General features: G+C 47.6%; 2 protein-coding genes across 2 annotated transcripts; one reads left to right on the top strand and one right to left on the bottom strand.

The window, feature by feature from the left end:
* The first annotated feature begins 541 nt into the window (after nucleotides 1-541).
* Nucleotides 542-1104, top strand: LOC127227713 (U1 small nuclear ribonucleoprotein C-like). Its single transcript, XM_051192063.1, has one exon. It carries the CDS (start codon nucleotides 588-590, stop codon nucleotides 1068-1070), a length of 483 nt encoding a protein of 160 aa, XP_051048020.1. The 5' UTR covers nucleotides 542-587; the 3' UTR covers nucleotides 1071-1104.
* Nucleotides 1105-15105: 14001 nt separating this feature from the next.
* On the bottom strand, nucleotides 15106-99266 carry Cfap46 (cilia and flagella associated protein 46). Its single transcript, XM_051193280.1, has 59 exons — nucleotides 99120-99266; nucleotides 98775-98899; nucleotides 98442-98573; nucleotides 97748-97812; nucleotides 95862-96026; nucleotides 94943-95066; nucleotides 94338-94432; nucleotides 93411-93521; nucleotides 89461-89560; nucleotides 84495-84593; nucleotides 83739-83929; nucleotides 80180-80408; nucleotides 79812-79932; nucleotides 78044-78167; nucleotides 77339-77469; nucleotides 76512-76636; nucleotides 75323-75456; nucleotides 74178-74390; nucleotides 73476-73641; nucleotides 73227-73376; nucleotides 72374-72481; nucleotides 71745-71911; nucleotides 65735-65866; nucleotides 65043-65205; nucleotides 63522-63609; nucleotides 61804-61942; nucleotides 61385-61568; nucleotides 57931-58102; nucleotides 57118-57323; nucleotides 56146-56610; nucleotides 55732-55881; nucleotides 54329-54477; nucleotides 53510-53608; nucleotides 51448-51580; nucleotides 49776-49922; nucleotides 45894-46094; nucleotides 45674-45780; nucleotides 44777-44953; nucleotides 43618-43753; nucleotides 37102-37290; nucleotides 36154-36346; nucleotides 33607-33743; nucleotides 33342-33521; nucleotides 32773-32943; nucleotides 29180-29277; nucleotides 28609-28685; nucleotides 28105-28199; nucleotides 27490-27611; nucleotides 26604-26683; nucleotides 25408-25560; nucleotides 21021-21091; nucleotides 20840-20900; nucleotides 20731-20766; nucleotides 20287-20389; nucleotides 19498-19610; nucleotides 17671-17752; nucleotides 17174-17310; nucleotides 16995-17072; nucleotides 15106-15420 (listed from the first exon to the last, which is right to left on the bottom strand). Exons 1-59 carry the CDS (start codon nucleotides 99166-99168, stop codon nucleotides 15299-15301), a joined length of 8070 nt encoding a protein of 2689 aa, XP_051049237.1. The 5' UTR covers nucleotides 99169-99266; the 3' UTR covers nucleotides 15106-15298.
* Nucleotides 99267-144179: the final 44913 nt, after the last annotated feature.

Below are 144179 nucleotides of genomic sequence, written 5' to 3' on the forward strand. Positions count from 1 at the left end.
GGCAGAATATTCTGTGTTCCCTGCGTCCCAGAAATTCACAGATTCGCAGAAAGACTCACAGATTCCTGCTTGCCCATGTATAGGGGTGACCTCCAAGAGAGACAACCGGTTGTGCCAGGGAGTTAGCTTTACCCTGCAAGGAATTGGATGGGCAAGAAACTGTAATGACTTCAGAACTACCTCATTAAGATGTTTAGGATGCTAGAGTGGTCCAGGCCATGGCCTGAACAATGACCAAAGGGGAAAGATAGTCACAGATAGTGGGAAGGTTCTCACAAGAATGTGTGGGACCCCTCTCTAGCAAACAGCCTCTGTGTGTCTACACACACCCAGGTACCATCCTAAAGCCAGGAAAGATCCTATCTGTTTGCAAAGAAGAGACTAGAACTCCTTAGTTTAGATGTCTTCTGTTGACACTGTCCTGGTCTGATTTGTGGTCAGGGAAGGTGTGAGGATACAGGTAGTTTCTTAGGAGTCTGAGCTCTGGCTGTCTGTCTTGGGTTTTTTTTATTGCTGTTAAGAGATACCATGACCGGCGTCATTTCCTGGCGGCATGGAACCAGTTAGCCAACGGCCTGCAGAGCAACATGCCCAAGTTTTATTGTGACTACTGTGATACATATCTTACCCATGATTCTCCATCTGTGAGGAAGACACACTGCAGTGGTCGGAAACACAAAGAGAATGTAAAAGACTACTATCAGAAATGGATGGAAGAGCAGGCTCAGAGCCTAATTGACAAAACGACAGCTGCATTTCAACAAGGGAAGATCCCTCCAGCTCCATTCTCTGCTCCTCCTGCTGCTGGGGCCATGATCCCACCTCCCCCTCCCAGTCTCCTGGGTCCTCCTCGCCCTGGTATGATGCCTGCACCCCACATGGGAGGCCCTCCCATGATGCTGATGATGGGCCCCCCTCCTCCTGGGATGATGCCTGTAGGACCTGCTCCTGGAATGAGGCCTCCCATGGGTGATCACATGCCCATGATGCCTGGGCCTCCAATGATGAGACCTCCTGCTCGCCCTATGATGGTGCCCACTCGGCCCGGCATGACTCGGCCAGACAGATAAGAGCAGAAAGGCTCTGTATCAGTTTTATATTTCTTGTTTTTATTTCACCAGATTATGGTGCTGAGCTTGAGTGTTTTCCAGCTACATGACAGGGAAGACTTCCCCCTTCCTAATGGAGAATAGTTTTGGAGGGGAGAAGTGGGATTTAAAAAAGTGCAGTTCTCACATTGTGAAAAATGAAAATAAAATTGTCAGCTCTTTTCATTAAAAAAAAAAAAAGAGAGAGAGAGAGATACCCTGACCATGGAAATTCTTATAAAGAAACATATTTAATTGGGGTGGCTTACAGTTTCAGAGGTTTAATTAGTCCATTATCATCATAGTAGGACATGGTGGTGTGCAGGCAGATAGGTTGCTGGAGAAGGAGATGAGAGTTCTACATCTTGATCTGTAGGCAGTAGAAAGAGTCTGTGTATACACTGGGGGGTAGTTTGAGCATAGGAGATCTCAAAGCCTGCCCCCATAGTGACATACTTCCTCTAACAATGCCACACCTCCTAATAGTGCCACTCCCCATGAGCTTATTGGGGGCCAAATACATTCAAACCACCACACTGGCACAGAAGAGTCTTAAGACCTCCTTCTGCTCAGCCTTAGCCATACTAAAAGACATTCATTTTTGCAGTTTTCAAGAATGATGCTGGATATACATCATCCTTACTGTGTGGCAGCACTGAGGACCCTAGTCCTCATGTCTCTGCGGCTGCTGTAAGGTGCCCAGACAAAGGCTTCACTCCTTATAGATGCTTTTCTCTGGGAGAATGAAATTCTTTGGTGCTGCCAACTCTCCTAGGCTGCTATGTTTGGGCTTTGGCCCCATCCAGTTGATTCTTCGATCCCAAACTAGCACTGACACCACCAGGCACCAAGCTTCCAGGAGCTTGGATGAACCAATGGCTGATGACCCTGACAAGGTAGCAGTTGGATGCTCATGGATGTGGTGTTTGTTGAGATATTCTGTTCCAAACAAATCTGAGCCCTGACCTCATCTCCTGGGCCAGCTCTCTTGCCTGTGGCTTTGGGTCTCCAGTCCCTTCTACTGCTATGATTTGTTGAAAAATACCTGGCTGTCTTTTGGAGACCAATATGCCTTCCTTCTCCACAGTTGTATCCAAGCAAGTCAGGCAGCAGGACTCCCTCACCGTCTCCTGTGTCCTGAAAACCTGAGTGGGAGGCAAGTTAGAGGCCAGGGAGCAGAACTGCCTAAGTCACAGGAGAGCCTGTCCTGGAAGTAAGCAGACTTGCTATGGGGCTATAGAGGCCAGCAGGTAGAGAGGGCTAAGGCTTTCTAGGAGACATTCACATGCCACCCAAGTTACACTTTTCTCTGGGGGTCCAAGAATCTTGTCTCCTTCAGGGAAGGACAAAGAGGAGAGGCTGTAAATCACAGTGCAGAGCTAATTCCCCAGGGCCTCTCAGGCACAGATGTGCAATCGCTTGTAATGAGCTCTCTCTTGGGGCCTCCAGGGGGTCTGACCACGTGCCACATGAGCTAATTGAGTGCTGAGCCTGGTAAAAGATTTGTGTTAAGGCTACTGCTATGATACAGGGATGGGACTGGACCACACTGGCTGGGGGAAATGGTAAATTTTGTGTGTGTGTGTGTGTGTGTGTGTGTGTGTGTGTGTGTGTGTTTCTGTCTCCAGAGGAGCTCTTGGCATGCTTCAGGCAGGAGCTCTGTCTTTCTGATGCTGAGAGATTCAGTTGGTGCCAAAGACAGGACCTTCTGAGACGAGCAACCTCTAAGTATTTCTTGGGAAAGCCTTTCCTGGGCAACCCTTCACAAAGCCCTGGCCCAGGGCTCCCTGCAGTCCCAGCTGTCCGTGTGTATGATGGGGAGGACCAGCAGTAATTGCCCCTGGGATATGCAATTTGAGTGTTCTAGCTTGTAGTCATTTTTTTCCACAGCCCTTAGGCTTTCGTGCACCTCCCTATCTGACGAGATGGGAACAGGGACCTTGCCGGGTATTTTCTTGCAATGGAAGATGAACACTAAGCAAGTCAGCAAGTTTCAGGCTGACTGCCATGTACCTTAGAATTGCACCACAAGGGATAATGTTCCGTTACTGAAGATGCTGATGGGGGAGGCTGTTTGTTCTGAAGAAGTGTGGCTCCATAACATTAAGGATAAAAAAATGACAAGAAAGCGTAGTAAACGCACAGAACCCCTGTGGTCATGAACTGCCACTGTCCTGCCTGCCCTCCCTCAAATGTCCCCATCAGTTATGGAGGAACTGATAAAGATGGTGGATTCTCTGTCCTAAGATAGTTACTAGAACAGACCCACTTTATCCTCAAGGAAGACACCCACACTTGTCAGTGACCACCATCACAGGAGAGGTCCTAGTGTGAACAGGAAGTGCCCACAAACATGCCAAGTGGGGTGTTTGTGGCAGAATTGCATGTCTGATGAGCCACTTCTAAAAATATGCTTAATGTTTCCTTAAATAGGTGTATGATGCTTCATTGTGAAATAAACAGCATTTACTGGTAAGGCCTGGATGCCCCTGAGGGCAGCACACACTCAGGCAGGTACCAGGCAGGACTGGTGGACAGACAGCCTGACACTTCCTTTGCTGCTCAGCACAGGGCTTTCTCCCTGCGAGCAGGTATCATGTCTATTAACAAAAATAGAACGGAGTCCAGGTCTTCAGAAATGAGTGCAAGACAAGTGGCTCACTTTCCATGACGGATCAGGCTCTGAGTGTTCCTGGAAGTGCCGCTTTTGTTTAAGCTCTAAGACAGATTTGAGTGAGGTTAAGTTCAGACAGACCCAATTGCTGTTGCCATAGATTTCTCTATGCGCTTGAGCGCACACAAGTGTGTGTGTGTATGTGTGTGTGTGTGTGTACAAGAAGGTAATACACACATGAAATGAGGAACACAAAGAATATTTTTGACCTGTGCATAAAAGCATAATCAGAAGGAAAAAGAACAAATTATGAAATCAGGTCCATACCCCCCCCCCGCGCTCCTGACCTGCAGGAGTGTCTTTGAGAGGGATAGGGGTGCAGTGGCCAGATCCAGGCCTAAGAAGCTGTGTGTAGAATGAAGTTAGCCTGGAGAACCTTTTACACCTCTAACCCTAGTCCATGACAGGTCAACCTTAAGGGGGCCCTGGCACATCCCCATACTCCTGATAATCCTGATGGGCCTGCAGAGCTGCAGCTTCTTCACCCTACCAAGTTAACTGTGCTCTTGGCACTGTTTTTGAGTGTCATTTTCTCAATTCACAGGTAAGGAGGTGAATAAAGCTATTCCCTGACATGTTTTTTTTTCCCCTAGTAGCTTTGGTCTTTAACAGAGGACTTCACCTGGATTGTTCCCTCATAGGAAAGTGTGGTGAGCATTCATGGTGCCTGGGTCTATTGTGAGTTGGGACTTTGGGTGTGACTGAGCTTCCTTGGGTAGTATTATACTCTTGAGCACTTACCTGAGGAGCACCATGGGACTTTCCCTTCCAATCCCATATTGGGTGTTCACCCTGGGAGTCCTGTAGTATGTTGCTCTGGAAGAGGCCTGAGGCCCTGTTATAAGGCCCCTAAGCTGCCAGCCAGAATTGTTTATGGCCATGGGGGATGATGTATTGGAAGAGGCTCCTCTGGGCAATGTCCTGTGAGTCTCAAATTGAGAAATCATATGTACATTTGACCACACAATAGCAGATATACAAAGCTCTCCTCTAGACTCCAGAGAAAAGGAGCTGCCAGGAGATGGGGAGGCATGGGAGATGGTGCTGAGATGAGCAGGAGGGCCAGAAAGGACCCATCAGGACCTCCCTTCATGCCCCTTAGAAGCCAAGTCCTGGGTTTCAGCAGCCCCCCCTCCACTTAAGCCCTATTGAAACTTCTAATTGCAAATCAAAGCCAGGTCTGGAGGCCACTAACCCTGTAGATTACTCTATAGCAATCACAACAGTAAGTGAGCAGAATCGGGAGGCTATGTGAAGGGGAATATTGGGATACCAGGTCCCTACTAGTAGCCACCCTATGGGAAGTTTGTCTGAGGCAGTTTACTGCTAACAATGCCCAGACCCAATGACCACAAGCTGGCAGCAGCAGTTGACTCTGTCTATACTTTACAGACATTACTGTCTGCATTGGCAACCACTGACCTTGGAGAAGGTGATAGATAGACAGGCACTGAGCAGAGCTCCTGGAAGCAGGCAGTCTGTATGATTTGGTGGCTGGTAGCACCTGTTGTCACTCTGCTGCTCTGGACAGACCTGTCCTCACTTAAATGCTTTGAGCTAATTATTAGCACTATCACTTGTTGAAGTCCAGGTTTCACATCACAGCTTCAGTATGGTCCAGCACAGTAATAAATCCAGAAGCCATTCCACATGTGGCCTGCAGGTGGCAGTGAAAAGCCAGCCTGACAAGGTGACCAACCCTTCCAGCTTCACGCCTGAGATACACAGAACAGAAAGAAACAGCATCCCAAACCCCACAGTCACCAGAACACATTGGCTCCTTAAATTAGGAAACTTTGGCTCTTTTTCAGGCAACCAGGCACCAGGGCAGCATTTTTTTCTCCCGTGTGCTGCCCTGAGTGCTGGAGTGCCCAGCTGCTGCTGACACTGGCTGGTCAGTTCAGTCCTGAAACTTCATGTATGAGACTGGTCAGCCTGTGGATAAGAGATTCCCTTCAGCATCAGCAGGAGAGGCAGAAGCCCCTGCCCTAGTACCATGCCTGACTTGGCTGCATTTGTGTTAGTGGGAGTTGAGTTACATCTGCCATGACATCCCCCTCCACAGTGACCTCAGGACGGCCTGTTACCACCCTAGTTCATCACATGGTTGAATAGCATGCTATAGACCCCCACAGCTCAGAGAGACAGACTCCTGTGTCAGAGTCCAGCCTTCTCTTTTACAGGTTGTGAAAACAGAAAAACAAAACAAACAGCAGCAATAATAACAATAACAAAAACATAGATATCAGCAAAGTTGTAGGCATACTTAGGGTAAACACACGAATGAGATCTGACTGGGAAATGGAGAGGAATGCTCCTGGTTTCTAAGAAACTAATGCTCAAATTTTACATAAGACTAGGAACTGTTTTTTTTTTTAAGCCAGAAATCAAATCTAGCAGAAGAAAAGGGCTAATTATAAACAAGAAATACAAATCTGGAGTCCAAATGGCCCATAAACACAGAAACACAGCTCACTCACAGGGCAAGTTCAATTTTAAGCAGTACAAAAATTTTCTAGAGTGGTCGGGGTCAGCAGTATGCAACACCCCGAGAAATGTATGCTGCTTCCCTTCCTGTGGCATGGCTGGATAAATGGTTTTTTTCTCTGCTTTGGTCTAGAGGGCCCTGGAAAGTGTTGCAACCTCTAAAGCTGCCTTGACAGCCTAGGGAGGGGCCACTGTGGGAGTATGCAACTGCCTTATATTTTATTTTCTTCTACTAGCAGATGTCCCTGGCACTCAAGGCTCCTCTAGGACCATAATATGTATGCTGACTCTGGGAACCCCTTTCTTCTGCTGCTGGCTTTAAAAAAAAAAAAAGTCACCATGAGATTTTCCTGAAGGCAAGTGCATTTTGTTAATTAATGATTGATATATTGTGGGGTAGTGGCATCCCTGTGCTGGTGATCCTGGATGCTATGAGAAAGCAGGCTGAGCAAATCAGTAAGCAGCATCCTTCCATGGCCTCAGCTTCTGTTCCTACATCCAGGATTCTGCCTTTAGTTCCTGCTGGACATCCCTAGGTTATGAACGGCAAGGTGTAAGGTGAAATAAATCCTTTCCTCTCCGAGCTCCTTTTGGCCACAGTATTTTGTCACAGCCCACTGTAAGATTTCAGTCTTACTTTATTTAACACTCACCTGCTCAGGAACATGTGAATTACTCCCATCCCTTTGCTAGTTAGAGGCAAAAATGATGTGGAAAGGGAAGGAGGAAGGAGAGGATATGAGAGGGACAGGAGGAGAAAATGTAGGGGAAGGAAGGAGAAGAAGGGAATCAGAAACCTGAGGCAGCTGTCTGGTGAGTCATCTCCACAGAATGAGCTGATGGGGAACAAGAGTATTATAAAGTCAGAAAACCAAATTGTAGGGTTGTTTGGTAATTATAAAACAGCACTAATGGGACCAACATCTCACAGCAGTCTAGTCAGTGCAACTCAGGAACACCAACATGGCTCAACAAAGAAATATTTCAGTGAATTTGACACATTAATGGACTTAAAGGAAGAAAAACCTACACAATCACTTAAAAATATTTCATGAAAGGCATTTGACAGTGGAGTAGTCTACTCATGACTTTTATGTTCTTTTTAGAAGTCGGAGCAGAAACAAACTTCCTTAAATTGATGGAGCATATTTTTAAGCCCCACCCCAAAGTAAGCCAAATATGGTGACACAAATATTCCCAGAACTCAGGAAGTAGAGGCAGGAGGATTGAGTTGAAAGTAACCTGGGCTACATCACAGGCCCTATCTAAACCCTCTCCACCTGCCCGCAATCTCTGGGGAGACCAGTCTTAATAAGGGAATTTTAGGGCTTGGGTTCAGACTTAGATGCCTGCTGATGCTCATGCTATCATTTAATGTGATCATGGGCATCTTGGTCATCCCAATAGGACAAGAAAAGAAAATAAGATTCATGGAACCAAAGGGAAGATATATATTGTTGTTACTTATCTGTGATGTTAGTTAGCTTTTAGTTGGAACTAATATGACATTCCATCAAGTTTCTGAGTAAATGGGTTGGAGAAAAAAAAATCAACATTTCTTTATAATGGCAATGCCACCAAGAGATGTAATAGAAATCATTACTTATAATACTTGCAAGAACCATTAAACTACTAGGAAATAGCAAAGAATGCCCCCAGGACCCACTCAGGCCTGTTCTGTTCTGTGTGTCCAGCGAATATGTCCTGTGTTTCTGGGAGGCACCTTGCTATCCACCCTCAGCCCTTCTTCTGGGTGATACAGACATGAGCCTGTGAAGGCAGGAGCTACTTGACTCATTCAGAAGTCAAGAACCAGGCTTGGGGGCAGAAAAGGGGGAGGAGTAGAGTTAACCCCTGGAAACAGACGGACTAGACTGGGAAGAGGGGGCTTCTCTGGGGTTTCTGATGGCTTGAGTCTGGGCTCCTCGGGACTTAAGGGCATTTCTTCCTGGCTGCTCAAGCACTCAGCATCTGTCCTGGTTTTCACTACGGGAAGCAGGGAGGCAGGGAGTTGAATAGCTGCTAAAGTAGACCACCAAAACAATGGAGCAGAGATCTGGCCTTCCCCTGATCTTGGGCCTTCTCCACAGCCCAACAAGCTCATATACACTATCCACCCATCTGTGCTCTCATCTGGGTAGAATCTTAGGCTGAAGCCAGATACATATCAGGTGACTTTGGATCTAGACAAACAGAAAGGAAAGCAAGGCACTATTCTTGGACATAGCCTTCAAGGTTCTAGTTAGTGATGCAATGAGGTAGATTACTGTCATTCTGTCATCCTTAGTAAGATGCTCAGGATGGACCAGTAATCCTAAGGGCCTTGAATACCCAGGTTCCTCTTTGTGACTATATCATCCTCATCATGTAAACTATGTTTCATTGCGTGAAGAAGCTGCCAAGAGCCAGCCATCAGGTTTCACTTCAGCCAATAGAAAGGGGTGTTCCTCTACAGGGAACTTGATAAAATGGCCACACTTGTCCACAGGTAGAAGTGTGGCTATGCCCTCTGTAAGAATGAAGGGCTCTGCTACTGAGCAATCTTCTAAGTCTCATTAGTTCCTACAATCTGCAAAGCCAGATTGCAGCCTAGGGACCCTATGTACCTCTGCTCTGTCCCTGCCACAGCAAACATAGTGAGTACCTGGCTTCCCTGAAACACTGGGTCTGGCAGAAGATGGGCATCCAGGTGCTAGGATTGAGCTGCCTGTCTGCATCCTGTCCATCATCAAGGTTTAGGGTCTGGGATCTCCAAGCTCACCAATGGGCAGAATATTAAGAGATTAGACTGCTCAGGAAAAGTCCTAAATTAACGTCATTGAAAATGCCTGCATGAGCCCACCTGCCTGTGCAATTTTCTGCTGGTTCTGACTTGCCAGCAGCCCCAGCAGGACTCAGGGCTCAGGCTGTAGAACTCAGGCAGGGACATCCCTGGTCTCTGCCTCGATGCTCAGGTCACCTGTCTTTCCACCCCCTCACCAGCCTGGTTCAAAGCAACGACAGTGGGGGTGGGACCACGACAGAGGGCGATTGCTTCCACCTTGTCATAGTGACACTCTCTCACTTCTTGTCACAAAGATTAAAATCTATAATAAGGGCATTTAAGAACTCCCTGTAATTTGGTCATGAGCTCTATCTCGGCCATTAGCTGATGGCACTGGGGTATTAATCTAGTCATTGCTTTAGCCTCTGTAAATTGTGATAAAAAACGTCTGATGATGAGACTACACTGGCCACAGGGCCACAGTGATTAAATGCTGACCATTCAAACCAGGCTCAGACCTTGGCAGGGATCTGAGAAGTGAGGGTGGTGTCCACCCCAGCGAGTGAATGGGTGGGGCTGTCCTTTGGAAGCTCACAGCCCTAGGTTCCCTCAGATCCCTATCTGGAGACTCCAGGACTGTGGGGTTATACAGGTGGGAGAGCCAGGAAACCTGACAATAACATGCAATGGAAAGGCTGCCGACTTTGACCACAGAGAAGGGTGGTCTCCAAGATCACAGAGGAGGGTAGCCTTGGTTCTGCTTTTCTTGGCCCCACTCTGTAGTTAAGCTTGCAGTAGCCACCTGGACACACCCACCTGCCCTGCTCTTCCCAGGGACCAGGCAGCTTCTTTCATAAGGGGTGAAGACATATTGAAATTGATTTCTCTGTTGGAAATGGGATAATTAAACTGGTTGTTTCTCTCTTCATCATCGTCATAATAAAACGAGAGGACAGTGGGGTTACATGTGGCATGAAGTAATATTGTGCTGGCTTAATGCGAGGGAGCATTAATTGAATACAAATGGCCTTTCTGGGAGTTGCTGAGTTATATTTCAGAGATATGGGATAATGATGCCATTTAATCATTTTTACAAGATATAAAATTACTGGCTGCTCTAGGAAGATCATTAAGGAAAACAATTGTTCACAGAAATTGAAAATAGGGTTTTAATTATTTAATATAGAAATTAAACTATTACAGACCAATGCTGGACCAGGCAACTTAATAGAAATTTATATACAAGCGTCTACGAACATTTTAGTTTTATTAACCTGCCTAATTCCTTAATCCAGACCAGCCAGAGGTACCTTAGCTGTGGCTGTAACTTCACTGCTTGGGTTGACTGGAGAGGAGGAAGCTGGGCAGGGCAGGGGAAGGGGCAGGCAGATTTCTGGGAAGTGGCTGGTGGATGGATGGGCAGTCTGGCCAGTGGGGAAGTAGGGGACTCTCACTATGGATGATCCAGGGACAATTCAGGGATCCCCAAAAGTTCTGACAGCAGCTCTGTGTGTTCCATGCAATGGCCCTGGGGGAGTCAGACCTGGGAAGAAGTTATGTTTTCCTGTGCAGCAAATGGCGGCCTAAGGCAGGAAACAAAAAAGGCAGCTGGGGCCACCATCTAAGTGCTACCCTAAGCAGGGTGACCCCCAAGAATGATGTCTTGGAGAGCTTCATGAGAAATGGATGGGAAGTGTTGGTGCAGTATGTGGACCCCCAACTTTGGTGATCCCCCTCCAGAAACCAGGGGTGGCTCCTGAGTGAATAGGAACAGAGAGGGTGTCTGATCTGGGTTAAAACTTCTAGAGAAAGGTTCCCAGCTCTGCCTTTCAAAATTCCTTGGGTGAAGGCAATAGACAAGCAGTGTGAGCAAGGGGCACCAGGCACAGGGGAGACTTAGTGTCAAGGATACAGGTTGTGTCTATATGCATTTCTGCCCATAGCTGCAGCCCACTTGACTGTAGTCTCCGCTGTCCCCCAAGTACCCTATCTCTATCTTATGTGGTCCACCAGTCAACAGCTGTGCGTACAGAGCCCTAGGTGCTGGGATCTAGTCTCTAGGAGATAAGGGCTACAGGATCAGCAGAGGGACTTTTTCAGGGATGGCTGGCCTATTCCCAGCTTTGGCTATCACAGATTGGAAGGAAAGGATATTTAAATGAGATTTTGATTAAACACTGTGAGATGTAATATACTTCATCTACTAAAGTGAAAACTCTGGGGGAAGTGAGACAATGCCAGGGAGAGGCACTGGCCAAGCCTTCATGCAGCTTTGATATGGACTACAAACAAGAAAGTTTTATCCCCACACGTACTTTTCCTATTTTCCAAAATTTCTTCTATAAACAGTTAGTGAAAGTCTTTATTTTAAAGAGAATAGAGGGACATTTAAGAGGGACATTAAGCTAATTGACCAGCTATAGTGGAGATTGCTAGCATGATGAAGGCACTTACACAACATCCATAATAGGTCATGGGCTGGAGGCTATGCAGACAACATCCTTTATGATTGTCAAAGGGCTGGATGGGGTCAGACCTTAGGTCCTCTACTCCTCCCAGCCCTACACAGGTAACTCCTGGTTCCTGTTTCCCCTGGGAATTTCCCAGAGGAGAAGGTGGGGCTAATGAGTTCCCTGCTTAAGATTGAGGTAAAGATGATCCAGCATGGTCCCTTTCTCGCTGTGCTAACTCAGAGGTGATAGCAACCTACAGATGCCCCACCACTACCACTTTTCCCACCTGCGCAGGGTCACCTGACATCAGGGAAATCCAGGCTGGATGTGGGGACAGTAGCCATCACCCTTGTGTTCGATGCCCCTGCCTACCCTCCTGTCTATTGCCTCTAGGAGAGGCATCTTAAGAGTCAGGGCTGGGTGCCTTTCTCAGAGGCCATCCACTGCTGGAATTACATCCTGTCTCCCATTATGACCAATAAATCCCAAGCAATCTTTTTTCTCCTCATAGTTTTTAGGGTTACATAAATTTCACCTATGCAATTTTTTTCATGCTTGAATATATTACAGAATGCCACTTCTGCCGCGGGAGCTAATTGATAATGTGATTTGTTATGTTGCTGGGGCATAATTCAGAAAGTTATTTTAACGCCTTTGATACATGGAATAGCACTCACTGTTTAATATTTCTCACATGAGCAGACACGCTGTGAGGTGAAGAATGTGATATTGCAGATGAAATATTTCCAGAAGCTTTTATTCTTGTTGTTTGGGTGAATGCCAACGTCTTTGTAGAAGAAAGCTCATATTTCCAGTACTGCTCAGATTTCAATTTATCCCCTGGTCGTTAGTTAGCTTTGTGTGTTTTTTCAATTCTGGAACAAGTATGCATATATGTTTTAAAAGGAAAAAATCAAACAAAATAGAGAATCACCTATAACTCTTCCAATGTCATCCAAGATGTTTGCTTGACATATTTGTGTGTCAGGTGAAGTGTAGATTCTCTGAAGTCAGAAAAGCTGTGCAGCCCTTACCCATGCCTGCACTGTTGGTGGTTTCAGGCACCTGACTTCAAGTAAGGTTGGAAAAAAAGAAAAAAGAAAAAAAAATCCACAATTCAATAGCTTGTAACAAGCTGCATACCATTCTGTGTAGCCCGTGAATGTGCTAACTGTCATGATGTGTGGTGTCACAGGGTCCCGCCAAGGTGAATGGTGCTACGTGCTACCTGACTGCTAGGCTTGGGCTACCATCTCAGGTGTCAAGAGTCCCTTGTCCTGTAATGTCAGGACTATGTCCACATGACCCTTGTTCTACCAGCTAATGGAACAAGGCACGGGAAAGTGACTCAGAAGAGGGGGCAGGACATAGAAGGGAATCCATCTCCTGCAGAGACTGATTTTGGTAATCTCTGGCAACACCTCTTGTGTTCCTCCCACATTCCCGGCTGGGGTTTGGTACCTTCTGGATAAAGGGCCTTCAGTCCCTTCCCCTTCTTCCCCAGTGGTGACATTTTGCATAACTGTCATGAATGGCAGAACAGAGACAGTGATATGAGTCCCAGGTGTTGGTGAGATCATCAATCTTCTGCCTATGTGTAGTAGCTCTGAAATACTATCTCTTGTACACGTGGGTATCACTGCCACAGTCAAAATGCGAAGACTCCCTGCTGCTGTTCCTTTATCTGTCCCCATGCTCTGGCAATACTGATTTGTCTCTATACTTTGCTATTTGATAATGTTATGTAATAAAATCTTTTAACGTTTACAGGGGCTTCTATTTCTCAGCAGGGACCCTTCAGGTCCATCTAGATGACTCTATCGATGGCTTATTCTTTGTTTTTGTTTTTTAATACAAGAATGAGTGCTATGGTTCACTCTGGAGTATTCTCTGAGGCCTATATATCAAAAGCTTGGTTGTCAGGGTGGTGCTGTGGGAGACTGTCCCCCATTATGGAATGGTCCTTTAGGTCTTTGGGTGTGGGACCTTGAAAAGGTTTGTGGGACTCCAGCCTCATTCCTATTTTGCCTTCTGGCTATAAAGTGCACACCTCTGCTTACCACTGCTTGCACTGCCTCTTCATAGGCTCAGAGCAAGACTGTGAGCTGGAAGCAGCCTACATTCTTTATCATGGTGAAGGGACACTGGTTCACACTGTAATGCAACATGGATGTTGTCTTCTGCTCACTGACAGATACTTATGCTATTTCTTGTATTTGCTCATCACGAGCAAGGCTGATCTAAATACTCAGGTATATGTATGGGGGTGAAGGATGAGACTCCACTTCTCTGGAATAAAGAAGTACCCAAGACTGCACTTAGGACTGAGGAGGGGTTTGCAGGTCTTCTTTTGTGTAGATCTCTTCTGGCATGGCAGCCGCTTTGTGTGACATTGACTGCATCGTCTTTCTTCAGTTGTTTTAGTAGACATTAATTTATGCTTTATTAAAAAAAAACAGTTTTTGACCACATGTGTCCTGATCTAGGAAGCCTTGGCATCATTCCCTGTGTCCACAGCCAGAGACAGGGAAAGATGACTACATAGGCAAGGTACAGGGAACTCTGAGCAGGTTTGGCACTCTGGAGATGCACTCAGCTGTCAAGAATGCTTCCTCTAGACCCTGTCCTTCCCTTAGATGACATTTCCCCCAGGGCTGCCCATCTGACACCAGGTCTGTGGGGGCAGCTCTGGGCCCCATAAGGCTGAGAACAGGGAAGAGCAGTCAGTGCTTCTGCATCCCTAGCTCTCACAGTTCTAGTTCAGAACAAAGACAGAGCCTCACTTCTAAGATGGTTTTAGTGCCCCCCTCCCAAGAGCTGGTATCCAGAAGTCAGTGCCTGTTGTGAGGTGTGAAAAAGTGGGTGTTTGGGCTCAGCCGGAAGTGACTGAGATTTATCAAAGTCATATGTAGACCCTATGACTGGATCCTAGTGGCATTACAAGAGGAAGGACAAATCAGGGGAGGCATACCCCCTGCCTCTCACTGTCAGATGTGTACAGCACCTTAGGACACAGAACTCTTACCAGCAAAAAGGCTGTTGCTGGGTACAATCCCCCGGGGTTCCAGGACCATGAAGCAAAATTACCTCCTGCTCTTCCTGTAGTGTTGTGCCATTTGCAGAGAAAACGGGAAGTGGTTCCACCCTGATCCCTTAGCAGAGGCAGCAGTCAGGGAAGCTAATGCAACACACTGGGACTTCAAGCTCCTGCCCTATGGACTGCTCGTCACTCTCCTCCTTTCCTGGGTGGAGAGCCAGATGAGCAAAGAGGAGCCACAGCTGGACTTTGTAGTTCATAGCTGAAAGGGCCCTCCAGGACCTCAGGGACTACTCTTTGACTGCCATATCAGGAAAAGCCTGTTTGGAATTGCAGGAGGATCGTACATACGATAGGTGTTTTCCCGAGAGCCCTGACACAGCAGCCAGGGGAGCAGGGGGCAGGAGGACCACACACATCTCCACAGCTGTGGGGAAGTATGGTGGGTCTCAGTTCACACAAGGAGAGCTTCCTCCTGTCACTTTGATGGTGCTGGAATGTGCTGGTGATCATAGCCAGATGCACCAACTCTGTCCTGGACCTCAAGAAACACACCGTGCACTTAGTTTTGTGTGTAAACTTTAGTTGTTTACTAAAACACTGAAACCAAAAAACAAACTTGCAGGATAGTAAGAATGAGCAGGGGCTTAGGTGCTAAACCCAGCAACAGCTGTCTTCTCAGGACTATGTGTTGTGGACAGAAAGACAGACATCAGGCTGTGTGTGTGTGTCAAGGCTGGGATGAGCCCCAGAAGGTGGAAAAAGGTAGTGGCCCAAAAGACTCCAGGGTTTAGCTCACACGATGGCTTGGTGAGGCAGCCCGTATAGAACCAAGCCGAGGGCAGTGGGATGTGACTCAACGTGCTGAGGCTGCAACTCAGAGAATATCTCTTCCTTGGAGACCCGGGAAACCACATCTGTGGAGCGTGAGACAAGAGCCGTGAAGCCCAGAGCCCTCTGGCAGCAGCTTGTGTCCTCCTAGGATGTCCAGCCTCACCAAGGGTGTGGTACCAGGGAGAGGGGAGCATCGGGGAGAAGGCCAGTGCTTCTGGCTACAGGGGACCACAAGTTCTCCCTGCCATCTCCTGTTGCTCCTTGATGCTGTCAAACTATGTGGTTGTCAATGACAGCATCAGAACGTTTTCAGGCCTGACCCCAAGCTCCCTGTCTACCTCCCCGGGACTCCCTGGAGCATCTTGAACCTGGAGATTGGCCCTATAGCTTCCTCTGTGATGCCTAGGAACTCTCCTATCCTGGGCAGGGCAACTCATGGGTGTGAGCATCATTTGGTCCCTTCCTTCAAAACACGTGCTACATGCTTCAGCGTGGGCCCCTCTGAGATGATAGGAACTAGAGGACCGATGCTGACAGCAGTGGTCACGAGGCCTGCACAGATTGCCCTTTCTGCATTTACGGCAAAGCAGCATGCTGACCACTCAGCAGAGCTGGAGGAGTAGGCAGTCATGTCCAGTCCTGTTTCTGGTTTGTTAGGAAGGGGTGCCAGACTTCACCACCTTTGTCCACCTCTCTGGTCCCTCTTCCTTTACTTGACTGCTCAGTCACTTGATCTCACTTACTCTCACAATTCTATTCACCCAGTCACTAACTCACAACTTCATTCATTCTTCACTTATTCACCCCTCAACCTACTAGTTTACTCACTAACACTCATGCATTCACTCATTCACTCCTCACTCATTTGTTCTTTCGCTCACTTGAACTCATTCACATATTTAACTCCCCTCTTTTTTTCCCTGGCAGCTACATCCCAGGCACTGGGGAGCACAAGATTTTTCAAAAGTTAATCTCCTACTGAGTTGTATTGAATGCATTTCAGATTTCTCAATTTTAAACCCTCCCAGGATAAATCTCTGTGAGTTATGGATCATTTTTACTTTAGTGTATTGCTAAATGCAATTAGCTAGAGTCTTATGTGATTTTTTTTTACACTAGTATCCACATGTGAAATTTATCGGCAAATCCTTTCACTGCAGCTGGCACATCTTGGCACAAGGCTTGTGTGAAGGATGGGTGGGTGGAGTTTGCCTCATCCAGAACCAGCAGCATCCTGCAGCTCTGCCTCAGGATGAGGCAAAGGATGTCACAAAGTTTACAGGGACAGGGGATGCAAGTAGGGTGACCCTCCTGGCACTAGCAGGACGCACCCTCTGTCTGGGAGTTCCTCCTCCTAGATGTTTTCTTGTCCTGGCTTAGGAATGATCAGGTGGCCTCATGGGGCCCATGGACTGGGTAGCATAGATGGTCACACCCACTCCCAGAGTCCTCTCTGGGCAGAGGGGAAGTGCAGGGACCAGGCAGACCTCCCCATCTCTTCATAGAGAGTAGAGTTCAGCCCTCCGCCTGCCCCTCCCTCTCTCTCGCCTTTTCTCTCTTGAAGTGGGGAATGCCCTGTCCCTGAGGGCAGTGGGGTGCAATGTAACCACTGGTGATTTATACAGACAAGCAGATGGGTGGGCAGTCTCTGCCTTACCTTGGTTAACTGTTTCATTGCCTATCTTCTGAATGAGACGAACTGTTTTCCCAAGTGGCTTGCCAACTGCTAACAGGTCTAGGGGGGGAAGAAGTTCCTTCAGGTGAGCTATGGACACCCTTGGCAGGCTGATAGCGAAAGCCCAAGAAGACTTTGGGATAGCCGGGGTGCCCACTCACTATCCCACAGGATGGCCGCCCTCAGCGCATTGTCCTGCAGAAGCGTGGGCCACTGGTTAGCCACGATGCTCTCAACCCCCACCAGGCTCAGAAGGATGGCAGTCTCGATAGGCTTCTCCAAGGACTGCTGTGATGCACTGTGGGGATACATAGATTGGCTCCAAGGGGCTGATGGCTTTCCATCCATCCTTCCCTGCACCAGCCACTAGAATGCATTTGTGGACCAAGGCTTTTATAGTTCTGAATCTCACCCACAAAAGTGAAATGTCATTTAACAGGAAATAGCATTTTCGAGTATTGTCAAATCCATCTGGTGGCAGCTTCCGGCCCTAGCATGGAACCCACCAGCAGTGTGAGTTGGTAGCATGAGGTGGGAAGTGCCAGCCAGCCAGCTCTGGTAGTCCACACATCCCTGGGGTGAGCTGGCTGTACCAGCTCTTGCTCTTAACACTTCCTTCCCATCCACAGGCTCTTAATGACACAAGGACACTAGGTACCTCTTGTTCTCTGAAGACTCTACCTTCCGCTTGAGGCTCTCGGAGGACCTTGCCAAGTCCAGCAGGACTATCATCTGGCATTCTGCAGAACACAATGAGGCTCCTCAGTGGTCACCCACACTATTACCAGATCCCCATGGAGCTGCACTCTAATCAGCCCGAGGCTTAGATTTTTGCAGGTTCTTTTCAAGTACCCAGTGAGCATACACTGGAGATGGGAAGCAAGCTACTCAGGGCCACCTCTAATTCTTCTTTGTATAGTTGGCTCTGTTCCCCCATCACTTATAGAAGCTTCTGGCATTTCATACTAATGCAAAGAGAGGAGAGAGAGAGAGAGAGAGAGAGAGAGAGAGAGAGAGAGAGAGAGAGAGAGAAAAGAGGGGCTGGCAAAAAGAGGGCTTTGGATGCTGACCAAGCGTACCACCTCTCAGTTTGCTATAGATATAAATGTTTTGGGGATATGAGATTGTCACGAGTACTTTGGTGTGAGTGGGCCACCTTTGACAGGCATGCTCATTGAGACAAGTGGAACAGTATAGTCCTAATGTGACTATCTATGGGACCAACATGGACACAGGGGTAAAGGCTCTTGTCCCTGAGCTCTGGAGATGGGCTTTGGCAACAGTTCCCACAGGGAAAATATCCCTCTGTGAAGAGATATGGTCTCTTAGGGATAGTGGACACCAGGAAAGACTGCCACTTTTGCCCATGCCTCATGTGTCTCCTAATTTATGTGATGCATTAGTGATAACTAGTCCTTCTAAGAGGGCTTTCTCCATTACTGGGATAAGAAATGTCTTCGGGATGTTTCTGATGATGGGGGTTCTGCTCACTCCACTGGTGTATGACCAGCACATGCCCAAGGCTACCAAGGGTTGGAGGTAGACCTGGTCAGCATGTGTTCCAGCCATGGTGGACACAGGTGCCTTGGTGTGGAAACAGCTTCCAGACAGTTGCTGTATAACCTTGCAAGGGGCCATATGCCTCATGAGGGAGGAAGGGGGCATCTCTGAGGGCTTGAAAAGGCTTGCCCATTGGCTATGCATGGTGGCTGGCCCCAAGAAGCCCAATAGAAGCAGCCTCTTATGAGTGGGGAAAAGACCTAGGGGCATCTAGGAGGAATATGGCTATGTTGCTGAGATGACTGTGGACCCCAAAGACCAGCACACTGCCGTACATTTTCCATATGTCTGAACATCGAGCACACTGCCATGCATTTTCCATATGTCTGAACATCGAGCCTGGTGTCTTGTAGTGCTGTGTGATGCCAGTGCCATGTTATATGGCCTTCCTGGCAAGGTGCCTGTAAGCACACTGTACTCAGCACACCACCTGGTACTGCATCCTCTACCTGGCCTCTAAACCCCTTCGGTCCCTGGGATGTCTGAGTACAGCACTTCTGGGCTCACTGGCCTCCTGGGTCTGTTGTTAGTAGACACACAGAGAGAACAGGGCTCCCAAAACCCCCATGTTCAGACTGGACAAGTTCTGTAGGGACCTATCAGCCTCAGCCATAGGTGACACTCCATACCTGACTCTCATCTGTTGTGGGTCTGGAGATCTCAACAGGGGCCCTTTGTATATAAGGAGAGCTGAGGGCAACCAGGAGGGCTAGTGGCCCTGTGGCTGCCATATCATTGTTGGAAGGAGGGCAGGGTCAGTTTTCAGATAGGTAGAAGACAGGTTAGGGTGGGATACTATGCCTTCCTGAAGAATCACAAGCCTTGGGATCCGGATCAGGAAGTAGCTGGCCTGCTATACTCCCTGTGGTCTCACTGGAGCCCACAGGCTCTGGCTGCGAGGCTGTCAATGGGGGAGGGGCCTCACCTTGCAGATCCATGGCTACCAGTCTTTCCACTACCAGGTGGGACAGGAAGCCCTCCATCCCGTAGAAGAAAAAGCCTCTGCAGCTGTCCAGTACCTGCTCCCAGTCAGTCTGGCTACATAGGGTGAAAACAGCAGTGGGTGTGATCACACATCTGGGCTAGGCGCATGCTTCTGCAGCTGCCTCCTGCAGATGTTTGCCAAGCAAGGAATGTCCCCTGCCACTCACACAAAAACTTTTATACTGCTGTGGGGCCCAAATGATTTCTGTTTTCCCAGTGTATAGCTGGCGTCAGATGGATTTTCTCTACCAAACATGTATCTCAAGCCAGTGGGGCTGGCTCTGGGAAATACTATAGTACCTCTAATATGGGAAAGAGGATCTAGGCAGGGTCTTTGTCACCCTCCATGTCCTACCTCCACCAGCTCTGCTCTCTGTGCTCCACCCCAGCCCTGCCTAGGCTTACTCCTGTACCTATATACCAACTGCCTTGGCTCCCCCCTGCCCTAGTCCCCATATACATTAAGGGGCAGGGATGACAATGCATGCCCACAGGGTTCAGTGACATGGAACTACCTGACCCTATGCTAGTAGTAAACCTTCTTTGGGTGATTTGGCCTGAAAGGGACCTGAGGTCACCTGGGATAGAATATGTGTGGGTGAGTGACCCTGAGGTTATAACAGCTTCCCTGGCCTAGTGCTATGCCTGAGGCTCTACAGGAAAGATCTATCCAGCAGGGAAGATGTCATACCAGCCTCTTTCGTCAGTTTTTGGAGACCCAAGTCCCAACCTTGTTACATGATAGCTTCCCAGATGTCCTGTCCAACGTGCAGTGTATGTGTCTCGGAACTTCTCCAAGATTTCCTGGGTTATGGAGACAGGATTCAGTACTTCTGCAGGAAGAATTGAGACAGACAGGCTGTGGCTTCCTCATCAGGGCATGATGGTGGGGCCCTGTGCCACTGGTATGGGACAGAGGAGTGACTGTTAAGCACAGATGGGAATGCTAATGCCTCTCCTTTCCTCTTCAGATGGAGGAATTGGTAGAGGAGGCTAATCCGTAGAAAGAAGAGAGGGGAGGAAGAAGAGGAGGAAGGAGGAGGCCCCAAAGCATTTAGAATGGCAAGGTGTGTTCAGACCCAAAGCTCCAAGACTACTTGAGGGAATGAGAGAAGCTGGCACAAGGCCTAGGTGGCCTCGGCCTATATGCCAAGGGCCCACGTGATGTGCTCACCTTTGCCCTCGGCCTCCTCATAAGGGTCCACAACAACTGCTCTGAGTTAAGGACAAACAAGAAACAAAAGCAGAGTCCTGGGGGGCCGTGAGCACTCATAAAAGGATACACTTGATAGTGTCGCAGTCGATTAGGATGCATTCGGGTGGGATGACCCGGATGGTGGCGCTCTGCAACACAGAGAGAGGCATCAACACCTGGGGCCACCAGCTGGGCCTTGGTGGATCTGGTGGGCCTTACCAAACTCAAGCTGAGAGGAGCAAGGCGCCTCTAGGCTCCCACCCACCTACCTTCCAGCCTTTCTTTCCTGGACTTTTCTTCTTGAATTCCTTGCTTTTGATCTCTTTCTTCACACTGCCTTCTGTGGAGGACAATGACAATTGTGATGTGTCAGCAGGTGCTACTTAGCTCAATTTTGAATGTCGTGAGTCTGAAGCGGTGAGAACAATTAGTTTTCATTTTTGTCATGTCAAAACACAAAGCTTCTTCGGTCCAAGAAACGCTCTTGAGGAACGATTAGCCCTCAAGGCTTCGAGGCACACATTTCTGACCACTGACCTTTCACATGAGGAACTCACCAGAATGCCTGTAGGATTTGGGCCCCTGATGGTCCCAGGGTCTCTGAATAGAGACTTTAAACCTGTGTCCTTTCTGTGCTGAGCTGTCCCCAGTGAGCAAGCAGGTCTTCATATGGATGGCTCCAAGCCCTACTGTGACCATCTTCTCCCTTCTCCACACTGGACCTTCTCCTTTCTCTGCCTTCCAGGGTGGTACTTCCACAGCGACAGGCATGGCTCTCTGCCATCCTCATTTTTCCAAGGACACTTCTCAGGAACACACTAAGAGGCTACTTGGTTCTAATGGGTCCTCTGTCAGAGCCAGACCTGGCCTTCACACAGGCCCTCAGATACATCACAGTCTTGCATTTCCTGAGGCCTTTGCCCTACCAAATAGCTACTTATTTGCTTTCTAAGTGGACACCAATTTGCGCTTTGCAGAATTTTCCAGAAATGAAGGTTATCTGCTGTGTGCCCTCTTTTTGAGTTTTTCCGTGGGCAAATCTCATTGATGATATAGTTCCATATGCCATCCATCCAAGAGGGTGCTCAAATGACCATCAAATGGCTGCTCAGTTGTAGGGAGTAGAGGAAGACCTTAATGAATGTGTGCTGTTGACATGGGCATGGCCATGTCAACCCCATATCCACCCCATGTCCCAAGGAAGGGCTCTGAAGGGAATGGCAAAGTCTTCCTCTAGTCCATATGTGGATGTTGGTAGTGTGTTAAGAAAATGTCCACTGTGGCTTTCTCCCTCCAGGAATTTACAGTCTGAGAACTGCTCCCCTACTACGGCTCCTACCGAGATTAGCTAATTTGTTTAGCTCTACATAATAATTTTTGCCTCCTTTTTATCTATCTGTAATAACCCACCTCCATGTCCAGCTGTGTGTGAAAACCCTACCTCTCTCTGTTTAACTGTATATAAAAACATGCTGAGCTTCCAATATGGTCCTGTGACTTCTCCATCAGGGAGTCCAGTCCACCTAATCTCAGCCTCTCTCTCCTCTCTCTCTCTCTCTCTCTCTCTTTCGCCTTTCTGTGTGTGTGTGTGTGTGTGTGTGTGTGTGTGGTCATATCTTTATTCCCTCACCAGTTCCAGTCAGATCAAGTCCACAAAACTGTGCAAGGACACGAACCTGAGTGTTTCAGTTCAGTGGCTTCCAGATTTGGGCTGTCACAGGGAGCTGTAAAGTCTAAGATTTTTATTATGTCTACACAGGCCTTCTTGTTACTTGTATAAACACTAAGGAGAGGATGCATGGGTCACCTGTGGCCCAGTGTGTTATGACCCTCCTGACCATGTCCCAAGGTAGGTCTCCTGCATGCCATCCCCATCAACAGTGGGCAAGCATGCATCTTCCCCATTACTTGTAACAGTAGACATTTAATTTAGTTATTTATTTAAATTTTGAATCATTCATCTTTTACTTGAATTAACAAACACAATTGACGCATGGTAGGCTACTCTGAAACACTGTGAGCTAGTGGAGCTGAGCCTGCCAAACAGTCACACCACACAGTCCCATTGCTGCTGCTTGGCAAAAATCACCTAAACCCTACTCTTAGCCACTTTCAAAAAAAATTTAAAAAGCAAAACAAAAAACATAGCATTGCATTGGCCACAATCACCATGTCACTCAACCAAGCTCACAAACTTTTTTTCTCCAACTAGGATTTTGTGCCCTGGGCTAGTAGCTCCCTGCTTCCAGCCCATGCCTACCCTTTTCTCTCTGCTGTGGAGTTGAACTTTATAAGACTCCCAGTGTGAGTGACATCATGTATGTTTGTTGTCTGTGCCTGGCACAGTGTCCTCCAGGCTCATCCATGTTGCCTTAAAGCAAGGCCTCCTTCTCTTCTATGGCTGAATAGTGCTCTATTTTGCAGTAAGGTCCATCTTCTGTAATGGTTCACCCAGTGATGGTCACTTAGGCTGCGGTGAATGGGAATGCCACAGACACGAGATAACATGTGTTCCTTTGCCCGGTTGATTCCCATGGTATATACCCATCATTCCAAAATCGTTCATCCTGTGATCATCCCTGGACACAGAGGCCTCCAGTCCTCACCCACAAACCTGTTCAGCTACGGCCATCCTAGTGGCTATAGATGTGTGTGGAGTTTCAGTAAGCTTCCCATGATCAGCTTCATCTCCCATCCCCACCAATGGCTTGGGTTGTTCTTAGTGATTGCTTGAGGGTTTAGTTTACATTTTATCACAGTCTCACTTTAAGTAGCACTACCCTGCAACAGTTATGGCACAGGACCCTTGCATAGCTTGCATCATCCCCCTGCCTCAGCTCTTGCCCTGGTCTTGTCACACATATTACAATATCCCACAAGTATTGCTATTATTTTTTTTTCACAAGGATTTGCTCAAAATATTTTAAATGGATTTTTTAAATGGAATAAAAACAGTTCTCACCCCCTTACACCATGGCTGCTTGTTTCTTTCTCTGACCTTTGGGTTTACCATTGCTGGCCTCATTTCTGCTGACCTCCATAGGGTACTCTGTAGGCTATTTTAGACAGGTGTCACTTCTCGATATGTTGTCCCCAAGTTTCTCAGCTTTCCCTCCAGGCCCAGCCCACAAGCTCCACCCTCCACCCCCGATATTCCTGCTGTTTGTGCCCATGTTTGAGCCACAAGACTCTAAGAAGCACCTGGGCCGTATGTGGTGGTTTGAAAGAAAATGGCCCCCAAAGGGAGTGGCACTCTTAGGAGGTGTGGCCTTGGGGAGTAGGTGTGGTCATGTTGTGGGGAAGTGTGTCATTGTGGAGGCAGGCTTTGAGGTCTCACACATGCTCAAGATAACACCCAGTGTCTCAGCCCACTTCCTATTGCCTATTAGTTAAGATGTAGGAATTAGCTTCTTCTACAGCACCATGTCTGCCTGCACACCACCATGTCCTACCATGAGGACAATGAACTAAACCTCTGAAAAATGTAAGCCACTCCCATTAAAAGTTTTCCCTGACAGGAGTTGCCTCGGTCATGGTGTCTCTTCATAGCGATAGAAACCCTGTCATGGTATTTTGTTTATGACCTAACAGATAAAGTTTTCCTGAAGAGCAGAGTGCAAATCTAGCCATACTAGTCAGCCATAGAGGCCAGGTGATCTGAGGAAGCAGTCTGAGGACAGGATGACCCCCCATGGTCTGAGCATTGGTAGAGATAAGACCTCTCTAGTGGTGACTGGCTGCTTCACTTCTCTGAACTTTCTGATTTCACCCCCTGATAGCTGGCTCTGAGTTATTATTAATATCAATTAGAATTTGTGCTACAAAACCCTAACTAAGACACCACGTATCTCCCCCTCTTGGGGGTGGGGGGTGTAGCCATACAGGGTTGGCTGGTTCCTTGCTTTTTCTTTTTCAGTTATTTGTCATCTTGGTTGGAAGAATGTGGCTGGCATTATTTTATCTGGAGTAGCAACAGATGTCTAATTGATTTTTAACTTAATTTGGTATATATTGATCAGTGCATGCTTTTCTGTTTTTGCAGTCCTGGGTTTATAACCAAGGGCCTTGTTCACCCTAGGTGAATGTTCCATCATTGAGCTATATTTTCAGCTCCAATTTGGTATTTATCGATGGACAACATGCATTCCAAAGTGGCAGTATGCCCCGGGAACAGTTCAGAGGACTTTCACAGACTGAAGTATCTTGCAGTCTCACAGGTGATGGTCCCCAAATTCTTGTTTTCTACCTTGCCCAGGCCTAACTTGGGGCCTGCCTTCCCTCACTGCCCTTCAACATCTAGCCAAGTGGTTCTGGGTATCAGACTTTTTGACCAGCAGGATTCTTCTTTGCTATGGTATCAGCACTCATGAAACATGGACTCAAGTGGGCTTCCATGCACAGTACCAAGTGTCTATTCTAGAAATGATTTTTGAATGAATGTGGGCCAAGGGAAATGTTAAAATACTTGGCAATTGTTTTCAGTGCTAGCTCTGGAACCCAGGGCCCTGCACATGCTAGTCAAGCACTCCACACTGGGCTGCACCCCAGTGCCTCACTCCCTACCTTTTGACAGGAGTCAACAATGATTTATCTGAAACGTAATTTGAAAATTCCCATTTTAAAACTAAGCATTACTGTGACTGAGGCACTACTCACCTAGTTCCTCCTTGTGGAGACGATTCCACAGCATATGGAGAGAAAATTCCCTTGACAGGGAGGTGACCTCATCGAGCATAGAGAACCCCTCAAGGGGCAACTCTAGTAGAAGCTTGTCTACAATCAGGATCATGTACTCAGGATCAGGCTGCCCTGTGGAATGGAAATGACAGCAGCTCAAACTCGGGGAGAGACCAGCTCTAGGGACCGGGAAGACCCTGGATCTTGAGCGTCATCTCTCCAAGCCCTGACTTTGTGGCTAGGGGACTGGCCTGGTGGCCGCTGTCCCTGGCATGGAAATATGAGGGAAAAGTGTGGCCCCAGTCCAGCTTACAGAGGCATAGCTACACTGATGGCAGCCACTGGTTTTGATGGTGACAACAAGCTCACAACGTGAACCTGGATAGAGCCCATACTTAGTGGCACACCTTATAGTCTCAAGACACATGATTCCCATGTTCAGGCTGATGAAAACTCCTCCCAGATGACTTTCCAAACAGTGAGTTCTTCAGAGGGTCCTGGAAGGAAGGCTCACTCTCATGACCCAACTGGTAACCTCTTTCTGTCTATACATGTGGGTCACTGACTGATGACATACTGCCGTTCTGCCTGCAGTTACGCTGGTACCCAAGAGTGGGGCCACAGGCACTTCAACTGGGTTTTCTTAATTTTCAAAACCAGAACAGGTTTGCTTGAAACCCAGCAGTGACTCTTCGTTCCTATTTTTAATCCTGGGAGTTTAATGCAAGGTGGAGACTCAGTCTCAGTGCCCAGGACTTTCTAGGGCTGTGATCCTCAACCTATGGGCCATGACCCCTTTGGGGACCAAATGAATCTTCATAGGGGTTGCCTGAGGCCATTGGAAAACACCAATATTTCCATTACAATCCATAACAGGAGAAAAATCACAGTTTTGAAGTAACAATGAAAATAATTTTGTGGTTGGGGGTCACCACAACATGAGGTCACCGTATTAGGAAGACTGAGAACCACTGACCTGTGGCCTTTCATCTAAACTGGGGTGATTGTGTACTGGGGACCTCAAAGGGCCCTGTGTAGCACTCGGCAGTGGGACTTGTTTGGATTTGGAACCTGTGACTCCTGACCCACTTAGGTTTTGCCTAATGGGAGGGCGAGTACCCACACAGGCTCCTGAGGTCCCAGTACTGGCCTGTGGGTCTGTCCTGGCTACTCACCTGAAGGGAGAGACAGCTTCCTTTCCTTCTCTTTGCCTTTGTGTTTCCCTCCATCAGCCATAGCCGCTAACATCTGTGCTCTGAAATTAGAGTGGGAAGATACTCAAAGGCTATGGGAAGCACCACTCAGCCTGTTTCTCAGCCAACAATTGCTGCGTTGTTTGGGTTTTTTAAGACATAGTCACTCTCTACAGCTCTCCCTGACTCACAAATCTCAATGTAAACCCAGCTGGCCTCAAACTCACAGAGATCCACCTGCCTCTGCCTCCTGAGTGCTGGGGTAGAAGACACATGCTCCCATACCCAGCAATCGTTGAGGGCCATCTCTACACCAGGGGAATTTCACAGAGTGTCAAAAAGAACAGGGACCACAAGATGGCCTCCTGTTGCTAGAGAAGAAGGCCACCTCTACCTTCTTCCCAAATGAATGCCAGAGGCTGAGTCCTGGGGACTTGCCAGTTCTCCCACACCACACTCAGACCAGGGTGTTAGTGGGGCAGGGGCAGCAGCTGCAGCTAGATGCCTATCTACAAAACACACAGAAGAGCTAAGCTCTCATGTCTGTCCTTAGTAGAGACAGGATGCTCAGAGACCAGCTTCCACATGGAGGGAGATTCCAGAAACCAGCTCTGGCTTTCTGCTCATCACAACTGGGGACTCAGCTCACATCAGTACTTTGGGGGTCCAGATCTGGGGTTAAAGCTGGCCTTCAGCTACACCCAGATTATCTTTCCTGTAGGCTCCAGATTCCGGTTACTGTGGGACTTGTAGGCCATGCACAACAGTCTCCAGCTCCTTCTGCTCCAGCTGGAGACAACTGCCTATCACCTGGCGTCAGGAAGCTGGCTGCCCCTGGGAACTTTCAGAGGAGATGACAAGCTGATACCTGGCATCTGGGAAGATGAACAGGGGGGCGATGGGCTTCAGATATTCCTCCATTTGCTCCAGGATGCTGTTGAGCCTCTGCATACACAGGTCTCGCTCCGAATCATGCAAGGTGTCCGTTTTCTGTTCCAACCCAAACCACACCCTATTGTCCAGGGGTGTTTAGACATGGCTTCCACCCAATCAGGAAGACCCCAGGGAAAGAACTGAGCTCCAACCCTGCCAGATAGAGTGCTGGCATGCTCTGGTCCTTCCCAGCCCAATGCTCCCAGTGGTTTTCCTGAGGCTATCCTGACATCTCAGCCCTGCCCCTGTCATCTGATGACACTATGGAGTATCCTGCTGGTAGGGATAGGCCCCGAACAGCTAACCCTATGCTCTGCAGAGAAGAAGTAACTAGACACCTTCACTGGGGCCAAACTAAACTCAAGGACTCAGAGAGCTCCCTACCTTTCCCAAGCCTTCACTTTCATCCTCTTGAGATCTGTACCCAGAATCCTGGTCCAACCCAACTTTAGAGCTCTGGCTTTCCCTGGGATGGACTTCAGTCTGCAATATGGCTTGGGAGCCTTAGGCCTCAAGTGCTTGGGTTCAAGGTCCTATCTTTGCTGTGTACCTGGGTCTGTGTCTGCTTCCGGAACCACTGGACCCTGGTCAACAAGTCTGAGAAGGCAGTTGGACTCATAGTCACCCTCATTACCTTGCAGTGACCTGTATGTAGAGACATACCCATGGCCTTTACAGGGCTCAGAGCCAGCTACTAGGGGTGTGTGAACAGGCAGAGCTTTAAGAGTCCTTGTGGACATGTTCAGAAGTGAGGTATATGATGGGAAGGTCTTCGCATAGAGTTCACCATTCCTCTCTGGGCAGCACAAGGGCTGGTACCCAGAACGTTCAGGCAGAGGTAAAACACAGTGGTGACTGACAAGGGAGCTCTTGGGAGGTATGGATCCTTTGGATCCCTGAAAAATGTGTGGTGATTCTGATTTCTATTATGGGCTTAGCCTCCCCTCACCCCTTCATCTGGAAGTGACAGGTCCTGCTGTGTGGTGGGGATTTCTCAACCCACTGCAATCCATCTGGAGTCAATGGGAGGAGCCCTGCTTTCACCCAAGCTTACCGCCCACTGGTATCATTTTCCCCTTGGGTGCAGGCATGGACTTTGGTCTCTCAAAGGCAGCGCCATACAGATAGGACCTGTAAGTAGAGTGAAGTCACAAGCCCATTCCCAGAGGAGGTAAACAGCAAGGCACACAGGACAGGTCTCAGGAGCACATCAAGATAATCTGCAGCTGGCACCCAACAGGTACCTTTCCTTGTTTACTTTGCCAGGCAGAGGACTTGAAATTACCAAAGACCCAGCAGCGTAGGCCTACACAGACCTAAGAGAAAGACCCTGTGTGGGCACAGATCACAGAGAGCCTCCATCCCAACACAGTCCCCACCATCATGGAAATCCATCCTGGCCTTTTCCAGAAGTCAGAAGAGGATTTGCCATGTTTCTAGATTGAACAAGTGAGTGCCCACGCCAGTCAACTGGGCTAGCTGCGTCTGTCCATCATGCTTTCTGGATGGCCCAGTCTGCCTCAGGGTAGGAGCTGAGGTGTGGTAAGCTTGCTGTGCCCATGCCTCCTTGCTTGGCTTCTCAACACAGCAGAGATTTACAGCGAAGGGAGGGGGGGAGACCTCACCTGTCTCGTGAGTGATGCAGAAAGAGGATCCGGAACATGGGTGGAATCTCATTCAGGAAGGTGAAATGCTGATCTGTGACACAGAGGCCCTGCCATGCCTGCGTGTGACAGGGGGGAAAAAATCACTCAGGACCCAGGACCATTGCTCTCCCCCAGGTGGTTTGGGCCGTGGCATGCATTACCACCACAAGAGGGCAGCAGAGGCATTAGAAGTTCACTGACTCCTCTTAAAAACAAAGGAAGGAAGGAAGGAAGGAAGGAAGGAAGGAAGGAAGGAAGGAAGGAAGGAAGGGAGGGAGGGGAGGAAGGAAGAAAGGCATCCTGCCTACTTGCTGCAGTGGTTTCCAGACACCTTAAATAGCTTCTCTTCAATAATGTCCTTACTGCTGGGTGGTGGTGGTGCACACCTTTAATCCCAGCACTGCAGATGCAGGAGGATCTTTTCGAGTTCAAGGCCAGCCTGGTTCCAGGACAGCCGGGGCTACACAAAGAAACCTTGTCTTGTCTCGAAAAACAAAACAAAAAGAAGGTCCTTACTGCTTCCTCCAGCCTATCTGAGAGCCTCCACTTAGTCCTGAGCTTGCTGTTGGTTTGCTTCAGACCCCAGTTCTACTTTCCTGTGAGGATTGTACAGGGAAAATCTGAGCAATCCTAGACACTACACACATAAGGGTCTCTACTGTCAGTGGCAGGCAGCCAGCATGAGCCCTGGGGAGCATCCTGGGATCTCCTGGGTGAGTTGCTAATGCTCATGGCTTTAAGACAAAGCTTTGAGTTGGAAAAACTACAATCATTTCTTAGAAAACTTTTATCAAAGAATAAGCAACAGGAAGCCATGGAAACTCTACATAAAGCACCTGGTGGAGTTTTCACAATGGCTGTACCCACTCGGCAGGTGAAAAGATAGCTCCTCCACATAGAGGCTGTGAACAGACTGCTAACGGAGGAGGTTTGTTTTTCTGCCTGGCTATTGCCATGCAGATTCATACGGTAGGTAGCAAGCTCTCCTTGCTGCAGGATGTTCTGTCGTGTGAGCATACCTCTTGTGGTGCTTTGGATGAGAATGGCCCCATAGGCCTATATATTTGAATGCTTGGTCCCAGTAGGCAGGATTAGGAGATGTGGTCTTTGTTGGAGGCGGTGTGTCACCAGGTGTGAGCTTTGAGGTTTCGAAAGCACACGGCATTCTCAGTGAGCTCCCGGCTTCTGTTCTTACATCATGTCTGCCTGCCACCATGCTCCTGCCATCATGGTCATGGACTCTAACCCTCTGGAACCATGGCCCTCAGACGAAATGCTTTCTTTTATAAGTTGTTTTGATCATGGTGCTTTTGTCATGGCAATAGAATAGTAACTAAGACAAGGCTGCTGTTGCCCTGGGTCTGGTAGGTTTTTGTTACATAGACACACTTGGGCAGGGTATGGGTGATGACACCCATGGAGTGGTATCTTTGGATGTCAGCTGGGACAGGGCCTCCAGGTTGTCTGCGTAGGGCTGGCTTGAGCCACAGTTGCGGTGTGGATGATGGAGAGAGTGCTTAATGTTCCCTGCAAGAATTACAGTTTGGCCTGCTGCTCTTTTTGTATCCGTTGAGGTTGTGTGTGTCACTGGGTGGACAGGACTTCTTGCTAAGTTGACCCCTGTGTCAGTATGAGGTCCTTCCATCTCTAGTAACACAGTGTACCGTGTCTGATCATCTGAGCTTTGAGTTTTAACCTTCCTGTCCCCATGTGTAAAATGCTTCTTCTAAGCAGTTGCATCAGGAGTCTGTGGTCTTTTTTTTTTTAAATCTAGTCTCTGACATAGAGTGTCACTCAACAAGTATTTATTGTCATTGCCAATACACTCAATAAGTACAGCTACTGCCGTACTGTTCTTTACGTACAGAACCACAGGTTTTTATAATCCACTTGCTTTCTTTTGAATTGATTTCCACTCTTTCTGTTATTTTGATACACATGGTTCTAATGGCTCTGCTTGGGGACTATGGCTGTCACTGTGAACTTGTGAATCACACCACTTCTCTGGTGGCCACAGGACCTTAGACTCTTAAATTCTCCTCCTTCCCCCTTCCCCTTGCACTCCTTTTAACGCATGATTTGCCTCGAGCCTAACAGGATGCTGTTAGGCTCTGGTCTCACCCACAGCACTTGTTTTGAGTGTTATGAACTCCTCTCTCAGGTCTCCAGACTATCCTGCTTGTTCATAGTTCTGTCTGGGACTGTTTCCCTTATGTCTCCGAGTTTCCCTTCTATTGCCTGGCATAAATTAGGTATATAAAATTGCCCCTGTTCTCTTTCATGCCCCTCTGAAGGCTACATGCCAATCTTTCTGACTGCTGGGGGGGATTTTCCACATAGAGTGCCACTAACCTGGCCCAGAGTTCTCACTACTCTGAGGTACTCAGAGGTGGTTTTTCCATGGGGTTTGAGATGGGGTAGGGTCGCCTGGATTTCTGAGTCTGTGGTTGTCACTAGTGTAGGGATACTCTCTATTTTCCCTCTATGCATAGCCCTAATCCTGGTAAGACTGGACACATATCAGCTCTTCCTCCAGACCCAGCATCCAAGCCAGTTACCTCCCTGCTCAGCACCTGGCCGTCCTTGAACCTTGCCCCTCTCTTCCCTTCTCTTTTCCAAGTCCCAAGGAGGCCAGATTTTCATCTCAGGGGATAGACCTGGGTCTCAGGGGTAACTTTACCCCTAATGGTGATCCCTGGAGATGTCTTGAGGGAGCACTGCTATGTGGTCTAGGAGTTGTCACAGAATGCTCCCAGGGTCCTTGTTGGTACAAGATGTACCTCTTACAACAGTGAGTCAGCCTGAAGTTGTAAAAAGCATCCCTGGGAAGGGAAAATATCTGGGCCACCCCCAAAGAGGACCAAGAGGCAGTTAGGAATGAGGAGGAGTAAAAGTGGCTCAGCCAGTACACTCTCATCATCTGATTTTGTCTGTGGTTGGTGAGATTTTACCACCGTTTTTCTTGACATACTTTGTCAGAGCACAGATGAAACTGGCTAGTCACTGGACTTTACCAAGGTCTAATGTTGTGGAATATTCCTTCACATTGTGTGAAGATATGTCACTGTGCTTGGTTTAATAAAAAGCTAAATAGCCAGCAGCCAGGCAGGATTTCCCGGGCAGAGAGAAAGCTGGGAAGAAGGGCGGAGTTAAGAGGAAGCATGACATGTAGGAGATGAGGTAACACGCCATGAGTCACCTGGCAACCCGCAGATGAATAGAAATGGGTTGATTTAAGTTATAAAGAGCCAGTTAGAGACAAGCCTAAGCTATTGGCCAACCTTTCATAATTAATAATAAGTCTCTGTCTCATTATTTTTGAGCTGGTGGTCCCAACGAAAAAGTCCGACTACACCTAGACTGCTCTGGGGCAAGTGAGGGGAATGAACTACAGTTCACTCAGCTTTCTTATCCTTGTACCCACAGCACATGAGGCTCGGAGGGGCTGAGTGGTCCTCTAGACCCACACAGCTAGAAGGTAAGGAATGCGTCACTGTCCTCTTAGCAGTCAGTGAGTGAGCACAGAGGCCTGCGGGCCACAGGAGCAAGTGTGGAGGCTCCTTTCCCCTTACCCTGGAAGTGGTTGCCAGCCTCTGCTCCACACTGGCAAACAGACTGGTGGAGGTCCTGTCCTGTTGCCTCAGCCGCTGGTGGAGCTGCAGCAGGGCTGCCAGCTGTGAGCTGCTGGTGTTGTCTGTGGCAGTGAGCAAAACATTCCGCATCATCTGTGAGGTCGAACAGCTCTGAAAAACAAAAACAAACCAAAAAGCAGAAAATGGCGCTATGTGCCATGTGAAAGGGCAGAAGGTGAGTGGGCATCTGGGAGTCTGTGTGAGTCACCCTCGGCTGGACCTCTGTCCACCATGTAGCTGGACTATGCCAGCTTGGAGGGCAGTACATCTCACTATGGAGGCTTGGGGTACAGGGTGAACACAGCATGTGTTCACTGAGCTACAAGAACAGGTACCTGACTGGCTTCTATTAATTGAGGACTAGAACACCCTAAGGCTCAGAGAACAGGGTAGGGTCTCTTCTTCTTGCAGCCACAGGGCCACCCTGGTTCTGCCTAATAGAGAGCAGCATGGCTGCCTAGTACTTACAGACAAAGGCCCTTCTGGAGATAGGCAAACGGGGACCGTACCTGAGACAGTGACAGGAACTGGCAGGAGGTTATGGGATCCAGGATGCCAATGCATTCCACCATCTCTAAGCTGGCCGTGGCTGCGATGTCCAGAAGGTTGATGCTCAGGGCAGCCTGCAAACACTGCAGCAGTACCTCTGACGTCTGAGCCAGGAACCTCTGGGCCAACACCATCTTCTTCTGTGGGCAGTGCAAAGCTCAAGGTAAGGAGCTCTGCTCTCTTCAGGCAGAGGCCACCAGGAGACAGGTAGGGAGCGCTGCATACCTTCAGACTCTCAGCCTTCCGGCTTTGCTCCCTGGAGGCTTCCTTCAAGGTGGTCGAGTCTCTGGAGGAGGTCTCTGCACTCTTGTCGTCTGTATCTGTCTCCAGCTCCATCGATCTCAGGCTGCTCTGTTTAGCACCTACCTACAGGGCACATGTGGTCAGAGGTGTTTGTGGATTCCTGCTTGGTTGGCAGGGAAAGCACATACCAGGGAAGGGGAAGGTGGTAGGGATCTGTAGGCCCTGGAAGTTGTACATGACTGGGAGCCATGGGTTTGTGGAGTCAAAGGTGTTACCAATTTGGTGGGCAGGGAGAGGCAATCTCTCAATGGCCCACATACAGAGTGCATGAAAAGCCAGACCCTGGCCCAGCTGGCATCTGGGGATGCCACCTTTAATACTTTGCCCAAGTGTGTCAGTGCTGTCAAAACCCACCAGACCCTGGCCACCAGCAGGTTTAACAGTTCCCCAAGGACGGTGAGATCAGGCTAACCATCAGGAACAGATGCCTGTGGCAGTACAGTAGCCTCAGAGTTAGACAAGCTACTTAGGAGCCATCAAGCTGACCAAGGAAGAAACCACAGTGGCATTTGGGAAACAAACTCAGAGGATGGAAGTTCTACACATTAAACTTAGAAGGTTTCATGGAAATGCGTTTAGAGGAAAGATCCTGCCTGGAAAACAAGAGAGCTCGGAGGAAGGTGAGCTGTGGTGTCAGGAAATGGGACAGCAGCAACTAGCCATACCTAAGGAAGAGGAAAGGAACAAATGCAGAGTTGGGCGGGAAGTCCGGGGCCTGGGAGGAAGCAGGTGTGTTTCCTGGAGCCTCCTGAACTCCACACAGGTCGTTGCTGCTTTAGAGACAGCCTTTCTCCTCTTACAGATAAAGACCCTAACTCAGGATAGACAGGTGAGAGGCTCATGCTTCTGTGCCTCAAGCCCCTCACTTTGTGACCTGGGCAGGAGTTACAAACATCTGCTCACCCAGCATGGGTCTTATTGGCCTCTTGCTGTCTACACCCTGAGGATCCAGGACAAACAACCCTGGGTACTAAGCCAAGGGCTTCAGAGCTAGCTGGCTGGGAGCGTCTCTGGGTGCTGAGTCCTGGGGAATGGCCTGCTACACAGGGTTGTGAGGGCTCCTATAGGAGGAGCTTGTCTGCTAAGCATCATAGCTTGTCCATTGAGGCTGGTGCCATCTTGAGGAACAAGTGCCTTGGGGCAGGCTCTTAGAAAAGGGGCCTGTGATGAGAGACTTTATCATTTATTACAGAAATAGTAACTAATAATCAGAATTAACTTCTGATGGAAAAATACACTGGATGCTTTATATTCTCAAAAAGGCCCCAGAAAAGGGAAATTCCTTCTCACTGGGGCATCAGTGGTAAGAGCTGCAGCTCCTGATCTCACATAGCCCCTCCCTTTGATCTAGTGCTGGGAGAAAATGCTAATATGAATCAAATGTCCACTTTCCTCCCACAGCTTATGCAAGTTGCCATGGCTACCACGATGCTGTGTTTCCAGCTACCTCAAAAGCGAAAGCAAAACCCAATGTAAAACCCACTTTTACATTTATCAATTATAAACTTCTATTGTTTCTTGCTCTACATTTATCAATTATACACGTCTAGTTTAACAAACCATGTAAATGTAGTTTTATGGACTAACACCTTTCTCCATTCTTAGCAATCATAGGCATTTAGATCTTCCTCACCTCTTAAATGTACAAGTCAAGTCCCCTCTGGGACTTAAATTTGCCCGGATGTTTTACAAATCACATCTTTTCAATTTTATCAAGACCCTATCTACCTTCCTGGCTCTGAGAGAAATGAATGCCTGGTATCCTTACTACTGTCAGAGAATTGCTAATTGTGCACATGGGCATATAAACTGGGAACCCTGTGGGATCTGGGAGAATTTTTAAGGAGAGATTTTTTTTTTTTAACAAGACCTTCTAAAGAGAACTTTAAGAATGCTTTTAGAGAAAGAACTTTTGAGTAGAGAACTTTTGGAAACTTTTAAAGAGAACTTTAGGGAAGAATTCTTTTTTTGAAGAATAACGAGCTTGAGGAGAATGATACCTGTATGAATTGATTTGTTTTTAGCCTCAGACATTTTTAGCCAAGCCTTACCCACCTGCTGTAAACCTCCTGTCTGGACTGCCCTTAGACCTGGAACAGGCATGCTTGCAAGAGCTGTCACCAGGGTCTTGTCAGAGAACCCAGCCCTAAAAGAGGGTGGGCAGAGTGGTGGGCAAGGTGGCATTTGCCCTTCTCGGAGATTTCCCAAGCTGTGTGGCATATATAGGACCATAGAGGCAGACCTAGAGGCAGTATCTATCCTGGTGTATCTTTGCATGGAGATGCCCCGGATAGTGCATGAGCTTTCTGAAGCTCCCAGGCATATGTACACAACTGAACACAAGCCACCAAGACAGAGATGCCAGGGCCAGACTCTTCCTCGTTGAGTTGGTGGACCACCTCTTATAGCCAAAGTCTACAGTCAAGGTAGAGCAATCAAGGACTAGACCTCAGTGGGAAGAAAGGACACCTACCAAGAGCTCTTCCTCCCAGCAGAAGGAAGGGTACACAGGGTCTGTCTGCACGGAAAGCAGATGGAGAGCCTTCCCAGCCAGGACCAGAAGCTGGGCACGGATGTCAATGCAGCCCATGCACAGCGGCTGCAGACTCTCCAGCTGTGCCAGCACCGTGTGAGGCAGTGTCCGCTTCAGTATGAACCATTGCTTCAGGAAGACAAGAAGGTGCCATGGTCACCAATGGCTGCCACTTGACCTCCACCCAGTCACCTAGAGATCTCAGATAGCTGCCTTCTAGGGTTGCCTCACAGGGAACATCTGGGCACTTTTGAGCTATGCCTTTGCTCTGTGTACTCCTGTGTAGTAGCATGAGGGGGTATCTCTGGGACTTAAATATTGGGAGAATAATAAAAGACAACTTCTATCAATATAAATCAGAAGTCATTATAGATAGAGGTTAACTGTAGTATTCATTTATGTTCACTCTAAATTAACCTGACTCTTTTGTTTCATGGCAATTAAGAGAATGGAAAAGTGCTGGAGCCACAGCTGAGCATGTGCAGGGCCCTGGATTCTATTCCTAGGACTGCCTAAACGTAGGAAGGAAAGAAAAAAGAGGGAAAGGGAGGGAGGGAAGGAGAGAGAAGGAAAGTGGAAGAAGGATTTTCATCCAAATAGGTATTCACTTATTCAGTTTGTTCTGTTTGCAATGCTGGGAGGGCTTAGGGCAGCGACTAATCCCAAGATCTTGGAATGGAAGCTGTAAGCCAACATAGGAAACCCTTCCTCTTCATTATTAGTTAAGCCCTCTTGGTGATCAGACAGTGCCTCTCTGCACCAAGGTGTGGGAATGGTCAAGAGCTGGATGGATGGGGACTGGGATCCCATAGATTGGCACCCCACTTTCAGTGTGACTGGCAGACCCCCAGGAGAGAACATGGCCTAAGACTCAATGCAGTCACCAAGCCAATGGATGAGTAGTCGCTGGTATTCTCAAGGAAGTCTGCAAGCAGCTTCTCAAAAGAGCCCCGCTCCAGTTGCAACTCCAAGGCCTCCTTGCAGACTAGCTGCTGCATGTCCAGGCATGTTTCTGCTAGGCGGAGTTTGAGGTGGGCCAGCCTTCTCATCAGTGGGGAGTTGATGTTCTGTAACTGAGATAGTTGGGAGGTGGGTAAAGCAAGGCACTCTTCCAAGGAAACCAACCATTGGTAAGTACTCTGATAAAGGCATGGTTGACATGTCATGGACAGCATACATTTGAAGTAGAAATTGACGTGTAAAGTGGATATACTTTGACATGGCAGTAGATGCTAGACCATCACCAGCCTAAGAAAAGGAATGTGGTCTTTACACTCTGGACTTCCCCATGTCCTTTCTTGAGCCTGTGTTGACATCAGGCTCCTGTCTGCTCTAAGTTGTATAAATGGTGGTTTTTCAGGCTGGGTCTTTGCTTTGAGAGACTCTACTTCACAAGCTACTTTGAGGGTGGAGGATAACTGAACTCCTGGCTGGACCCACCGTCTATCTGGCACTTACCCATGCAGCATAGATCGATAAATGGATTATTCCTGGGAGAATGAAGCCACTCTATACAATCACTGGGCTAAACTGAAGACATAGGGGGGTATATGAAAGACCTGCAGAGCATGGACCTTCACACTCCCACTCAGGAAAGGCGACACCCTAAATCGCTCACGAGAAGCAGTCTTGATGTAAAAGCATGAGGTCTTTTATATTCCAAGTGCACTGGGGTCCACAGACATGGGCCACGCAGGGTAGAGGACTAAGGACCCTGAGTACAGAATTGGGACAGCTTTTATAGGGTTACAACAAAGCCCGCACATTGTAAACCAATCATCTCAAAGCATCCAGAGCCCTCGAGGTGCGGACCAATCAATTTAAACCATCCAAGCCTGCACTTTATAGACCAATCAGTTTTCTATAGCCCTGGAGGTCTGCATTTGTGTGGGCTCCTAGGTGGGGTGACAAATAGGAGTTAGGTTAGGTCACTGGGGCAGGGGTTTCACAAGCAGTTTACAAAGTCAGGTAAGCAGCAAGGAGCTGAGGGCAGGGTCTGGAATTTAAGGTATTTAGTATTTTTAAACTTCTAGCTTCCTGGGTTCAGTGGACAGTTAGGCTGTATTTTTCCATCCTTACATATGTGGGTGTGTTAAAATCATATCAAGGAAGCAAGGCCCAAGAATTTAGTCAGGACATCAAACCAGGAAAAGGACTTGACTCCCTCACCTGCCCCTCCCCATAAAGGGTCAGATACCTAACACTGTGATGGCACAGCGCCAAACCAGTTTATCCTCTGTTATCTGGTATGTGTACTCAAGGACTCACAGGAGGGGAACCTTCAACTGTCCTTCTGCTCTTCTTGGTCGCCCAGCTGTCTCTGATTGTCTACATGTCAGCCCATTCAGCTCTGATCAGGTTGTGCCCTGTCACCTCTGCGGTTGACTAGATTTTTGCTCTCAAACCTGACTCCTCCTCTATGGCAAAAGCTTTTTTTCTGGATTCCTTTTCAAATCAGACTCCACTAGAATTTCTCTCAGCCCACTGAGGAAACATCTTGAACCCTTTGGTAGCCTCCTTAACTTGTATTCTTCCTGTAACCCACACATATGCATATATAGACATGTTTATTAGGTGCTATGCAATATAAGAGTTAATATTTGTAATTAAGAATGGAAAACAGTTACTTGAATTTGCCTTGGCCAGATTACTAAAGTAGGCAGATAATCTGGCAAATTGTTGCCATTAACACTCTTAAACCTTGTGAAGTTGTTTTATTCAACAAATCCTCATGCTGTAACAAGACACAAATATGTTCATCTCTGTTTCTGGCATAGCATGCTCAAGACAGCTTTCCTCTCTCCTAAGTGACAACTACTTTGTGGTGTGATAAATCAGCGTTGTATAAATGGCATCATACAGTATGAGATCGTTTTTGTCTGTTTTACCTCAGTATGGCTATTTTGAGACTCATCCATATGCCAGAAGGATGATGTTTGCCTTTTTGCGTACTTGTTTTCCATACATTTGAGGAAATGTTTCTTTAAATAATTTGCTTGTTTTTTTAACATTTTACCCTTAAGATTTGAGAGTTCTTTATGCATTCCTGATATGTTACCTCTATTGAGGAATAAAATTTGCAAATGTTTCCTCATAGTCTGTGTTTTTTCCACTTTTCTCTTGATAGTGTATTTTAAAGAGAAGATCAATTTATCAATTTATTCTTTTATCGGATCACATGTTAGATACATTTCTTTGCCAAAAATGTCCATCACCAAGGGACTTTGCTATGTGTTTTAGGTTTTCAGTTTAGGTTTCTGATTCATTTGAGGTTATTTTCTACCTCAGTCTGAGGTGCGAGTGGAGCTCAGTTGTTTTGAACATGCATTTCGTATTGTTCTAGCATCATCTAAAGACTATCCTTTGTCCATGGAGCCGTGCCTCTGCTACATACTCTATGTATGTTTGTATTTTTGGATTGTCAGGTTTGTCCTATTGATCTGTTTGTTCATTTTCCCATTTAGCACACACTGTCTTTTTTTTCCTGCTATTAGTCATAGCGCTTTTATTGATTGATTGATTGATTGATTGATTGATTGATTGATTGATTGATTGATTATGTATATAGTGTTCAGTCTGTATATATGCCTGGACACCAGAAGAGGGCACCAGATCTCATTACAGATGGTTGTGAGCCACCACATGGTTTCTGGCAATTGAATTCAGTACCACTGGAAGAGCAGTCAAATGCTCTTAACCTCTGAACCATCTCAACTCTACAGCCCACATACTATCTTGACTGTTGTACCTCTATAATAGGATTTAAACAGGTACCATTGGGCTCCTAGTTTCATTCTTTTTTGGAATTGTCTTGGCTACTGTAGATCTTCCATATTTTAAAATCTTGTCAATCAATATATGTTAAAAAGTGTTTATAGTAATCGTAATTATGGTTAAGGAAGAATTGACATCTTAACTATATTTAGTCTTCTGATCTAGGAATGTGAATTTTTGCTTTCATTAATTTAAGCCTTCTTTAACTATTCTCAGCAATGTTTTATTATTCTAGAGCATAAACATTCACATTTTGGGGGTCAAATTTCATTCTTAAGTAGTCATAAACTATATTGCTTTAATTTTTAATATACAATTAATCATTCTTTGTATAAAAATATAATATATATACTACATAACTCTGAAATGCAACTAAACTTGCTCATTAACTTTAATTTAGCTTACTTGTAGTTTTTAATTTTGGTAAATTATATGATTTTCTATAAAAACATGTCATCTGTGAAAAGATATTTTTCTTTCATGTTCCTTCTGTCCATCTGGATGCTTTTATTTGTTTTTGTTTTGCCTTGTTTTGATTTTATTTTGTTTTTCTGAGGCAGTGTTTCTCCTGTGTAGCTTTGGAATCTGTCCTGGATCTGGCTTTGGTAGACCAAGTTGGATTTGAACTCACAGAGATCTGTTCGCCTCTGCCTCCTGAGTGCTGGGATTAAAGATGTGTGCCACCACCACCTGGCATCTAGATGCTTTTAATTTCTGTTCTAGCCTTATTGCATTGGCTAGAATCTCCACAACAAGGCTGAATAAAAGTGGTAAGACATCACTGTCTTATTCCTTAGCAAAGGGAGATTCAGTTTGTCTTAAACCAGGAAGCGTGGTGTTATGTTGTTATGTTAGCTGCTCAGGTACAACACCGTCTGTTGGTTTCTGTTTGTCTGTACTGTCTTTAACTCTTTCATCTTATTTATTTATTTATTTATTTATTTATTTATTTATTTATTTATTTGTATCCCTGGCTGTTTTGGGGATTACTACCTAGTCCAGGCTGGCCTGGAACTCACAGAACTCCTTCTGCCCCTGCTTCCTGAATTCTGGGATTAAAGGTGTGCGCTACCATGCCCTCCCTTATCTTATTTTGGAGTTAGACTAGTCTCATTGAAAAATTAGCATATATTTTCTCCCTTTCAACCTCCTAAAATAATCTGGTATTTTAAAAAACTATTTGGTAGAAGCCAGCAGGAGATCTGCCTGGGCTTTATATTTGCTTTGTGAAAAGGTTTTCAATTACAAACTCAATTCCCCTCACTCCTAGAGTTGCTATAGAGTTATTTCTTTTTGAGTGGATATTACAAGTGTGGGTCAATTTCAGCTAACTTGTAAACTTCACGTCTCCTCGCTATTCTTTGAATATAGGCAGAACCCATGACTGGACTAGGTCACTCATTTCTGGTATTTGGCACTTATATCCTTTACAGACTATCTGATCAATCCAACTAAGTTTACTAACTAATCTATACCAACGAACCAGCTTTGGCTTTAGTGACCTTTCTCCCCCCCCTCCCCCCACCTTGACAGGGTTTCTCTGTGTAACTACCTTGGCTGTCCTGGGACTTGCTTTTTAGATCAGGCTGGCCTTGAACTCACAGAGATCTGCCTGCCTCTGCCTCCTGAGTGCTGGGATTAAAAGAGCGTGCTGCCTGGTTATGACTTTGTCCTTTAAGGTGAGTTTAAGCCTTAGTTCAGAGACTACTGTCAGTATGTCCAAGATCTTGAAAATTCTTGTTTGGTGGATTTTATTTGGTTTGGGCTTTGTTTTGGATTTTCATTGGCTTTTCCCCTCCATCTTTAGTTCCTATTCTACTACTTGTTTTGGATTCAGTTTGTTCTTTGTTTTGAAGGTAAAGGCTGAGCTCATTGACTTCTGGCCCATTACTGTTACCGTTATTACTCAGGTGTTAGTGTTCCAGAGTCCCCTTAAGTACTACACTGATGACATCTTAAACTCCTTGATGTCCTCTTCTCCCTTCATCTCAAAACATTTAGTCTCTGGCTTCTTCCGTAGCCTAGAGTTGTTGGCTGTATTCTACTTAAATTCCAAACATTTGGGGTTTCCCATGCACACAATTTTTTTTTTTTTTTTTAAATCTGGTTGGGAGCAAGATAGAAAACCTGTCCCAGACGCTAGACCAAATACCACAAGCTCACCTATGCACCTGTGACTGTGCCAAACTGGTGTGGTCAGTGCCACAGGTGCGGCTGGGTGTATCTCTCACTACATTCCCCTTTTAGTCTAAAGAAAAAGATTTAGGCTTGTTACAAAACTATGTACAAAGATAGCAAATATTAAGTATGCTCTAGGAAAAGGAAATGTAAGAGCATGCACACTTAAACCCTATTGCCAGTGAAGCAACAAGAGCAAAATGGGAAGAGCTACACAATGGAATGAACACATTTGAAGTATGACAGCTGGAGAGATGACTCAGTGGTCAAGAGCACTTGCTACTCCTGCAAAGGACCCAGGTTTGATTCCCAGCACTTACTGTTGTGGCTCACAACCATCTGTAACTCTAATTCCAAGGGATCTGATACCCTCTTCAGACCTACATGAGCACCAGGCTTGCGTGTAGTGCACATACATACTCACAGGAAAGACACTCATAGACATAAAATAAAATAAGTCTAAAAATTAAAACATGCAATTCATTAGCACATGATAAATCCGCAGTGTTGTGTAATCATTATTGGTTCAGTTCCCAAACATTACTATCATTCCACAAGGAAACCCAAAAGTTAGTAGTCACTCCTTATTCCTGTCCTTGTCCCCCAGAAGCCACTAGTCCATTTTCTGTGTCTTTGGATTTTTCTTCTCCCTGTTATTTTTTTAAAATATTTATTGTATATACAGTCTTCTGTCTGAGTGTATGCCTGCATGCCAGAGGAAGGTGTCCGATCTCATTATAGGTGGTGTGAGCTGCCATGTGGCTTCTGGGAATTGAACTCAGGACCTCTGGAAGAGCAGTCAAATGCTTTTAACCTCTGAGCTATCTCTCCAGACACTACGTCCTGGTTTTGATGTCCAATTTAATTCCATACAATGCTCTGTATGGTTCAAATTTGGTGAGATTCTTCTTATGGTTCAGAGTATAGCCTATGTTGGAAGACAGTCCACATTTATGAGAGTGTATCCCACTATTGCTGAGAGAAATGTTAAAAAAAATGTGTATTGGGTCATGTTGGTTGACAATATTTTAACCTTCTTATTCTTTGCTAGTTTCATGTTTAGTTGTTCTATTAATAATTGAGGAGAAGGATACTGAAATTTTGGCTCTAATAGATTTAGCAATTTTTCTGAAGACCAATGTTTGCTTCTTATATATTTTTAAAACTCTCTTATCATGGTCACTGTGTTTAGGTTAACTTTCTTCTTGGTTAGTTTACACTATGAGATAAATATTCTCATCCCAGCTGGCTTGATCAGTATTAGTGTGGGATATTCTTTCCACACGTTTACTCTTCTTCTGTCTTTGTCTTTATGTTCACAATGGCTTCCTTGCAGGCACCACATAGTTGGGTTCACTTACCTTCTGTTAAATTCGGAGGTCAGGCCCTCTGTCAGGCAATGCTGCCCTATACACAGACATGGCTGTGATGTGCAGGCTCATACTTACATCGTGGAGGGACAGTATCCCCTGGGTTCTGTGAAATAGTTCCTCTTCCTCAGCTATAGCCCTGTGGGACAAGTCGTACACTTCCAGACAATAGGCAGTCTTTTGTTCCTCATCTTTCTCCTTTTGAGCACACAACCTTTATACAACATAAAAGTGGAACTTAGAACAAAAATATTAAAGCTAATTAATGTCTTATAATACTAGCATCCATTATACTGATTAATATATAACATAATTTCTACATAATTATGGTATACATTTTATGAGTTCCTAAAAATTTTGCAGTTAAGTGTTTTATACATAAAGTTATTTTTCAGAACATTTTACTTATTTATTTTCAATGTGTATGTAGATTTGTTCATATGTGTGCACAGGTATATGTACGTGCATATGGAGGTCTGAGATCAACCCTGGCATTGTCCCTTAGGTATTGTCCATCTTTCTTTGGAGACGGGTCTCCCATTGGCCTAGACTAGACTGCCAGCAATCCCCAAGGATCCACTTGCCTCTGTCTCCCCAGTGCTGGCATTACACATACACACTACCATTCTTGGCTTCTTTATATGAGTTCTGGGGAATGAGCTCAAGTCCTTGTGCTTGCAAGTCAAGTGGTGTACTGACAGAGCCATCTCCCCAGCCTTCTAAATACATTTCAAAGCAAGGTGTTTATCAGTTGGAATGACAGTATATACAATGTGATGAAGCAACACACCACTTTCCACCTGCTGGCTCAGTCACCCACTTTCCTGCCTTCCTGGTGGCCCACACCTGTGGGAATGGATGTGATTTGGGTGTTGGATGATCATGGCTCCTGAAGGCAGGGTCACACCTCCACAGGATTTGCTCATGTGTAAAAGGCTTGTGGATTTCCTGGGCAGGCAGAGACATTATGAGAAGCACTGGGGGCTGCAGTAGGAGGAGAGCTGGGCAGCCATTGGAATACACAGCTGTAGCAGTAGATAGGAACAGCTGCTGGAGACCCTTCAGGCTGGCAGTGGTGGATTGGCAGGGAGGACGTTGGGGAGGGATCTGGGTCTAGTCATGTCTGAAGCTGAGGAGGAGAAGGGCTGTCTGGGGGAGCTCAAAAGTGGGCCCTTCTCAGAGGGCAGAGCCTGGGGCAGCTCCACCGGTGTGGGTGGGTGTGTGGTGATGTCCTTACTTCTTTATCCGTGCGTGCTCTAGTTTTAAGTCGACACAATTTCTCTTGTAGCCACTGATGATTAAGTTTTCTTCCACTTCTATCAGGTGCTTTTCTAGATCCTCCAGCAAAAATGGGCACTCAAGAAGGTCTTTGTCAACCAAGCTGAATGCAAGTTGGATTTGAAGTGTCACACACCTGCTGGACAGACACCTCCTCAGGGATGGTGGGGACTGAAGTTTCCCCCACCAGATTCAAAGCCCAAGACCACAGCAACCCTCCTTCTGTCCAGCAACTACCAAGGCACACTGAAACAGGCACCAATGAGCCTTTTCCTCCCAAGATGGACATCATACAACCATGGCCTTAGATCAGTGAAGTTAGAATTTAATAACCCCATCTAGATATCAGATTCACTCTTGGAAAACAGGAAAACCATGCTGATATAAGACTGCTTACAGACTCCACCCCAGGACCAGCTAGTGGGACACAGAGCTCACAGCACTTTCCAGAGAAGAGTCAGAAGCAGAACAAGGCAAGGATCCCTGCATCTGTGGTCAGTGAGCTCAGAGAACTCCTGGGAAAGAGCCTGTGATGTGACTTGAAGTCTGTACTAACATGTGTGGAAGAAGAGGCGTTCTCTGACAGCACCCCACAGGGGGGCAAAGTCCAGAGGCTCCAGGAGCCATAGGAAAGACACTGGAAATGTGGGCTGTCTGGGAGGAAGCCGTGAGTCCTCTGAGGCACATAGTAGATGGAAGGTCTGTTCCTCAGAGGAACCTGAGGATGTGTGGGACACATAGCAGGGAAGCAATGCATGGTTCTGTTGGGTCTGAGCCTTCCTGGGTTTGGCGTATATAGCATGAGAGGGAATGTATGTGGAAGTAGCCACAGCTTTGGTACAGCAGGCATCATTACCTGGTTTCCAGGTCCATGATAAAGAATTCCAGCAGGGATACTCGGTTTGGCCTTTCTTTCTGGAGGACCTTGAAAGTATCTATGAGTTTCTGAAATAGTTTGCAAACCTGGACATGATGGTCACATGTTACTGTGTCACCAGCAGGGCCTGGGGACAGGACCTCAGCACATACCCTTCCCCATACACCCCCACATTGTCCACTGGTTCCCCCCGACTCACTATGATTTCTTTGTCATCATCTTCAGAGGATAAGATGGCCTCAGCCAGAGTCAGGGTTGAATTGTACCAGAACTCTTCAGCTCCACCTAGCTGCTGGGCCCTCTCAATCATGAGCATAGCTTGTCCATGGTTCTTTTCCTTGTTGGCCAGCTGTGCTAGAAGCAACAGGCACTGTGCTTCTGAACAGATATCACCTAGCTCCTAAAAACAGCAGCAGACAGATAGGCAGCTCCACTCAGGTTGGCACAGCCACTGGTTGGGAGTGATAGTCCTCAGGAGTGGAAAGTGTGCCCTGAGAGCCAAAGGAGCCAGCCTGTGCAGGATTTTGGTTATACCTGCAGCTCCTTTCTGCCCTGCCGCCTGCGGTTGGCAGCTTCTTCCCTATGGAGGCTACTGTTAGAATCAGCTTTGCCATGTGCGATAGTTTCATGTCAACTTGACATAAGCCAAAGTTATCTGAGAGAGGGGAGACTCAATTGAGAAAATGTCTCCATAAGATTAGGCTGTGTGCAAGCCTATAGGGCATTTCCTTTTTCTATCTTTTTGTTTCGTTTTTGTTTTTAAAGACAGGGTTTCTCTGTATAACAGCCCTAGCTGTCCTGGAACTCATTTTGTAGACCAGGCTGACCTTGAATTCAGAGATTTGCCTGAGTGCTGGGATTAAAGGCGTGCACCACCACACCTGGCTTTATAGGGTATATTTTTAATTAGTGATTGGCGTGGGAGGCCCCAGTCCTTGTGGGTGGAGCCACCCCTGGGCTGGTGGTGCTGGGTTCTATAAGAAAGCAGGCTAAGCAAGCCAGTAAGCATCACCCTCCATGGCCTCTGCACTGGTTCTTGCCTCCATGTTCCTGCCCTGCCTGAGTTCCTGTTCTGACTTCCTTTGATGAACAGTGATGTAGAAGTATAAGCCTAATAAGCCCTTTCAAGTTGTTTTGGTCATGGTATTTCATTACAGCAATAGAAACCCTAACTAAGGGATGGTGGTGGAACTCAGGAGGCAGAGGCATGTGGATCTCTATGAGTTCAAGACCAGACTGGTCTACAGAGCTAGTTCCAGGACAGGCTCCAAAGCTACACAGAGAAACCCTGTCTCAAAAAAACAAACAAAACAGAAAACTCTAAGACAGCATGCATGGACCTAGGGTCAGGTAACCAACAGACAAGTAGTGGAGGTTCTGCCTGGACCTGAGGAAATTCAGGTCTAAATATGGGCCCGAGGGTGTCCTTTGGGGGAGGGTATGTTATGACCTATCTGAGAAGTACAAAGCCAGTTCCTTAGTCCTCCCAGGTTCTTAATGGAACTTATCTCTCTCTTTGCAGAGGACTTCCTGAGGTCAAGGCCCAAGGGCAATTCCACATGTGGATATTTCTTGGTGCCCAGAAAGTTTCCCGCAGCTCCCAGCATCCATCCTCACTTACCTTGGGCATCATGTAGCAAATGCCAAGGCAAATAATGCACTTTATGTTAAACACCAAGGGAGGAAGAAGACTCCCCCAGCACTGGACAGACACTACTGTTCTCACAGAGGGAAGGTAGAGGACATTGCTTTCTGGGAAAATGTGAAGTCATGTGTCTTCTCAGACAGAGACAGATGGTTCGCTCTTGCAAACCCTTCTGAGACATGGGGTGCTATCTGTGCCCTGTGATGTGGAATAGACATAGGCAAGTTCTGAGAATGGTGAGAACATCCATGTCGGGGTGACTCACATGATGATTCCACAGATTCACATATTATTGGTCAATGGGATAGACTGGACCAGGAGTCTGCAAACCTACCCAGCACATGTCCTATTTGGATTCTGTGCCCCAAACTTCCCTGTGCTGGTGAGAGGGTGTGCTGAACTCCAGACCCACAGGACAACCTGGCTGTCTTGGGGAGCAGGGGGTACAAGGGGAGCTTTTCTTCTATACAAGAATATTTCTAGCTTCTGAACCAGATCTTGTCTGGAGGGTGCTGAGCTCCAAGGTGGGGAGGCAGGGGCCCAGTGGGCCCAGAGAACAAGGCTAGCACACAAGCAAGATCAGCTTCAGCCAAGGCTAGGTTCCTCATAGACAGATCCTGGGGCTGCAGTGGGGCTGGTGGCTGGGCACAGGCTGAGCAGAGCCCCTTACACAGAAAGGACAGTGTGCAGCCCAGGTAGGACTGTTAGCTGGGAGGAAGAGAATGGTGGGAGAGGAGTTTGGGAGCAGGGGTAAGGTTACATAGGGTCCTGGCACTCAAGCTTGGGTACTAAAAATTGAAATTATCCTCAGATGACAGGTAAGCCTGAAGTGATGGGGATGAGAGACATAACCCCAAGAGAGGTGACGGGAGAATCCGAACACATCCACCTTAGCCCTGGTCCTGTAACTGGGACTGTCTGTGCCAGGATGCAGGAATTATGGGTGAGGTGAAGAGGAGGAGGAAGCCACGTGTAGATGTAGATTTGCCAGAGCAAGTGCATTTGATGGCAGAGTGCCGAGTGCACAGAGTACAGCCTACCTGTCAGCTCAGTCATCTCTGGGACAGGTTATCTCAACTCTGTGTACATACCTGTCCCCTCCCTGATTCAAGAACACAACACCTGTCATCCCTGAAATTTGTACACCTGTCTTGTGTGGCTAGTTCTATGCCAGCTTGACACACAAACTAAAATTATCTGAAAGGAAAGAACTTCAATGGGAAGAGTGCCTCAATAAGTCTTAGTGACTGGTGGCAGAGGGTGGGTAGGGCCATCCCTGGGCTGGTGAGCTTGGGTTCTATTATAAAGCAGCCTGAGCAAGCCATAGGGAGCAAGCCAGTAAGCAGCACTCCTCTGTGGCCTCTGCATCAGCTTCTGCCTCCAGGTCCCTGCCCTGTTTAAGTTCCTGTCCTGGCCTCCTTCGGTGATGAACAGCAATATGGGTGGATAAGCCAAATAAGCCCTCTCCTTCCCAACTTGCTCTTTGGTCATGGTGTTTTATTGCAGCATTAGAAACCCTAACTAAGACAGACAGTCTCTCCCTGGTACCTGAATGTCTGTCTGCTCACTATAACCATATACTTGTTCCCTCCCTATTCATCTACATCTTTTCCTTCCCTGATATCTCCTTGTCCCTCCTTTGATACCTGCACATCTCTTCCCTTTCTAACTTATCATCTTCCCTATGCCTGTACATCTGTCACATCTCTAGCATCTGCACAACTATCTCATTCCTGACATCTGCACAGCTGTTCCCCTACCCCAACACCTGCACATCTGTCCTAACCCTGCTCCTACCACACCTGCTCCCTCTCTGGTACATGCACCCCTTTTCTCACTGTATGGACCAGGGGCTCACAACTTTCTGGTGACACTGGATTTTTCCATCACTGCCAAATCTTCCTCTTTTCCTTGAGTTCTTCAGAACAAGCCACAGGCTGGTTGTATCAGGATCTTCACCGCATCCTCCCACTGAAAGCAATTCTAAGTCTGTCTGCAGGGGTTTGGAGGAGTTATGGGGATTGTTAACTTGGGGGATTGATATCATTAGAGAAGATAATGCAAACAGCTTCTTCCTTCCAAACTGTCCAAGGTCAGCCGTTCACTGGGGACAGAGTCCAGGATAGAAAAGCCCTGCCAAGTGTAATTTGGATCTTGAGACCCAAAAAAGTCAATCGAGGGAGTGAGTGGGCACTGGGGTCCCAGGTCTAGTAGGCAGCTCCTTAGAGAAGAAAAGCCAGTGCTCCCAAGCCTATTGAGAGCTGGGCTCTGAGCAGTGCTCTGTGGAAGAATGCTAACTCAAGCCTTTTTGGGGACTTGATGGAGATCCCGAGAAGCCAGATGCCCCTGAAGTCCTTGGATGAGGAGTAAGGATACATCTGAAGGGTTTAGACCCAGGCCAAGATGGCCTCAGTGGAGATGGGTGAGGCGTGTTACCTGGAAAGTCTGTTGGGCCTCTGACAAGAGCAGCCGTGCTGGTTGGTGCAGCTCCAGTTCCAGTAGGACCTCCCCTTTGAGCATCCACAGCTGGGGGTAGGATGTCCCTTCCAGGCCTTTGCCAGTCTCTCCGTTTATCTTCAAAATCTGTGAGACACCGTGGCCCTAAGATACTCTGCCCCAGTCTGTGTCCCATGATGTGTTCTGTCTTAGAAGCAGTAATGCCACAGGGTGCATTTCCACAGGGACATCTCCAGTGTGCCCTACTCAGAACCTCAGGCTCTTTGGCTTCTGCTTGTCTAGCTTCTGACACACCCCAACGTGGTTTCCCTTCTCCCCCAGGGATCATTGGCGACTGGGGGGGGGGGAGCAGAAATGAGTGATCAGGATAGGGTGGCTTATGGGTTGATAGAGATAATGCTCCGGGAGACAGCTTCAGTGAGTCAGCTCCGCTCTATCCCAGAGTGAAGGGAATATATAGCCTTGGGAATGGTAGCTGGGGAATCGCCCAATCTGCATTAAACAGCACTCTCCTATCTTATAGCTCCTAGTACAAGTCTTAGTTACCATGCGTGGAAACACAATGTCTAATTGCTATATGGGCAGTAGAGGGAAAGCTCTAGCAGGGAATTATGACAAAGGTCACACCAAAGATAAATCAGGCATCCAGGGAAAGCTTTCAGATAAGGTCAGGCCTCTGAATCAAGAGACCTCCAAATAAGGGCAGATAGAGAGCAGGTAGTCTCACTGGGGAGGTAGTCCTCTATGTTGTAGAGCTTGGAGAGAGCTTCAAGACTATGGTAGACTGCAATCTCTGACCAGTAAGGCCTCCCAATATCCCAGGCCTTTGGGACCCTTGTTTCTCCTTATTTACCTCACTCTACTCTTCCACTACTGATTACAGCAGCTGCTGAGCTGCCTAGCTTGGTGGGCCTACTTCCCCTCTGTGTGTAGCTGAGAAGCAGTTGTGAGGCTTGCAGGGCTGCCTTGTCTACAGCTGTGCTTTCCTCTCCTTTTCCTGTATACCCATCGCCATCCCTTAACCCCATTGTGGATGGGTCACTGAGTCCTTGACCTTTGTTTGTCCTGAGTTCAGGTCCCAAAACAAACCCCACAAGTACTGACTGAACAGGCTCACAGAGCTGGCACTCTGAGGAACCAAGGTTCTTTAGGATAGTTTTTTCTCCTATACATGGACTGAAGGGGACAGCCAATTGGTGACAGGACATCAGGGGCTTTAGGAGTCTAGCCAGACCCCCTTAGATGTACTCTGCTCTGCAGAGTACCACCCTCATTTTACTTCCCCTTGCCTGAGCCCAGAGCCTTACACATTTTGGGTAAGCAACTATATCTCTAGCCTACTGATGCTCTAAGTTGCTGCTCAGGCCCCTGGTGATCTGTTTTACATATAATTTTTGCCTCCTCAGAGGAAATTTAGGGTCCCAGGATGGTGCAAACTTGGTCAGGTCTCTGAGTTTCCCCATAACACCATGCCTAAGAGACTATGCAGTAAGCACTTCAGAAATCAATGGTGGCTGGTTAACTCTTAGGCCAATCCTACACTACAACCAAGTTGATGTCATCTCTGGGTTTTGGATTCTGCTGTGGCAGAGCCAGGCTAAGTCAGCGTCACCTCTGGGCTATGGATCCCACCGCGGCAGTGCCAGCCTACCTTGTCTTCAGCTATCAGTGGCTTCACCTCTACAGAGCGGGGTGGAGCCAGCTGCTCATGCAGGGATGGCTGGCTCTCTTCCATCAGAGGTTCCTTGTTCTTCTCCTTTTTAAATGCAATCTCTTTCCTGCAGCTAATTGAAGTGAAATAGCGAGATGTAAGGGAAGAAGTACAATAGCTGCTGACAATGGTCAGCTTCATTTACAGTCAAAGAAACACAAGCTAACACAACTAGGAGAAGAAAATGGCCCCCAAGGGGAGTGGCACTATTAGGAGGTTGGCCTTGTTGTCGTGGGGGGTGGTGGCAGGCTTTGAGGTCTCTTTTCTCAAGCTTCCCCTCAGTGTGACTGCAGTCGACTTCCTGTTGCCAGCAAGATGTAGGACACTGGCTATTTCTCCATCACCATGTCTGCCTGCATGCTGCCATGCTCCCTGCCATGATGGTAATGGACTGAACCTCTGAAACTGTTAAGTGAGCCACCTCAATTAAATGTTTCCCTTTATAAGAGTTGCCATGGCCATGGTGTCTCTTCACAGCAATAAAAACCCAAATGAAGACAACACATGTCTATGAAAGCCAAAACAGTCTGCAGTTGGGCAGCAAACTGGTTCCCGGAACCACACTAGGCACCTGTTCTCGCTGCAACTGTCTGACCAAGCTCTTGTGGAGTTTAATGAGCATCTCTGTCTTAATGTATGTAGAGCAGACCTGCCCCTGGGACCCCTCCAAAAGGGTGAAACCACTTAGCGCTCAGGGTTTCCCACAGAGTAGCAAGGTGGCCCCTACACCCACAAAACCTCTCCTCCATTGCCACCTGCCTGAGACCTGAGTCACCCACCATACTACATCCAGAGTAGTCCATTGGGAAGTGGGCCAGTGTATCACAGCATTCAACCCAGTCAGGGCAGATTCTCAGTCACACAAGGGTTCTTCCCATCGGGGTATCTAATACTTCCACCCCAATGATGTCATTTCACAGATCCAAGTGCCCAGGACTCCCTAACTGCATGCACTTGGAACTGAGGCCTCTCTGCCCTGGTGTCACCATTGACACCAACCCTTCCTGTCAGTCTTGGTCATCTGTCTTCCTCCACAGGCCACCTGCAGTGCCTCTCACACTGCACAACAGGTGCTCCAAGTGAACCCAAGAATAAGAAGAGGCAGGAGCCTCTCCCATGCTTGGCAATTGCATTTCTCGACCCCATCTGAGGGCAGGGAAGACTCAGCAAACACTCTCCAGTCAGCCCGGGTATGCACAGATAAATGACTGTGTTAACTCCGTGAAAATTGTTTTGTAGACAGATACTTGTTGCCAAAGGCTGAAAAGTGAAAAATTGTATGCAGCAGAATTACATTTTTCATAACTGATTCAGTGTGCAATGGCAAAACCCCAGAGGGGATTACTGCCAAAGGATGGGGCCTGCAGGGATTTTATTCTCTTCCTTACCTGGTTTCTAAAATTTTCACAATGATCATATAATTTATATGGGGGAAGAGCCACGTTGCAACAATTAACAACAATATGACTATATATATATTCTTATGTATTCTTAAGTGGTCTCTAAGTCTGAAAAGGATTGCTACAGAATCTGTAACTGGCTAATTTAGTTAATTGGACGGCCCACTATCAGCCAACCACAAGTGCTTCAGAGTAACCAAAACCCAGAAACAAGCATGTGCCTTACTCAGCACCATCACTCCTGGCACCCCATGGGAGAAGCCCCTGACTGGTGAAGGACATCCTTTCCCCATCCTGCCCTGGAGAACCCCCTTCCCTTTCCCTTGCTGGGCACCCACAGCTCAGCAGTCCCCAAACCTGTCATGGAAGCCATGGAGGAGACTCACACATTTCTCTATGCCCTGCCCTCCCAGGTACTGCTTTCTAGAAATTATCCCCAGGACCTCCAAGCCCAGACTGAAGATCCAGTAGCCATAATGGGCTGGCACTGAGAGGAGCCACAGCCAGGGCTGGGGTTTCCTCGGCGCTGCCCTTAGGAGCCTGGATTGTACATCACTGGAAAGAAGAGTCCCACACCCAGGAGCAGCAAACACTGCACACACCTGGCCTGCTCCATGTCCCCGATGTATGTCTGTCCAACCACCTCTTCGTGATGAGTTGCTGCATAGTGCAACCTCAGGTCGGAACACACCTGTAAAAGTCTGAGGGGCAAGGCAGGGAGGGAAAAGGCACTGTCACACATGATGCTTTCATCCCCAAAGGAAGTGGTGCTGGGTTTTGGGGGGCTTAATAAGAGCTGGTAAACTAAAAACAGACAAACAAATAAACAAACTGAACTTTGGTACTTTGGTGTTCTAATATTCTTTTTTAAAGCTAAACATGCTAGATGGTTCTATGAAACTTCAGGTGGTCATTTTTTCTGTCATTCACTCATATATTTTACTCACTAAGCCTACATTTTTGGGGCATAATCAGAAGCTAACAGTCAGATGCCCAGATGGGCTCTGCCAAGCCCTACCATAGCCTCCAGCAGGAAACTCAACTGAGGCTTTGCTTAAAGCTCTTCATTTGGACACAGGCATGCAAACACACTCCAGCATTATCTGTGTTCCTCCTCCCCCAAGTGTCACCATGTTCTCTTTACCGCTGTCTCCTTCATTTCCCTCTCTCCTAGACCCTTGATGGGAAGTATAGCGTCCCTTGATCCTTAACTTCCACAGTGTGAGTGTCCTCAAAACAAGGTACTCTCTAAGGATCAGGTAAAGTTTCACAATAAAGATACCATTCCATTGTCTGGCTTTCTTGGGGATTTATTGTTTACACAGTCAGCTACAAAATTACTAACTAAGGTGCTGTTTGGTTTTATATTGTTTTGGACAAACTGTCTCTCTCACCACTTCAAGTAAAAGAGAGATACCAACCGCAGGTGGTAGAGGTCTGCAAGGCTTTTGCTCTCCACCACAGCATCTGCAATGAGCACAGCCAGCTGCAGGATGGGGATGCTGAGCTCATGAAGGTACATCTTTTGCAGGGCTTTGGCCAAATGGTCTATGTAGTACAAGCTGTATGTCTGCATAAATACATAGCAAACAGGTGTGGTCACTCGTCCCCTAAGGTGATGGTTAATACTGATTGTCAACTTGTCATGACTTGAATCACCTAGGAGACAAGTCCAGGCATACCTATGAGAGATTATCTATAGTAGATTAGAGACTCTGGGTTTCTTTTGTAAAGGGTCCTCTTGATTAGGTCAATTGAGGTGAGGAGACCCACACTAAACGTAGGCAGGACCATTCCATGGACTGGGGTGCTGGAATGCATAATGAGGAGGAGGCTAGCTTGGTGTGACCATTCTTTGCTCTCTGCCTTCTCTGCTTCCTAAACAATGATGGATTGTGATGAGCTGTCTCAAGTTCTTGCTGCCAGGGCTTCTGCACCAGAATAGACTACCCTCAAACTGTGGGCCCAAATAAATGCTTTCCCCTTCAAGTTGCTTTGGTATTGTGGTCATAGCAGCAAGAAAAGTTAGCCAACAACACCCAACTTTGCCTGGCACAGTGCCCCGCCCTCAAAGTGTTGAACAAATTTGTGGGGTGCCCTCTTCCCTGTCTGTCATTATAGGTTTTGCTTTGTCATATGCAATGGTGTATGTAGTTGTCTGCACCAGAGCATGGTTAAAGATCTGCACAAGAGATACATGCATTAATTCATTGATTTCATATTCCATTTGGTTGTTTTTATTTTTTTAATTAAGACTGATGTTTCACCAAATGCAGCATTTCTTTGTGTACGTATACAACTGAGTATCTAGAAAAAAAAAGAACTAGTGTCTCCTATGGTATAGGGCTTGTTATGTGGGATTTTGGAGATATTAGAATGATATTAACCATGATTTTCTGGTAACTGGATAGTGGAAAGTGTATAGAAAATCACAGGGCTAAGCTCTGGAGGAAGATTATGTGTCAGAGATGTGGCCTGGCCTGTGGGCACACTGCCCAGGATTAGTGTCAAGGATGGGTAGTCCCTGACCCTAGTACACATATGTCATGTAAGGTAGACTAGATCCAAATTGGACACTAGGCTATACAGATGAAGACTATTTGTACCTTGGGGGAGAATACTGGAGATTACTATCTCTGACCTCACAAAAGGAAACAAGTGTTTTTAAACAAGAACAGAAGGAAGCACCCATCACAGAGGAAATGATTCCTAATTTTCATAAGAGTAAAGTTAATATTTCTACACAGAAGACTCCATGATGGGAGGGAGGTTGGGTCTGACAGCCCTGTGGCAAAGCCCTGGCTGACTGCTCAGATCCACTCACAGGCTTCTGGAAACTTGAGGCATTAATAGTGGAGTCACTCTTGTCTAGCTTGAACACGGACAAGAGATCCTCAGGGCAGGAGTAGGAGGCCCACTCTTCTATGCTGGTGGGGATGTCATCAGGTGGTTTGTTGGAGGCTGGGGTTGAAATCTGTGCATGAGAGAAAGCAAGGGTTTTCTGTAAAACATGGAGTCCTGAAACCGACGCCCCTGTGGTACAACATGAGGAGGACAGGCTGGCAGCCTCTGGCATGGTGTTTGGAGGCTGTGACCCAGGAGGAGCATAGCATGTCTCATGGAAGAGAAAACTGAGGCATGGGATGGTTGTAAGACCCTCAATGTGAATGTGGTGGAGTTGGGGTTCAGGCTCCATGACTGTTACCCTCCACCTCCTGCCTCAGGCAAGGATAGGAACCTGTTTCATGTCTTTGAGCTTCTCCTTCTCCTTTTCCTTCTCCTTCTTCTCCTTCTCCTTCTCCTTCTTCTCCTTCTTCTCCTTCTCCTTCTTCTCCTTGTCCTTCTCCTTCTTCTCCTTCTCCTTTTCCTTCTCCTTCTCCTTCTTCTCCTTCTCCTTCTTCTCCTTCTTCTCCTTCTTCTCCTTCTTCTCCTCCTCCTTTTCTTTCTCCTCCTTCTCCTTCTCCTCCTCCTTCTCCTTCTCCTTCTCCTTCTCCTCCTTCTCCTTCTCCTCCTTCTCCTTCTCCTCCTTTTCCTTCTCCTTCTTCTCCTTCTTCTCCTTCTCTTTCCCTCTCTCCTTCTCCTTCTCCTTTTCCTTCTCTTTCTCTTTCCCCCTTTCCTTCTCCTTTTTTGGCAGTAATAATTGTGAAGTAACGACTTGTAAAGTTTTTTCTGGAATTAGTTTTCCTCCTGATGTCAAGGAAATCTGGAGAGGAGAGGAAATACAAATCAAAAGCATGAAAAGTAGAGCCTGTATCTCCTCTTTCTGCACCTGGTTGGAGGTAGCTCTCAGATCTGAGGCTGCTGCTCAGCCATGGTCAAACCTGGGAGCCTCCACAGCACAGAGAAAGCCTGGTCAGAGACTCAGACCTACATATAGGTTTTTGTGGTGGATGGAGAGCAGAGCTGTGGTGGGTTTGGGGAGCATCCTCCTCAAGGAGCCTCAGGAACAGGAGTGTGGCAGGGCCACGAGAGATGCTGATGTATCTTTCAGCCCAGAGGAAGAGGTAAACGGTGCAGGGGGAAAAGTCTGAGTGCTTCTCAAAGGCCTTTACAGAGTACCTTGGAAGACTCTGGCTATTTCAAAACATGCTATTATGATTTTCCAAAGAAGATGGCACAAAAAGCCCTTCAAAGTTTCCTCCCAGGGGTTGGAGGGTGGGGTCAGTGAGGACCTTCACTGTTCACCACCACATCTCCATCCTGCCCTCACCTGCCAGATGTGCCTGAGGAAGGTGTAGGCCATGAAGCAGTCATCTTCATAGGAAGAGGAGCTTGGGGACACCATCAAGGCCCGAAGGATGTGCACACGGGCTAGGGCCTCCAACTGCCTCACACTTTGAAACTGGTCCAAGGAGACTGTCTCTAGATTCAAGGACACTGTACTCCCTGTGAGAGACTGGGGAGAGGAGGCCTGCCCTGCAAAGCATGGTGGCCATGAACAGGCTTAGGCTCCTGCAGACCCTCGGGTATCTTCCCTCCTGACCTGAGATGCTGACCAAGCCACCTGTCTGTTCCGAGGTACCTAGCAGTGTGCTGCTGCCTGTCCCAGACTGAAGTTTCTCCAGCAGGAATACCTTCTACGGAACCTTTCCCATGTTCCAGACTTTTCTCTCTGAGTCTGGAAGTCAAGGAAACTCATTTTCTGGGAAGCAAAGGGCTGCTGGTCTTGGACTTTGTACCCAAGCAGAAGTCCACTTGGTGTCCTGATGCCTTTACACCAGTCAGAATACACCATAGGCTGACCTGCTCTGTTTTGTTCCTAGCTAGCTTGACCTACTGCGAGCAGCTGTATGGGTTAAATGCCAAGTGGACAGGGCTACAGCTATTCCTTCAGACAAGTTCTGGAACTTTTGCACTCTGTATCTGTTTCTCACTCCTAATTGCTGTAAGCCAAAAAGGAAGGCATGTCTGTGCCAGAGGACATTGGTGGCTCAGCAAACAGTCCCACTATGTCCTGCCGTCCTGGGCCCAGTTAGAGCCTACAGTGTATGGGGTCAGCAGAAGCCAGCATGGTCAACCTCACCTTCCTTCTTGGGCTCTGGCTCATGGGAGTCTTCAGTGGGTTTCATGGACAGCAGAATCTCAATTGCCCACTCGAGGTGGAAGATCACATCTTCCATAGGGAACTGCTTGTAATACATCCACTCACTGAACTCCACGATGTAATCAACCTTCTGCCAGTTGCTCTCTGGCTTCTTTGGGACAAGACAGAAAAGCATATGACACTAATCAGGTCTATGTGCCATTAATTAGCATGGGGAAGCCACCTATAGCAGCAAGAGACTTGACAGTTCACATCACCCTAGAATTTGCCATGGAGCCCCCCTCCAGGAAGATGGGTTTGCCACCAAGATTGCCTGAGGACTCCAGCTGAGGACAGATGTGTGGTAGGAAAACAAGAATTTGGTGAAGCTCTCCAGATCATCTGCACCTATTGCAAGTGTGCCTTGCTTATCCCACTGGCCCATGTTTCCTAACACCACTCCAAGTCTCTCTTGCAACACAGAAGATATTGAGCAGGGCTTCCTGCAATGAAGTCTGGCTAATCTGAAGCCTTGGATAGGTGGGGTCCTGAGGTTAGGTCCTCTACTGAGGGCCCCAATACCTCCCTCCCTATGCATGCACAGCTTTCTCCTAAACTATTGACAGCTTTCATGGCTCATTGTGAGCCTATGGGAGGGGCTATCAGGGAAACTACAGCCAAAAATGTGTCATGGCACACACTTGGCCTATGCTCACTGAAAACATGCAGGCCAGCCTCAAAGATCAGATGTCCACACACAGCCCAGAGCTTTAGTGAGCTGGCCTGCTGCACATTCCCTTCCTTTCCAGGTCTCTCCCTTGACCGAGCCTCAAGGCATCACCCCCACACTTTTCAGAACCTAGGGTCATGGGCCTCTCGCCTCTATTGCTGACTAGCTTCTCTGAGTGTTGGCCTGTATTTTCTAGATCACTGTGAAATATCTGGGTGAGAGAGGCTAGTCCATGCTTGCCCTTGCAAGGGGCTCAAACAAGAAAACCAAATACAAACAAGTGTGCAGGTCTACACAAGGGTGCTGTTGGCAGCAGGAATAGGCCTCAAGAGGAAGGCAGAACAAAGCCCCAGGGCTTCAGGGGGCAGGTGTGAACCCCAGGAAGGGTGCAGGACCACCCAGTGGAATCTGAATCCTAATGGAGGAGGGAGTAGGCATTTTATGGAGGTAAGAGGAAGTCCAGAATGTGCCATGGAAACTGTGACTTAGACAAAAGCTGTGCAAATATGGGGAAGTATGGATACCTCAAGAGAGGAGCTAAGGAGGGAAAGGATGATCCTCTCATCAAAAGGTATAAAATTGAGTGGAGTGTCTACAGCTAAAGAATAGACTGGACCTGCCTCCCTCACACAAACTAACTCAGAATGGATAGGCCACCGGATAGACAGAGCAGTCACAGAATTCTCAGAAGAAAACAAAGGATGTAGCTTCCTGACCTTGGATCAAAATGATCTCTCTGATATAACATGGTAAACATAAGAGACAAAAGATGAAATAGACATCGACCTCAACATTAATTAAAAAACATTGTGACACAAGTAATACTAAGAAAAGTTTCACCATTGAGGGCACAATCTGGTGGCTCTTCTTTAGCTAAACACAGAGCCATTGTGTGACTCATCAATTCCACTCCTACATACATTCTCAAGGGGACCAAGAACATAGGTTCACCAAAAACTATGCATGCACGTTCACAAAAGCCCTACTCACAAGAGCCGAACGATAAGAGAAACAATATAAGAGTCTAACAACTAACAAGCCAAGAGTATGGGTGCCTATGGAATATTGCTTAGTCACAAGAAAGAATTCAGGACAGTCACACAATACAATGTGACCGTAACAGGATGAGAGCATGTTTAGTGGAAGAAGCTAGATGTGACGGTCACATAGTGTGCCTGATTTTATTCTGTTCTGTGAAAGGTCTGGAGCAGCACACTGGGTCAGTGATCCCTGGCTGTAGGAGGGGTTGGGGAGGGAAGTAAGTGCTAACAGACACAATTTGAGGGTGGGCATGGTGATGGAATAGTCTAAAACAGATTGTGGTAAAAAGCCTTGAGAACTAGCTACAGACTGTCCTGTACCAAAAGAAGGGAAGGAGGGAGGGAGAGAGAAAGAGAGGAAGGCAGGGAGGAAGGGAAGAAGGGAAGGAGGGAGAGAAAGAGGAAGGCAGGGAGAGAAAGAATACAAGGGCCTGGGAAGATGGTTCAGTGGATAAAATGCTTATTGTGCAAATGCGAAGCCTGGGGTTTGAGTCCCCAGAACCCCCATACAATCTGAATGTTACAGTGTGCCTCTATAATTCCAGTCCACCTATAGCAAGATGGGAGGCCAAGCCAGGAGAAAAGCCTGGGAGCGTGTGGGTCAGCTACCCTTGTATACACAGTAGAGAACAGACCCTGCCTCACACGAGGTACAAGGTGAGGACTAACTCATGAGGTTGTCCTCTGACTTCTACGGGCATGCCATAGCATGTGCACGCTCATGCTTGCACACAGGAACACAATACACATATATACACCCTACACACACATTTTATACACAAGTACATTTAAATAATGAATACATAAAAACACATTTCAAGGGGGAGACTCAAGGTCACTGAAGACAGATATACCTTCATTGTCCAGCTGAATATGTCGAGCTCTCTGCCCTTCCTCTAGGCTAGCCTGGTGGCTCCCCCATCTCAGGGGGCTGCACTTCCAGCTTCCTCACTGAGATGCCCACATATCGCCTGACCCTGAAACCCAGAGGGAGACTTGAGGGTGCCCAGTTACTTGGTCTCCAAGAGCAAAGTGCAGAGCTCCCTTTAACCACAAGCATTAGTGTCAGGTCTCTGAAGCCACAGCCTGTGCCCTGAGATGGACCTAGTTCTCTTGCTGAGAGCTGCCCTGGTCTGTGGCAGCCAGGACCTCATAGCAGGGTCTGCTAAGGGCCTGTGAAACTGACCAGCCTCCCGAGGTGGTTTCTCACAGTTCAGACCTTTCCATTCAGAGGCCCAGGACACCATTGGTCCCACACTCAGGACCTCAGGGAGCCCCATGTGGGCCTCACTCATGAGAAGCATTGTCATCAAATCGGAAGTCAGAGCACCCTCCCACTCAAGTGCTTGGAATGGAATATCTGTTTTGGTTTTTTGGTGGCGGAGACAGCAAGACCTGCCTGCCCTAGCCTGCTGCATGCAGAGCTCTGCTTGCTCAGCAGTCCCGGGTTCCAGGAAGCCCAGACATTGACCCCAGGGCGGTCTAGACTCTCTATCCTTTTCAAGATGGGTGGCTAAGGGGCAAATCAGCAGAAGGGAGTCTCTCCCCTCAGCCAGGGCTTGCCACACAGTGGCTTCCTCTGAGCTGACCCACTAAGTCCTTAATTCTGAAGCTTTTCAGATGGTTATCTCTGTAACCGAGAGACAAATCTGCCTGCCATCACCGACATGGATGCCGCACAGACCTGCAGTGCCTGGATAGCATTCTGATAACAGGTGAACTCTCCAGAGATGTTCCTCGAGTTCTTGGCCAGACGGTACCACATGTGTGCCAAATAGTCTTCACTCTCATCCTTGAACTTCTGAATTTCCATGGTAAAGTTCTGGCCAAGTTTGGCCTTCACAATGACCATATGTTTGAAAATCAAGCTAAAGAGCAGGAAAAGATGGCACAACATGGAACATACGCAGGACATACGGAACTACTGCTGCCTATGTTCCTGTTGGCAGGGAGGGGACCAGATGGGGGCCTAGCTGGGATTTTCATGCTATATGTTTGGTTCTTTCCTGGGGAGGTGACGTCCTGTAGTGGAAAGGGAGCACGGGGAAGCCCAGTTGAGGAGTGCAGAGACCATCCTAGGGTGCTCAGGGTAAGGGCACTCACAGGCGGTGGGCTGTCCTCGGCAGCACTTGCACAGCCTCATCCAGCACCTTAAGGCCCATCTCCCAGTCATTCTGGTCAGCATGGCTGTGGAAGAGCAGGCTATAGAGTGCAGCACGGAGTGTGAGGTCATCCTCAGACCCTGGGGTAGAGAAGGGATGGAGTCTTAAGGGCCTGGGCAGCCAGCTCCTTGCCAACTGACTTGATGCCCTCTGACCTCTCACTCCACACCCCTACTACCTCACAATCCATGTCACATTCATATGCAGGTATGTACGGATCAGAAGGCTAGAAGTTGCCCTATAGGGCTGGTGGTAGATCATTGTGGCTCTTGCCTGCAGTGTCCCATGGCTCAGGTACTCCTCTGTCTGAAGGAACTAGCTCCAAGTGGCCTCTCTTGTCTCCACTTATCTCTGTCTATTGGCTTTGAGGAGCTCCCTGTAACTCATGGAGTATCTTGGTTGCACAGCACATAGTCCGAGGGCCAGGGTGCCAGGTTTTCTGAGTCCCCTCTCTCTCCTCAGAAAGCCTGTTACTGTTCTTTTAATCCAACAGTGAACAGTGAACAACATGACCACGAGGAAATGGAAACCCTTTCTTCCCTCTGTATCTTACATATTCCCAGTCACATTCAGGGAAGGCTGCAGGCCTGGCCACCAGATTTGTCACACATCCCCGAGGCCATCCTTGGGTGGGTCAGGAGGGTGCTGCTTTTCCTTTTGTCATGGCTCTCATGCTCAGTGTTCTAGTATAGGGGTGCTGAGGCAAGCCCATGCTCTTGTCACATGCTGGCTGAGGCACTGCTCAGGTTGGCAGCTTAGCTGGCTTTCCCTTAACCCAAGGTGGGCTTGAAAAACTGGCTAACCTTGGGCACTTGGGGACCTCATAGTTCCTTTATTATTTGAGCTTGTTCTCTGAACCTGCCAACCGCACTGCAATGGAAGGGATGTTAATGAGCATGCTCATTCTCTTCCTCCTCCTCTTCTCCTCCTCCTCTTTCCGTCCTTCCTTCCTTCGTCTTTCTTTTTTAAGACAGGGTTCCTCTGTTGTAGCTTTGGAGCCTATCCTGGAACTCGCTCTGTAGACCAGGCTGGCCTCACAGCAATTTGCCTGCTTCTATCTCCTAAGAGCTGGGATTAAAGGTGTGTGATACCACACCTGGCCCAGAACTGGAGGGTTGTTTTTGTTGTTGTTGGTGGTGGTTTGTTTTGTTTATGTGTATGGGTTTTTTGCTTGCATGTGTGTCTGTGTACCTCATGTACCTCGCCCAGTGGCAGAGAATCTTACCAAGAAAATGTATTCTTTTCAAAAACCTGAAACCGTACTGAATAGAGCTCTGCTGGTCTGTGGTCTGTTTCCTCGTTTCACTGAGAGGTACATCTCCAAATATTTTATGGTAGAAAACATGATTAAGATGCCATGTAACTGGGCATGGTGGCACACACCTTTAATCCCAACACGTAGATGGCAGAAGCAGGCAGGTGTCTGTGAGTTCAGGGCCAGCCTGGTCTACAGAGCCAGTTCCAGGACAGCCAGGAGAACTACACAGTGTAGAAACCCTGCCTTGAAAAACTAAAAAGCGGAAGAGGAAGAGAAGACTCATCTAGCAGCACAGTGAAGGCTGACTGTGAAGGCTCTCCACTTTGGTGCCAGAGGACCCTGGGTGTCCTTACATGAGGCACTGCAACTTCCAGATCTCTCCCTTTCCCCCAGCTACAAACCTGGAAGGTATTGGCCTTCAGGTGCCATCCCTCCACCCTGGAAGTCAGCTGTTGGCCACTGGTGCAGAAGCAGTGTTTTTTCTGTCTCCTTAAGTGAAACAAACAAATGGCACATTTGGAGGGGACTGATGTCCCTCCATCTCATTCCTCACTAGTATCAGTAAAAAACAAACAAAAGACAGAAAGTGCAGCAAATTTCAGAACCACCAAGTTAGAAAAGGTTATAAGCACATACACCAAACATGCCGCATGCACACAATACCACACATTTATAACACACTGTGTGCTGTATGAAATATGTACCATTCCACACCTAGACCATGCCATGCACATATTATACACACAAAAACCTTCCATACCATATATACATAATGCCACATCACACCACACCATACCACACACTCTCATACTATACACAAGACACCGCATTGTGCACACCATACATACCACACACATTCCATGCACACCATAGTACATACAGGTCTTTCACTTGTTTGGTTAGAGTTACCCCAAAACATTTTGTGTTATTTGTAGCCATTGTAAAGGGTGATGTTTCTCTGATTTCTTTATCAGCCTGCTTATCATTTGTATATAGGAGGGCTACTGAGTTTTTTGAGTTAATCTCATACCATTGTACAATACTACATAACCATACACATATGATATCACACATATATCATACCATGCAGACCAAATTATAACCAACACATTGCACAAACACATAAACATATATGTATATATTATATCCAATATATACCACACCATATGTATACATCAAACACTATGCCATATACACACCCCACCATACCACCCACACTTCATACAATACATACCACATACCATACAACATATACCATCCACATACCACACCACAGCACAATATATACATACCACATATCCAACATAATCTAGTTGTTTTCAATGATGTGAAACATGTTAAATCAGTGGAATAAAGAATTAGAGAAAAAAAAATCTCTGGGACATAGTAAAAGCAATGCTCAGAGGCAAGCTAACAGCTGTGAATATTCCTGTCAATACAGAAGATCTCAAATCAATACTCTGCCTCTAATTATCCAGATAACAGAAAAAGAATAAATAAAACTAAACCAGAAAGCGAAGAGATAAACCAAACTGAGAATCGGGGAAATCCTCTGTTTCAAATTTGCTTAAAAAAAAAAAGAGGGAGTGGGAGATAATTCTGGGCCAGGGGGACAGGAGGTCAGAGGCCACCACTGAGACTGGCCAAGAACCTCCTACCTCTCTGGGATCTGGAGAATGCTGTGATCTGGAGGAGTTGTGAGTAGAGGTCATGCCCAATGTGGGTCATGTCTTGCTTGGTATCATAGCCTATGGGAGCCATGTCCCATGGGGGCTGTGTCCAGTGAAAGTCATATCCCATAAGGGCCATGCCTCAAGGCAGTCATACTCTGTGGGAGCCATCCTGAGGCTGTCCTTTTCTGTGAGTCTGGCCAGGCCTGAGAGTAAGGACTCCTAGGACCCTAGCCTGTGTCCCTACAGCACCTGCTTCTTGGACTCTGTCTTGTTGATGATGTTGATGATTCGCTGGAGGGATCCCTTGGCCTTCTTCCTGTTGACTGGTGAGGACAGAAGCGGGAGCCATGTGTTCCAGTAGTGCCGGGCGGCCATCATCACCAGGGAACTGCTTCCTGCCAGGCCCCCAAACCTGAAATGACATGTCTCATCCAGTTATGCGGGCTGCTCAGGTACTCAGCCATACCTTTCCCCTGATTCATCCAATCCAGAGGTTTCTGGACTTGGTAGGTAAGGAGTGGAATCAGGGTGGTACAGCTTTGGCATCGTACGGCAGGCACCATGGAAGGGCAAACCTGCCCTACCCCCTCCTCAGCAAATTGTTTGGGCCAGGCGCTGCCCACCTCACAGGCCAACGATGGGCTCTCCTGGCCTGGCCCTTACTGTATCTTCCTGCCCCTTGCTACTTAGGGTCCTGTATGCTTAGGGATTCTTCAGACAGCCTTGGCACCCACTTAGCTCAACAGCTCTATTGAGCTTCTTCCAGAACTGCCTGTGGATGCCCTGGTGTCTATGAGCTCGGCTGCATGACAGGATGTGGCCGGTGGCTTACTGGTATACCCAGTTCCTTCCCTGGGACTCAGGAAAGCCCCCACAGCATCACTGTGGCACTGTACCAGTTTTCCCCCCACACATTGCCAAACCATCCCCCAGCTGCATACCTGGCGCTCTCTACAAAGACCTTGGAGGCTGCTAGCCGTAGTTGCTTCCTACCCTTCAAGTTTTCCATGATGCTCCGGCCCTGGATGCAGGACACAGTACACAGCATTTCTGCTGCCAGCTTGGCATCGGTCCTGGAGAGGGCACAGAGTGATTTAGAGGAGAGGTGGGAGGTGATATTTGCTGGGCTCCACTCACTTCGAACACTGTCCTTTCACCCATGGCCCTGCAAAGGTGAAGGTGCATTTCTACCTGACCCTGTGCCTGAGGGACTCACCCAACTGATAGATGATGCAGGACAAGTGACTCTGCCTTCTGAGGCATTCATTGCCAGTGAACTGAGATGCCCACATCTGGCCTGAGTGTCTTGAACATTCATTGAGGGAATGGTCTCTCAGTGCTTGCATTCACAGAAATACTACACAACAAGACCCATGGAAGTTCCTGGAGATGGATAGGCTACCCACAGAATTTCTGAGGATGTGGGAATCAGCTCTGTGGGTGCCTGACTGATGTGTTCTCTAGTACCCTTATGAGAGACCCCAAACCAGAACTAATTGGCAGAGTCCAGTGAACCCACAGAACCAAGAGACAGACTTCCAAACTGGCTTTTAGCCACTTGTTTGGGGTGGCTTTCCACCCATCAGTGGGCCAGTAGAAGTATCTGTTGGGTCTGTCCTCAGCTAGGTTTTGCTTCCTGGGCAGAATGTCTTGTCCCAGGCATTCTGCGCTATTTGATCAGAGGGGCACATAGGCCTGCAGTACCATATCAGAGCAGCACCATAGCTCCACAGACACTCTCCTGGCTCCCATACCCGGTGCAGCAGTGGTCTGGGCACATGCAGAGTGGGGGTGGGGTGGGAGGGGTGGAGTGGGGTGAGACGGGTGGGACATGTTCCAGCTGCCCGGCTCCACAGCACAGACTTTATCCTTGTTCTGGGAACATTTCCTTTGGGTCCTGGGGCTCTAGAAGATGGGCAGCTGCTTGCTGGAGCAAACAGTCGAATATGTTTCAAGGAGCCAGGGGAGGAAGGTGCACCTGATGCTTAGCCTGCAAGCACCTGCTGTACAGTGGGAACTTGTGGTCTTAAGGTAAACCAAGGCTGGGTGGTAATTAACACCCCCCCCACACACTTCATAGGTGGTAGGATAGTGTAAAGAAGGTTGTGACCCTAGCCTAGGATGCAACAATTGGAAATTTTGACCCTTGCAGTGTTCAGGGTGCAGTGACAGCAGTCACCAGGAGGGGACAACAGTGGTCTACAAAAGATCCTCAGGTGGCCTAGTGAGGCACTCAGCATGGCAGTCTCCAGGTTTCCTGTTGCTGTTCATAGCATGGGCGTCTTTGCTTCATTTCTTACAGGAATTTCATTTATAAATTAGATCTGACTTAGTATCACGGATGGAAGAGTGTGCTAGCCTGGCCTGGTGCTGTGCCTGTCTCTTTTCCTGTGCCCAAGCAGACCGTGGCTGTGAACAGTAGTGCAAACAGCACATAGCCACCCTTTCTGCAGAGATGCCCAACTTGTTTATTTCTTCTAAGAATAATGTTTGAGTAACAGAAGTGGATTGATTTTGGGGCACAATTGAATATGACCACCTCTGCCAGCTCTCACCTGATCCCACAGGGTGTGGTTTCTAATCTGTCAGGTCGTGTTCCTGGCCCTACCTTGGGGCCTTGTCAGTCTTTTCTGCATAGCCTGTGGTATGTGGACTTCAGCTAGTCTGCCCTCCCACTGCCCCTTCCAACTCAACATCAGATCTAAGTAAGAGCAAGATGAGCATGGGTGAGATGGTTCAGTGCTAAAGGCCCTGCCAAGGGCCCCTAAAGACACTGCTTTAGTTGCTTTCCTAGTGGCTGTAACCAAATTCCTGGTAAGAACAGTTTAAGGAGGGAGGAGCTTATTTTGGTTCGCAGTTGAGGGAATATAGTTCATCATGGTGTGTGGTGACTAGACCTTTTGCTAGACCTCACAGGCACCCTTCACCACTTAAGATTTAAGACTGCTGTCCTACTGTGTCCTCAAACTTTTGTTTTTAACCTGACTTTATCAATCAACCTTACTTGCCTTGGAGTTTTCATGAAGTCAGCTTTTTCAACCTAAGCTAATGCATAGCTGTAATCTTGTCCCTGACTCAAACAATGCTTGTGTATCACTTGCTGAAAGCAGCAAATGCAGAGGTTGAAAGCTACACCCAAAACCTACAGTGAAGGCTGAAAGCCACCATTTGTGGATATTGGTTGATAAACAATGATGTCTGCTGCCTGGGCCAGTTGGAACCAGAGACCTGATGCCTCATAAAGCTCTGTTAAAGATTTCTATAAAGCATCCTATTCCTCCCCCTGGTGGTGATTTCTGTGCTGTTCAGTAAAGACAGGGGGAAGCCCTTTGTTAGACACACACAGACAGAACAGTCAGACACTGGGAGACAGACACAGTCTTTAGACAGGCACAGACTCAGACTCATGCACCAGAGAACTGAAGACACAGGGAGCAGAGGATTCAAATCTGGACTCGATCTGGGTTAAATAACTCCAAGGGGAGGTGCTTTTCGTTCTTCCTTTAATGTGAGATTGATGTCTCAGAGCTGGTGACTCAGAGTTCATCACTAATGCATATAATCTTCGTGATGGCGAAGAAGGTGGGAGCAGGAGGAAACTGGCCACATGTTTCTGACCCATAATCAGAAAGCAGAGAGATGAATACTGGTACTCTCCTGGCTTCCTCCTCCTGTCCCTGTTTGTGATACCTGCATTCAAGTTGAGTCTTCCTCTCTGATTAAACCTCTTTGAAAACAACCTCAAGGACAACTCAGGAGTCCTGTCTCGTTAATGTCCAAGGTACTTCTTAATACAATCAAGCTGGCAATCAAAGCAAATTAACTACTACAAGCCTACCTATTGTCAGCTTGATACCTAAACACATCGGTTTAAGCCATAACATCCCACCTGTGAACTTAAGTTTCAGGGGGGGGGGTGTTAAAGATGCTATAGGACTGAGTGGTTAGAGCAGCATGATTGCAGAGACCTGGAATGCTGCAGATCCAAAGTCAATATTATTCTGGGCTATCTTTAGTCCTGTCAATAACCATTCAGTTGCCATCTTGGTATTTGACTTAATGTGTTCCTAACTAGAGGTAAACCTTTGAAATGTATTAATATAAAGACACCCAAAAGTGGGTGGACCGTCAGATAGCAGAGCTCCTTGCTTTGCTGCCCTCCTGCTGGCTCCACCAGTGTGTTCAGCCCCAAGGGGCCCAAACCTCCAGTTCTGCCATTTGGAATACATGTGGCTTCTCTCTCGGGCCAGCGCCACTCTGTGCCTACAGCGTCCCTTGGTGGGTTCCTGTGGTCCTGGCATCTCCAACACCCTGAGGCCCCTATGGCAGCTTAAGCAACACCTTCACATTCCACAGGATGACCTCTCAGGATCTCCCTTCAGGAGGCAGGACCCTGTCGCATGCATTATCTGGCCCTAATGGCTTTCTAGGACCTGGGGGAAAGCCTCTGTCAATCTCTCACTCTTGCATTTAGCCTGCCTACAAAACCAGCACCGCGTGAACGCTGCCAAGTTCTGATGTTAGCCTGCGATGTAGTTAGATCCCCTTCCACCACAGGTGTGGTGGTCTCTGTACCCTGGCTGAATCTGGGAAAAGACTTGCCTAGACAGTTGTTTTTGAGAAGAGAAGACTCTGTGTCTTCTCTTCTTTCCTTTCTTTCAAATGAATTTGCATTTCTAAAGGCACCTTTCCTGTGATCTCAGTGCAGAACTTTAGGTTTCTCTCCATGTGCGCTTTGCTAAGACCGCCATATCTGCACAAGTTTGGAACCTGCCACCTCTCTTTTCCTCACCAAACTGCACACTTCTCTTACCTTGTGGCTCCTTCTCACTGTAGATCTGACTAATAGCGGCCAATAACTATGCCATAGCTTTGTTGTTGTGCTATCATGGATTTTCCATTACTTTTGAATTCAGCCTTACTAAAGTGATCAGGACACAGGAAGAAAGCTGCCAGATTCTCTGCCTGAATAGGACAAGAATGTGGCCCAGTCCCCAACAGAGCTTTTCTTCCTCTGGAAAACTTCACGAACTGAGGCTCCCCCACTTATTCCTCTCAGCGTTCTGTTTTTCCACACTCTGGACCAAAACAAAATGGTCCATTATGTTTTGCTCATAGCATTTCTAGGAATTCTCAGTCCTGCAGCTACAAACTCTGCCACATCCCTCCTACAAACCAGTTCTAAAGGCCTATGAGCCACATGGTCATGTTTGTCATAGGAACATTTCTCAGTATCAATGCTATGTCCTTGCCTCTGCATGTGCAGGAAGGTCTGGACATATGACTTCTTCAGTTACGGACATTGCAGTCATGGGGTTCTGCTGACTCTCAGCTCTCAGCAGTTGAATGAACACAGCGTGGAGCTGTCCCTGTGAACAAGACACATGCTTGGCCTTGTCCTTACAGGGCACATATTGTGCGCCATATAAATCCTGCCGACATACCAGGAGTGCTTCAAGGGCTCAGAAAACAAGGCTGGAGACATGGCCCAAGGCTGGAGACATGGGTGTGGGGAAGAACTCTGTGGATTTGGTGAACACTGACCAAGCTGGCTGCTGGGCAAAGGAAACACCTCCATAGCCCTGGGTCATGATTTTCTTTCAGGATAACTGGACTCAGGAAAGAAGCCAAAAAGCCAAGGAAAACAGTCTTGGCTGCATGGTCATTTGTTACAGCATCACCTTCAGGGAGAAGGAAAGACTACCGTTTACTCATCATGGAACATTGTAGGAACTATGAAGGAAGATGGACGTATTCTGGTGCTTCACTGGTGTTGCAGGTAGAATGAGAAATGTCCCTCTGCAGCTCATGTGTTTGCACTGGCTCCTAGCTGGAGGCACTGCTGTGGAAGATGGTAGGACCTTTAGGGGGTGACACTTCCTCCACAGAGGAAGCCAGTCATGGGACAGGCCATGAAGTTTTTGTGGCCTGGCCTTACTCCTTGTCTGCTCCCTACCTCCTGTTCTGCCAAACAAAACATGTGGTGAGGGGTCCCAGCCGCACCCTTCTAGCTGCTGCCTTCTAGCAGCCTGCTACCGTGCCTTCCCTTCATAAGGGACTGTACCTTGAAACCAAGAGTCACATTAACCCTTTCCTCCATTGGACTACCTCTCATCAGTTCAGGGCAATGAGAAAAGCAGCTAATATTTCTGGCAACTAGCAATCTCCTCTGGTTGCCATGAGAGACCTGACAGAGAAGCTGCCTCCCATCCAACGGCCTGTCCAAGGGCAGTGCTATATTTCAGTGTCATGCATCTTGTCTCTCCCAAAAATCACTTGGGCAAATCTGTCTGCACCGGGATTGGAACATGGCTGATCAGAGAACCATATACGTTCCCTAAAGTCACATACTGAAATCTGCTTCCCTGGAGCAGGGGATGGCAGTAGTAGAAGGACTTTTGGGAGAAGAAGGCAGTGAAGGGTAGGGCTGGAGCCCCAGGATGGAATCCTGCCCCATAAAGGAATATAAATGTGCCTCTTTCCTCTTCCACCATTTGAAGTGGCCTAGTTCACTATGTGAACTAAGCAGTGACATTCACTAGACACCAACTGCCACGCCCTGAACTTGAACATCCGGGGTCTATGCCATGAATAATAAAATCCCATTTTGTAGGCTACCCCAGCTGTGGTATTTTGTCCCAGCAGCCTCACATAAGAGAGCCATCCACTCTCTGCCTATCACACACAGCTATGTCTTGCACAGATCTCCTCAGTGAGACCTGTGTGTCTCTTGAGTCCCCATTAACACACAGCAGCGTGGCCCTGCTCACTGTGTTGTCCTATAGCACACACAGACAAACAGATGAAGGGTCACAGCAGTCAGACTCCTGCCAGCTGTCCCTTGCTCAGTAGGACTGCACCTCCGCGCCCCTGCCCTGTGGCATGGGGCACACTCCACACTCTGCTTATGTCACTGTATGCCTCCAGGACACCATCGTGGAGGTCACTTACGTGTCAAACAACCGCAGGTACTTGAGGCCCATCTGTGTGGCATTCTGAGAACACGCCATAGTGATCTCATGGTCGTGGGCCACATAGGCGAAGTGGGAGAGGCGCGTCAGGATCTGCAGCTCCACCAGGGGCTCTGACCAAGTGCACTCAGAGGCCATTTTCACCACCTTCCCAGCATGTGAAGCAGGGGGAGCAGAACAGCACATTAGTAACAATGACTTTCTAGCGGTCCATGGCCCTCAACAATGACCGTGTACATGGCTTGGCACGCGTGTCATCATGGATGCTAATCTCCACTGATCTGTGAAGTCCCTCATCTCATTGCTCCATCCTTATGTCTTTCGCATGCCTGGCCTCCCATATGCCTCTGCCTGTGCTGAGGTCTTGGGATGAAATAGGACACAGAAAGTCCTCTTGGCACATTCCTCACACTGGTATAAAGGACTGTACCATGCAAAAGCCAGATGTGCGCGCTTTCAGAGAAGGCAGTTGTCAGGAGGCAGAGGGAGTGTAATGTGGATGTGGGTTTGAGCTCTGACTACCCCAGCAAGGACCCTAGAGCTCGGCTTCCTCATCTTTCCTGGATGGGAGCTGTTGACTTACCTCTTGGGATACCTTGGGAAACCCACCTGGGCTAGAGGGGGGACAGTGAAGTCCATGAGGCCCAGTCCATTGCACGAGTACATCTCAAGGGCAACAAGGACTCTGGTTATAGAGCTGATGTCCTCGTTGGTACTCTGGAGGGATAGAAGGGCTAGAGTGTCCAGTTGCCCAGGAAACATGGAAGGAAAGATGTGGAAAACTGAACCATTTTTGAGATAATCCTGTGCAGCATTAGTCTCAAGGGAGAACCAGACTACAGTATTTGGAACTTTGGTAAGAATCAACCTCTATGCTATCTTCTCAGTCAAGAAGGTACGAAGTCTGTATATTCCTGAGTCTTTAAGACAGTGTGTCTGGCCACTAAGGAGGGCTTTCTAGAGGTAGAAGGCTGCTGAACCCTGGTAAGGAGGTTGCTGATATGAGAGTTGTCCCATTAACTCCTTCTGGCCCAGTATAAATGTCCCTCCTGGGCCCTCCCCTGCTCCCTCCCTCCAACTCCTCACTGTAATTTACTTGCTACAGGGTCATGGTGGCAGCCCTTGAGTTCATAACCCTTCTCCTTCCCAGACCCTGCTCCCATAGGTTTTGTGTTGGGGGGTGGGCTAGTGCCCTGTCAGTGCAATGACTGGGTCAACGAGTGGCAGTAAGAGAGAGGGGCAGCACCCCAGAGACCCAGAGCTCAGACTTGGTGGACATGTTGCGCCTTGGCTCTCAAGAGTAGCAGTTGTGGCAATGGTAGAGAACAACCTCAGAACTTATGAGGTGGAAACATGCCCTTTTCCAGCAACTGTGGCCACACTTCAGACCATAATGGGAACACCAGTGGGGAAAAGCAGTCTGTGGATCCTAACCCCCCCCCAAGGTGTCCTCAGCACCCACCGGTTCATCGGTGCCCAGTCGCTGCCCAATCTGCTGCTGCAGTAGCTGCTTAGCCTTCACCCAGGTGGCGATGAGATGTTGTCGCACACTGGTGGGGACAATGTCGTCTGGCACGTTCCCATTAGTGAGGTTCAGTGCAAACTCACAGACCTAAATCAAGGTCATTGTCACAAGGCAGATCTAAGAGCCTTGAGCCACCCTCCCTCTGACCTTCCCCCGTGGCCCACCCCCAGCTGCAGGGTGGAGTACCTCCACAGCTGTTCTGATCTCAGGTAAGGCGAAGGACTCCACTGGAACATGAACCAAGTTGGGGCGTACATTCTTTTTCGACTTTTCTGATGTCTGGGTGGGAATCCAGCTGATGATCAGGCCCCGAGCAAGGGCATCACAGAGCATGACCAGCATGATGGAGTCCCTGGAGGGTGTGACATGAGAGCTGTGACAACCAGTGCAGGACACAGCTTAGCCCTGTGTTGAAGCTCACAGCACCACACCAGCTCCTTCTGCCTCCTGGTCAAGATGAGAGGATGGTTGTGGTTTAACACAGTCCATGGGTGAGTGCCACTGGGCCCTAGCTTGCTTCTCCTCCCTCTCTCGCTCCCTTCCTTTCTTTTTTCCTTTCCTTCTTGACAGGTTCTCACTATGTTGCCCTGACTGGTCTGTAACTTACTTTATAGACCAGGCTGGCCTCAAAGCCAACCTTCAGACTTGTAATTTCTGCTGGGGAAACATTAATCCAAGATCTCATTCATCTGGTAAGAAAGATACAGTCATGGATTTCCCATTCTCTCCCCACCCCCAGCCCAAGGCTGGATGACCACTGAGTACCCTGGGCCATGGAGGCCATGCCCCCTCCTTACATAGGCCTTACCCATGCCTTCTAGGCTCTCAACTCATTGTCCCCACAACAGTCATGCCTGACCCCACAGCAGGTGTGGTGTCCACACCTACCCTTTGTAGCTAGTGGCTTTGAGGGTGTTCAGGAGGTGACAGAGGGAATCCACCAGCTCTTTCTGCCTCCCAGCCAAGATAAGGTGACGGTTGTGGTTCATAACATAGACCACAGCATTTTGTACAATCCAGGATTCCCCTAACTCCTGCCCGATCTCTGCAGCACGCAGCCAGTTGCTCATTGCATACTGTGACAGGCTTTCTATCCAGGTTCTGAAACAACATACGGTGCAGCAGTCAGCTCAACATCCAGCCTCCATCTTCCCCATCCCACATACCACTGTGAGCCGGGGCTATCTGAGTCATCCCCACTCAGACCTGGGGACATTTCAGACTGTCTCTATAGGCCAGGGATCCAGGCTCTAGAGAGACTGTCTTGGTGCTCCTCCCCTCATGCAACTGTCCCCAAATGTCCCTGATCACACCTGGTCCTACCTAGCCCTTGCCCTCGGGACATGCCAATCTGTCCTTCCTTTCTACCCAGATACTGGCAAGCTACTCTCACTGATCCTCCAATGCTATGAGTCTTACAGGCCCAGTTAATAGCTCCCTGGTTTGAGGAGGAGTTCTGGCCTAGCCTCTTCCAGGCTGCCTTCTCTCACCTCTTTGGTTGTCTTTACTTCCTGGCTTCAAAAAGCTCTGTAGCTGTGCCGGCCCCCAGCACACATGGTCTGCTTGGTGGTACCTAGACCAGGGCAATGTAGCCACTCAGCATGGTGCTCATGGCGAAAGCAACTCTCTCCCATTAGCCCAGCTGGGAAATTTCTCATCAGGGCCAAGTCTGTTGGGTTTTCCAATTGTTTGATTAGTTCAAGCCACTCTTAGCCATGGCTTACAAACAGCCTAGGCTCTAATATGTATATCCTGCTTCATCCACAACAGGGTCTGGGCAAATGAAACAGTTCTTTAATCCTTGGTCCAGAACAGTGGTCCTCAACCTTCCTAATGCTATGATCCTTTAATCCATGTTGTGGTGACCCATACTATAAAATTATGCCATTGCTACTTCATAACTAATTTTGCTACTGCTGTGAAATGTAGTGTAAATATCTGATATGCAGGATATCTGATGTGTGACCTCAAAGGGGTCACGACACACAGGTTGAGAACCGCTGGTCTACAGGGTGGCTGGGACTCCCACCCACCTGTATGTGATCCACTCTGGATTGCTATCTGGTGGCTCAGGCACATAGCCAGCTGGGTGTTGGCTCACGTCCTCAGGGGGGATGGCCCTGCCATTCAGCTCCACACCTTCCAAGCGCAGCAAGTGGACAGTGGCCTGTGAGGAAGCATGCAGTCATAGAAGCCACAGCTAAGCAGACCATGGCATGGGGAACATACAGCAAATCCTGCTTTTGAAAAAGCCAAACCCAAATGAAAAGTACACGATGAACCTGCATACCCCACCTGCCTCGACAGCCTGCCAATTCCTGCATCCCAAGAAGAAGAGGGCTTCTTTCAGAAGCACAGGCCCCACCCATCATCACACTTCGGTGGGTAGGCAGAGCAGCCTTCATGTTCTACCATGGTGACTGTTCATCTCCCTGAAGCCTCCCAGACTTGCTCTGAAACCTCAAAAGCTGCAAAAGCCCACCTGGCAGGCAGGTGGGGTGAGAGGGTAGGGATCAGGCCAGTCCCTAGCTGGCCGTCCAGTTAGCTAGTCTCAGTCACTGGTCTCCTTGCATGTCAACTCTCAGCACTGCCATTTGGTTGTTTGTTCCCTGAGCACAGGGGTTGTCTTTGGTCATGCTGTGTCACTAGACTCCAATGGAATAAACCAGTGAGTGCTCCCAGCCTCTGCTTTGTTCCCACTGAGTGAAACCAAAGGAAATGCTATATAATTGTGAGGGTAAAACGAATGTTGCCTCTGACACTGGCACAGGTGTGGGGGCTTTGGATACTTCTAGGTCACAACCCACATGGTCCAGCACTGGCTCTCAGTACCATGTCTGTAAAGGAGCAGGCCTATTGGTTTTGGGGAACCAAGATCCAGCCCAGGCATCTGCTAAGCCTACAGAGTCCTATAGCAGAGATCACACCTCCTTCAAGAACTTCCTGAGTCAACTCCAAGTTCAATCCCTGAATATAACTTCACACACAGAATTCAGAAATTATTTCCCACAAAGAAAATTCACACCAATGCACCCCACCCTGCATCTCCGTTCACACTTTTCTCATGCAGTCCTCTGGGAACTGAATTCAGTTCCTCTCCCTAATGTACAGTTTTGTTTAGGGATGTGTATGCTGAGGGGAGCCCGGGTGACAAGTCCCTCTGGTGTGTAAATGGCCACCTCAACACTGGCAGCTACAATGGCCAAGACCTTCATGACGCACCTCAGCACTGAGAAATGACACCTCTGCGATCTTCCTCAGCAGGTCAGAGGACATATTTCTCTGCAGGGTCACCTCAGATGACACCCAGTCAAGCACAGAGCCCTCAGTACCTTTTTTCTTCCTCCCTGAGGGAAGAGCAGCAGGGAAAGATAGGCTCCTTTTGTCTCCCCCTTTCCCTCCCCCCGCTTGCAAACTGCTGCCCAAGTCTCTTCCCTATGTGGGATGAACCCTTCAAGAGGGATAGCATGGGTTACTCTAACCCTGTATTCCTTGTGGTTACTATTGGTCAGTTTTAAACACAGCTGCCACTCAGTGTTGCTGAGACCCCTCAGGGGTACTGAGGTACAGTCCCTTTTATAAAATGGTTCCATGCACACATGGAACATTGACAGCACTCCTTTGAACTATAAACTTTGACTTTGACATTGGCTGCAATGTATACACTGTGTGGATCACTGTTAAAGGGCAATGTTCAGGGACAACAGCCAGGCTGTGTATGCTCAGAATAGATGCCTGTTTTTGTTACAAATGCTTTCAAACCTTTATGGTTGATGTTGTGGGTGTAAAGATACAGATACAGAGGCCAGACCAAATATGTACTCAGAAATGTTGCTATCTGTGCAAAGGCCCTTCTAGACCAAACACATGATCAGGACCCTTCCAGGAGGGTCCCACTGGCTCTGTGTTACATCCTTTGCCTAGTGTCCCTTGGTGGGATCGACTGGTTGAGAGGTGCTGTGGCTGTCACAGCCACCAGAGGTTTATGAAGCCCTAAAGCTCAGCCTACCCACACGCCAGGGGGCCACATGCATGGTAGGGATGCACACCTCGTTTTAGCTTTGCAGTCTTCCTTGACTTGATACTGTCGTACAGAAGGCAGAAGCGGGTTGCCGTGCGGCAGACATCACACACGTCTTGCTTCCAGGCAACTTTGGCCAGCTCAGCCCAAATCACAATTCTATACATCAAGATCCCAGTGGTGAAAAGAAAGTACAGGTGGAATTAGGAATACCTGGAGGGACTGTCCCAGGGAAAGCCACCCCACAGCATCCAGGTGCCAGGTATTGAGATACACAAGTGCAGCTGGCCCAGGGTATGAACAGGAAGATGGTCCCAGATAGTGGGGTCAGGCAGGGGCCATAACTCAGGGGTGAGAGCTGGAGCAGTTTGTGAAGTCAAGGCCCAGAGGTCAGAGCTAGGGCTGTCCCCAAGGTCATGTGAAGCTCTCTGGCTGTTTGCCCCCCCCCACGTCAGTGACACTTCTGGTCATTTAACCCCCCCCCACATAATTCATTTCCCTGCATGTGGTGTGGATGGGTCTCCCTGGGTTGGGGGACTCCTGTTCTGGCCTTGACCAGGATGCCCCAATAAGTGGCTCAGTGTTCCACAGGGAAGAGCCACACCCTCAGCACAGAGGCTGCAATGAGGAGCATCTCTGACAGGGTCCCAGGTAGCCATGAACCCAGTGCCTGGATGAAAGTCTCAGCTGACAGACCCTCCTTGCTGACACTACTCCCTCCTTCCTGGATCACCTCTCTTTGTCGTTCTCATTCCCCAGACGCCGCAGGTGCCCGGCAGCTTTGTCCACGCTGAGGATGTAATGTCGAGCTTTTGCACAGAGGTAGGTGAAGCGGCCCCTGGTTTTCCCAGTGGAAACTGAAAACATCAAACATTCGAGATGAGGAGGTGGGCCAGGGTTGGGCATGGAGTAGCACTGCTGACCCAGGCAAATGAGGCCATAGTCTGCAATGTGGTTTTGACAGCTGAGCTCATTCTAGGGGTCCGAAGAGGCCCCAACATCAGGGCATCTTTGCTTTTAGACCAGCAATGACATCGAGCTACTGTGGCGTGTGTGGAGCCTCCAGCTCTCAGAGACAGTCTGTATTAGCTCAGAAGCACCAGGTCTCTGACCTGTTCCCCGCATCCACCCTGGCCTCTGAGGCAGCAGCACCCACTATTCTCTGCCAAGCTCAGCAATCATGTCTGCTTGATGTAGAGGTTCTGAGTAACTGTTCATTTTCCAGACCTAAGATGAACACCCACCTAGAGCTCAGTTTCACAGTGAGAGCCAGCTGCCCAGTGCAGAGCAGGCACAGGAGACACCAAATAGGAAACTTGGGTTTGGGCTTGGGTGGGGGATGCTCCTCCTCCTGGGTGACCTCCTGCCTCCTCCATGCTTCCATATATAACATAGGTGTTCACTTGCTGGGGTACCCTCCCCCTGGAACCCTATGCCTCAGCATCTCCTGCAGGTGCCAGCTTGGCACTATGTCCTCTGGTGAAAACTCTGGGCCAGCCATTTATATTCATCTAATGAAACCAAGTAGGACAGGCCCACCCATGTAATGTCAACAGACCTACAGCTTCTCAGACTTATGATAGTCAAAACAAAATCAGAGCCACGAAAAGGTCAAAGGATATGGTGGGGTAAGACAGACCGCTCCTGGGCTGGGAGGGCTATATTTCTGGGGGCTACATTTATCCCAGCACAGGGCCATGATTCCATCCTCCTTTTCTTGCCCCTGTCTTGGAACCACAACATGGGCTACAGCCAACTCAACTTCAGACCGTCATCTCCAAGAATCACGTCCCTATAATACTTTTTGTCAGAGCTGTGCTCTGTGTCAGAGGGAGCTCCAGGAGAATGCCCCTACCAACTATAAGACCTGTCTGTGGCTCCAGCAACAGTGGCACTGCTTATCTAGCCAGAGTTGCTGGCTTGTCCCTAATAGATGGGCTCAGCAGCCATAACTAGGGTATAGTACAACCCTGTTTCTACCCTGGGGACAAAGTAAGTGGCCCGGGTAAGTGAAATATCCATGACTTTGATACAAAGAGCATCCCAGAGCTGCCATCTTTGTTTCTCAGATGGTACTGTGGACTGAATTGTGCCCCCAGATAGGCTGCTTCCAAGTCCTGCCTTTGGGGCTCCAAAATGAAGTCTTGTTCTCAAGAGAAGGGGGTCTGAATAGGTGATAAGGTTGAAGAGAACATCAGGAGGCCCTCCTCACTCTATGACTGAGACCTTCTACAAAAAGGACATTGAGGTAGACCTATAGGACAGCCAGTGAGGACATAGAGAAAAGCTGACTATCTACAAGCCAAGGAAGATGGCACCAAGACAGACCAGCCCATCACATCCCCATCACAGATGCCCAGCATCTAGAACAGTGAGGTTAAGTTCTGGCTGTGGGACTCTGCTACTGTTAGTCACTTGTAGATACAATCTTTCTCTAGTGCTTCCAGAGACTGATATGATGTTTTACAAGGTCAAGGCCAGTGAGTTCAAGGCCACTTAACCTTTGGCCTCATTCTCGCTGTCCAGCACGATCTGGAAGGTGTCAGGTGCGAGGGCCAGGCCTGCGTTCACCAAGAGTGCACGCTTCTTCCGGGCACTGTCTTTCAGGGTGGCTTTCTTTGCCTGCAAATAGTAGAATGCGCACAATGTGAGATAGCCCCACCCCTGGGACAGCTGAGACTCTTGAGGCATCCTGTGGTTCCACCCACAGGCAACAGAGCTCCCACAGGCCTTCTGTATGTCAGACCTCGAGTAGCTAAGCTTGGGTCTCATGCTTGGTTCTGCATGGTCAATAAGACCCTCTCTGTCCAGGGTTTCCCCTTAGACCCTGCATTTGAAGGCTGGCCCCCACAATGGGTTGTGTCTGTACCTGTTCAATGGCCATGATGGCCTTGTCCTCAGGACGTTCAGGGGACTGGTACAGCATGGTACACAACTGCAGCCGGCTGTAAGCCACACTCATCTTGTCCTGGTAGAGGCCTTGGCTGTCCAGACGCATGGCCTTCTGCAAGTGCTCAAGGGCGGGCTCCAGCCGGTCCTCATCCTGCTCAATATATGCCATCTCCATGTGGACTTGGCAGCGCATCAGGGTCATGAGACTAGAGATAGCAGCACATGTGAGGGAGCTATGGTGGGCTGCTAGTGTGCCTATGGGACTTTTGTCCAGTCACCGGCAAGAAGCATGGAATGATATGGCTGCCCAGAGCCCGGCTTTCTAACCTCCTCCCTCAGAAAGGGAGAGAAAATCTGCAGTGGCTGTTCTGGGCCCCTGGGGACATGCTCACTGAGCCTTGGGCCCAGGCTGAGAAGAAGCAAACAGGGAAAAGGTCAGTGTAGCACTTCCTATGTGACACAAGCACAAAGGCAGGCCCAGCCTTCCTGTGGCCACCCGCTATCACTGTCACCCTGCGGTCTGCTGTCATGTACCTCTGTCTCCTGGAATATACTTGGTGTTCATTGTCTTCGCTGTGATGGATACGCTGTGTGTTTGCCCAGGAGGCTTAGCCACATTCTGGCTGGAGTTCAGCCAGGGTTGGAGAGTAAAAGCTTTATACAGTAGTGATGTGGGGGGCACCTCAAGCACCACTGCAGAACACAGAGCTAACAACCTATGGACTGCTGGATGGAGATGCTCTAGGACCTATATGCTTTGTGCTAAGATGGAGAAAGAAAGCCATAGTAACATTCTCATGACCTCAGGGGTAATATGAAATACTATGAGGCTGTGCAGAGATGTGAAGAGACCCTGTGGTAACAGGTATTGGAGCACTGTTACCCAATACAGCAGAGATCTGGTGCACCATGGTGCCTACTGTGAATGGTGTAAGAGGAGCCCACATGAAACTTGCCAGGAGCAGACAGCAGTGGTCATTCATAAAGAGAAGCTCACTGAGACCAGAAATGAAAACCACAACCGACAGAAACTCTCTTCTGGGATCAGTGTAGAGCCAGGATGGGTCTCTCCCTGGAGCACATCACAGTGCATGCCTGATGTACCCTCCCTGTTGGGAGTTTTGTGCCATCCCTCTCAGTAACCATGGAACTAGGCCCCTCACTGACAGAATTTGAAAACAAGCCAGATAGCTGGCCCAAGGCTACAGTTGCTTCTGCTTCCAACTATGATGGAGCCACCTGGTCACCCACAATATCTGAAAAACAATCTAACAAGAGGGTAGCTGTTTCTGGGAACTGATGTGGGATAGCATGATAACGGGGTCCCTTGCAAGGAAACTCATGAAGGGAGTAGCCATGGGCTCCTGAGAGGCAGAGCAGGTGGACACAGTATCCTCTGAACAGGTGGCAGAGTATGGGCTTGCTGAACAGCAGGGATCTCCGCTCTCAGCAAAACATAAAGGTCAGCCTGAAGAGAGCCCATGTCCTGGACAATAGTGTGGACCCCCTGGACCCCAATAGATACTCTAGAACAAGATGGGCCAGCCAATGTGACTTTAAGATCATCAGCCAACATTAAAGTGCCACCAAAAACAAAAACAACGCTTCTTTTAAAATGACAACAATCGTGGTACATTCAGAGCTTTTGGGAAGCAGAGGCAGGAGAAGCATTGCAAGATGGAGGCCAGCCTGATTGATACAACAAAGTCATGGGTAGTCAGGGCTGCATTGTCTACAAGCCACTTAGGACCCTGTCTTAAACAGACACAAATGCAAAGACTCCCTAGGATATCACCTGTAATGCCTAACATAGACTTGTCAGTCATCAGTCATGCCCTAAGATGGAAGACTATAACACAGGGTCCAGGACACAGATAGGCTGGTTGTTGGATTGTGCAGATAAATCTTTTAAAGTTGATATCACAGTAAACATGTCATGAACCGGCTCACAAAAAAGGGGAAAACAGTGGTAACAAGTAAATACTAGACCCAAAAGCTGTGGTGAGTGAAAGAAGGACCATTCTAAACAAGTATGATGGCAGAGCGGACAGCCAGGAAGACCATGAGCCTGGAAACAGAAATGGCCTGACCAGAAGAAACAAAGAATTAAAAAAAAAAAAAAAAAAAAAAAAAAAACAGTGTCCAGGAGCTGTGAGGGATGCCCCAAATTCCGTGTGTGTGTGTAGCTAGCATCCCAGAAAGAGGAATACATTCAAAACCATAGCTCATAACTCCCAAGTCATGTAAAAATGTCATCTAACATATTTGAATTACATATTATATATATTATAAAAGGCTCCTAGGAATATTATAATCAACATGCTGAAAAAATTGAAGAGACAAGCTTAAAAACAGGAGGGGAGATGGTGCACACAGAGAGCCACACTGCACTGGACTGTCCATCAGAGATCATGGAAACTGGAAGAAAAACACCTGCAAGGTGTTTAAAGAACAGCATGTCTGCCAAGCCTACATCCAGTAACAAGCAACATGTTTTCTGAAACTGAGACAGAGTGGGATCCATTCAGATCAGCAGGGTTGAGCATGCCCATCAGCCATGCCCTGTGCTTCAGGATGAATGTCCCCCAGAAGGAGAACTCTGCTCTGTGGAAGAAGGAGATGTTCCTGGAAGTTCCAAAAATGGGGTGAACATAAGAGGCCATGGTTTGCCAGCAATAGGCACAGCTTAGCTGTGGGGTGGCACCATGGTGGCATAATAAGGCCAGCATCTCCATGGGTGGAGAGAGGGGTGGTCCAGACTGCTCACCTCATGGTAGATAAGCTGTGCAAGTGGGCACAGGGAGCAGGCATGTTGGAGTCTGCATCAAACAACATAGAATTCCAGACTAGGCATGCATACAGCCTTAATGAAGAATGCATTTGCCAGAGATGAGGGAAGGCAGTGACATCACACACTGGCTAGGACACGCAACGCTCCCCTCCCTGGGGTCTTTACAGCTGACAAAACCGGGATGCAGAGCATGTGACCCACCCAAGCATGGTGACACAGTGCACTGGGGCTGGGCTCCCTCATTTCAGTCCAAACTTAGGGACAGTCTCAGACTGAAGATCTTCCCAGGATACAGCTGAAGTCAAGAGATAAATAAAACTAAGTGTCTGTGAGGACAAGGAATGACAGAAACCCTGCAATGTGGTATGTGAGCAAAGGGCAGTGCACTTAGAAGAAGGAAGGAGTCTTTGGATTGTGGTGATAGCCCTCCACAACAAGCCCACAATGGCTATTGAGAATACATCTACAAGTCCCTCTCCAGACAATTACCACCACCATACAGTGACAGGTAGATAGAGCGAGGACTGTTTATGCCATGAGGGTTCTTGATCTGGGTTCCCTGGGTGACTGAAAGACCTCTGCTGAACAAGTGAAGCTCGGCTCTTGTACCTGTGCACCCCCCAAGTGATGCTGAGAACAGGGTGGACACACCCTGGACTCTGTCTGTTTGTAGTACTAAAAATCCCTACTGCGGCTCTCCTCCACTAAGAGCCCCCAGGGCTAACACAGGAGAAATGGTGCCCACCTATCAACTTTTTCCAGAATCTCAGCAATGGTGGTCAGTGGCTTCCGGAGGTAGCGCCTCAGGTTGCGCTGTAGCAGGGGCAGGCAGGTGTTCCATTGGGTGGTACACAGCACATGGATGGTCGTGGGGTCACCCAAGCGGATGGCCCGCTGCAGCGTGATATCCAGTCTGTTTATGATGTCCAGCTGGTCCTGTAGGGAGCATGTTGAGGGTTGTGAGACTAGGATGGGAAACTAGTTATGGTTACCATATGGAAAAGCCAGTGCTGGGGATGGCAATCAGGGTAGATGGCACATTAGGGGGTCAGGCAAAGTTATCTCCAGGTCATCTGATCAGGGCCCCGATCCCTCTGAGAATGCCATAGTGATCACTCCTATTCCATAGTGGGCACTCTATGAGGCATTCAGACAAAAGGCTTAGACATAGCCACGGTTCATTGTGTTTCTTGCACAAGTGAAGTCAAAGTCCATTTATTTCTTCCTGGAGACTACTCATTCATTCACTACCGAGGAGAGCCATCTCTGGTTTGTGTTATGTGTCCTTTCCAGCAGAAATGCCCCAGGCTGGAACACTCTCACCATGCACTGAGCCTTTCCTTAAACCCCACACCTATCCTATTCTTGCCTGCATCCCCCATGGCCTCTGGTTTCCTGCCCCCAGGCATCTCACTGTCATGCTATACCAGCACTTTCAAAGCTAGCCTGACCCCAGTGGTCCTGGGTCCAGGGTAATTCTGATTTGGGCTTAAGGCTTTACCTCAACGGCTCCTCGAAGGTACATTTTAATTTTACTCTCCAGTCTCAAAGCTTCTAATTCACACTCCAGACCTTCAATTTCTAGCAGCTTGGCAGGATCCTGTGAATGCAGATGGAATTTGGAGCACAAAGGCATAAATGACAGCAATCATGTACACTCATCAGCCTTCAAGCCCCTTAAGATGCCTTGAATTTCCCAGAAAAAAGCAGAAACCAGAAATTGGACAATCAGAGAATGGCGCAAAGTCATGGGAGGAATATGTACCATGTCTCAGAAGACACAAAGAGAGAAAGACGTTCTGAACCCTTTTAACAGGAGGAGAAATAAAAACTTCGTTGATTTTAGAGAACCTTGATTTTCCCTTATTTTCCCATTTCTCTCTCTCTCTCTTTTTTTTAAATGCAGACCCTCACATTTTAGCCAAGACTTCCCCAGAACTCACGCTATAGCTCAGGACGGCTTTGGACTCAGGCCAGTTCTATCTACCTAAGTTTCCTGAGTGTGGTGGGGATTACAGAAGTAAGCCACCACATCTGACCTAAAATTTAAAAAAAAATCATGTGAACATATGTGTGTGAGTATGGAAGTCAGAAGGCACTTTCAAGAGTTAGCTCTCTCCTTTTGCAATGTGGATTCTACAGATCAAACTCAGGTTGGATCTGGTGGCAAGCACCTTTACACTAAGTCATCTCAGCCTCTGGTTTAAATTCTTCTTCCCTTTATTTTTAATTGAGAATTAAACGACAGAGTCTAGTTATTGCTGTCAGCATGTGTACCGGTATAGAGCCCCCTCCCAAAGGTGACATCCCTGAAGAAAACGGATCCTCCTTCTCCCAGCAGCCATCAGTTGCCAATAGTTTCTGAGCCAGGCGTGGGACTTCTGACTTCCTCATTGCTGGCTGAGATTTATGTGTGGCTTTGTCTCATATGGGTCTAGTGCATGCTGTCACAGCCACAGTCAGTTCACATGGGCAGCAGCCCAGGAGACACTGTTTCCTTAGAGTCACTCATTGTGTCTGGCTTTGTAAGGTGGGACATGATATACATTGTCCCATATAGCCTGAGCATTCTGCAATTTCTTATTCTTTGAATGTTGACAAGTTGTGGGGCTCTGTGTTAAGAAGCTCTCTCACAAGATTGAGTGAAGCACTTATCTATGAGTATGATAAGTCTTTAGGAGCCAGTCTATTGCTGTGTCCGTTCAGCAGAATAGTAACAGTATGATTCTCCCCTAAAGCCTATAGCCTGCCTAGCCTCGGATTCTTGGCCATGCTAACACTGCCAACTATAAATTCTGCCATGTGGGGTAGCCTTAAGGCTGATCAGAAAGTAGTTGTTCTCCCCCATAACATTTGTGCCACTATTGTGCCACAAGTGGGCATATCTTGTTCTGCCTGTTGTTACTGTGGCTCATGATTCACAACTGGGTAACACTAATGGCTACTTTTCTCCCTTGGTGGTGTGTTTAGAATCAGCACTTTGGAAGCTAGACAATGGGGATGAGGCATCCACATACCAGCTTGATTTCTCTACCTTCTATGACAAAAGTATATCTCTAGCAATGCGATCTTACCATCAAATTCTGGAGGGCAACCAATAACAACGATAATATTCTGTAATGTTGCAGGGACGTCTGTGAGACCCTGGCTTAAATTTTTAAATAATAAAACTAGCTTTCAACATCTATGAAATTGAGCAACTGTATTTTATTTCATTCCTACCTGGGGTCCTGGCACCAAACAGCAAAAGCTCCTGGTTTTGGTATGAGGTACCCTGCCTTTGTGGGGGAGTGTGACTAAAGTCCTGTTCCTGCCATCACTGTGACCATTGCAGGGTTCTTTGAGTGAACCTTGTTCAAGGACCTCACCCCGGCCTTGAAATCCCATAGCTGGAAGTCTGAAGTTTAAAGAGGCAATTTATGAAGAGGGGCACAGCCAGAATTTCTGAGCTTTTCCATGTTATACAGTTACACTGTTCAAGTCTTAATGACAAAGCATTTCAGAGAACACATGATGCCTGTGCCCAAGGTCCAGGCTTCTATAGACAGAGGTGGCTCCTGCATGGATGAAACTCATCTCTGTGTTTCACTGGCAGTTTTAGTTTATTCAGAGAATAAAGGGCATATAGTCAGCTGCAAATATTTGATGTGTACAATTTGACAAGCTTTGGCTCTTGCCTATACAAACCCAGGAAAGCCTAATCAGCTGAAGACACAGCACTGACCCACCGGTTTCCTGGACCTATGTCCATGCCCACTGGCCACCCAAGCATCTCATCTACTTTCCAAACAACATCTTCATTTGCTTAGAATGAGTGAAGGAATCACATGATGTTCCCTGTTCTTAAACTTTGTTATACACAACCAGAGCATGGTAAAGTGGGGAAGCTTCTACTACACTCCTAATCACTCAACTTGAGAATTCAGAGTTTGGTTCTCTGGCTGTAGAGGATGGGAGCTATACCCAAGTTGTCTGCAGAGAGCTTGGCTGTCTCACTTCTCCAGGTAACCTGTTTCCCCAATATGAATGCCGTCCTAGTGTGAATATGTTCACCAGTGTTCAGCTAAGGGGTCAGGGCAGCTTCCCCCAGTGCCTGTCACTCCTGCTCATCTGCCCTGTGACCTGTGGCTGCTTTATCCCCACTGTACCCCACCCCCACCATGAGCAGGCTGATGCCCTGGGCTTCTCCTGAGGTCCCTTACAGATGGTTAAACGGCACAGGACTTTCCCTCATTATCTGCTGTCCAGTGCCTTGAAGGTCGTGGTTTCTCATATGTTGTTTAGTGTTTAGGTACTTCTGACTTGAAGACAATGTTGCTGCATCTCTGCTGTTTGGGCCACAAGCTAGACTCTGTCATTGTCTCCCTGCGCCCCTTCACATGGCACAAGGCTCACTTATTTCTGGACAGTCACCTAGAATTGTGTTTTTGCTTTTATTTTGCCAAAGTGTCAGACATTTAGGCTCAGTGCTTCTTCCTCCTAGGGTGTGTCTCCTTACTGACCCTGAAAGTGGCCTGGCTCTTTGACTCCCAGCCATAGGTTCCTGCAGGCCACACAAGGGGCTGCAGGCCTAAAAGCTGGCCATTTTCAGCAAGATGGAGACATTTCTTGAGTACCTCTTAGGCACCAGCTTCTGTATCGGGAGGTAGGAGTGTAGGAGGGAGTAAGCCAGATGTGTTCCATTCTCAAGAAGGCTGCATCCCAGCAGGGAAGATAAGAGACAATGAACATATGACGACACATACTTCTCACGAAGACCCCGGAAACTTCACTGGCAAAGAACGGCCAGTCTTCCCTAAACTCTGTACCAAGGATGGTAACAAATAACAAATGTTCTTTGCCAAATTGAGACATCTATTCTCACAGGGAAAGAATGGAGGTGTTTTTCACAGGAGATTAAAAAGAGACTAAACAGAAAACAGGATGTAAAAAGTTGGAAAACGTACCAACACTGACCTACTATTCCACAGTTGTCTACAGAAGCCTTAACTAAATATGTAAACTTATCTCTCTCAAGTATACATGAACAAGAATGACACACCTTGGACACATTGAGATGGAGGCCTGGAAAAGGCCAGTGAGGAGAAGGGAGGGTGTGTGGAATCAGAGGCACAGCACCCTCAACCCTCCCCTGCCTCTGAGTTAAAGATACTCAGAGCAAATGGCCAAGGCACACTACCACACAGGACACAGCTTCAATTTGAGAAGGCAGAGCCAGGAAGCCCAATGGCCTCCTCAGAATGTTAGTTGGGGAGCTGCTTCAGCAGATGACAGAGAGCCTTGTGGATGGGCAGTAGCCATGGAGGAGTAGACGAGAGGCCTGCACCCGGGCAGTGCTCTTGGGGTGGAGTTGAATGCTCTTTGGTCTTGTAAAAGTTTCCCTCACAGGCCTACCTGGCACGGTGGGGTTGTCCCCACACCTCTTCCCTCACTAACAACAGATGTCATTTTGAGATGTGCCCCGTTAGCACTGCTATCTTAGAGACAAAAGCCATGATTGAGGGAGAGAAGGAAGCTCTTGTTGGGTGAAGAGGGGACAATGCTGGGTTTGGGTGCTGGTGTCAGAGACACCTAGAAGAGGAAAATGGACTACACAAGGGTTTGCTCAAGTGCGATGAAATAAACTCATCAGATGCTACTTCCACACTCCATGTGTCCCCAGCCTCAACTGCTTCCTCCTCGCCCCATTGACCAGTCCTGTCCAAGTGCCATCTGATGGTCAAGGTCCAGACGGAGTCTTATTTTCATTTAAAGCAGTCCTATGTGCACCCCAGTTTCCCTTTGGCTATGTAAACTGCTCCAGCCTGTCTGCTGCCCTGTGGATTTATTTAGATGACAAATGAAAGGCCACATAGAGTCACCCTCATAGGCAACCTGGACTGAGCAGACAGCAGGTGTTCAATCAAGACAGGGATCAGGTTGTCCAGCACAACTGTCATCAAACCTCGTTCCTGAACGCAGCCTCTCCACTCTGGAAATGCCTCATTTAGAGCGCTACCATCCCAAAGCCCGCTTCTATGCCTGTGTGCTCCAAACTTCCCCTGGATGGCAATATTGTTGTAAGTATATAAAAAAAATTAACAGTGACCATCCTTGATAATCCATGTCATTGAGGAATCCCCAATTGCTAAAGTATTAGTTTAGGCATAGAACTTCTATTGTAGTCCTTCATGAAATAAGCACAACTTAAGTATGATTTAAATGTTCGGCTCAGGGGAGCACGGGGTGCATCATTCCTCCTATGAGCCTTACACAGCCCTTCCCTGAACAGTGGTGACAACACAGGCCAGAGCCAGTGACAAAGGTGAAAGGAAGGCCAGCAGACACGTCAGTACGCTCTTGCAGGAGGCGCGTGCGTGCGAGGACTGAAGGCCTCCCCACCAACACTTCTCTTTTTCAGCCCTGGGGCCATAGTTTTCTGAGCTACCCCCTGTAGCCACCACCCAGAGCTAACCTAAGTCACTTACTTTGGTTTCAATTTTCTTCAGATCTGACAGGCAGCTGCAGGCCATTGGTTCATTTTTCAAGGTCAGAGACAGGCGGCCCAATTCAAAAAGCAGAAGCATTCTGGAAATAGAGGGACGGGCAGGCCCTGGCTCAGCATAGGGCAGGCGTTCACCTGTTTGGCAGTGGCAATGCCAGTCTCGCTCCACCGTGACAGCTGGCGGGGCAGTGGCAGGAGCTAAGAGTGAAGTGAGACAAGCTACGGACCTGCTGTGCCGAGCCTGCCCCCTGTGACCCGCAGCTCTCCACAATGCTGCATCTGTCCCCACTGGACACATTGTCCACACCCAGAATTCCAGGCTACTGCCCAGATGCCATGAGGCACCGCAACACTGGGCCATCACAAACTCCTTGTGTAGTTGCCCAGTGAGGCTCTGTCAGTGCCCCCCTTGTGAACACAATTTAGGAAAAGGCCATATAGAGAGAGACACAGCACAGGCCCTTCCTCCCTGTGACAGGTATATGGGATATCATCAGTACAGTCACCATCACCAATCTGAGTTGCAGTGGGTGGTACTTAAATGTGTATTAAAGTGTAGGGCTTGTGACAGACAAACACCTTTGAAAAAGAACTGATTGGTAGAGGCAATCGCCCATTTTTAAGACTTACACTAGGCTATGGTCCTTTAGGAGACTGGCCAGAGCTTCCTGACCTCAATCTTGGACCATTTGCATCTCATCATACTCTGTCCCACTGCTACATCCCTGCTTCCCTCCCACTGGACTCCGGCAATATCCCCAGCAGTGACCACTAAGTGTCTCCAGATACTGGCAGCCACACTAGACTCCAGCAACATCCCCAGAAGTAGCCACTATGTGTCTCCAGATACTGGAAGTCATTCTGGGGGAACAGACTCAGCATCTCAGCTTTAGTAATGTTAGAGATACATCCTGACAGAGTCTCAGTGACTGCATGTGGTGGTACCACCTTCCATTGCTTTGGTCTTGAGATGTTCCAGGTGGGAGGCGGGTTTAGGAAGAGGGGATCTTTTTGCTGCTCATCCTTCTCCCCTCAGGCTCTGCATATTCAAGTCATGGCCCTAGGACTTCTGCCTCCACATGTCACCTGAACTCTGGGCCTGACAGGCAGGTCAAGAAGGGGGGAACCAGGAAAGGGTAAATAGCTGATCCCTGGACCATTTTGGTTTTAAACAAATGTCAGATTCCTAGACACAGAACCTCAAATCATGTTACTGCAATAGGGCCCTGTAGTGCCAGGAAGCTCCAAGGCTCTCTAGGTTGTGGGGAAGGATCCTACATCCATTAAAAGGCAGCTCAGGCTGCTTATGATGTACCCTGGGCAAGCGGGAAGCTATACAGCTGTTCCTTAGGAATGGTAGTCACGTGTGGATTGCACAAAGAGCTGTGAATGTGAAATAGTCCTGGGGTCCTTCTGGACATGATAGGTTCTGGGGTCCCTGTGCAATTCAGCTAGCGGTTTACACAGAAGTGGAGACTTGGAGGGTAGCTCCCTTGCAGCTCGCTGTAGGGAATGCATCTGAGGTATGTTGACAGAGGAAACATCAACCAGGAGGCCAAGGCCAGTGAATTCCTGAGAATCCACACATCCACTCCCAGGTTCCACTAAGCAGCCAGAGTTCTCCCATGTAAAGGACCAAAGACAGCATCTGGCCCAGGATTAATGGGAATAAATGTTAGCTCGCATTATTCTAATGTTTCTGTGTATCAAAACTTAGAAAAGCTTAAATGGTCATCTGGATAACTTGTACCTATAACAAAGCTGAAAGGCTCCGATCTCAATACAGAAAGCTCTTGCAGTCAATTGCATAAAGGCTATGTATACCATATTTTTAAAGTCAGGTAAAGGAAGGTAAGTAGACAACAAAGAAAACGCTGCTCATACATGTCTGGCTTCATCATGGCTAAGCAATGGGACTTCTACCTTACAGGCTCAGAGTAGTCACCAAGACATTAGAAAGCAAGCTTCCTGTGTACCGGCCCTGTGCAGCACTCTACAACCCCTATTTCTAGGAGTTTACCTCAGAGAGCAATGCAGCAAGCACGTTCTCATAAGGGATCTCACCATCACCAAACCCCTGGTAGAATACCCTGCCATGGACAGGACAGCTAGAGTCTGATGTCAGATAAAGTAGCATGGAGAATCTTATGACAGATGTGGCCTTTCTTCTAGGAACATGCACATATACATGTCCGCATATACATGAGTACTCAGTCCTCTCAGAGAGCTGTTATTAACCTGACAAGAGGTTCTGGAAGCTGGTGTGGGGAGCCCAGTATACAGAAAGACCTCATTCCTCTCCTCTGGCTCTCACTTAGGCTGTAGGGTCCTTGGGACTCCAAATGTGACCCTTTGCATGCTCTTCCCCCGAGGAGTATGTGTCATGCACTACACAGCCACTGTGTGCAGACGGTCTAGCCCAGCCCTGAACCGCACACAGTCCTGTTTATCAACAGCTGTCACTTTCCCTGGCTGTTCTGATGAGGCAGGCCGTCCCCACTGGAGATATGCTATGGGCCATAAGGAACTAATTGTGCCAGCAGCCATGTCAGCAGGGAAGCTCTCTCCCAGCTTAGCTGCCAGAAAGGCTTGAGGGAGGCAGCTAAGATCTTGTTGTTTAAATGAACAAGAGCCCTGCCCACAGACACAACCAGATAGATACAAATGTTCCCCGGTTCTATGCCTCAGCTTATGGTCATTTGTCACACGGCCACAGGCAACTGACACACACTCTGGGTCACTTTTCTGGGTTTCTATAAGCAAAGCACTACAGAGTGAGCATCATAAAATTGTAGGCACGATTGTCAGGCCAGACCTCAGATCAAGGTGTTCCCCCAAGCTACATTCCATTTGAAGACTCAGTAGAGGGTCCCTCCTTGCTTCTCCAGGTTGTGGCCAGTAATTGTTGGTACTTCTGTTCCCATGTGTGTCTTAATTTCCCTTTTCTTAAAAGGACACCTGTTCTGGGAGTCAGAGCCCACCTTAATTGGGCACGACACATCTGAACTGTTTATAGCTACAAAGGTCTGCTTCCGCATCACTGTGCAATCTGATGGAGACACCACTCCCATCAATGGCACATCCTCTTGTATGGAACACTCTACACACTTCAGCCCAAGTCAGTGGCCAAGTGATCCCAGAGGCCAGCTGCCTCCGGTAACACTGGTTATCATATGGAGAGGCTCTGTGGCTGAAACAAGTGTCACAGTCAAGGAGCCAATGGGTTTCTTACATTAGAAGTGATCAGAAGCTAGTGAGAGAACAATTGAGAATTCAGAAGACAAATCCCCAAAGGAGGTGGTTTGAAACCCCCAAACAGGTGAACAACGAACCCTGATGGTGATCAGAGACTTGGAAATCAAAAGCCACCACATGGGGGCAATTACAATCTCATCATCTCAAATAAATGTAGTGTCCACAAGGGTAAGATGAACAGCCACTGAGTCAAGAAACAAACCCCTGCCACCTCTGTGAGAGAAGATTCCAGATCCCCATCTCTGCATCAGCACCACCTGCTCTTCATTCAGGAGCCAGCCCAGAACTCCTTCCAACTCCACCAGTATGCAGAAATGCCAGAAATCTCAGAAGTAAGATGAGCTCCTGGGAAGGACTCAGATAACGCATCCTTCTGTGTGGCTACTAAGTTGTTTACAAGGCACCATGGAGAACTGAAAATCGTTGTGCTTAGAAGTTAAATTTGATTTTCCATGGTAGGATATAAAGGGCCGCACCCCAACTGCAGTACATGGACAGTGTAGATGTCAGTATAAACAATATTGCACCTGATCCTCCTCCTGGTGTGGGGCTGGTACTTGTGTGGTTATCGGTGCTCGTTTTTGTGTATCTTTTCACATGTTCTGGTACTTTCTGAATAGTGTGTGGTGGCTGTGTAGGTGTCTCTGTGTGTGCAGATACAGGGAAGCTTACACTTACTTTTCTTCTTTGATGGAAGGGAAGCGGTGGTGATTATAATGAATTAAATGTTTGTAGGCTTTCCTCAGAATTTCATCGATGTCTTCTGGCAAATTATTTTTATCCAATTTCCTAGAATTGATTTAAACACTATGCTGTCAAATCATCCTGTCATATTTATTAAAAAATTATTCTCAGGGAAATTCGTACATCAATGAACTCATGGTTCTTACAGTATGGAACTCTTAAAACATCCCTTCTCCCTTCATGCCTAATTTCCCAGGCAAATTTTCATGCCTCCTTAGCTTTCTCTTTAAAGGCAAAATTCCTTTTCTTATACCACTGCAGGGAAACTTCAGGAAAGTGTGTAAGGGCATGTCTGCCAAGCCAGCACTGTACCTAGGAGCCCCTGCTCTGTGACACTTTGGGCCTTAGAAGACTCTCTGTATCTCTGCATTATTGCCAGGAGGTAAAAACCACCCTGAAATAAGCAGGCCCCTCAGCTTCGAACATGTTCTGGTCTCCTCACTCTCCTCAGGACCAAGCATCCTGTAATCTCTGCAATCACCTCATTCTCCTCAGGATCAATCATACTGTAATCTCACTCTCCTCACTCAAACACACTATGGTCTCCTCATGGTCTACCTCAAGCTTCATCTGGCAGGACCTGTGAGAACAATCTGACTCAGTTGGGGACTTTTTTCACTTGCTGGGACTCTGATCACTCTGTTGGTGGCTTAACTCCCCCCCCTTGGTACTCAGTAATGGGAGTGGTAAATGGGGGTTACTTTAGAACCTCCCCCAGAAAACCCTAGTACCACCTCCTCTAGGGTACCCTCTACAGCTATCCCTAAACCCTAAAACTCCCCATCATTAACAAAAGGCATCTTAAGGGAGGGGACAGCTGGCCTAATCCCAGCCTGAGCTCAACTTTCCCAAAGCACTTACGCTTTTAGCGAGTTGATGTGGTAAGTGATGGAGAGACTTGTGGAATGCTTCTTCTCTTCCCTTAACTGATAATCATCCATTAGCTCATTACGAACCTGTCCAGGAATGTGACTGAATGTTACTTTGCATTTAAATAAGGAATTAGAGGTTCATTCAGATTTTGTGTCTAGACATTATTTTATTCCCCCTATAAAACTAATATTGTAACTAAGACAACTTCTCACTTAGTTTTAGATATAATTTATGCTGATTCTTATGCATCATAATTAACAGATTTTAGATACTTTGGGGCATGGTGCTATAGTAATTACTTGTATTTAACAAGTTTTCTGTTAATCTCTTTAAAAAAATTGATGCTGTTACAAAAGAAATATTTTAATAGTAATGAAAGGACTTTGCTTTTTCATATAGGGTGAACTGCCTATTCTTTTCATTATATTTTTTCTTGTTTTGTTCACGTGTGTGTGTGTGTGTGTGTGTGTGTGTATGTGTGTGTGTATTTATAATCCTCAACAAATGGACTTATTGTGGTTTCGTGCTTAGTCTCTGAACAATGACTTCTAAGAACGCCACTTCTTGCCTTTCCTTTTAAAGTGTTCACTTACCATGATTGAGAACATATACCGGTACTTGTGTGGCACATGGGTTTTGATGAAGGGTGCAGCCGTCAAGCAGAACTTGGCAGCCTCCTCATTTCTTCCTGCTTGCAGGTAGCATTCAAGAAGTTCCCTAGACAACAGAAAACAGCAGTCATTAGCCTTCTTAGCTGTGGCAAATCTCTAGGAGCCAGGTTCTCAGGCTTTTGCAAACTCTGTTTCACAAACTTTCAAAAGTTTCCCAGGGAAGCGCCTGACACTTGCCAGGACCCATGGCAAGGCCAGCAGGAGCGAAGCTACCAGCATTATAATTATCAAGGACATTTCCAGATGACTCTTTGAAGGAAAATCTCATTTGCATTAACTTTCTCTTAGAGATTCCCAAAATGGTCACACAGAGGTACCCCAAGCCTGCAGACTGTGGTCTATCCCTGAGCTGATATCTTTGGTGCTGGGATCTACATTGTCAAAAATCCACCTGGTCCCTTGCTTGTAGCAAGATCCCAACAAACCCTGTGGAAGATACCCTCTTGGTCTAGCCACCGACACTGTGACCAGGTGTTTGTTGGTAGTTGTGGCTTCGGAGTAGCAACCCTAGAGCTCCTGTGTAATGCTCATATTGGCACAGCTATTTGCCAAAGTGCCTACCAACACCAAAACCAAAACGACAGCAGCAACAACAAAACCCCACTACACTAAGGCTTTAAAAAGCATGGGCCAAGACTACTTACTGTGTTACATTTCCTTTGCTTTGAACCCTGATGCATTTCTAAGGCCTGTTGCAATATCCATAGATTTCTAGAAAGAACATCCTGACAAGTCAGGAACCCAGCCCTTTCCCAGAAAGAGAAAGAGAGGTACATATGGCTTGGGTCATAATAAGCTTAGGACTTGCCCAGGGCGGTTAAGGTCTACTGCCCCCACTCACACCATCAGCTCTGCCTGCCATTCCTTGTCCTCTTCTTCTGTCTGGTTTAACACGTTGATGATTTGAGAGAGGCTGGGGATCACATACTGGTGGTATCCAGGTTTGAGAAATGGCCGCACCATGTGCCAATAGAGAACAGAAGCATTGAACACCAAGAAGTGATACCTAGGTAGGGAGTGGACGTCAGAATACTAGAGGCATAGGGCTGGGGAAACCTGATTCCTGGACCCATTCAGGAGGGAAGAGGAGGTGTGTCCCATCACCATCAGGTAGAGGTGCCTCATTTGATGCATTTCTCTCCAATCTGCATCAGCACCAGGATGCAAAATCACCCTCCCCACCCCATGACAACCCTGTTCCACATGAGCTGTGGCCATCTCACAGTAGTGATGACACAGTACCTGTCTGGACCTGTTCTGGTCATAAAAATACAGTCATAGGCAAGGAAGAGAGGGCACGGGAAGCATCCTGGAGGAGTGGCATCCTACTGTGACCAGGAAGAAGTCCAAGGACCAGCCGGGAGCCGAGTGGTCAGAAGATGGTCAGACACAGTGTGTTGCAGGTGGAAGTGAGGGACTAATGACAAACTCCATGTCTGAGCACAAACCCTTGAGGAGGTGCTGAAGGTGTGTGAAGAGGCACTTTCCAGGCCTCTCCCTCTGAGTGGCAGGGCATCATCTGAGGGGGTCACAGAGGGGAGCTGCAGGACTTTCTTATGTACAGCCATGGTCTGGAGTGGGCAGCCCTATCACTGATTGGTCATCAGAAAGGACATTGCTGCTCATTACCCAGGAAGAATGAAGGGAAACCAAGGGGCCAGCAACCAAAGCAGTGAGTCCCAGTCACCCCTTGGCCCATCTATAGTTGTCTCCAAGACCCTTTCAGTGGAGCATGGCCAGAAACTAAAGGCTGTCTTTGGGAACATTCATTCATTCTGCTAAGATCTCTGGTGCAGTGTTGGCTCCTGACCCCTGGAGGGAAGACCTATGGGACTAAACCTGTGCCCTTGTACCTATGCAGTGTGTAACCTGAGAAGGCCTTTAACAGATGAGCAGTGGACTCAGGCAGCATGAATGAAAGCTTCTTCTAATGTTGGGTCCCACTGAGTGTATGCCAGTGCCAGTGTATGCCAACTTCACTTTGCAGTAACTGAATTTGGGTTTGGGTGGGAAAAAGACAAGCACCAAATAGAAAGCTGTGCTAGAGTCTTGCAGAGCCAGAAAGAAGCGCAGGGGACAGGAAGAAGTGCAGGGGACAGGAACAGGTGCAGGGGACAGGAACAGTGCAGGGGACAGGAACAGTGCAGGGGACAGGAACAGGTGCAGGGGACAGGAACAGGTGCAGGGGACAGGAACAGGTGCAGGGGACAGGAACAGTGCAGGGGACAGGAACAGGTGCAGGGGACAGGAACAGGTGCAGGGGACAGGAACAGGTGCAGGGGACAGGAACAGGTGCAGGGGACAGGAACAGGTGCAGGGGACAGGAACAGGTGCAGGGGACAGGAACAGGTGCAGGGGACAGGAACAGGTGCAGGGGACAGGAACAGGTGCAGGGGCAGAGGAACCCCAGGTGTGCCCTTCCCCAAAATCCAGGAACAAGGGTGTCTGTGGGGCAGGTTGGGAAGGAGGCCATAGAGAAAACATTTTGACAGCCAGCCACAAATCTCAACAAGTCATCCAAGCACAGCAAAGGATGCCACTTCTAGGAAGGCTGCATGAACATGGCTCATTTTCCAAGTAATAAGAGAAACGTGTGTCATAACTCCATTAAACACAAAACAAAAAGGAGAGGGATGGATGATAGTACAAGTATATAACATCACTTGGTACTTTGGGGCACCAAAGTCTTATTCAGTTAAGTGGAAGCAGGCAGTTTAGCATGCCTACCTCTGTTCTCCTTTTGCGAAGTTAATAGCCTTCATGTACTGAGTCACACAGTTTTCAAACTCCTCCTAAAACAGCACCAAGGAATGCTCAGGTAAGCCACTTTTGCCACCCAAGCACTCATCATCTCTCATCTCCATATCTGTCACTAAATGCAAACTGCTTGGCACCCTAGCTTATGCACAGTTGGGGTACAGTGGAAGACTCTTGAGAAACCACAGTTGGCTGTGCCCAATGGGTGCCAGATTCTCCTAGTTCCCCCTTTGCCCAGCTCAGGGAGGGCTGTGGCAGAGAGATGACAGGAAGGCCATAGCACTGTTGCACAGAGACTGAAGGTCAGAGGGACTCGTTCCAGGCACTGGCAAGTGTTCTGTGGACAGAAAAGCACGAAAAGGAACTGCAAACATTCTGGGAGTCTGGCTCCTCAACTCTACCTTGCTTCAAAATTACTTTTTTTTTCTTTTAATTTTATGTGCATTGGTGTTTTGCCTGCATGTATGCCCATATGAGTGTGTTGGATACTCTGGAACTGAAGTTACAGACAGCTGTGAGCTGCCATGTGGGTGCTGGAAATTGAACCTGGGTCCTCTGGAAGAGCAGCCAGTGCTCTTAACCGCTGAGCCATTTCTCCAGCCCAAAAGCAACTCTTGCTGCCATCCCTGAAGATGGGGTGGAAAAAAGAAGGGGGTGCTCTCACCAGGTTTTCCTCTGACTGTGGGGCATAAAGCTGGGCCCTGCACAGGTGCGCTCGACCCAGAAACTGAGTGACTGGCGCCTTGACTTTGAAGTACATCTGGATGCAGTCATCACTCATCTCAGGCTCCCCCATCTGTAGGGCATTGAAATCAGGGGAAACAGGGAAGATGCCCAGAATAAACGGGCTTTGGATCACTGTGAGACTAGCTTGGTTATTCCCATCTCCACAACACTCATCAGTGTCCCACCCACCCTTCTCTGTGCCATCTACACCCCAAAATGGGGGAGGGGCAGGTTCTTTGTGTGCCAGTGCCAGCCAGGCCCGGGGCTCTACCTTGAGCGCCTGCTCAGCACACAGCACGAAGAGGTCCGGGCTGAAGCTCTCTGAGGGGTCGAACTCCGACTTTCCAAGGTTTGCTGATTTGATCAGCTCATAAGCTCGTCGCAGGGCAGCTGCGTCTATCGGGCAGAGGATCAGCAGAGGGTGTGTCAGAGGGACACAGTCCCAGAGAGAGCCTTCCTCTGGCACAGAAACACCCGTCCGAATTCCTGCCAGGTTGCCCACAACCCTCCCAGCTCAACAATCAGGCCAGGCTCAACAACTGTAACCACCGCATCACAGAAGACCCTTCTACTGGGGTCAAGAGGTTCCCATCAGCAGAGCTAGGATGAGACCCACCTTGATGGTTCTGGGCATGGACCAGTTCCTGCGTGATGACCAGGTCCATGGCTCCTAAGGCCGGCAGCTAGACAGCTGCTTCGCTGCAGCGCCGGTTGCAGTTGCCTAGAGACGGACCCAGACTGAGGACGCGGGAGCTCGGGGCGGGACTACACTAGGGGGTACCGTGACGCCAGTAGAGACGGAGAAGGAGGCAAGAAGTGGGCGGGGCGGGACTGGCGGACACTGAGTGAGGTCAAGAACTGTTGAATTGGTACCAACGCCCTGCTTGCCTCAGTTTCCTCGCCTGGCTGCACACACCTCCCATCCATCCACCCATTCTTCAGTGTCCAGCTTTGCTGCGTCAGGGAAAAGATGAGCCCTCCACAAAACTTTCCTGCTCTGGGTGAGCACGAATTTGACGCATGTATGCAAAGATCAACAGAGAACGTCTACAGGAGCAGAAAGGAGGGCTGCTGGATACCGGCGGACAGGGAAGCCACCAGCCTGGGAAAGAGTCTCCCTCTATATCTTCAGGTGTCACCTGTGGCAGGTCTACATGTGACATCGATTTAAGCCTTTAGGAATATGAGGAGTGAAAACTGGGCAGATCTGCCTATAGCTGCGGTCCGGGCAGACGCTCCATTGCAAGGAATTGTGGGGTCAGGGAGGGTGGGAAGACGCCTCCTAGACTCTAGGTCCTTTGGGCGAGGACGACTCTCGGAGAGGACTCCCACAAGGACACAGCAGTCTCGGAGGTCCTATCTGAGACAGAGCTCTGGGCTGCAGATGGGGCTGTGCTTCAGCAGTTGAAAAGCAATAGTGGGTGGGCAGCACTATCCTCCCAATAGTGGTGGGAGCATCAGAAGCATAGACAAAGATGAATATGGCTCTAGAAGCCCAAATGAGCATTTAGCACCGAGTGCAGTGCAGGACAAATGTATCCAAGAGTTAAGGAAGGAGCCGCAGTCTCCAAGGCCACGCCTCCAGTGACCTACTTCCTCTAGCCAAGGGCCTCCTCTCAAAATAGCGCCACCTGCTGGGGCTATGAGTCATCACATGAACCCGTGAGACCTTGGCAGACACACACACACAAAAAAAAACCACACACACACACACACACACACACACACACACACACACACACACACACACACACACACACACACACACACACACACACACACACACACACACCACAAAGGGAGAAACAAATTGATCCTCAAAAGTAAAGCCTTCTTATCATTGAAAGAGGCTGCTAGGAAAATGAAAAGGTAGAGTACAGGTTGGGAGAAAAACATTCACAATAAAATCTCTGATACAAGACCAAGAGTTCAACAGATAACTCATAGAGAAATTTAAAAGATGCTGAAGACTTGGAGAGACACATGACAACGTGAGATACAAGACTATGCAGAGAGCACGGAATGAGTGCTGATGTGGTCAGTAATCAAAAAAAGACAACACCAAGCGGTCTCCCACATTCAAACCCATCACTGCAGCTAAAATCAAGCCTGATGAAGACAAACAGCTGCATTTGCCTCACAGCTGGTGGCAATGTAAAATGACAACCCACAGAAAACCATTAGCTCCAAGTAAACTGAGGCATGTACTTGTCTCATGACCCAGAAATTCTCATAGGTGATTGCCCTGAGGGATGGATGCATCTACCCTTTGAAATCCTGTAGAGTGTTCTGTCTGCTTTATTTGTGATAGCCCAAGGGTAGAAATGACCCAGATAGCCAACAAAAACCTTGCTAAGGATGGTCAGTTACACAATGGGCTCAGCAATAAAAGGAACAGAGGAGGAGTTGATCTGAGGGAAAAGGGAGATAGAGGGAGGGGCTGGGAGAAGTGGGGGAGGGGAAACTGCAGTAGGGATGTAATATATGAGAGAAGAATAAAAGTTAAAAAAAAAAAAAAGGATGAACCTTGGCAGGCAAAAATACCATGATGAGCAATGTGGAACAGTGGGGTCCAGCCCTGGCAGCATCTGGTGTGTGTGTGTGTGTGTGTGTGTGTGTGTGTGTGTGTGTGTTATGTGCATGTTGGTGAGCTATGAAGGCTTCACATTGAGAGACTGGGGCATTACATTCAGACTTACTGTCAGCTAGGATTGATGGCGAAATTCTTGTTGGGGGACACACACAGTACATGGTCGCCAGACCTCAGAAGTTGGGATTGGTCTTTTAGTTGGGGTTTATTTTCATTTTCCCTCCATGAGGGAACCAAAGGAAACTCAAAACCCAAGAGTTCTATTAAGGAACTCCACCTAGAAGGGGGTGCTATGAGACTGGAGCTCCCCCTGGGCCCTGGGCAGCCCAAGGACTGAGATGGCTACCATAGGGGTTTTGCTCTGGGAAGCTGAGGCATCTCTGAGGTACTTTCTAGAATTTAGGAATGCGAAGGGTAAAGGTCTGTTGGGGGTGGCCACTGATGAGTGAGGGACACATACATGATTGGGGGAGAGTTATGGCTCCAGCTACTGCCCGGTATCACTGGAGCTTTGCCTTACGTATGGCCATCCAGGGAAGGGATTGGAAGTATGGATTCTATTGAATTTGGTCTCTTTTGTACCATGAGGTGGAAAAATCCCATGGACCATCTGTGTGTGGGTATATAATAAAGTTGGGTATGCTTGATACAATTTTGAAATCTAAATGTCACATTTTTCCAAGGATCCCAGAGCAGTATTCCACCCTCGAGGTAGAAGCCTCAAGTCCCTCGAAGTTAACCATCTCTCTACTCCTAAGACAACAAACAGTTGTGGGTCTCTGTCTATTCATAAAGATTCTCCATAGTGTGTGTACAGCAGGAAATATAAAGTTATTCACTCCCACCAAGGAGACATCACTCACGCATTATGTAATAAGATATCAGCTTCCAAATCCAAGCATATCAAATATTAAAACTCATTTTCTGGTTCCATAATAGCTGTAAATATGAAGAATATGACACAAAAGTTTTTTCTTTTCTCACTAGACCTGTTCCATTTTGCCATGGACCACTCGGGTCAACCCTTGACTCCAAGAGTGTGACACTGGAACTCACTTCCCCTTCTTGCAAATTCCACCCATGTCCTTTGTCCACAGAAGTGCTGGGAATAGATCAGGGCCCCATACTGACAGCAGAGACCCTGGTGTCAGGCTCTTCCAAGGTAGAGCCACCCGGGATTGGGGTTCGCTGGCTTTTATTTGAGTTGTTCCTCATACTCCTCCCTGGCTCTCAGATGCCCAGCTGTCACTGGCACCCACCCCAGCAGGAAGTCTTTAACACCCTTCCAGGTAGTCTTGAGGTCAGCATCTAACAGGAAGACAGTCGCCAGCCTTTCTGATGTGAAATGTTGTGAGGTTTCCTCCCCCCAGGAGACATTCCCACCCCCTGGGTGGGGCCACTGGGTGGGGCCACTGGGTGGGGCCACAGGCTATGACAGTGTCAACAGGCACTCTTCTTTGAGCACAAGTTACTAGGAGTCTCTACACATCCATCTAATGTGGTTATGACTCCCTGACTCCTCGAAGGTTCAGTATTTTGCCAGAGCTCAATATGTCCAAGAAAACAGACACCAAGACTCTCCTCCCCATGCCAGCTGGCAAGCAAAACTCCAGAAGGTGAACACCCAAAGTGCACCTGGAATTCTTGCAATGGCAAGAAAGAGCAAGAGGGACACTGGCCACTCTCAAAAGAGTGTGGTGCCTCTCTCATCTAAGTGGTTTCCCAAGTTTGGGAGGGAGGGTCTGCGGGCATAATTGGCTCCTCTAGGGAGATACAAAGGTGACACCCTGGTCCAAAGCATTGGCCCTTTTCTTCCTGACACAGCCCATCCAAACTGCCTAAGGTTTACCTAGCTCACCACCTCCTGCACACATCTCTGCTGGTGGACTAGATAGAGCCTATCACTGGCTGGATGTCCCTTGGAGGAAGTGGACTGCTGGTCTGCATCTCCCACACTAGGAAGGAACAGCTGATCAGAGGCCATCAGGAGACACAGAGGTGGGATCCATGGCCTGCATCAGAGGGGGTCATGGACATGGAGAGGAACTCAGCCTGTCAGTGGGCCCTCCAAGTTATCACCTGTGTGTGCTGAGTGCACATGCATATGTGAGTGTGTGAGTTCAAGGTGTGTGTGTGTGTGTGTGTGTGTGTGTGTGTGAAAGAGAGAGAGGGAACATGCCTGCGTGCTGTATGTGGGCACGAATGTGATTATGTTGATGTGTGTGACTGTAGATATGTGAGTTGTATATGAATGTTGAGCAGTGATGTGTATGAACACAAGTATGTGAATGTATACAGTGACAGCGTGCAATGTAAGTGTTCATGAGTGTGACTGTAAGAGTATGCATATGACCTGCTGGCCCAGGAAGCAGAAGGATAGTCCCCCTACCCTCAGATATTACAGAGTGTGTGGAACCAGGCTCTGGGTGGTGGGCAGAAAACAGGTACAGAAAGTCCTGCCCCTCCCCCCAGACCAAGTCTATACTTGGTCATCCATCAGGAGGAAGAGACTGGTGACTTAGGAACCGCGAGAGGAACATGGAGCAGAAGGAAAAGTCCACTTAGACTCCATCTTCACCTGTCTCAAGGATCATCCCCAGAACAGAAAGGACATTGCCTCCCTGGGCATATGGGTTCCTGCACTTCCCTACTGGGCCATGGGAGGGCTCTGTAAGTCTACCTTCCAAACACAGTAAAAAGCATCACATCTAGCAACCCAATATGTGGCTTCTCTGAAACCCTAACACCCCAACTTCTCCAGCATGCCAATGTCCCCAGCATCCCCAGGATCTCAGCATCCCTTTTATAATTTTCCAACATCTCCAGTATCCAAGTGTCTCCAGTATCCACCATCCCAGCACACAGCGTCCCTGATATCCAGTGTCCCCAGTACCCCAACACCTGGCATCCCAGCATCCTGAGTACATGGGGTGTTTCTAACACTACAAACTTCTCAGAATCTCCAGGAAATGTTCTTATGGCTCCTGCCACCTCCTGCATCTCAATCTGTGTCTTTCTTCATTTATCAAACTTGTCCGTTTCATCTCTGATTTATCAGTACCCCTTCACAAAGGAATATGGCTCATACTGGCCACAGAAACCTTCTACTGCTCTTCTGTCCCAGTGGGACCCACCACCTATTCTGGGTCAGCCAGGTACACATGGGGCACCGGTTAAACATGGCATCACATAAGGGATGATATTTTAGTACTGTGCAAGCATATGTAAAGACTTTATGGAAATGCTAAAAAGCTTATTCATTATTTAGCTGACATTTAGACTTTACTTGGCTTCCTGTGTTTCCATTTGATAGTGTGCAACTGTCATTCAGAGCTCCTTGCCTTATCTCTACATCCTACAGTCGCAGTATGGCTCAGGTGACATGTGCACATGTATTCTGTTCCTGTTCACGGAAGTGGCAATGCATCTCAACCCGTTTTCCCAACTTTCTTCCATCTAAAGTGCCATCCACTTGTTCAACATAATTTACCAAGGGCCCATGTGGCAGCTACAGCCACAGCAGCTATGGCCACTTCAGCTCAGGGCTCCTTAGTCTTAGCACAGAGACACCCTGGGCCACACAGCCCTTTGGGGAACTACCATGTGCAGAATGTTGACTGGAATTGGCTGTCAGGAGCACTGTCCTCCAACTTGGGTTATAGCACCCTGAATGTTTGCAAATATGCATTCATTGGGGGACAGAACTGCAATAGAGACCCTTTTTGTTTGGTTTAAAGTATTTTCCCCCTTACCTTTCTTCCCTCCAGACCCTCCTTGCTCTTTTCAGATCCATAGCCTTCCTTTCCCTCCCTACTGATTGTGTATATACACACACGCATACATTCATAAATACCACCTGCTCAGTTTGCAAAATGTTACTTGTATGTTTTCAAGGACGACCATTTGCTATTGGATAACCAACTGTTATATTCTTCCTCTGGAAGACTATTTCTCCTGTTCTCAGCAGTCCTTAATTTCCTGTATCTCTTTGTGTAGAGTTGGGGCCTCATGAGCTGGCTCACCCACCCTCGTCTAGTGTACCACATCTTGTTCCACTCCTGTTATGCAGTCATGCTTGTGAGACTATGGGTGTAGCTTCTGACATTACTAGGATACACAATCTTACAACAAACTCCCTGACCTGACTCATAACATTCCCCGAGCCTTAGGTGTGGGAGGTGCTTTGTAGATATATCTCTTAGGACTAGTTGTGGTTTACTGTAGTGGTCTCTGTCTGTTGCAAAGAGAAATTTCCTTAATGAGGGGTAAGGACTACACTTACCTGTGGATATAAGGACAAATATTTAGAAAGTAATTAGAGAGTGTGCTAGTTTAGTAAAGTAGTGGCTATAAGTTCTCATCTAAGATCTATAACTCTACCAGCCATGGGTAGTTAGCTAGGTTTCCAGTAGCAGGCATGATTTCCCTCCTGCCGACCAGGTCTTATGTCCAAGTAGAGAGCCATTGGTTACGTTACTGTCAAGGTATGCCACTACTGCACCCTCAGGGTTATCATGGTCTGCTGGTCATTGTGGTTCACAGGCATCATAGCTGGCAGGACTGTTAGTTGCTTCCCTTCTTTGAAAGCTTGCATGGTGCCTTCTGGTGCCGTAAGAGGTACTCGCCATGGAGGAGGCATTCAGTTCAATTCCAGCTCAGGGGCCTCTGGGCCCTGTGTCTGAAGGTCACATGTTGTCTTCAGCAATAGGACTTACCTTCTACCTCTGGTCTCCCATCTATTTTAAGGAAGTAAGAACTCTTCCCCTTCCCTCTTAGGTTTAGCATCTGGGGCCCTAGAAATTAAACCAACAAACAACAGAGTAAAAGGATAAGCATTGTATGTGATGTTAATATTTTAATTTTTGGTGTGTCCTTAAGGGTCTCCAGAGAAGGAAAAGGAACATAAGTCAGCAGGTGGTGCCTGCAGGTATCTCAGCAGAGGTGTAAATCACAGAAGCAGGAGACTAAGGGAAGGGGCCCTGCAGGGTAAGCACATGGGAGGAAGGGCTTATTCAGATAGTCTGTGGTCTGCTGTGCATCAGGGTGAGACAGGAGTGGGCAGGGCTTTCCTTGCATGCATTTCCTGGTTTCTTTTTGTACACCACAATCCTCTAGTTATCTTGTCTATTTGTCAGTCTGTCAGTTTGTCAAGGAGTTTGAACCAGAGTTGTAGCATCACAGGCCCCCTGTGCATCTAAAACTTTGTCAACATGGTTTAACTGCACCCCCCCCCCATGGCGTATTGATTTTTATTTCCTCTGACAAGGAATAATGAGGCTGCTTCTTCACACCCGGTCCACACAGGTTGCTGTCAGATTCACTGTGTATCACCAGTGTGATGGGGAACATGTTTTCTCCTGGAGTCTTAACTCGCATTTGTTTGCAAGTTATTTCTGTTAAGATTCTTGTCAAGTTTAGATGACTGTCAGAACATTAAAGGTTAAGGAGATCACCACTTTGTGATATTATTTCAAAGTATGTCCTGTGCTTTGTTCTTTTCTTTGATTTTGCTTACTTTGATTTTTATCAGCCAGAATTTTAAAAATTAAATGTAGCTAAGTTAATCTGGATGCTTCTGTCTCTCCAGGAAGACCTGCCTGGTCCCAACCCTCCAAGAACCGCCCCCCTGGGGCGGGGAATGCTAGTTCCTTGACAAACCAGTTGATTTGGGGGTGAGGAGTAAGCCAAGAGCCCCTCTTCAACATACACTGTCTTGTGTATTGTGGTCTGACTTCTTCCTGGGTCTCTGTGCAGGACTCATACACGTTGTATATTCTGGTTTGGTTTCTTCCTGCATCTCTGTGTGGGGCTTACACACATTGTTTTGTTGCTCCCATCTCCAATATGTTTCTGCATCTGCTTTGCCAGGCTGAGCCTGTCCTGTCTCTGTTCTTAGCATCTTTCAAGCTCATATTTGCATGTTTATGTAAATGCTGAGTCATCTAGTCTAGTTAAAATATATCTATAGAAAATACAAAATTCAAAACACTCCACGCCATTTCCTTTAGGATGATAGATACTCAGGTATAGACTGACTGACACCCCTTCTTAGGTGGGGACTCCTGCCCCAGGACCCCTGTGTGGCTCCATTTGCCTGCTTTCCATGTACTTTGCTGATCTTACATGGACTCTGAGGCTTGATTTGATACACAAGCTCATTCCCCCATTTCTCCTCAGACACCATGCTTGAAATGGGCTCTTACTGTGCTGCTGTGCTGTTTTCAGAGGCCATGACTGTGTTCCTAGAGATTTCCTGGATTCTACTAGGTAGGGACGCTGTTTTTCAGTCTCATGTGGCACAGGTGAGTGTACATATGTGTGTTTGGGTGTGTGTGCATATAGATGCATTCACATCTATGTGCATTAACACAAGTGTGTGTTTCTGTGGCTATGGGGGTCATGCTTTCTCCCTGAGCAAGCAGCCAAGTGAGGCAGCAAGTCAGTGTCTGTGCAGGTCACTTGAGGCTGCAGCCAACTCTCACCATGGGAGATGGGGGGGTGATGCCAGCAGAGCCCTGTCCCCCTTCCCTGTGCTTCCCTTTGGCTACTGGCCTGCTTCCTTCAGGAAACATACATAAATGTGCTCATAACCTAACAGTTTCATTCCACTATCAAAAGGGGCTTTGTGAAAGCTACAGGGAAAGAGAGGAATCCAGCTGTGGCCAAGAGGGACTTTTCTGAGATAATAGCAAGGGGCCTCTTCCATTAGTGCAGGGAGCCGGGCCACCCCTTCAGGGTGTCTTTAGCCTCAGAAACATTTTTGGTTGGGTTTATGAGGCAAGTGCAGGGTCTGAATGAGTGGGAGATGGGGGTTGATGTCTAATGGCTACTCAGAAAACAGTGACTTAGGATATTCTTGGTGCCTCTGGCCTTGCCTCTTGGGCTCCTGACCACAGAGGCTCCAGTGGAGTGCCTGCTTGCTCAGGTGTTCTTGGTGACCAACCTTCAGGAAGATAGAACCCTGACCAACTAACTAACATCCACCTCTTCAGGCCACTCGGGGAGATATGGGCCTTACGTCATTCTTGGGTGCCCAGCACAGGACCTCTCCCCCTCTCTCACAGCCTAGGAACTGAGGGCACTGCCTGTTGTCCTAGCATCAGGGCACAGCGGGCAGCTGTTTCAGTGCAGATCCGGTGGCTGTGACAGGATGCATTAATCTGAGAGGAGGATGTGAGAATTCTACCCCCCCATGCTGGAAGAGACTTAAGTGGGATATGGACCATAACCCCACTGTCTGGTAACAGGCAAGCAAAGGCCATGCTGAGATGTTGTACTTGGGACAGCAGACTCTTAGACATTTAGCTGTCATCAGCCTCAGTAGGGCCACTTGGAAAGTGCTGGGGATGATTCTGTGGTGCTCATACCCCTTAATCACAGAGAATATGTAAGGGGTCTTGGGGCTTCTTTTGAGAAGGCTTCAACTGGGCACAGGGGGAGGAGGACAAGGTTCCAAGCTGTAGGACTGGCCCAGGATGTTTCTTGAATATACAGCCTGGATATCCTAGGCTGAGGGCTGCCTGGCCATGCCGCTGAAATCACAGGACTAGGTCTGGAAATACACAGCTGTTCAGCAGCCGTGGACAATTAAAGGCCTCAGGGAAGCACCTTGTGCAGCTTAGTGTGCTTCCCTCCCCACCCCCAGAAGACAGCCGCCTTCTTTGTGTGCCCTGGATCCTTGCCTCTCAGTGAAATCTTGCCTCTCTTCCAGTTATTTGACAAATGCATGCTGGCATCCTCCATCCTTCCATATGCAAGTATCTCACCATCGCATTGTCCCAAGGGCTACCCAAGCTTGGTGGTAAGATCAGGAATGGAGTGGAGGCTTCCTATGGAACTAAGGGTGATCCTCCAAGGAGTCATGGTCAAGTGTGTGGTGGCAACCATGAAGACTTGGAACTTCCCTCAGGACTCTAGAGTGTGGAGGTTGCACCTGGGTGTGGCAGGGTGGACAAGTGACTCTTAGGATGTCCTTGGGGCCACTGATGGATCCCTTGCAATGAATAAGCAGGCAGGGGCTGGAAGGGGCTGTGTCAACCTTAGGAGCAGCCATGCCAGGATGGGCATCATGGCGTCTGAGGGGCAAGGACTACAGCACTGGTCTGCAGGAGGCCCTCAGGAGGTGGTGACCAGGCTGTCACAACCCTCTGAAATTATTTTTGTGAATACTGGTCACTGAGGCTCCTAGATAAGCCAGCCTAGCCTCTGAGGACCTTGATGCTGCCTCCCCAACCCCTGTGTATTGCTTTCACCAAAATCCCCTGAAGGTGTCCTGATGTGTATGGATACTATGAACATGGCCTGGGTCTCTTTGACAACACACTCTTGCTGTCCAGCCGAATGAATCTCTCTGTGGGACTTGCTTCTGGAAAGATGCTTCCCACTAGACCGGAGATACAGGTCCCCTTCCCAGAGAATGATCCCATAGCAGCCCCAGGCTCTCATCTCAGGCAGTGCCTGGATCAGGTAGCTTCTCAGAAGTGTAAATCAAGATGACCCCCTTCCTGAAAGGGCTGTGTCCTCTCAAGGCCAGGCCAAGTGAAATAGGTATTTTTAATGTTACAGTGTCAATAGTCTGAGTCAGAACCTCCCCAGGAGGGACCAGGTAATGCACAATCTGACCATTGTTGCGATGCCCATATGTGTCCTAAGGGTATAATCACACAGCCCATCTATGTCTCCCAAAGGGCTGCTATAAGGGATGAAGACGGCATGGGCAGAATGTGAGGTTGGAGGTTGGGGGGGGAGGTGAGGGGAGGTAGGGAGAGAGCTCCAGTCACACAGTTCCTACAGGTCCTGTCACATGGATGCCCTCATTCTTAGCAGGAGTTTCCATCTAATCATCCAGTCTGGCCTGCCAGCTTTTTCTCATAGATAGCAAATTTCCCCAAAGCCCAAAGGGACTCTGCTCCCTACATCACTAGCATCACTAATGTTAACACTGCCTCCTCCTGCAGTCAAGAGGGAGGTGTGTGCCTGATGCCGAGGAAGATGCTTTGCCAAGGGAACTCTGCTCCCTTGTGCAGGTCTGGAGACCCTGGGCCTGAGCCACACTCCTTGGGATACCACATGCACCCTTTAAGTAAAGTCCTCACACCTGAGTTCAGACTTGGGTCCAGCAGTGACTTTATCTGTGTCTACAAGCAAGAGCAAAGTCATGCAGAATTCTGTGCTGCCCAGAGGATGGAGAGAAGTGCCAGGGGCACTTGAAGCTAGGGCTTTTATGCTTAAGACTTTAAAAGGGTAGAAAAGATGATTTTTGCTAGTTAGTGAAATCAGCAAACGTCTTGGAAAATTTGAAATGGTTTGACTGAAATTGACTTAAGTTCCATTTCTAAGGGCTTGTGTAAGAATGGAAGGCTGTAATGACAGCATGCCAGAAATGTCACATTTTCTGCACCATCAAAACCAAGGCCTTAATGACTATTTCCAGGCAAAGTTCTGCCATCCTTGGCTTTGGTTTGAGAGTCCTGTACTATCCCTTCTCCTGAGTATGCTGGGATGTATGTGAGAGAGAATGTGCGAGCATGCCTATGTAAGTGTAGGTACATGAGTTTTGTGTATGAGTATGCATATGAGCGTGTGAGTGTGCAAGTTTGTGAACATGTGGGTGTTGGGCATATGTGAGTGTATGTGACTGTGTGTGTGAATGTAATGGACAGTTTCAGTTGTCACCTTGATGCAATCTAGAGTCCCTGGGAAGGGAATCTCAGTGAGGAGTTGTCTAGATGAGGTTAGCATAGAGGCAGTCTGTGGAGGATCTCTTGACTGTATGAATTGAGATGGGAAGACCCATTCACTGTGGGTAGCACCATTCCCTAGAAAGAAGGTTCTGAACTACGTAAGGGTGGAGAAAGTAACTGAACACCAGCATGTATGTATTAATCACTGCCCTCTGCTCTTGACTATCAATGTGGCATGACTAGCTACCTCAAGTCTCTGCCACCAAGGCTTCCCACAATGGTAGACTATAACCCAGAATTATGAGTCAGATAAACCCTTTTTCCCCAAGTTGCTTTTATCAATAGCAAAGTAATTGAAACTAAGACAGTGAGTGTGGATGTGGTGGATACAAGTGTACAAAAGTGCATACCTAGGGGTGTGAATACATAATAGAGTACATAAGTGTGTGTATATGAGTGTATGTAAGTATGTGGGTGTGACACATGTATGAGTGAGTGAGTGTATGTACATTGGGGTAATGAATATGAGTGTGTGGTGATATTTTGTTTATAATCTAACAAATAAAATTTGCCTGACGGTCAGAGAGCACAGCTAGCCACTTGTTAACCATAGAGGTCTGGAGGTGTGTACAGACAGACAGGAAGTGAGATGGCTGGGTGGACAGGAGGAGACAGGAACTTGGTCTCTTTTCAGTCTGAGGTTTCATAGAGGCAAGAGCTCTAGTGGCTGGCTGCTGGGCTTCTCTGATCTTTTAGTTTTCACCCCCTAATATCTGACTCAGGGCTCTTATTAGTAAGACCCACTAGAACTCATATTACATGAGTGTATAAACATAGGAGGGTTTAGGGGGTATGAGTGTGGGGTGCACATGAGTATGTAGTGTGTAATATGAGTGTGGGGGTGAATGTTTATGTGCATGTGTGTGCTCAGGTGCACGTGAAGTTTCCACTTCTTTATATACACACAGCTTCTTAGTTAATGTAACTTGAGTTACCCGTGTCACAGACACTCACATGGCACATCACCTCAAGGCAAGGGCCTTCTGAGGAGCTGACACCAGTCATCTGGATAGTACCTGGAGGGTGGGGTATTGGGGGTATGCTGTGAATACGTATCTTCTCTCCAGTGAACTGGAAAATGGACGTAGCGCCTGTGTTCATTTTAAACAGGGACGTCAAGAGGGTCTTGGGAAGAAGTTGTCTCCCTGGCAGCCTTATTATCGAAATCTGGAAGAACCTTGCACTATTTGCTGAAATATTCATAGAAGTATGAAAATTTAAGCATTAGTAATTTGTTCTGTATTCATTATTTATTAAGCTTATTTTTTCTTTTGGCAAGGCAAACCTGATCTTTTCCAAGAAAACAATGGGCAAGACAAACAGCCCTGGTATCTCGAGCCACTGAAATTAAAATTTAAATGATCTCCCTGTCCAATGTGAAAGCAAAATAAAGATGTTTACAATTGCAGATGGATTAGAAGCAGACGGTGGTAGAACTCCTGGATACTCATTTCACAAAGGTAAATTTCATTCCGATAACTCCCAGGGTTGAGTCCGGGACTGATTTACATCTGGATTTTATCTTCACTTCCCAGGGGACACCCAAAGCCTGCTAATTGCACATCCCTTTCTGCTGCTCTGGTGGGCTACTTGCAGGGAGAGACAGCTCTGTCACCTTCAGAGGACCCAAGGAAGCCTCTCATGAATGGATGGAAGAGCTCACTGCACCAACTGAGCCAGCTACATTGGAAAGCTCCTATAACTCCTTGTAGACTCTTCATTGTCAGGAGGAAGCGGCCATGGGAACCTATGGGTTCTGGTTTCCCAGGCTGCAGCAGTAATGGCAGAGTTGGGGGCTGAAAACAGCCCACACTTATTCCTCCCAATCCAAGTGCCTAAAGCCTAAAATCACAGATCCAGGAAAGACAGCTCCTCCCTTGACACCCCAGTCTTTATTTCATCTTCCACTGTGTTCGGGGTTTCACATGCCTCTTACATGCCATTCCACCTAGAGCCAACCCTAAATGCAAGCTGCTCTCACCTGAGCTTCTCTCTGAGTAGATCACAGCACAAAGCAGGAATTGGAACCTCATTCAGATCCACCTCCTGCAGCGTGGTATAATTCACTGTCCCAGTGATCACATACTTGGAAAAGTTGGCTTTAGAACTGCTAAGGGTAGCTAGGCAGTAGTGGCAGAGGCAGGTGGATCTCTATGAGTTTGAGGCCAGCCTGGTCTACAGAGCTAGTTCCAGAACAGCCAGAGCTGTTGTACAGAGAAACTATCTGGAAAAACAAAGCAAAACAAAAAAAAACTGCTAAGGGATTAATCTGGGCTTCATTTCAAGATTTTGATTAAAAGGAGGTCTTACTGTTGGACGGAAATATAAAACAGGATGCTGGTGTGAACAGGTCCCCAGTGAAGCTAAACATTAGACTTCTAGGCACAGCTGGGAAAGGGCAACCGAGTAGCCCGTCTCAGCCTTTAATGGACCATACAGCCCCAGGAACCAACCCCCATGACTATTCCTCTCTCTGAGTCTGTGCTGAAGAGACTCCTCACAACAGAGTCAGAAAGAGTCCTAGCTTCAGGTTCTGCAAGCAATCCCTCTACATCATATTATGATAATCTCCCTGCACTCTTCTCTTATCCAGCATAACCTATAACCCAACTCCACAAGCATGGCACCAGGGCTAGACCAGCTATTCATAGTTTCTACAATTGTAGAGACAACTTGGCAAGAAATAAGAAAGGGACATGAGACAATAAAAATAGTTGCTAGTTATGATTACATTGTGAGACTACCCCTAAAGAGCCTGAAGTCAACCCTTGCATGAGACCCAGGGTAGCCAAAGGCTCAGAGGTTGTAGACCACTTGTCCCATTCTGCAGTGGGTGGGATAAGGCAAATTCTGCTCACACAGTTCAGGGACTGGGACTCCTGATTTACAGAGCATCATGCAAAGGTCAGCAAGGCCCACCTAAGGCTCCTGCTCAGGAAGGGCTCCTGAGGAGGCTTCTTTTAAGTTACTGGTCTGTGCCCACCAACCCACCTCTGTGTGTGTGTGTGTGTGTGTGTGTGTGTGTGTGTGTGTGCACGTGTGTGTGTCAGAGAGAGAGACAGAGACAGAGAGACACAGAGAGAGAGAGCAGTCTGGTAACAAAACACACCACGCCAATTAGTTGCTAAACACTTCACCGCTACATTTCCAAACAAGGACATTTTTTTTTTCATAACCAAAGTACAGTTATCAAAATAAAGGAAATTAAAACCAGAGAAAATAACTCGTGCAAAGACATTCAGAAGCCACCAGGTGTCAGAGTGTCCTTCACAGCTTTACCTACATCCTGGGTCTAATCTAGGATCATGTGACCTTTTATGGAAGACCTGAGTTTGTTCCCAGCACTCATAATGGGGGGCTCACAACCACCTGCAATTCCAATTCCAGAAGAGGGGATCTGTTATATATTTTGCTATGTTAAGGTTAAAACACTTCTTTTTATTTAAACAGAAAAGAGGAGATGATGGGAGATGCCATTATGTATATATGTTTCTCATACTGGTTAATAATAAAGCTCTGTTGGCCAATAAGAAAGGAAGATAGGAGGGACTAGGAGACAAGGAGGAAATAGGAAGTAGTAAGGAGGAGCCAAGGTGGAGAGTCGGGAGAAAGCAGTATGCCGCCGGCTAAGAGAAATACATAGAAATGGGTTAATAATTAAGGCAGAGCTAGCCGATAAGAAACAAGTAACCAGGCCAACAGCAGGGATCCAATGCCCTCATCTGGCCTTTGAGGACACCTACACATACTGCACCCCACACACACACAGCATGACCCCCACATAAATGAAAAAATAATAAAAGGAAATCTTTAAAATGCATCCTCTTTGAATCTTTTGTATCTTTGAATCTTTTCTAATGTCTTTCTCATGTTCTTCTGGGACCCCTTATGCATGTATTGTCAAAATACTTTCTCTTTCAGAGTGGATGATTTCTACCACTGTAGAGATTTAGGCCTACTCATGGGTTACTGGGCCTGCTGGCATGGATGAGGCCAAGCTGGAGTTGGGGCTCTGTATTCATGGAGATGACATAGAGCCCCATTCTAGACAGACTGGTTCATGGGAACTATGAGGAAGCCATTTCACCTTCCTCTTGAGGCCAGGTTTCTCTATTGCAGAATCACAGATTGTGACCTGTTAGTTCTCCCAGAACCTCAAGGAGCAAGGGGCAGGAGCCTTAAACCATTCTGCACGCTCTGTGGGACTTCAAGCACACACTGTCCCTGGCTACAGCCCAAGATGTTGGACACCTTTATCAAAGGGAGGTGTCTCACCCAGCCTGTTAGACAGGGTCTGGGTATCCTCAGCTCAGGACCCTGGTAGTTGACAGTATGCTTTGTGGCCTCCCTGTGGCAGGATGTTGTCCTGGTGCTCACGGCTTCCCAACAGCCTCCCCATAAGATGGAGACGATCAGTTCCATCATATACACTCAAAGCTTCATGCTCAGGAGACACAGCACTATCTGTGCTGATCCCTGGGAGCTGCAGGCTCAGTCCTCAGCCTAGGCCGGGCAGGCCTCTCTCTTGTGCCCTGCTTAAGTGAGTCTCACTTGTCCCAGGTTACTCCTGGGTTCTGACTCTGGGTAACCCCATACCTGTAGTGGATACTCATGACCACTAGGTGGCGACAAAGGGAAGTAGCAACTGGTCTGTGCTGACCTGGCATCTGTAGACCTTTCTTCTGTTTCTTTCCTTCTCCACATCAGCCCTCCTTCCATTTCTGTTTATCTGTTTCTGTCTTCCTCCTTCCATCCCTTGCTTCCTCCCTCCTTCTTTCTTTTCCTCTCTCCCTCCTGCCCTCCCTGCCTTTCTCCCTTCCTATTTTTAAGGGTTTACTTAGACTTAGTAAATAACCTGCTTTTAGTTACATAACCCCCCTCCCACCCCCACCCCCACCCCCGCCCGGCAGCTGGACAGATCTGTGTAAAAATAACACTTGTCAGGCGTGATTACCTTCCTGTCCTCTGAGCCGAGTTGCCTCACCTCCCTGCAGAGCTATTTAAAACCAGGCAAGAGACAACTCTTCACCCATAGGCTTTGAGGCTACAGAAGGCCTTCGGCAGGGGGCACAGGGACACCTTTACCTGGCCACCTGGCTCTGCCTGTCATGCAAGAGGAAGCCCCTGGGAAGAAAGGGAATGTTTAGATTCAGTCGGAACAAGACACAAACGAGGCTTGCATGCTTTAGATGCCAGTGAGTATGGGAGACAAGGAGAACGAGGCCTGGTGGAGGTGGTAGGAGTGTGGCTGAGAGCTGAGTGTAGGTATGTCTGCCAAGTACTGGGGGCACAAGAGCATGGCAAAGATACCTCTGTTCTGCTGTCAAGAGCTGGAAACGGGAGCAGAAATGAGCAGGCCTAGAGGTTGTCCAGTGCAGGGTGTATGCCCAGTGTGGCAGGGAGCTAGATCTAAGTAGGTTGTCAGAGGTACCCTGAAGTGCAGCGTGCAGCTGCGGGTCTGCAGACTGCTTACCGCCCTGGGAAGAGCACACTTGCCCTAGGCAGGACACTGGAGCCGGTGAATAGCCAGGTGAGGTTCTGCAGAGCCTAAGGGGGATGGCTGGATGCTTGTCTACAACCCTCTCACTCATATTGAGACATTTCAGGGTATCAGCCCAAGAGCTAATAGGAGTCCAAAGGTTGCCCTTATTTCCTATAGTCTCTGATCTTATGACCTCAGGATCTGCCTTTCAAAAGAAGGCAGGGGTTAGCTGGGGCTCCAGATGTCCATTGAGGACAAGACTGGGCCCTGCAAAAGAAAAGATGATGACACAGAAGCTGTGGTCTCCCTCAGTGGGGCCTGATTTGTGAGCTGATTGACCCCATTGATGGCCAGCCCATAGGGTGTCAGAGCCCAAGCCTCAGTGAGATAGTTTCACACTTCACTGCTGTTGTTAAGAGAGAGAGAGAGAGAGAGAGAGAGAGAGAGAGAGAGAGAGAGAGAGAGAGAGTAACCATCCCAGGAGCAGCACACCTTTTCTCAGGTCCTTACAGATCAATGGCCCCCAACACTTCTCACCCACAGCATCAGGGCTTCCCCAGACCTCAGGCTCCTTTCCTGACTCTCCTCCTCCTTGAAGACTGGCAGCTTATTTTCCCCCAAAGACATGCTGTCTTGAAATGAGAGAGAGGTCACAGGAAGCTGCCCTCCCAGCCTCTTCTAGACATAGAGCAGTCTGAGGCCATCTGACCCTCCATTTGTTCTGGGGGGGAGACTGTACCTGCTATCATCACCCTTGAAGTCACTGGGCATCACTCATGTTCTCAGATAGCAGGCTTATGCATTCTGGGACCATGAGGAGCTGTTTTCCAAACTGTTCCCAGATGATACAGAATTTCTGGACTTCCAGGTCTAGGCAGCCAGGTTCTTGGAACATCTCAGGGAAAGGATTCTCTCTGTGAAGGTTCAGGAGAACCCTGAAGAGGAGTCCCAAGGAGAATACGCCATCTAAGATTGTCTAGGGGCTCTAGCCACTGAAATCGCCTGGGCTGGGAAAGAAATTGATCAGGTATCCAAGATCACCAGGCAAAGAAATGCACATACATGCTGGTGCACGCACATACACAGCACATACACAGGTACATACATGTACATACAGATATATGCATGTGCATAGCACACATACATACAAATGTACACACACATGCACTGCTGTGCCCGCATGACCAGAGTACGGAGCTGATGGAGGAGGGTGTCGGGATTGAAGCACTTAACACACCATCACGAGAAGTGAAGAGGAAGCTGCTGCTGTTTATTACAGAAAGTAATGGGCTTATATACCCAAGCCAGGTGATGGGCTAAGCATAGGAGGAAATCATGCACCACCCACACCTGGGGTCAAGCTACAGATACTGCACTTCGGAAAGTTCTGAAAACAACCTTGTTTGCTCAACCTTGTTTGCACAGAAGTTCTACAGCTGGGTAGGGAGGAAGAGAGCTGTAAGGGACAAGTACTTAAATTTCCCAACAATGTACAAACATACCTGTGGGTATACATAGATACGTGTGTAGCCTCTCTCATACCTGTGTGCACATGTCTATATATACACATAATATGCATTCATGTGCACATTGCAAACAGGCATCCAGATACCAACTCAGGGATGAAGATGGTAAAAGTACAAAGTGAATGCAGAATGTCTTCTGGTCAGCTTGAAAGAATGTGCTACAGCATCTGAACTGGCCATCTTCTGTGAACCTGCAAGACTTCAAGTAGAAGTATTGGGACACCAACCCAGCCACATAATCCTCAACATGCAGTCTGTCCCACCTAGGGACTTACTGGGTAACGGTGGCCTAGAGGTTGCAATAGTGGTTAAACAATGACTGGTCTAGCCTAAAACCCACACCAGGAGAGTAAACCCACCCCTGAAACTGCCTGCAGCACCAGGAACCACAGGCTGGATGACCCAGAGACCTAGGATAGAGTCAAACATGACTGAAGGGAAAAAAGTCAAATGAAATAAAAAAATTAAAAAAAGGAAAAAATGTCAGTGTAATAATGCCTAATGATATGCGGCTATACTATAGATTGGTGACTAGCTCAATTGTCATCAGAGAGCCTTCATCCAATAACTGATAGAAATAGAGACAGAGACCCTCGGCCAAACATTAGACAGAATTTGGGAATCTTGCAGAAGAGGGGGAGAAATGATTGTAGGAGCCAGAGGGTCAAAGACTTCACAAGAAAACCCACAGAGTCAATTAACCTGGGCTCACAGAGACAAAAGTGACAAGCAGGGAGCCTACATGGGACTGGCCTAGGCCTTCTGCATATATGTTACAGTTGTGTGTAGCTTGGTCCTCTTGTGGGACTCCTAACAGCGGGAGCAGGGGCTGTGTCCAACTCTTTTACAGGCTTTTGGGACCCAGCCTTAATATAAGGGGAGGTGCTTAGTCTTAACAGCAACTTGGTATACCAGGTTATATTGACATCCGCAGAAGGTCTGTCCTTTTCTGAACAGAAATGGAGGAGGAGTAGACTGGGGGTGGGGAGAGAGGAGTTGAGGGAGAGGGACTGGGAGGGGAAACTGCATAGGCAGCAGGGACCTCTACCTTGCAATGATGACAGCACTGGCCAGAGTGTCATGAACACCTGGGGGAGGAGTGGCTGCTGGAGTTTCAAGTGCTCTGCCTTACAGAAAAGCTTCTGCTCAGCACGGCTCAGGCAATTCCCACTAGCAGGGTGTTGGCAGCCATTAATTTAGGCAGGAGTCCTCTAAGGATGCCAGCTTGGCAGGCAGATTTCTAATGTACAGGAAACTAAACTGGTCTCCAAGCATCTCCCCAGAAAATAAGAATTAATTGCTTTTTAATTAATGTGTGCCACATACATTCATTTTCAGTGGCTGCAAGAAGAAAAAAAAAAAACCTAGTGGCTATCAACAATATAAACATAATTGTCCTCTGTCTGTTTTGAGGTCCGTGTCCCACCCAGGCCTTCCAGATCTCCATGTTCTTAAGTGTATGGGTGATGGCATTCCTGTAACAAGGACAGTCTTTGCCTTCAAACCTAGGGTGTGCTTTTAGCTCTGTCCCTAGCCCTGCAGTCTCTGTCTGTCTCCTCTTTGGACTATGTATCTGTAGAAACCAAAGAGGGGTCCAGAGTGACTCCCATTCCCAGGACAGCTGTCTGCCACCTGTTCTTTATCTGTAGTCATGAACCCATCTGATCTATAGATTCCACACTCCGGGCATCAGGACAATCAGGACACGGGCGTTGCTGGGGGCCGTTGCCTTGCCAGCCACATCATGCTTGCTAAGATGCTTTGACAACAGAGAAGCCCAGGAGAAAGCCTGTTAGCCAGGTGATCTGCAAGGGACAATTGAGTGACACCGGTGTGCTTCCTTGCAAACAACCAAGAAGAGCATTGTGTTCTGGCAAAACAAGCCATTCTGCTGGACAAACTGAAGGACATAGCTCCAGATAGCTGGTCTGTGGGAGCTCTAAATTCAAGGGCAGTCAGACTAATGCAGCCCCGGACTTTGAAAGGGACCCTTGGCTGAACGGGGCCTAGGGCTTCAGAGCAGTACTGGGTTTTGTGCTGCAGAAATATGACACTGCCTGCACTTGGAGAATGAACACAAGGAGGTGAATAGCACAACAGGAATGCTGTGTCTGCACTGAGTTCCCACTGGGTCAGTGATGAAGGTCTCCAGGGAACAGATGGGATCTGTCATGTCTCCAACTTCCATATAAGTTTTATTAATTTAAATAAGATGCTGAAGAAGCCATGCATGAGGGAATCAGAGGCCAAGGGAAAGGTGTGTATGTGCCCGCCTCAGGGAAGAGCTCTGCAAGCCCATCCATCCATTCATCTGTGTGCATGCGCATGCATGCGTGCGCCCACGTGCGCGCACGCGCACACATACACACCTACCCACTCATCCGTTCATCCATACCTCTCTCTGTCTATAGAAACAGCCCTCTGCTAGTGTTCAATGACACTCAGTCCTCCTCCCCAAGAATGAAAAGCAGATGTCACCTATTTCCTCATAGAAGTTTTTCTGAGCAAAACCTAAGAGCCTGTGTGTGATCATGTCTCACTCCTACCATTTCACTAATAAGGTACTCAAAAGGCAAGGTGTGGAGTGCAGCTCAGGAAGTGAGGACCATCACAGAAATGGCAGAAATGGAGGAAGCGACCTGACAGGTAAATGTCCATGTCAAGTATTTTGAGGCTTAAGGCAAAATATCCTTGAGACAGGAAAGTAAGCCACATAGTCACACAGTGTAATAGATCCCTGCTGGGCATGTGACAACTAAGAGGTTGGCTGCCACTCATTTTAAATGTGAAAAGGTGTTGAAGTTATTTATCTAATGGGTCCATGCGTCTCGTGAAATATTAATGCATGAAATTCTACCGTTGAGATTTGCTTAAGAACAGAGCATTTGGGGTGGGTAACACCAGATCACCTCCATATATGTTGTGGAATTCCTGGGGTCCACAAGTCCATCACACAAGCAAGTTTGCTGTATGTCTAGGAATCCCTTGAACAACACAAGGAAAAGAAAGTGGGGAGGGGGCGGGACATTCGCAACAGTGCGATAGCAGAGGAGTTTCAGTCTATGGAGTTTTAGCACCACACTCACCCACGAGTGGAAGCGCCCATGCCCCTTTTGTGTCTGGCAGGCACACGGTGTCACAGGACATGGGGGTGCTGTATGGTGAAGTCTGTGTGTGCAGAAGGGGCTTGCACATGCTCATGGAAGGAGAGCTCTCTCTCTCCCTGTCTGCAGCTAGCGTATCCACAGTGGCTACTCAACGCTTTAGAGTTTGTAGCTCATAGTCACAGCCTGATGACCTGATGCTGATCAAACCTGAAAAGAGGCAAACTCCAATATAGAGGAGGATTCCGTAAAAAAAAAAAAAAAAAAAGTTTTTATACAATGCATTATGACCACAGTTTCTCCTCCCCCACCTCCTCCAGGATCCTTTACAACTCCCCACCCACCCAATTCCTTTCTTTCTCTCTCTCTTTGGAGACTAATAGACAAACAAACACAAAAAAATAATTTTTAAAAAGAAGAAAAGATATAAGAAACATATACACAAACACATGCACATACACACAAATACAAACACACACACACATACACACACAATGAGAATAAGTGTTCAAACAAAGCCATATGAGACAAAAAAAAAGTCTACAAAAATACATTTGAGTTCATTTTGTGTTGGTTATCTACTGCTGGACATATATATATATATATATATATATATATATAAACCACCTTAAATGTGGTTTATATTCCCAATGAGACTCCATCAGAGAGAACTAATTTTTCCTTTGCAGATAGCTTCTTGCCTAGAGGTAGGAGCCTGTGCCCATTTCTGTGCTGGGACCCCATCTGGCTTGAACCTACGCAGGTCCTGTGCATATTGCCTCAGTCTCTGTGAGTTCATATGTGTCCTACTGTGTCTGGAAGACACCGTTTCCTCAGTGTCAACAATCGCCTCTGGCTCGTATCTTTCCACCTCCTCTTCTGCATAGCTCCCTAAGCCGTGAGGAGAGGGCCATTTATGACTTTGTCCTCCAAAATTGTGTGGTGATTTGAATGTGAATCTCCCTACCCCCATAGGCTCATGCATTTGAGTATTTGGTCACCAGTGAGTGGAACTGTTTTGGAAGGATTAGGAGGTGTGGCCTTATTGGAGGTGTGTAACTAGGAGTTGGGCTTTGAGATTTCAAAAACCCATGTCAGACCCAGTCTCTCTTCCCAGCCACCCCTACAGAGCAGAAGCTCTCAGCTACTCCTCCTGGTCATGAACTCACCTTCTAAAATTAGGAGAAAACCACCAATCAAATGCTTTCCTTTCTAAGAGTTGCCTTGGCCATTGTGTCTCTTCATAGCAATGAAACTGTGACTAAGACAAAGGCTTTGTTTCTAACATCCCTAGTATCAGGACTATTAACTACAGTGGGATGGTGCATTGTTATTCCTTTCAGAAAGGCACTAACTCAAAACTCATTGGAAGAGTAGTCAGCCCAATGTGGCTGCAGGTGACTGTGTCTGTGGCACGAGGGTTCAGTTTCCCACCCTCTCAGTGTTGAGAGTCTCCCGTGTGCCAGAGGCATCTCGCGGTTGCCCTCCTCTGACACCTTCCAATGTCGAGCAAGAGAGGAGTGTTTCTTTTTAATAATATCCCAAGAAAGCTGTGATTTTGGTGTATATTTTTAAATGTTACTTTTGTCAAGGCACAGGTATGACCTCTCTTTGTTTATTAATTTCTTGTTCTGATTAGTTTACCTGCTATAGGTTAGCGACAATTCCATTTGACATTTTGACATTTCACCTGGTGAGATATTGGCATGGAAAACCCGACACCTAATTCTAAAGGTTGAAGCAATTTCTGAGAACGTGCTCAGGTTAATCCTCATCAGCTAAATGGAATGCTGGTTCTATAAGCTAGAGACTTCAGGCTAGAGACAGATGGGTAGCTAGGGCTAAACGCCGGACTCTAGTCCTCCAGGAGCTACCCTGGAGGTGGAGGCTCCGGTCCCTGCCAGAGGCAGCTCTCCTAAGGACCAGTCTGCTATGCCCAAGATTTTTCATAAAGCTCTATTTCCTTGCCCTGTGACTTATAGTTCCAGGCTTGTCTTTCCACAGACAAAAGTGTCCTCATGGGTTCCTCAACTTTTTGTTCCTGCACTTCTTGCTATTTGCCCATCTCCAGGAGGAGGAGGGGAAGTCCCAGCCTCAGGAGTTCCAGGCCCCTAAATGGCAGATACAAAGAATAGCATTGATCTGAGGAGGCTAGGGTCCAGGGCAGAGGGTCATGCTGGCCTGGGAAGGCTGAGCCCAGGGCGTGGGTGTACAGTGCTCTGTAGCCTCAGCAGCAGCAGAGCGTGGTTCTTGGGAGTTTTAGCACTGTACCTCCCAAACATGGGGTTCCTGGCATCAGGCCTAACTGTGGCACTTTCCTATGTCTCCATTCACATATTCCTGACTTTACATGAGGACCCAAGGAGTTGGAACTCCGCTATTAAGGTCTCTGCAGGCAAAGGAAGCATTGTGGGAAATGGACACAGCTGGCAAGAATGCTGTTCAAAAATTTCAAGGGTTCTGCTTTTGATGGGGAGGAGCCAGGACCTCACATACAGACTCCCTGACCCCTGTCAGGGGAAGCCCTGGTGAAACACTAAGACAGCTATGCAAGGGCTCCAGGAGAAAATGTGGGCAGACTTCAGAGGGCAGTCTAATCTGGAGCAGCAATGGCCGCCTGTGAGTGTCAGGGCATCAATAGCCACACTGCATGGGTGGAAGAGATGACAGGAAAACTGACTTGGGAGAGGTGACAGGCAATGGCCCCTGGACACTAAGACTGCCTAAGTATATGTATATAAGAGACAGGAGGGATACGGATCTTGGAAGAGGGAGAGCCAGAGGAGGCAATGACAGTTTTTGGATTGGTGCAGTCTCTGGGTTGATCTCAACTTTGCAGGAACAGAAGGACCAATGGCTCTGAAGAGACCTAAACCACTGCCTAGGGAGGCATAAGCCTCAGTGTAAGCATGCACCAAGACGTTGCAGCAAATGAAAGCGCCACTCATGTGATTGGATCCAAAGTCTGCACAAAGTAAAACCCAGCATCGCAAATACAATCCCTACCACTCAGTATAGAGTCAGGACACTCCTCCAACACTCCAGAGAGATGCTGAAGGACCCCAAGCCAGCAATCAGAAAAGGGGTTTGATACAGCTCAAAGGAAGTATATTTACCAACAGTGCCAGCAACAGGGGGAACTATCAGCCAGGAAACTGATGATACTGACAAACAAGCTGGAAAAGTAACTTTTTCATATTTGTGTTATGACTATCATGACCTGATAAGTCAGTAGAAAAGAATCTAATCCAAAGACAAGATGAGAAAAATGACGGAGATGAGGAGAAAAGAGCAGTGTTTCAGGAAACCATGGGACAAGATTGACAGCTTAATATGGGTAACTTGATTCCCAAAAGTGTGAGATACAATCTGGAGAGAAAAAGTATTTAATCCAGAATTCTGATTCATCAGCAACAAAGTTGCCATGAAGGCCCCTGCAGACAAAAGCATAAAGCTAAGAGAATTCCTCACCAGAAGTTCACTAAAAGTGTTCCAAAGAGAAATGTCTGAGGCTCTGGCACTTCAGAGCAGAGCATTCAGGAAATAGATGATATTTGCATGAACCATCTACTGTTTAATTCCTTAAAAAAAAATAAATGTGGCATCAGCAAAATGGCTCAGTGAGTAAAAGCTCTTGCACCCAAGTGATCCAAGTATGACAAGAGACAGTGATACACACAAGAAGAGGCAGGCACACTATAACAAATATAATTTAAAATTATAAAAAACAAACAATTGTATAAACAAAAAATTATCATGGTTTTAAAAAAAGTTACAGGGCATAAAAGCAAACAGCAAGGTCAGGGTGGAAACAGACAGCATATGTGGCTACCAAGTTTCCACACTTTACGTAAAGTTTTGCATCTTTTCAGTCCACCAAGTACTGAAGTGTGAACACTGCAATCCCTAAAGCAAGAGCTAAAATGACAGAAGAGTTGCAGAGATTTCATCATAAAAGGCCAATAGAAATTATAAAATAATACAAGGCAGATATGACAGAGACTGAATTCAAGCATATCAATTGCTATGTTAAATACTAATGAAGTATGAATAGCAATAAAAAGGCAGAGATTATAAAAATGGACAAGTGTAAACAAACAAAAACAATTTAGGTATATGTTATCTCTAAGAGACTGCTTCGAACTTTTCTCTATTTTTCCCCACCGTAGTCCATCTTGGTGAACCAGAGAACTGGGGTGGAGTGACCCAGCATGAGTGACTGGGTCAGTGTCACTGAACAGTCCCACCTCAGCATGGGTGAGAACCATGTAGATAGATTCCCTTGACATTTTACCTTCTGCCTTGTACATGTTCTGGTACCTCTGGGGGATGTGACCCGGGGAAGAATAGCGCACAGCTTGGGGGAGGGCAGGAGCTAGTGAGCGGCTTCAGGTGAGTTTCTGGCCACTTTCCCCAACTCCCCAGGCAATGTTCATAGGTCTCATCCTATGAGATCACCTGTTGGCAGTCACAGCTGCTTTGATCAGGACAGGAGCAGCCACGTCATGCCTGGAGGAGGACAGAACTCCACAACAGAGGAAAACTCTGTCCCCAAGAAGAAGCTCAGGGAAGAGACCCCCAGAGGGCAGCAAACATGAGAGATGTGAAGAGAACCATATTTTGTACAGCCACAAAAATAATGTCTCATACAAAGAATGTTATTGAGGTAAGAAAGAACATTCCAAAATCAATTTTGGTTAATTCATCTAAAAGATACAAATGTCATAAATATTTATAGTCATAAAAACAGGGTTTCAAAATGTATGAAGTAAAAATTGGCAGAATAAGAGAGAAAAGCATTATTCTACATCATTGTAAGATCTGAAAACTTCTCTTTCAGCAATTGACAGAGCTAGACAAAAAGCAACCATCATGGTTTGTCCTTCACAGCCACTGCCTTGGACCAGTAGGCACTGGAAAATACCGTAGCTAACTAAAACTGGCATACCTGAGCTCCTGCAGACACACACCGTCTCTTCACTGAACTGGCCCAGGACAGTCAACAATTTTCAATAAAGCTAAAGGGAATGGTCCAGGTAGGGAGAGTGCCTGTAGTCCCAGCACTTGGGAGGTTAAAGCCAGCCTGGTCTATGTAGCAAGATCCTGTTTCAAAAACCTAACAACAAAGTTAAACGCACTAAAGTCATATAGAAGATGCCCTCTGAACACAGTAAGATTAACTTAGGGATTGTTACACCTAGCCCATTACATGCCATGAGGAAGGAAAGAGACAACACTTACATGTTTCAAAGATTTTAATAATCACCACATAATCAGGTCACTGATTAATCAGGGCTGCAGGACTCGGGAGCCTTGTTCCTCCTGGCAGCCCTGAACAAGGGCACAAGTGGGGTTTATATGCACGAAAATCATAAGCATTTGTTGCCAAGTTACAGTTCAATTTTCACCAATCAGAATTTAGAGATTAGGGGCTTGTGTTCCATCATTGTCAACTGATATACAATGGTAGCCTTTCAGTCACCAATCAGATTCATTTGTTCCTTCTGTGGCTAGGAACAGCCATAAAGTATCTAGAGAACTAAAGATGCACAACAACTATTTCTATGGTTTAGGGGAGAGATTGGTCAGCCATTGGGAAGTTCTCAGCTCCCCTAGGGCTTGGGAACCTGAACTTTATTTTATGCTGCAGGTAAAACAGAGTCTGAAGTCAAAATGGCAGTACTTAGGCCAAGTACTCCCTTCAGAGGTCAATAAGGAAAGACACAAATATTTGCAATAAACAGCACACTTACATTACTCAATAATTAAATATGAAATCAAAAAGAAAATTAGGAAATATTCCATAGCATTAATTACTATTAAATAGTACTGAAGACAGCATTCTAACATGAATAAGGCACAGCTAAAGTAACACTAAGAGGATGCTATGCAGTACAAATCTATATTAGAAATGTCCAACATTCATGATCAGTGACTCCATCAAAGAAAAGAGGGAAAATAAACCTAAAGTAAATGGCTAAGAAAGGGAAACATTCAACAATATAGAAGACCCTAAATAACAGCAAAAGCTTTAAAAACCAAGTGGCCATTCTTTAAGCAAATGCCTGGGGACAGGAGGGGCTGTAGGAGAAAATGCTGACCCCCACTAACACAATTCTAGTTTGCTTTCTGTTGCTGTGATAAACATCATAATCAAAACAACCTGAGCTTGTTTTCAGCTTCCGGGTCATAGTCAGTCCATCATTAAGAAAAGCCAGGCAGGAACTGAGGTAGAGACTGGGAAAATGCTGCTCACTTGCTTGCTGCTCTGATCTTCTCAGCACAGCACAGGCCCACCCACAGTTGACTAGGCAATCAAGAAAATTACCCACAGACAAGCCAAACTGATGGAGGCTACTTCTCAACCAAGAGGCCCTATTTCACACAGGTCTAGGCTTGGGTCAAGCTGACAAAACTAAAAATGGTATATGGTAATTGACCACCACTACTAAAGATCCAGGCTGGATGTGGTGGCATGTAATCCAAGTAGTTGGAAGAGGGGCAGAAGTGCCAGGGTCTTTGAGTTTAGGCCAGGTCTGACTGCAGAGTGAGACCTTGTCATAATAAAAGGTTATAGCAGAAGGCATGCAGACAGCAAGGACTTTAGAATAGTTCATGCAAACTAGCTCCAGTGGCGTGTGAGATGGGAACCACCACAAAGAAACAAACGACCTCTAACCTGCCTCCTTTTAAAAGTGACATGCATTTTCTTATCCCTCTTTCCTTGTGCCTTCTCAATAGCTTTGTCATGAAGCCCAGGGTCTCCAAGTCAGATCATGAAGTGAGAATGCTCAAACGGTAGGAGACCCTTGTGACTAACCAAGCTAATGGGTGTCAAGATGGAATCACAAATGACAAATGCAATGGGGAGATTTGATAGTAGGAAAAAAACTAAATAAGCATTCATGCTTCACTTGCTCTCATTATCTTAAAAATCATGAACTGCCCAAGTCATACAGCTAAGCAATAACTAATTGGCATCCACTAAATTTGCTGCAGGATGTCCCCTCCAATGTGTGGGTAGGGAAAACGGTGGCCCAGGTCATTGCAGAAATTTGCAGTGTGCTTTTAGTAAAAGCATTGGCTCTTAACCAATGCCTCTAGTTCATGCTGAGTGCTTGAACAGAGTAAGAGGCCCATGTCTATGTCTGCACAGCATATTTGCCCTTCTGGTGACTTCCCTGAACTCCACACTAGACATGTCAATCATTTGTATGATATTTTACCTAAGACTATCACACAGGGTGAACTTGGTTTGTTAACTGTTAAACACTGTCTATATCACCTACATGCTTTGTTCAACTCAAATGCTGAAAGTCTTGCAGCCCCCTCGAAAGGCCAAGTGGGTTCCTGTGAACCCTCCAAATGTGAAGCTAGGATGTTTTCACACAGTAGGAAGACATTGTTCGTAACTGCACCTGCAGATAATTACCAGATAAGCCCACTCTAGAAATATCAATCAAAGCTTGCTGCTCCCTGTGCTGAGATATGAGCATGGTCACCTCTGATCAATGCTCACCCCTCTTGGTTCGATTCAACCAGCTCAAGCTGATGTCCCAATAGAAAATTCTTGGCCATCTTTTTTGTAGGATGTGGCTTGTTCATGTTTCTGCTGTTTTCAGACCCATTTTTCCAGCACCAGAATGGACAAACTCCTTGAATGTTCAAATGACTGACTACATTGACCCACACTGAAATAGAAAACATGAATAACTCTATCCCTCCAAAGATGTTGTTTAGCAAAACCTTCATGCCAGTGTTCATCCCTAAATGGTTTGGCTGGTGAGTTTTATTATTAAGTGGGAGTACTCTAGTATAAAAGTGTCCAGACAGTTCACAGCCAGGGAACCATTTTTCATGTTATGAGTTCAGCACAGCCGGAAACCCAAAATGCAGCAAAGGCATTATTAAAAGGGGGAGGAGGCTGGAGAGGAGACTCAGAGGTCAACTGCACTGGTTGCTCTTCCAGAAGAGTCCATTGGTCTTTAACTCCATTTCCAGGGGATCTGATGCTCTCCAAAAGCACCAGACATACATACAGGTAAAGGAGTTATAGCATGTGAAATAAAAATAAATACATATTTTTAAGGAAAAGTAGAAAGAGGAAGAATAGGAAGAAAATTTCATCATTATTTTTCATGAATATAAATGTAAAAAGTTCCTGACAAAACATCAGTCAAATTTCCCACCATGTCTGCTGACAAACTAGGAGTAAAAAGAATTTCTTATATCTTAAGAGGCATCCATGAAAAATCCTCGGCCTTCCTGCTGATGTTGAGAACAAAACAGGGATGCTAAGTTTCAGCATCCCTGTTCATGTTTGTCATGGAGGTGCTAGTCATAACAATAAAGCAGAAAAAGAAATAAACATATAAAGTTTGGAAGAAAGAAATGAGGGTGGCTCTATTTACAGATAACAGAATTTAATACTTATGAAAATAGCCATCAAGGTCAATAAGTAAATTCAGCAGAGGTTCAGGACATGTATTTTAATATGATCCCAATCAACATTTAGAAATTGAAATCCAAGAAAACAAGTCCATGATAAATACATAAGATTAAAAATGTATTATAAGTGGGCAAACACACAAAAATACAAAACAGAAAAATACAAGATAAATATATGATAAAGACATGGTAAATGAAGGAATACACTTAACATGTTTTGTACAAAGCCTCTTTGCTGACACCGCAGAACATTTTGTGAACATGAGAGCATTTAACACAGGCCTCAAATCTAGCAGTCTGATAGCTTTCTCACCTTGGTCTAGAGTCACAAAAATCGCATCTAAAGAAAAATCTCAGTGAAATCATTTTTGGTAGACATTGACAGGATGGCTTGAAATGCTTGTGCAAGTATAAAAATACAAACAAACGAGAATGTCCAGGTGATTATTAAAAACAGGAACAAGATTACCAGAATCGCAGTCTTGACATCAAAGCTGACTGAGAAGCTGCAGTGACCCCCATTGTCAGTGAGAAGTCAGACACACTGATCAGTGCAGTGGCACTCAGCACTAAGACCCAGCTCCCACACACCTGGTAAGAGGACTGTTTGACAAAGATGCTGAAATTCTTCCCCAGAGGAAAAGATCACCTCAAAAAAAAAAAAAAAAAAAAATCACATCAGAACACCTAAATATCCATGTGGAAGAAAACGAACATCCACCCTCACCTAACCCACAGAGAATTCATTCACAGTGGGCCACAGGCCATAATGTAAATGCTAAGTCAATAAAACTTCCAGGAAAAAAAAAATGCACAGGAGAAAACTCTCTGCAATCCTGGACTATACAAAGAATTCTTATCCAGAGCATTCATTTACACAGAAGAAAAATGTGGCAAAATGCAATTAATCAAAACAGAGAGCCTTGCCTTAAAAGATACCACTGGGAAACTAAAAAGGCAGTTCATGGAAAGGAATAAGGGCCTCAGACCTGAGTAGAGTGTGTGTATGTATACTCTCCATACTAAGGAAGAGCAGCAGACCAAGAAAGGAAGATGAACTAACTGTCCCCAAGCACACAGAGGTGCTCCCCACATCCGGGTCACCGTGGAGGGTAAATTAAACCATGAGGACACCTCTGCACAGGCATCAGCCCTAGAACTCATTGGCTGCCTGTACCAGGAACTGGACAGAGAGGAAAGATGTGAGCATGGCTGGCATGCCACAGCATGGCTACTTTCGGAAGCACTTGCTGTTGCAATGTTACCCCTTCAGCTCAATCTGCCACCAAAGGCAGGACCTGTCAGGCCATGCCTCCACCATACTTGGCTCACAGCACTCCAGGACACACCCCTACTCCAGTGGGTCCACTGAAATGGGAAACATGGTGTCACGAATGAATGGCACATTTCATGCAGAAAATTGGTCTCCAGCTTGTTGTTGACATTAAAGAGATCTTGATGCAACTCAAGACTAATGATGAGAGGAAGGGCTGTGGGTCTTAGAGAAAGTCCAGGAGGGAAAGACAGATACCCCAGGTACAGAGAATTCCCAGGCTGCCAGAATGTCAGTTAGAGGCACTGAGCCCACACAGAACATCACGGCCCAAAGGCACAGCTGGAATTGACCTGTAGCCTGGGGTACTGGTTCCAAGCTAGGAGGATGCCCATTACCAACACCCCTTAGGGGAGCCCTGCCCTCACCCCAATTCCAAACTTCTACTGTAGGCCTCTGTATAAGAGTTTGAAGCTCCAAAGGAGAAATAGGTGGGACGAGCCAGAACCTTTCAATGGACATTCGTGTCCCAGTGACCCAGTACAACAGGTGAGACAAGCAACCACTCTCAGGGTTCTAGATTTACTATCATGATCAAAAGAGCAGGAACCACTTTCCCGGTGGGGTCATGAGATTGTGGTCTTCACACCCCTGTTTTAGTCTTGGCAGCAAAGAAAATTGCTGTCCAGCTGATCTGCGGGCCTCAGCTTCTGGCCCTCCTCCCATCACTACTTTGACAGAGCTCATTTCTGAGACCCCCACGTTCTGAAACGTGTGAGGTCTCACTTCCTCTCCCTCATGCTGCCCTTAGGCATATTTTTATTCTTCAACTCACTGGTTCATGACCTAGTAAAAAGCTTCACATGAATATTTTATCCTGACCATAATTCAAGAAGGAAAATTAGGAAAAGGCAAAGCTCCCTGTGTGAAATGTCACCCTGAAGTTTGAGTGGAGAGGCCACTAGTCTCCAATGCCCTTGGGTAGATGGAAGCCAGATACTTTAAATTGGAAATTAACAGGATGAAAACTGGGGACCCATTGGATTTTACGAAATCTTTTTAACTTCCAAATGTGATGTGACGACTGATGTAGTAGACACATGTGGCTGTATCCCTGGACCAGTTTATCTCTGCCTCCCTCCACACCTCTGTGTTGGGTGCTGTGTGACTTCCTGAGATGATGTGAGCTAATGTCTACTCATCCAAGATAGGTAACAGAACAATGAAACAACCCACCTGAGTCTATCTTGGTGAACCAATGAGTCTGTTGTAATATCCAGAGGCATGGATGACTCAAAGACACCATTGCATCACTGAGGAGCCCACTCTGCATGGCTGATGACTCATGAAAGATTCATCCCTGAACTTCTCTAGAGGACTTGTTTGCCAGCCAGAGGACCTCTCATCAGCCATTGCTATACATTCACGGCTTTGGCGAAGAGCCATGTGAATCTTACATGTTTCTTTCTTGTATTCTTTAAGAATGTCATACATGCGTATTTTAATTGAATTCAGTCCCCTGAGTCTTGTCAGTTTCATGAGACCCTGGAATGTTTTATTTACTTTCTGAGTCCTAATGACCCCCTTCTGGCTCTAGGAAGGAAGGCTTCCATTAGAAAGAAATTTTAACAAAACACTGGGGTAGATTTTGATCCTGCTCAAAATCCTGGGGACACAAGCCAGAGCAGTCCTCTGAAGGGCTTGGGTTTTGAGAGTCGGTGATGAGTGGGTGGGAGGTTTACAGCATCGCTGCCACTGCTGTCCTGTGACCATGTCAGCAGAAAGGAGGCTGAGAGGAGACCAGACATAACCAGGGTATGTTGGGAGGCCCTGCTGGTCAGAGGTTGCAATCTACCATAGCCTGGCAGCTTTCTCTAAGCTCAGCAACATGGAGAACTCCCTCCCCCAGTGAGTTCCTGCTCTCTACCTGCCCTTATCTGGACTATATCTCTACACCAGAGGAGACCTTATCTGAAAGCTGTCTCTAAGCCCACATGCTTGAGTTCTCTCTAGCGTGACCCTTGGCATTGTTTCCTGCTAGAAGCCTTTCCCCTACTGCACACATGGTAACTAAGACTTGTACTAGGAGCTTTGCTATAGGACCTTGCCGCCACATACGAAGCTTTATAATAGGAGCCTGCCACTTAATGCAAATTAGGGTTTGACCCCAGGCTCCTCAATCCCTTGTGTTCCCTATACTCTGGAATAAAGTTGATCAGATTCACCAAAGTCATCTCCTGGAGGGCTATCTCCTTGACAACCCTGTCCCCACCTTCTGCTCCCTCCTCCTTCGTGGACCAGTGCACCGGCACCAACGATCCATGAGGAAGGAGCTGAACCACAGGGGTAGGATGCTGTACCTGCTTTCACAAAGGCAGCCACAGACTCATATGCTCTGGAAAGGTCCTGAGCGTCTGAGTTTGGCTCTGTGGAAGGCCCATGAGAGGGGCTGTGAGGTAGAGGTTTGTCTTCAGGTTAGGACAATAGTAGGTCACTATGCTGTCTGAGCATCACCAGAGAGTGGCAGCTATCTGGAAATCCCTGTAGATAGGCTTTGAGGAAAGAGAGGAGAAAGGGAGAGGGAAGAGGGACAATGACAATGGGAGGGAGTGAAGGAGGGGAGGATGAATGGCCCTTTCTGCCTTCAGATTCAGCTGTACCTAAAAGCCTGGACCCCTGGCAGGTCAAAGGAGATGAAAGCAATTAACCAGGGAGATGTGTCTTAGAGCTTAAATTGCAGAGACTCCCACAGGTACATAAAACCATACTCTGGAGCCTCCCTGTACACACAGGCAGGCTTCCTGGCAGATCCCACGGGCAGCCCCTCCTCACACTCCACTCTCATGATGCCTGGGGCTCTCTGTGTCCTGTGCTGGCCTGAGAGAATGCAGGCTCGATACCCACATCACCCTGTGATGAAGATATCTTGACAAAAGCTCCTCTACAAACCAGGAAAAGAGCCTGTCAGCCCCTGACAAGCATCAGGCTCAGAGAGGTATAAATATTAATTTAGCACAGTTTATGGCTGCTTTTTATTGAGCCCTTTTCTAGATCTTTGAAGACAGATTTTGCCATTAGTGGCAGCAGCTGTCCGACAGGAAGGGAAGAAACAGCCTGTCCCTCCTATAAAAGCACAAGTGATTTAGGTAAGAATAGCCAAGAGCACCTCCTGGTGACCCGGAAATTTCAGCCCACCTTTCCTGTTAGGATGGTCCCTACCCTGTGGCTGCCACTTCCTGTCACCTCTGCCAGCAACAACTCCGAGGCAGGGGCTTGATCTGGAGATAGACCACACAAAGGGCAGGCTCAGTGGAAAGCCCTTGGAATACTGGTGGGATCCCAGCTCTTTATAGCTTGGTGGGTGCCAAAAAGACCCTTGGTAGGTGCAAGTGGACACAAAGCTGGCAAGAGACAGGTATCACCTCCTTTTTTTGTCTGATTTAGAAGTCGCCATCATGGAGGAAGATGTGGGGTCCTTCTTGTAGGTGGAGACAGAGTGCACCATAATTATGAGGACAGGGTTTATCCATCCCCAGTGCCATCTCCTGCATTTCTGTCTGGAATGTGTCCCCTGCACTATACCAAGAAGGGCCATTTCCACAGGCTTTTAAAGTTCCAAACAACTGTCATGGAAGATGCCTGTGTCCAGCCTGACTTCCCTGTGTGATGAATTTGAACCCACCTCTCCACAATAGCTCATGGGGCCTGCGAAGCCCCCTAGCTGTAACAACACAACTTTGCATGCACTATACACTCCCTGTGTGATGGCTTAGATACCTGTGATGCTGGAATCTTTTTGCTTTTGTTTTTCCTTATTAAGACTCTGAGCCTTTCCACACTGCCTCTAAGAAGTCTTGCAAGTGCTGCTGCTGCCAATGTCATGCAAACCCTGAGGGTGACCTGTGATGAGCTGGAGGACGGATGGACGTGCATCTTTGCTCTCTAGGGAGCACCCACCTTTGTACAAAGGAGAGAGGGTGGTGTGGTAGTCTATCTATGTCTCTGACTGTGGGTGGCTCACAGTGAGGAGGCAGTGGCTGGCCAGAACTCCGAGGAAAGCTGTGGGCTGATAGGGTACTGGCTGGGCGGGACCAGGCTGCTGAACAAGGCAATTGACCATGAGCTGGCCTGTCTGCTCCACAAAGGGGTAGCACCAGTGGGCTCAGAGGCCTCAGTGGTAGAAGCCAGTCTTCTCTCTGCCTCTAGAAGATACTGGGCTGCTTCTGGGCAGCTGCAGACTGGTAAGAATGAGCCTGAGTCTTGGGACTCAATGTTTAGGTCTCAAGGGTCTAAGGAGTGGAGAGGGAGTGGGGGATGGTAAAGGAAGGGGATGAGTGTGAAGGAAAGAGGAGGGTAAGACAGCAAGAAGCAACCACCAACCACCTGAACAGAATCCCTGAAAACACTGCTGGTGGTGACCATCTGGGGACACCTCCTCCCTTTCCTGGTGGTGAGGCATATGCTGTTCACACCTAACAGACCCCCATTCTACTCCCTTCCCCACTAATTGCTGGTGGGAATAGACACTTTGTATGCAAACAAAGATGGTAAAGAAAGGCAAAGCAAAACAATGGCTGGGAATTGCTTCAAACCAGTTGGGTCTTGTGACACAGGGTGGCTTGTGTCCAACAACCACAGTCTGAGGACCAATGTTTTCTTCTGGAGAAGACACACAAAAGCCAGGTGGCCTCTGGTGTAGCCTGAGACCCCAGGTATGTCTTAGTTTCTGTGGGGTTCACAGAGGATGCCTCACTTCTTATATGGAGCCACACCTAAACCAAGAACCAGGGAACCATAAACAACTCAGAGGGCTCACTTCAGGCTCATACTGCTTGTGGCCAGGGTTCTTTGTACTCTGTCTCCATAACATGTTTCCTAAGAAGAGAGTGAAAATTGGATGCTGCAACATACTGGAAATAAAAGAAAAGGATAAAACTCTTTACTGTTAATGGGAAAAAAGGAAGAAAGGAAGAAAGAAAACAAACTTCATTTTTGCAAGAATTTAAGAACCACAAAATTGCATATCCATCGCCTCAAGCACCCTTATAAAATGCTGTCCACTCTTTGGTCACATGTGGGCATCTTGCTGTGTTGGCCTTAGAGCAACTGTGGCTGGGCTCTTCATGCTCGTGCTCAAGGGGATGAAGGCAAGGTAGATTCTATTGGACCCTTCAATGTCACCTCAAGGCAGGGTGTCTGATTATAATGAAGGGTTTTGGAGAACGGAGTCAGTCTTGGATTCTCTATTCAGTGTTCCCTTTGGGGACTTGTCAAAAGCTTGCAACCGTTTTCCTTTCTGGGGACCTAGTGTTTCATTCTGGTGGTGACATCGTTCTAGAATTCACATGCCTTCCCAGTGTGAAATCGTTCATCATACTTAGAGATTAACAAAGGAAAAGCTCTTTAACAGTGCCTATCCAGCAGTGGCTAATGTCCAAAGACGATCCAGCCTCAAGCAGAGGATTTTACTAACTTACATGCACCTTAGGCATTCCACATAAGCTGTTGTCCTTACATCTCTATTAGGTCCCTATTCCTGGTCACACTTTGAACATTTTCAACAGAGACAGGAGATTGCAAGACTGGACACTTGGGCAGATGGGAGATTTACACAGCAAAGATATTACTAGGATTAATTCCTAAGTACCTGTGTTGTTCTTTTCCAGTAACTGTTACCCAAGTCCATCTTGCCCAGAATTAGGATTTCCTGATAAGAGATGAGAATTAGAAAATGGCAGAGCAGTACTTAATGGTGGTTGTGACCCTATAATGTCTCCTTGATATCCTGCATCAGAGGCATGTTCTTAGATAAGGGGATGGACCTAATAGCTGGTTGCCAGGGCTGTCTCTTTTCATTGTGGGGATGGGGCCTAATTAGAGGTAAGTCTTGGAAAGTTAGCAAAAACTTTCTCAGCAACCCTAAACTTCAATTATGGCACAAGCATTCTTTCCTACAATTTCGAATGAGCCTGGTCAGTGTACTATCAGCTACCAGTTGTATCAGAGGCAGCATTCATTTAGCTAAATTCCACTTTGTGAAACTTGTACTTCCTAAGTGAGATAGTAGTAAATTTTCTACAGCATCAACTTTATTACTTCAAAATTCTCCTGCATCAAGATAATTGGGGTGCCCAAGGACTCATTTCTTCATAGGCAGGGAAAGAGAGGGGCTGACCCTATGCAGAGGAGGAAGAAGCTCTGGGGTCTTGGAGCCTCAGGCCCTGAATAGCCTGACATAGTATATTCTGGGATTTAGGTGGAGTTTTGCTCAAGAGCCTCAAGGAACATCTACTTCAGAGATCAGAACCTATAGGCTCAAAGTACATTTTCCTCTTTAGCTATCAGAAAGATCTGGGTAGAAGGGACTTTGCAGGCCCCCTCTTGTGCCATCGTGTGTAGGTTCTCCCCTTTAAACACACTAGCAAGGAGAATAGTTTTGGAAACGTTGTGTGTTTGAACCATAAACTGCACCTCAGAGGATGTCTTTCTATTCTTCCTTCACAAAATAAGTCATGATTTTCTGTCCCACCTCTCACTGACTATAGCAGTTTTTCAATTCACAGTTATTCAGTTAGGAAGTCACCAATCAGTGAAGTTGATGGTGATGATGATGACTGTGGCATGGGAATATTATAATGGTGGTACTGATGATGACAATGATGATGGCGGTAATGGTGATGGGTGTAATTATGATAGTCTGGTGGTGATGATGATGTTGATGTGGCAAAAAAAAAAAAGATCTTTTCCATCAAATGAGTCCACAGGTATACCCATGTCCTCCTATGCTGGCTAGTTTTATGTCAACTTGACACAATCTAGAGTCATTTGGGAAGAGAGAATGAGAAAATGCCTCCATAAGATTTATTTATGGACAAGTTTGCAGAGCGTTTTTAAATTAGTGGAAGGGCCTGCACATTGTGGGTGATGCCATCCCTGGGCTGGTGGTCATGTTTTTTATACAAAAGCAGGTTGAGCAAGCACTCCTCCATGGTCTCTGCATCAGCTCCTGCCTCCAGTTTCCTGTCCTGCTTGAGTTCCTGCCCTGACTTTCTTTAATGATGAACTATGACCTGAGAGTTGTAAGTTGGAACACACCCTTTCCTTTCCACATTGCTTTTGATAGACAGAAACAGAAATCTTAACTACATCTCTTTGCTACCCTGATTTTCTTTCTTCCTTCCTTTCTTTCTTTCTTCCTTCCTTACTTTCTTTCTCCATGATTCCCTGGTATGCATGTCAACCTGTCTCACCCCCTAGATCCAAACATTCTTTCTCAAGGCTACCCTTCTACCTATAAGCTATCTAAGTAATATGGATTGTAAGGGTGACCATCAACAAATGAGAAACAGCTAATTCCCCTTTGTGTTAGGAATGTAAAATGAAAGCCAGTTTAACTAGGTGTGTTTGCTTTCCTATTTTGGATAGCCCCTTCTGTGTAAGAGTAAACTTGCCTTATTGAGATTTCTTGAGTAGTGATCTCTTAATTAGCAACCCTTATCCTGTGATAGTTGTGGTGGTGGTGGTGGTGGTGATGGTGGTGGTGGTGATGATGATGGTGATGGTGATAATGGTGATGGTGGTGATAGCTGTGTGGTGGTGGTGATAACGGTGATGGTGGTGATGGTTATGTGGTGGTAATGATAGCCATCATTCATATTTATGACAGTGGTGGTGACAACAGTGGCTGTGGAGAAGGCCACAGTACTCAGGACTTATTCAGAACTTCCTGCATGCCAGATTCTGCTAATAAGCCTAATACCTGTCAGTGCCTAGATGTGGACTCCATTTTCCTCCACTCAGTTCTGAGGCGTTAAAGGTGTACCTCTGAACGTTCAAAGCTAAGACCAGCATGGCCAAGGACAAGCCACTCTGGGGCCTCTTGTGACTGTGTTCCACCTGATGGGAAAACGAACATGCTTTCTGAGATGGGGGCACACACTGCCCAAGTGCTACAATGTCCTCAGTGCTGGAGGAATCTGATTCTCAGAAAGCAGGTTCTCTGCAAACCACAGGGACATTCTGTATTGAATCTCCAGAGAAATATCACAGCAGAGGGGGCGGCTCCTATAGATGGCACTTCAAGTAAAGCCAGCCTCCAGCCTTGAAGCTACACAGGGAGAAACAAAGTGGGAAATGGGTGGGAGCTGGGTGGGCTGGAGGAGTGGAGTAAGAAGAGCCACTCTGCCAATGCTGCTTGTGAGAGGCCGACTCAGTTAGACAAGCATATCTTCAGAAGCAGCCAGGAGGGCTCAGCTAAGACAAGCATGTCCTTGGGAGCAGCTGGAGGATTTCATGCAAGGCCCTACCTCCTGGCTCAGGGTGACTTGGGATGGAAGAGTCTGGGAAAGCAATTGGAATAGCAACAGGGTACCTTAGGCCCTAGAGCCTAAGGTCTGTCATTACCTGTGTGCTGCCACCTCTTTCATCTGATGCTTGTCCCCAACCCGGAGTACTCAAAACTTGAGATGTATACCAACATCTCGAAGCTACTCTCTAGTGTTACTCTCTGGGATGCTGGGGTCTGTTTGGTGTGGGAAGGATACTGGTGGGAGCAGCTGAAAAGCCAACAGCATATTCTTCTTTCTCTTTTTCTTCCTTCCTTCCTTCCTTCCTTCCTTCCTTCCTTCCTTCCTTCCTTCCTTTCTTTCTTTTGTTTGTTTGTTTTTCAAGACAAGGATTTTCTGTATTGCTTTGGAGCCTGTCCTGGAACTTGCTCTGTAGACCAGGCTCACAGAGGTCTGCCTGCCTTTGCCTCCCAAGTGCTGGGATTAAAGGTGAGTACCACCTACACCCAGCTAATCAGCATATTCTTTAGACAAGGAAAAACCTCAGGTATGGTCTAGAATGTGTGCATAGGTATGTATTCCTGGGGCTGGGCCAGCCAGGCAGTTCCTGCTCACTCAGTGTTTCTGGGTACAGAAATAGCCTTGCATGACACCTATCTTTACAGCTAGAAGAATACTATATTGTACTAGAATTCGTGCATTGAGAAATGCAGATTCAGGTGATCTAACCACTGGTTTACCCAGGACCACATTTGGTTTAATTCTGAAATCTCCGGGGTCTAACTTAATACCTAGATACTTCACAACACAGGGCACATCCTGGCATTGGTCAGCTGAATTGCAGAGAAAGATGTACAGGGATAGTGGCCAGAGTTGTATGCTTGTTTTGCTGTAGGCTTCTGCCTTCCTCTGTGAGGAAGAGATCTTTGGGATTAACTGTGTCTTTTATTGGTGGCTTTAAGTTATAGCAGGCTTATCAACTTTCATTGCAAATTCTAGAATCACTTCATTACAGCATAACTGTGTACTGATAAAATATGATCTCTCCCAAACTTCAAGAAACTGTTAGTTCCTGGAAGATTTTACTGTAGTTGGTGCCAAGAGACAGGAAGGACCAGGTGTTTCAATGAGTTGGGCAGGGTATGGTGAGCCTGCAGAGTGTGGCCCTTCCTGTGGGCCAGCACTACCCCTGAGGCTTTGTCAGCATCCTGGACTGGGACCCCAGGAGAGCAGCTCACAGGTGCATTCCCATGAGTGGGAGACCAGCCACTTCACAGAATGAGCACACCTAACTAAAGGGGTACATTTACATGGTTACCGTAATATGTGAACAAGGATACAGGACGCATGTATGTATGGTGTCATTTACAACTCTGCCTCCTAAACAGAGGTTGACATTCATTTTCTTCCAAGGGCTCAGTGGCAAAATGTCAGGATTCTTGGGCCACATAAGCTCTGCCACAACTATCCAGTTTTATATAATGGTTGCACACCAGCTGGAAGTGATCCCACACAAACCTGTGTGTCCTTAGAGCGACACTGTCAACTGCTGCCTAGTCCCCAGCAGTGCACAGTGTGTGGCTACTGCCAGGTCTGATGTCTGTCTATATCCTCCCCACAGAGCTCACCTTTCTTGGTCGGCCCACCCTCCATCCAAGAATGGAGAATGCTGTGATCCCCAGCTATCCCCGCTGCCCACTGGATCCTAAACAGTGGTACCCTCTGTCCTCAGCTGGCCCTGAATCCCTGATGTTATAATATTTTCTCAGAAGCAGCTTCATTCTAACAATGATGCCTGTGGTTCTCAGCCTATCCTATCTGAGCCTATGGTCAGGGTTGGTCACTGTCCTACCCAGCTCCCCACACTGTCCCCACCAGGTCATCTCAAGGTCATCTTCACCATAATTCAGCCATCATAAAGGTCCATTAGAGCCATTGAGTCCATCTGACTTTGTGTGTGGGACATGTCCTGGGAGGAGAGATGCTCCTGGGGAAGATCTGCCTGAGTCAGAGTCTTGAAGATGAGTTTCCTCAGAGCAGCTGTCACGGTGACATTGGAGACTGTTGTTGCTGCGGGGTGGGCTGAGTGCCCAACTGAGGGTGGGCAGCACCCTCAGTTCTGCCACAACTTGTTTCTGGGATGTCACTGTTAATCCCACACCTTTACTACAACTGCAGCTGAGTGGCTCGGCTCATCAGTGACCATCCCTGACAGTCACCATCAAAAGTGACCATTGGTTAACGAGGGCTTCTACACACAATGGCTTTTCAGTAGTCCAGAAGCAGCCTTTCTGCTGAGGCCGCTCTGGGTCACACTGTGACTGGAGACATCTCTCCCACGACCTTCCTAGAAGCATCTTAGTGATTGGATAGGGCACCAGAGACCCACTGCAGCCACTGGGACCTGAGGGCACATCTTTTTTGGCTTAGAAAGCTAAGACAGTCAAGATCCCAATATCAGGGCCTCCGGTACCAGGGCTGGATGAGCAGACAGTTCCTCTCCTACCCTTGACCCTTGATCCCTAGTACTGTACAGGAGAAGTCTTTGGACCTCTGAAGGCATGTTATGGCCATGCCAAGACTGGTAACCACATGTGTATTCTAGTGACTTGGTCTACTTCTTGTCCTGTCAGATGTGACCACCTAGAAGGAAAACACAGAACCCTCTGTGATCCAGGGTCTTGCCTTTCTTTTCTGCAGTGTTGTTCAGGGTTCTTACCCCACATCCATTGTCTCCTAACTCTGGCTTTGGCTGTTGGATTGGCAGGTACTAACATCTCCAGGGGCCTCTGGGCCTTTGCTTCTACCACAGTCCCAGGGCCTGTGTGGCTATGAGTCTTTAAAAACCTTCTGCCTTTTTTAGTATCCTCAGGGAAAACTGACTGCTGTCCTTGGCTCTGTGGATTTCAGCACCTGTGGATTCTTACTCTGCACCAACACCAGGGCCCAGAAGACACCAGCAGGATCTGACCTGGATAGACACCCTTGCTACGTCTCTCCTGAGTCTGCCATAGTCTTTCATCCTCTACTGTGGCTCCTGTGGGATGAATGGAAAACATTCAGGCTGTGGTCTTTCTCAGATTGGCAGTTTCCATTTGGTAGGGTTTGTTGTTGTTATTGTTGCTGCTGCTGCTGCTTTGGTGTCTTTCAACTACAGCATCCAAAGAAGAAATAGTTCCCGAGTTCTACTGTCTCCCTGGCTGAGCTAGTCCATGCTCATCATATACTCTTCACCATGTAATGTCTCCAGACCTGGGCAACACAGTGACATAGGATCAGACAGACAAGCAGGGCAACCTTGGGTGGATTGGGGGTCACTTGAGGCTATGGACCAGCAGGAAAGCAAAGGGACACTGTGTTAGTTGATCTTCCTATTGGGACCTGACTGCCCCCTTTGTGGTCTGGACCTCCCTGGGCCTCACATCCTGGCATGGGCCATGCTTACCACAATAACAGCCCTCAATTCTATACACTTGCCTCAGATACCAGTCTAAATCCATTGGCTAGATGAATCTGCCCAGGCTGGGGCATGAGGTAGATGAATAGCACAGAGGAGGGGGTGGCTAGGTTTTTGTGGCCAGAAAGGAACAGACACGCTGAACTGATGTCTGCTCTTCTGGCCATGCTAATGAGCCAGATGGGTGAGAGAGGAGGATTAAGTAGAACGTGCCCTAGTCATGGAGTGCTAAGAGGCAACACACTTAGCTCTTCAGATGTAAGCCAAGAAGTAGTGAAGCAGAAATGAGACAAGAAGGAGCCTTGCTTGTTCTGTCTTATTTATGTAAAGAGGGACAAGGTTTAGGGAGATGCTTCCACCCTGAGGATTGCTTTTCATGGTACAAGGCAGCTGTGCTGGTGTCTGAAGAAAACTGGGTGGGGTGGGATGGGGAGAAGGGCTGTGTCAGTCATCTGCTGCTGGTGACAACCCACCCCACCACCCCAGGGAGCTTCCTACAATGTGGGTCCAGCTGCAGCCTGCTAGCCCAGCTTCACTCAGATCATCAAAGGGCCCCTACTTTTGCAGCCATCTGACACTGGCAAACAATGAGTGGCCTAATGTGACCTTGCCTACTTAGTTTTGGATGTGGGCTGCCAGAAGGCTGGTGTGGGTTGATGCGAGAGGCCTTCACCTCCTACAAAGGAGTAAGGGGACTTCTCCATGTGAAAGCTGGTAGAGGTTATCAGCAGTAGACCACAGGTCCTAAGTCCACCAAGCAAATCCAGCCAGGCTGTAGGTAAAACCATCACATCCCAGGGAGGCAGGGAGGGACCATTTGCTGCTGCATGATAGAGAGGGCACAGCTGGCTGACCAAGTTGAATCCAGGTTACCCTGATCCCATTTCTCCTTCCCAAAAGCACTCATCACACTTCCTGGTCCCCAGCCTGCATCTTGCCTGGAGGTTTCTGTGTACAGAAGTCAAGCACTCCCTTACCTCTTCTGGATTTCACAACTGTGTTCAGCATAGTTCTACACTCTGATAAGACTCGGATCATAGATGCAAGTACACACCCCATGCCTCTCTCTGTGAGCGCTGAAGGTGGTTAGCTTCAGGTCTGGGGATTCCTGACCATATAGCTGGTGAACATGCTTCCTCTGAGCTCCACTATCCTCTTCCTCTTGAGTAGCAGACGTCTGTGTGCCAGAGACCCCCACATTCAGCACGCAAAAGGGAAAAGGCATGGCTTAAGATCGCAGCAGAGACCCGAATCTACCCTGCACAAGCCTTTCATGTTTGCTTTTCCTCTGCCATTCCCTCTCTAGTTCCTTGGCATAGGCCATTCCACCCTGAGTCTAGGTGCCACCATCCAATAACCTTTACACCAATCACATTTCCTCCCAGCTCAGACAAAACTATGCCTTGCAGCCAGTGATGGGATTATTAAATCGTTCTTTTTAAATAGATTATGTAGACAAATGATCTCTCCAGAGTGGAAGGCGGTACTGAAGAGGACAGCACTCGCCTGGGAACCATCAGTGCATGCGAGGCCTTTCCTCACTTAGGCTGACAGAGTCCTTGGCCCTAGCTCAGGTGCTGTAACCTTACGGTGACTCCCTTCCTGTCCCATCTGACCTGACTCTCCAGGGTATAGAACAGATGAGCTGTCACTGGGGTCTGTCTCAGGCAGATGCTGCCAAAAAGTAGAGCCCAGAGTTCGGGTAGTGAGGGGAACGGCTGGGGCTCTGAAGTGGCTCCGATTTCCCCTCCCTAGAGTCACGCTGATC

Source organism: Phodopus roborovskii, unplaced genomic scaffold (genome assembly GCF_943737965.1).
Source record: "Phodopus roborovskii unplaced genomic scaffold, PHOROB, whole genome shotgun sequence".
NCBI lineage: Eukaryota > Metazoa > Chordata > Mammalia > Rodentia > Cricetidae > Phodopus > Phodopus roborovskii.

Bases quoted from the DNA above. Each gene is read 5' to 3' on its own strand.
- Cfap46 (XM_051193280.1), bottom strand. From the start codon at position 99,168: ATGGACCTGGTCATCACGCAGGAACTGGTCCATGCCCAGAACCATCAA. The intron at 27,612-28,104 runs GTACACAGCAAA...GGGTTGGAACAG, and splicing joins GGAAGCAGACACAGACCCAG to AAAACGGACACCTTGCATGA. The intron at 26,684-27,489 runs GTATCAGCTTGT...CTCTAATTTCAG, and splicing joins TTCATCTTCCCAGATGCCAG to AGCACAGATGTTAGCGGCTA.
- LOC127227713 (XM_051192063.1), top strand. From the start codon at position 588: ATGCCCAAGTTTTATTGTGACTACTGTGATACATATCTTACCCATGAT.